The sequence below is a fragment of the Electrophorus electricus genome, chromosome 22, assembly GCF_041902795.1.
Source record: "Electrophorus electricus isolate QZ-2024a chromosome 22, ASM4190279v1, whole genome shotgun sequence".
Taxonomy (NCBI): Eukaryota; Metazoa; Chordata; class Actinopteri; order Gymnotiformes; family Gymnotidae; genus Electrophorus; species Electrophorus electricus.
This window is the reverse complement of record NC_137518.1, coordinates 12,078,978-12,221,911: the sequence shown is the minus strand read 5'-3', so window position 1 is coordinate 12,221,911 and position 142,934 is coordinate 12,078,978. Positions and strand designations below refer to the sequence as shown.

General features: G+C 48.4%; 4 protein-coding genes across 25 annotated transcripts in view; 2 read left to right on the top strand and 2 right to left on the bottom strand.

The window, feature by feature from the left end:
- The window catches only part of slc25a26 (solute carrier family 25 member 26), a 32,185-nt gene extending 21,282 nt beyond the window's left edge, over positions 1-10,903 (bottom strand). For 2 of the 8 annotated variants that reach the window (XM_035520623.2, XM_081704986.1), the window contains exons 1-5: positions 9,674-9,793; positions 9,243-9,399; positions 8,783-8,892; positions 4,905-5,009; positions 4,583-4,630 (exon numbers count right to left, since the gene is read on the bottom strand). In XM_035520623.2, the coding sequence (XP_035376516.1) occupies positions 4,583-4,630; positions 4,905-5,009; positions 8,783-8,892; positions 9,243-9,399; positions 9,674-9,706 (453 nt within the window). In that variant the 5' untranslated portion in view covers positions 9,707-9,793. Of the gene's footprint in view, positions 1-4,582; positions 4,631-4,904; positions 5,010-8,782; positions 8,893-9,242; positions 9,400-9,673; positions 9,795-10,765 lie in introns of those variants that run through there. The other 6 variants (XM_035520625.2, XM_081704987.1, XR_014119282.1 and 3 more) reach the window with 5 other exon arrangements.
- A 10,992-nt stretch (positions 10,904-21,895) lies between these two features.
- magi1b (membrane associated guanylate kinase, WW and PDZ domain containing 1b) lies at positions 21,896-96,614 on the top strand. Of its 12 annotated transcripts, XM_035520374.2 has the most exons (24): positions 21,900-22,702; positions 48,910-49,026; positions 63,744-63,863; positions 65,420-65,626; positions 66,807-67,011; positions 67,607-67,689; positions 69,276-69,311; positions 70,949-71,006; positions 71,650-71,735; positions 72,464-72,577; positions 73,154-73,339; positions 73,464-74,105; positions 77,856-77,887; positions 79,757-80,006; positions 83,315-83,406; positions 84,551-84,743; positions 85,873-86,178; positions 87,923-88,126; positions 88,865-88,958; positions 89,146-89,269; positions 90,128-90,274; positions 92,007-92,145; positions 93,477-93,556; positions 94,752-94,937. In XM_035520374.2, exons 1-24 carry the CDS (start codon positions 22,405-22,407, stop codon positions 94,794-94,796), a joined length of 3,858 nt encoding a protein of 1,285 aa, XP_035376267.1. In that variant the 5' UTR covers positions 21,900-22,404; the 3' UTR covers positions 94,797-94,937. The 12 variants fall into 12 exon arrangements, with proteins under 12 accessions (XP_081561967.1, XP_081561966.1, XP_035376268.1 ...); XM_081705840.1 differs by lacking the exon at positions 93,477-93,556 and having other exon boundaries at positions 21,898-22,702; positions 79,760-80,006; positions 87,959-88,126; positions 94,752-96,614; XM_035520375.2 differs by lacking the exon at positions 93,477-93,556 and having other exon boundaries at positions 21,898-22,702; positions 79,760-80,006; positions 90,131-90,274; positions 94,752-96,614.
- A 4,078-nt stretch (positions 96,615-100,692) lies between these two features.
- rhol (rhodopsin, like) lies at positions 100,693-102,084 on the bottom strand. Its single transcript, XM_027015471.3, has one exon. It carries the CDS (start codon positions 102,044-102,046, stop codon positions 101,048-101,050), a length of 999 nt encoding a protein of 332 aa, XP_026871272.2. The 5' UTR covers positions 102,047-102,084; the 3' UTR covers positions 100,693-101,047.
- Positions 102,085-125,917: 23,833 nt separating this feature from the next.
- Positions 125,918-142,934, top strand: part of adamts9 (ADAM metallopeptidase with thrombospondin type 1 motif, 9) — a 46,577-nt gene continuing 29,560 nt past the window's right edge. For all 4 annotated transcript variants that reach the window (XM_081705550.1, XM_081705549.1, XM_035520134.2 and 1 more), the window contains exons 1-17: positions 125,918-126,150; positions 126,489-126,871; positions 128,623-128,770; positions 131,171-131,478; positions 132,240-132,323; positions 133,224-133,348; positions 133,581-133,621; positions 133,712-133,817; positions 136,237-136,383; positions 136,622-136,763; positions 137,428-137,532; positions 139,098-139,240; positions 139,744-139,925; positions 140,142-140,278; positions 140,543-140,660; positions 140,912-141,007; positions 142,539-142,705. In XM_081705550.1, coding sequence (XP_081561676.1) covers positions 126,054-126,150; positions 126,489-126,871; positions 128,623-128,770; positions 131,171-131,478; positions 132,240-132,323; positions 133,224-133,348; positions 133,581-133,621; positions 133,712-133,817; positions 136,237-136,383; positions 136,622-136,763; positions 137,428-137,532; positions 139,098-139,240; positions 139,744-139,925; positions 140,142-140,278; positions 140,543-140,660; positions 140,912-141,007; positions 142,539-142,705 — 2,529 coding nt within the window. In that variant the 5' untranslated portion in view covers positions 125,918-126,053. The remainder of the gene's footprint in view (positions 126,151-126,488; positions 126,872-128,622; positions 128,771-131,170; positions 131,479-132,239; positions 132,324-133,223; positions 133,349-133,580; positions 133,622-133,711; positions 133,818-136,236; positions 136,384-136,621; positions 136,764-137,427; positions 137,533-139,097; positions 139,241-139,743; positions 139,926-140,141; positions 140,279-140,542; positions 140,661-140,911; positions 141,008-142,538; positions 142,706-142,934) is intronic.

The following is a 142,934-nucleotide window of genomic DNA, read 5'->3' as shown; positions in this document are numbered from 1 at the left end:
TGAACAAGTGTAAGTGTCTGGTGCAAGAGAGCAGCCAATGAAAGAGTGATTAATATCAGATACATTAGACAAATAGATTAGATTCAATACATCAGATAGATTAATCAGCTCGATAAATCAATCTATGAAGAAGGAATAAGATCAGAAAGGCTCAAATGAATACGTCGATGGAATATCTGGTGTGTGTGTGTGTGTGCGTGTGCGCGTGTGTGTGGGTATAGATGTGTGTGTGTGTGCCTGCGCATGAGTACGGGGGGGGGGGGTGCACATGTGAAAAACGTATGTATGAGTGTTTGCAGAATGAGCTCAGAACTCTGCTGGTCTACAGAACACACTCCAGCAGATCTGCCAAAGCTGGTCCCTCTGAGAGATGAGGCAGAACAAGAACAAATGTTCACATACATACACACACAAACACAGGCGCACACACACACACACACATGCACACACACACACATAGACACAAACACACACACACACACACTTCTCATGCAAGCACAGTAAAGCACCATCCTGACCACTTTCAACTTTGGCATAAATCGGATCTGTGATCCACATCAAAGAACCCTTTAAAACGGCTCCAGCGTTCTTCTTTAACCATCATTTACAGAAATATTAACAAAACACCTACCTCAGTTTTCTTCTCTGGACATACTTCACACACACACACACACACACACACTTCACGAATCATAGACACAAACAAGAAAGCATTCTCTTCAACCCATAAAAAAGAAAAAAAATGGGGGTTTTTTTCACAAAAAACATGCTCTCGCACACACACACACACACACACACACACAGCACAGATGGAGGTTGTGTGTGTGGAACTGGACAACCATGCTTGTTATGGGGGTTAGGGTATTTGAGTTATCAGTCCTTGGTCTTTGGTGAGGGGTGGAGTTAGAGGCAGACCTGATAGATGAGGCTGTTAAGATCATCAAGCCCACCCGTCACCACAGTGTGACGGGTGGAGTGACCGTGAACGAGAGTCCAGAACCTAGCTGGGGTCTGCTGTCGCATGCGCACACACATTTATCCTTCACAAACATCAATGATGGAGCCAATGATGACATGAGCTAGCTTTACGTTAACTTCAGCCCAAACTACAGTACGTGTGGTTCAAAAGGACCCTGGGTGTAAGTGTGTTGAAAGGATACAAGTCTCTCTGTAGAGAGTGAGGATTTCTAGGAATGTCTTGTTAATGTTATACAGCTTTTGAAATCTAACAGTCGTCTCCTTTCACACCAAATGACTTACTGCATGACTTTAAAAAGACGTTTACTAAACTCTCACTTTATCTTAAAGCACTTTTCACTGTAGACACTGAGGCGTGTCAGGCTGAGGCGAGTAACAAAGGTCCTCTGGCACCTGCCCTTCAGCAGAACGTATGAGCGTCTGGGTCCAGACCTCTAAAGGAGAACCGTCCGTACCACGATCGATCTCTTTAGAGCGAAATTAATCCTCCAGAAACTCCCTTACTAAAAAACACAGATGCAAATTCTTCACATCAAAATGCATCAAAAAGTCCAGTTCTGGGTATTACAACATGAATTTAGCGATTTGCCAGATAGATCAGTGCTACGGTCAGAGGTCAGACAGGGAGGCCGTGGTGAGGGAGTCGTGGAAACGAAGTCAGAGCAGAATACAGCAGCTTTGAGTCTGAGCTGGTGGAGCAGAACACAGAGTTTACACATTTTGTTCATACACACACACCCCAACCAGAGTCTTGGTGCGCACACACACACACACACACACACACACACACACACACACACACACACACACACACACACACACACACACACACACACACACACACACAGACACACACAGACTCACTCACCAACCAGAGTCCTGGTGCGCGCGCGCGCAGACACACACACACAGGTTTGCTGCAGTGTGGTGTGTCCAGCAACTAGCAGATGAGCAAACCAGGGAGGGGAGAGAGAGAAAGAGAGAGACTATTGATCCAAAGATCCCAAACTTCAACTAAAATCCATTTAAACATCCCAACCAGATGAAAGTTGTGACAGTTCTCATAGACGTACAGACACTGAGTTTCAAACGTTAAAGAACGGTTAAACACTTCTCATGATCGTGTGGACAGAAGTCTTGGTTGTGTGTGTTCGTGCTCATGAGTTTGTTCGAATACATGTGAGGGGGGTGTGTGTGAAAGTGCACCTGTGTGCGCGAGTGTGCATGTGTGTGTGTGTGCGTGTGCGTGTGTGTGTGTGTGAGAGCGTGTGTCAGCACGTGTGTGAGTGCATGAGCGTGTATGTGTGTGCGCGTGCACACGTGTGTGTGTGTGTGTGTGTGTGTGTGTGTGTGTGTGGGTGGGGGTGGTACTCTGCTCTGGGCACCTGGGCAGCAGTTGTGGTTCAGTTTGCCAGAACTACAGCCTGAGGAGGAGGCGTTTCATAACAACATTCTTAAAAGGTTACCACTGTCAGCTCCGCCCCCTCCTCAGATACCACTGCCAGCTCCGCCCCCACGTGGATACCACTGCCAGCTCCGCCCCCACGCGGATACCACTGCCAGCTCCGCCCCCACGCGGATACCACTGCCAGCTCCGCCCCCACGCGGATACCACTGCCAGCTCCGCCCCCCCCCCCCGGGTTAGCCCTGCCAGCCCGCACCCGTTGATCACCTCCGTGAACTCCTGGAGCAGTGTGGGGGTCAGAGGGGAGGGGCTCCATCAGGTGTGAGCAGATGGGGTTATGTTGAGTCCATGTTAATCATCACCCACCCGTGGCAGCTCTGACAGAACCTCTCCACCTTTCCTGTGCCTCCACCTCCCTCAGTTCTGTTCACCGTGTGCTCCGTTTCCATTTCTCTGTTCCTCACGCTTTGAGACGTTTTCACCCTTCTTTGGTTTGTCGTTTTTCTAATTCTTAAGCTCCTCTCTCTCTCTCGCTCTCTCTGGAAGGCAGTTCACAGACCCTCAGGAGTCATTAACAGCAAATCCATCAGGTGGGTGATCGCCACTGGACTGAAACATGGACATAATCAATTCCTCCTCCTCCTCCGTTGTGTGGACGGGTTGGTAATAACTCCTCCGTCATTCATCATGTCCTTTCATTTAGCCCTCAGATTGATTAAAGCTTTATTTCTTAAATACACTATTGATCTGGAAGGCCAAACCATGTCCAACCTCAGTTCTGATCCTCATATGCCCTCTAGTGGCAGTGGACAGAACTGCACCTCCACCACAGTGCATCGATGGTGAGAGCACAAAGAATTGACATTTTTGTTTGTTTATAATTGTTCTGTCCACAAAACGCTGGAATATTGTTCCACAATAATCTTTAGCACCATCTAGAAATCAAACTGAGGTTTGATCCTTGCAAAAAGGTTTGGATGATTAAACAGAGATCTGTTTTCTAAGTGAAAAGACAGACGTCTAACAGCACAGGAAGACAGCGGGTTTTCTGCTGGGGGTTCTACGTCTGCGGTGCCGTCTGGCAGACAGGCCACGTCTCCCCACGGCTTACGTCCGTCTGGTCCACGTACACTTACACGGTGTCCCTGCGTTGCCACGTCTAAGCGGAACACTCTGCTAGCAGGAGTGTGGTCCACGATTCGTGTGTTGAAACGCCGAGGCCGACCCAGAAGAAGATCCCGCATCCTGGAGCCGTCGGAATGCCGGGAGCACGCTCACTGCCCCACGGTCCAAATGTATTCATTTATTCAGAAAACTCAGGAGAAATCATGCACCGTGCCTGTCCATTTTCCCTACAGCGCGTCCAGATGGAATTTGTGAGGATATCGTGTGTTAAGTGAGGCGGAAAATAAGTACAAGATCACCCAGCGGTGTGTGGGAGTGTCTCTGTCTCACACACACACACACACACTAATGTCACCTTCATACAGCCCTGCAGTTCTCTGCTCTCTTCTGTCTTCTTTTGCTCTTTCTAGACACCTGTGACGTGAAGGAGAATCAAATCGGGCCGTGCAGGCGTGCAGGGGGGAGGGGGCGCGATCCACATTGCACGGAGTCCGTGTGGCGGATGGGGCTGCCACGCTTCGCGCCTGCCTGCTGCTAATTCCATGAATTAATCAGATCAATTCCAAGTACCAGGAGGAGGAGAAGGAGGAAGTGATGAAGAAATAAGGCTCGTTAAGGGTGAGGAAAAAGCACTTCAGGAAACGAGCCACTACATAAACACACAGACTGGGAGCCACCCTATGTTCTACAAAAGAAAGGACATTAATAACAGTGAACACTTTACAGCAGGAGACTGCAGTTTTATGCAAAACGAGTCAAAAGCAGAAATTCTGTTTGGCCTCTGGGCTGCAGTAGCAGTAATGTTGATCAGGGATCAGCTAATGGAAAATATCACTTTGCACTCTGACCTCATTTGTTAGATAATGGCTATCGCAGATATTCGTGCTTAGGTGTTTTTCTCTCCCTCTCCCACACACACACACACACACACACACACACAGACACACACACAGACACACACACAGACACACACACAGACACACACACACACACACACACACACACACACACACACACACACACACACACACACAGCAGCGAAACAGAACAGTGTGTATGGGAGGGGAGTCTCACCTCTCTCAGTACAGTGCTGCCAAAGCCCCGGTACAGCCCTCGGAACCCCTGTAGGACAGGGGGAAACGTTCACCGCTACGCCCTTAACACCAACACCCTCCCGGACTACCACTGGCGGAGGCTGACGCCACCTACCTACACATACGACTCATCAACTGGCTACAACTGTACATCACATCTCACACATGTACTAACTCAATCAGGGGGTGTTTGCGTAGTCTCAGGCTCATGAACAATGACAGAAATGCCAATGTATGTCCAGTACACTGGACGTGTGTGTGTGTGTGTGTGTGTGTGTGTGTGTGTGTGTGTGTGTGTGTACCTCCTCTCGCAGAGTGGCCATGAGAACATGGTGTGTGTGCAGGACGGGAGAGGCTTGTGTTCTCTGCTTCACTACCTCAGTGGGAACCCGGATCAGACAGGCCACCTGCACACAAAAGACACAACACACATCAATATCTTTCACACACACACACACACACACACATCATATACAATATGCACCAACATAGACACACACGGCCAAACACACAAACCACGCATGGTGAGGTCAATTTTGAATCTCACACTAGAATCAAGCCCTTGTCTTCAATCTCTCTCTCCGATACACACAGGACAGGTGAGAAGTTTAACTACTGGACAGATACAGCAGTTTACACACATGGTTATTCATCACGCCATGCTGGACACAGCAGGGAACTAAACGGCCACTGACTAAGAGTGACATAACGGCCATTAATCTGATGAGAGTTACAGAAGGCAAAGGTCACCCTCTCTCTCTCTCTCTCCCTCATACAATCAATCTCTCCTTAATGTGAGCTCTCCCATACAACTGTCTGCTCACGTCTGAGCACACACACCCCCCGTCGCCCCCAGCGACCGCAGAAATCCTCCAGCAGCCCGGGCGGTCGGTGAGATGGTGCTCGTCTGCAGCGCGACGCTGCACGCCTCCCTCTGCCTGGCCGTCACGGGGTGGGGGGGGGGGCTCCCTCTCCTCCCATTATCCCTGACCCACGGAGAGCTCCCGGCCGCAGCCGCTTCCGTACGGGCAGGCCACAAATCCCGCCCATGCCGCTACACCTGCGCGGAGCCGTCCCCGAATGCCAGAGCGCTGGAAGTCGAGCGGACTTTAGCGGATAGTGACGTCTGCCTGCCTCTGCCTCCCGTGTGTTTCATTATGGGAGCGTCGTAACGCTCGTTCGTGCTTGCCGGAAAAGACCAAATGCAGAGCAGCCGGTAAAAAACAAAACAAAAAAACAACCCAAACATTTACACTAGCACAACTTCATACTACTACTCTGACTCCAACTGATGATGGAGACTGATGTGTTTATCCAGGGCCCGGATTGTGTTTTAAAGCTGGATTAGAACAGGATAACGATCTTGGATAAACACAAAGTCTAAGGCGCAGTGACCTTCCGAGGACAAGCTGAGAAGCTCCAACTCTGAGCTGCAGACAAACATAAACCCGAGCACGACGGCTCACGATCATCGTTAAGCCCGTAAGAAGCGCGGGGCTGCGAGCGTCACCCGCTCTCCGCCCGCGCAGCAACACTGACCCCCAGCGGCGGAAAGGGGTCACTGCGCTGCGCGTTAACGAGCAGGGCGACAGAGAGCCCTTCTCCCCGAGCTCGTTACTTTACCTTTTTGGCTCCGACATCGTTTGTGAAACACGGTACGTCACGTCTCCTCGTCTAATTCCCCGAAGGAGGAAAATGACGGCGCTAAACACGAACGAAAGTGGATATGACAAGCCATCCTCGCCTTAATTGAATCGTGGGGCGCGAGAGTGCGCGGAGCCAATTTCATCGCAACTCGCGAGGGATCGACGCGGAACCGCAGAGATATTATATCGCGTGCTCGTGCACGTGGAGCAGCGGGGGGCGAGAAGCTGAACGGCGAGCGAGCGCAAACGAAGAGATGTAGCGCGCGCGGCGTGCCCGGGCCCTGGTCAGTCACGAGGCTGACGGCCCCGGAGAGGTGCTGCAAATGAGCGGGGAGAGAAAGAGAGAGAGAGATCTTTTTCTTCTTCTGACTTCAGCGCGTGGTTAATTTGACGCGTGGCTGCAACTCATGGCAGATCAGTCCGGGGCCTTGGTGAGTCGTCGGGGCCGGTCAATCCTCGCCACTTTCGCAGTCATCATTAGAGGGGCCCGATAAGCTGGGAGCGTATACTAACAAAAGCGGCGACAGTGTGTCCACTCCCGATGGCTGCAGTAATGTTTAGACGGTCGAGATTTAACGGGAGGTGATGTAGGTCAGGGGCGGTATATTCATTGAGGTGTTTTTCTTGGTTTCTATTGAGATGGGGTCTCATGGCAGGATACTGAACTGGCGTTCCCGCTGTTTCTTGAAACGCTTCCCTAACAAGAAACGAGACAGGAATTTTGTTTTCAAATAACCGCCGGCGTTTGTACTTTGAAAATCCTCTATAAGAGAGTTTAGTATGGTTTGTTTCGGTGTTTCGGAAGCCCAGGTCCCCGTTTCCCCGATCTTATTCCAGACTTAAAGAGACGCAGCTGGAACATTCCAGGCACCCGGCAAACGCTTCCCTCTGCCCGGAATTCCATCAGACACCTGGAACGATATCTCACAAATCATTCTGCAGGTGGCGAGAATGGGTGAGGGGGGGTGGGGGGGAAAGCAATTTTATACCATCTTCAACTCCCCCAAGGGGGCAGCAGGTAGCACACTGCCTCCAAAAATACATCTGCAAATAAAAAAAAAAAAAAAAGCAGAGTTCTGGCAAGAAGTGCCCTCTGCTGGAAGCGCACTATTACTTATGCAAAGACCACGCGCGTGCTGTCCGTCAGGACGCATTAGGATCAACCTGCAGTCTGAGTCTCGGAGCTCGGATGGCAGGAGGAAGGTGAGCAGGGACTCGCAGCCGAGAGCGCCAGCGACGCTCGCGCCATAAATCACGCGCGGCCTCGTTCTCCAGAGCAGGGCACGGACTGCCAGGAGGTTGGACAGTGGCCAGCGCGGGCGCGGTGGGGATGAGGGCATATTCCCCCCGGTGTTTATGCTGTTAGGGGCGGGGCAGGTGCAGATGCTCCTCTCTGGGTGATGGATGAGATCTCTTGGGAAAACAGTGGGCAAATAGGCACCAAGATGAATCTGGTATAACGGCCTGGTTAGGACCTGACAGACACCATCGACCGGAGCAGCCTTTATAGGCTGCGGGGATAAACACACGCGCGCATATGTGCACACGTGCACACGCACAGGATCACAGAACATTCTGCTTGGCTTATGCAGACTTGTTTGAACTACAGAAGGTGCCGTTAGCCATTACGCATGTGAATGAACGGTGATGCTGTTCACTGTCCAGCCGATTGTTCCGTCATTCACATCATCTCAGAGGAAACGGTCTCTGATGGTCCAGCAGTACGGTGGCGATGTCCGTCAGGTCTGGGAAACGTGCGGCCAGAGGACGAGACCCTCGCCTCACTGAGCTAGATGACATCACAGCAGCAGTGACCTCGCCGGGGGTCACACAGATCACTCAGTGACCTCGCACAGTGACCCCGTCACAGAGATCTGCGTGACCCCCATCACGCAGATCACTCGGTGACCTCGCAGGGGGTCACGCAGATCACTCAGCATCTCAACCAATACTTCATCATCTACCTGCACACACGGGTACACATTTGCTGCATTTAGCAGACGCTCTTATCCAGAGCGACTTTCAAAAGTGCCTTGTTATTTACTCATAGAATACATCTTAGTACAGTACAGTAGGTTAGAGTCCAATATAGCAATGATCTAGAATACTGTAGAATACAGGGATCACTGCTGATGCCTAGAAGTGTGAAACATAAGATCTATAACAATCAGTAAATCATCAGTCAATCAGTGCAATAAACAATACTACAACACACAGGGCAATTTCCAAAAAACACAAACTCTTCCCCAGAACCAGGATTTTTGAAGACCAACAGCTCACGCAGGTTTGCTGCCACAAGCATCTCCATGGTAACCACAGCTCCCTAGGGCTAAAGTCTTAGGCCCAATCCAGGTTTCTTTTCAAACCTGATAAAGTGTGGTTGGTTCCACTGGACAGGGAGTGGATGGGAGGGACCGGCCCACCGGAGCCGCCGAAGCCGACACCGCGGTCTCACCGCCCACATTCCCATGGGGGCAAGTTGCCCATCTGACACGTGGAAGGAACCAGGACAGAGAAAAACAGAAGGGACGTACGATTTCTCCAAGCGAGGCAGCGAGCATGTGCGTGACGGGAGCCATGCGGCCAGACAGACAGCCGGCCAGGAGAGACTTGGTGCCTTCGTAAGTAACAAAGAACGCTGCCGCTAGCGAGAGAGAGAGAGAGAGAGAGAGAGAGAGAGAAGGAGATTTACAATACAAATGGTGAAGCACAGAGGAAGACTTGGTTAAAGGTTTAAACACTAAAGTAAAAGCTGAATTGTTGACTTTTCTGCTTATGACTTGAGATCAGGCACTTTGGAAGTTCAGAGGTCACAGATCAATGCATCAAGCACACACTACTTCTATTCCACCAGAACGTGATGTCCGAGCGACTCGGCTAACGGGTGTCCACCCGCGTGACTCCCCTGACCGGGGAAGCCCTGAGTGTGTTGCGTCTGCAGCGTGGTTGGCGTCTCTCCGCTGCAGTGCTGTTGGAGGGGTGGGGGGGTCTTACCGTTGGGGAAGGAGCCGACGGCGGCTGAGGGGACGCCCGCGTAGACCCCTCCAAAGCCCCCAGCTCTGTAGAAGCCCTGCGGACTCTGGAGACGCGTCTTAATAGTGTCCAGAGGGAAGAGCGTGAGGTCCACACACATACCCGCGCAACCTCCAGCCTGACGGGCACAAAATAAAGAGCTTTGCTGAGGAGTGTGTTTAAATGGTGGCGTGGCAAGACCACACACACACACACACACACACACACACACACACACACACACACACACACACACACACACACACACACACACACACACGATTCAACCTGAACGGACTATAAATGAGTTCATGAGGTTCGGTACTAGAGGAACTAAAGACTACAGCCTGATTGCCGCTTCGTGCGCTCGCTGAGCCACAGCAAGAGTGTCAGACACGCGAAGGCTCCGTTACCACGAGCGACGCTGCGAAGTCTCGAGCCTGCATGCTCTCGGAAGGTCCGGCGCGGCGCGCGGCTCTTGAATCCGCAGAGGACGCCGCCGTATTTGGTGCAACTGCTTCCTGGTGACATCACGTGATACATTTATTTTTCTAGCAACGTTTCTGATCTGCAGATTCGGTACAATGGAAACGCTAAAGTGATTATTATTATTATTATTATTATTATTATTATTAGTATGCGAAGAAGGATAACGCAATTTATCTACATGTAAAGTCTAAACGAATATTAATAAAGGTATAAAAATACGTCTTCATTAAATAGGCCAGCTATGCTCCCACGTAGCTATTTCCACGCTAGCCTTTTTCTCTGTCTGCTGTTCACACTGTAACTATAAAACTGAAAACAAACAAGTAAAAAAAAAAACCATAAACAACAGCAACATTATCTATTTTATTTTAAACAGTCTCTTTTGCTGCTTTAAACGTACTTGTACACTCAGGTACTTTTACTTCTGTTTACTTGTCCTTGAACAATATTTGACCTCAGATGCCTCCAGGCCACTCTGCCAAAAAAAAAACCACGCTGGGAACCTCGGGCTGTGTGATGATCATAAAATAAAACAGACCATGAAAAACTCCTCCACCCAGACTGTGCGTATAAGAAGAGGCAGGGCTACTTCACCTGTGTCTGAGTCACAGATAGACCCCCATCTTACTGAAGTTTATATTTCCAACATTTATCTGACACTTTTATCCAAAGTGACTGGCAATTCTAACTGAAAACAACTCTGAATAATTGAGGATTACGGGTCTTGTTAAGGGGCCCAACAGCAGAAACTTTGCAGTGGTGGGACTTAAACTGGGAACCTTCTGATTACAAAGCCAGTACCTTAACCACAGAGCCACCATTGCCTAGAAGAATGTTTCTACCCAGCATCAAACCACACAGTGGAGTGCGTGGACAGAGACCCAGCTGAGGGGCTAATGGTCTCGCTGTCTCTCTCTGTCACATATATACTCTTTCTCTGTAATGGTCCTCGGGTCTATACAAAAGCCACATTATCTGAGTGTGGAAATAACACAAAGATAATTGGAACTGCTTACTTTTCCAACAGCATCCCAAGCGCAGAGGTAGAAATAATTTTTTTTTTTAAAGTTTTCCTTAAATCAAAAATCTCCACTTTAGTTCATATTGGAAACTGCTCCCGTTCGTGTAAAGATAGACGTATCCTGTCTGAAATTGTTCTGATGATGCGTGTTCGCGTACAGGGGGCGCTGTGGAGTAAGAAGTGAGCCAAAACAATTATTCGTCGATATTTCTTTCCCCCGTGTCAATATTTACTCGCAAGTTCTTAATTGTAAAGTCTTAGTTTTTTTTTGTGAAGGCAAAGGGACACTGGAGACTCACAAAGTGAACCTGGATGCCGCAGTGTGATCTGGATTACTGGGGGAACGTTAAACTTCTCAGTTAATCTCCGTTACTGGGGCATATCGGCTCTTTAAGTAGTATAAAGTGAGTCACGGTACACACTGCCCTCTTGTGGTTAAATCAACAATCTACACATTAAACCGGGCCTCTCTCTCTGCAGTATTATTGAAAAATGTGCAAAACTATATATGAAGCATGAATATAATTTGTTTTGAAGCATTTTTCTTGCGCAGCTAATGAAGGACATCTGTTCAAACCGTTCTGTTTCTATGGAAACCTTGTGTACTTCACTGCAATTTGATTATGTCTGTGTCTTTTTCTACAGTATGCTATAGTTATATTAGATAAGCAGCTGTACATCTGTATATGTAAATATATGCAAATAATTTTAGTAAATCTGGATGGCAGTTCAACTCAAACTACATCTGGCAGCTCGCATAGAAAAACACGCATGTTCCGCTGCAGAGAAGTGATGCATTTTCTCGTGATTCATTTTCCCATGATTAATTTCCATTGTGATTGCTAGAGCACTATGGTTGACGAAGGATGACTTCAGAACCACTGCAGAAGGGGACTAGTTAGTTTGAGACACAACACTCACTACTCACTCACTAGTTAAAGACACCACACTCACTACTCACTCACTAGACACAACACTCACTACTCACTCACTAGTTAAAGACACCACACTCACTACTCACTCACTAGACACACAACACTCACTACACATTCACTAGTTAAAGACACCACACTCAGTACTCACTCACTAGAGACACAACACTCACTACTCATTCACTAGTTAGACACCACACTCACTACTCGATCACTAGTTAAAGACACCACACTCACTAGAGACACGACACTCACTACTCACTCACTAGAGACACAACCCTCACTACTCACTCATTAGTTAGACACCACACTCACTACTCACTCACTAGACACACAACACTCACTACTCATTCACTAGTTAGACACAACACTCACTACTCATTCACTAGTTAAAGACACAACACTCACTATTCACTCACTAGATACACAACACTCACTACTCACTCACTAGTTAAAGACACCACACTCACTACTCACTCACTAGACACACAACACTCACTACACATTCACTAGTTAAAGACACCACACTCAGTACTCACTCACTAGAGACACAACACTCACTACTCATTCACTAGTTAAAGACACCACACTCACTACTCGATCACTAGTTAAAGACACCACACTCACAAGAGACACAACACTCACTACTCACTCACTAGAGACACAACCCTCACTACTCACTCATTAGTTAGACACCACACTCACTACTCACTCACTAGACACACAACACTCACTACTCATTCACTAGTTAAAGACACAACACTCACTATTCACTCACTAGATACACAACACTCACTACACATTCACTAGTTAAAGACACCACACTCACTACTCACTAGAAACAACACAGAATTTCACATAAGATCATAAGATGATTTATATGTAGACTTCTTACATGAACGTGAACCTGCGCATACTGCCATCTGGTGGCACAAGGCGTACATTATTCCTGAAAATAGCTTGCATTTATAAATATTCTCATTATTAGCGATTAGTTGCTGTAATATATAAGACAAGTCCTGCGTGAACATGTGACGTTCGGTGCTTTTCTCTGGAACTTTCTGCACAGGATACACAGTTAACTTGCCCTAACAGTGCAACATAATTCGTTACAGCTTTGCACACAACGTCGTTTAGATAACATACAAAGACAACAACAGTATTGTACTAAATCAGTGTGACAGGAAAATGAAGTAAAGAAACCATCATTAATCAGTTTAATACATTGATTTAAATTAATCATCATGTTATTCCTATTTTTACTGCACAGTAAACTTTAACTTTTTCTTCTTCTCTTTCTTTATCTTAATTTCATCTCATCATCATTAACCCTCTGATCAGGTGGGCCCTCGTTAACCCTCTGATCAGGTACATCGTTAACCCTCTGATCAGGTCGGCCCTCATTAACCCTCTAATCAGGTACATCATTAACGCCCTGATCAGGTCGGCCCTCGTTAACCCTCTGATCAGGTCGGCCCTCATTAACCCTCTGATCAGGTACATCATTAACCCTCTGATCAGGTCGGCCCTCATTAACCCTCTGATCAGGTCGGCCCTCGTTAACCCTCTGATCAGGTACATCGATAACCCTCTGATCAGGTACATCCATAACCCTCTGATCAGGTCGGCCCTCATTAACCCTCTGATCAGGTCGGCCCTCGTTAACCCTCTAATCAGGTACATCGTTAACCCTCTGATCAGGTAGGCCCTCATTAACCCTCTGATCAGGTCGGCCCTCGTTAACCCTCTGATCAGGTACATCGTTAACCCTCTGATCAGGTACATCGTTAAACCTCTGATCAGGTACACCCTCGTTAACTCTCTGATCAGGTACGTTATTAACCCTCTGATCAGGTTGTCCAGGTTCAGCCACTGATAGACACATGATCACATTCCTGTGGCTGAAGGCCTTTTGCTGAATCTCTATCCATTCAGCCTTTCTTCAGGATTTTGGGGATTTTTTCCCAAATTGAGTGTGGCACATGTGAATCCCATCCTGTGGGCACGGAAGGGAGCAGAAGGCCTTTGTTCCAAGTCCTTTGTGTTTCTCCAGTGGACTCTCAGAAACGAAACAATGTTACCCTGCCACTAATCTGATCTCGTAATCTCCGTCTGGTACAGTGACAATAGTCAGTAATCCTACAGGGCTGCGCTGAGCGTTAGCTAATCCAGCCAGAATGAGGAGGGGAATTCTTTGTGTATGTGTTTTGTAGTTCAGCCAGAGTTTGTGGTAAAACATAACTCTGAAAAACAATTTTATTTTTGGATCTGGCCAGTTGGTTCAGCCATTAAGAAAATTAAGAAGACATGATAGTGGTGTGGCTCTTTAATACATATGTGATTATGCACATACACACATACACAGATACACATGTACATTCTCTCTGTTTTTCTCAGCTTTACTGTATGGGAAAATTACTCTCTCTCTCTCCCTCTCCCCCCCCTTTCTCTCGCTCTCTCTCCCTCTTTCCTTCTCGCTCCCTCTTTCTCTCTCCCTGTTGCTTGCTTTCTTTTTCTCTCTCTCCCCCCCCCTCTCTCTCCCTCTCAGTTTATTATTGACTCCACTGTCAGCCTTATTGAGTTCTGAGTGTTCAGAACTTTACATTATAAGTGGACGTACTTTGAGCTTTGTGGGTCCTCATCTGTCTTTCAGGATTCCTGATCAAAGCTACAGTGGGGATCGTTCTTCCCGGTACAGAATGTGCGGTAAATTAATTTCCACTCCGCATGGTCCTACTGGGTGTGCCGTCTGGACACAGGGATCGACTCTAATAGACTCCATCCATAAAATGGAAATTAATTATTCATGCTGTCGAACTCTTCATGGAGGCGAGCGTCATACAATAAACTAAACAGAGCTGTAGACAGGTTATTCTCTGTTGTGCGTTAGACAGGTTTTCTCTGTTGTGCGTTAGACACTATTGTGTTATTTTGGGGTAGAATATGTAATTGATTCTGGAACTGCTTTAATTTTCTGCAGCAGTAAGCATATCATCTACTGGAGAAGTCATTAGTTTGACTTCAGATCAGTACACATTTACACACTGAAACTCAGTGATAAGGGCATGCAAGGGTTTCTAGAGAAACACATCACATTTTGGACAAATATGGACAAATAGTGTACTGAGGATATCCCATTGTGCATGTGTATATAAGTGTGTGTGTGTGTGTGTGTGGAAGGCTTTATTCATTATCCAATTGCAGGATGTTTAAACCACTCCCAGACTGCCTTCCCCGGCTGGACTGTGGTGTGCAGGGTCAGGGAGGGGAGGTGTCCAGGAACAATCGACCAAACCAAATAACTCATGAATCAGAATCAGCCCTACACACACACACACACACACACACACACACAGAGGTCAGCAGGCGAAGGTAGCAGTTTGGCATGTGCAGGATGTCACCAGGTGTGCACATCTGACACTGTGTAACACACATGATATTCATTAAAACTTCAAACTCAGACTCTGATTTGATTCTAAGAGATTTCAAAACAATGATGTGACATGAGGAAACTGTCACTCTTTTTCTCACATCAAAAGTTTCAAGCATCAGAGCTCATGGGAAATCGCGCTTGATTCAAAACTCCTTTTTCCCCCGCCATGTTTTCACTGATGTAATATATTTAACATACTGGTTCAGAATGATTAAAGAGAATCAGTGCAGTCGCACACAGCATGCGTGTTTTTGCGTGTGCATACACTGCACCACGTTGTAGCACCACTGTGAGTGAGTGGTTGCCGTAGGCAGCCGCGGTGGTAATGCAGAACATTTCCAACTCTGTTTTAAATTATTGTGTGTTTCCTGGCAACCTTTCTCCTTTGAAGTCGGCTGCCTGTCTGAAATTCTATATGTGTAGGAAATATTTTCACTGCGTATTGCAACAATTAACCCATTCCTGAAGTCCTGTCCCTTGTCTTGCCTGGGGTTCTTTCTCTCCCCCCCTCCATATCTCTTTCATTCTAGCTTTCTGTCTCTCTCTCCTCCCTCCTTCTCTTCTCTTTGTGTGTTTTCTGTCTCTCTCTCTACGTGTCTCCTCTCCCCTCTGTCTCTCTCTGTCCAACCCTGTCTTTCTGGTTCACTTCGTGGACATGTTTGCGCCCTGCCTTTAACCTCCACTACCATCCTGGAGAGCCCTTCAACACATACAATAGACATTAGCATACATTACCATAAATTAGCTCTCGTAAGGTGGAAAGTCCCGCCCATTATGCTAGCATTCCTTATAAGCTCTGATCTTACTGAACTGAAGCGGACCTGAGGCATGTGGGCCAGCAAATATTGTTTATCAACTGTGTTATAAAATAAGATTATTAAACTTTCACCATTTGAATGGCTTGAAGGAATAATTAAAACAATTAATGTTAATTAATTATCATTTAAAAATTAGATAAAAGTTAGTTATTTACTCACTGAACATTTAGTGTCGCTGTTGACCTAAAAACCCAAATCTTGGGATTTAAATCATCGCGAATGGACGTAACCTAAGATGAACTCATTAACTGTGATGATGTCGCATAGGGCCACACAGATGATGTCATCATAAGGGGACGTAACCTGATCTTGGCTCATTAACTGTGATGAAATCACACAGACGACATGTCGCCATGGCAACATCATTTTCCTTTAATCATGCCCCGGCCTGGAATACAAGGACTCTCCTTGTGCTCGGCTGGAGTCTGCGGATGGTGGGAGTGCCGCAGGTCCCGCTGACCGGAGCCGGGGCAGCGCTCCGCTACCATCTCCGTGCTCCTGTCTGGGATTGAGTCCTGACGACTTCAAGAAACAGAAAGGAGGAAAAAGACTCTATCACAAACTTTCATATTAGGAGGATGTTTTATACTGCCAATGTGCCCAAGTCTGCACAATCATTTATTCCACTTTAAACTGGAAACACTCTGTTTGTGCACTGCTGAAATAATCCATGTTTAATGAAATGATCCAACAATTAACAAACAGCTTCACTTCGGTCTTCTTCTTTTTATCATTGTTATTACCGTAACCACATGACCTCGTTATAATTATCACTGTTAAACCAGCACAGGCTTGCCGGCCCAGAGACTCAACACATGTTGAGGAGCTGTAATGGGCCTTGGTCTCTATTCAAACCAACAGTGCAGATCCCAGTCCTACAGCAGGGCCCTGGGCTGAACACTGAAGCACTTTAGAAACACCAGCCTGGGTTTCAATCTCCACCTAACTCTGCTGCAACAGACAGAACAAGGAATAAAATCCCACTCCGACTGCGTTGACCTGACCATGGTAATCCCACCCCATCACCATAATCCCACCTTCCAGGGAAACTGCTGTCGGGCAAGTGGTTGCTTAGCATCTGAGGAGATGTCTGATTGATCTCTCTTGATGAGCGGTCTGATCTCGCATTAGGAGAGCTCCCTTTCTCTGTGTGCACATCAGTAGCTCTGGAAACTGAGAGGGGGGGATCAAGAAAGCATGTAATTTGTAGGTTGTGTTATTATTGGGCGGACAGCGTCAGCTCTGAGCATGAAAGCAGAGGGTGTTTGGCTGGCGCTCACCCCACACTGTCCCCATGGGATCAGAGCAAGCAGACATAGCACACACAACTCAAATAGAAACACGGGAGAAAGTCATGCGTGATGTTCTGTCTGGAGCACAGCCAAGTCCTTAAAGAACCAGCAGGTTACGAGATTCTGTGTGCAAGTGTAAACACACAAACCACTGCACACCCACATACACACACAGGTATATAAACACACCACACTTACACACATCCACACAAACCAATATACATATATATAAACACACACATTCATCTACATCTTAGGCCAAGGTCTCCAGTTTATAGAAACACACTTCGTCTTAAATAAAGAACAGCTACAGAATCCCAACGACAGCATGTCAGTAATGAGTGTTTTCATGTGACTTGTAAACAATTTTTCTGATTACTTGCGTACTATTTTATTTGATTGTGCTGTATAAAGCTACATAAATAAATATTCTATTCTAGTATAGTAAATGTGGTAAATCAGGTCAAATGTGTGTGGTGACCTGTGATAGTGAAGTGGATTAATACCTGAAAGGTCTGATTCCTGCATGTGTTGGAAACTCCTGTCTACACGCAAAACCCTGAATTTCCAAAAACAGGGAGTGTGTGTGTGTGTGTGTGTGCCTGTGTGTTTGTGTTTGTGTGTGTGTGTGTGTGCGTGTGTGTGTGTGTGTGTGTGTGTGCATGTGTGTGTATGTGTATATGTGTATGTGTGTGTGTGTGTGTGTGTGTGTGTATGTGTGAGAATACCTGGAGCTGAGAGCCTGTTTCAGGTAAGGAGATATAGTCATAGCGTAATTCCCACTGGTAAGACCCTGGATCCCCATAATAAAGGCTCGTCTAGTGTATATAGATGCAGAACTCTGAGAAACAGAGCAGATAATAAACACACAGACACAACCCATTGAGAGGATGAAAAAAAGTAGCTGTGATTGTGAGCGTTTGATCATGTCTGTCTTTGTGAAGCCACAGGCAGCTCCAAAGGGACATTAAGTGGCAGTAGGGGCAGCTGACATGTGTCTGTTCACCTTTAATCTCACATGCCAAGTACAGCTCGGGTCTGGGATGCTGGGACAAGGACGCGATTTATGGAGTTATGGGAAAAGACATTACACTGAACCCACCCAAGCAAATGGCTATAGGCAGAAAGACTTACATTGTGATGTGCTCAGGGGTTTAAGTGTCGGGATTAGTGTGGGGTTTAGTGTGGAGTTTAGTGAGGGGTTCAGGGTAGTGTTTAGTATGGAGTTTAGTGTAGGGTTTAATATGGGTTGAGTGTAGGGTTTAATATGGAGATTAGTATGGGTTTAGTGTAAGGTTTAGTATAGGGTTTAGTATGGGGTTTAGTGTAGAGTATAGTATGGGGTTTAATATGGGGTTTAGTGTAAGGTTTAGTATGGGTTGAGTGTAGGGTTTAATCTAGGGATTAGTATGGGTTTAGTGTAGGGTTTAGTATGGGGTTTAGTATGGGGTTTAATGTAGGGTTTAGTATGTGGTTTAGTATGGGTTTAGTATGGGGTTTAGTGTAGGGTTTAGTGTAGGGTTTAGTGTAGGGTTTAGTGTGGGGTTTAGTGTAGGGTTTAGTGTGGGGTTTAGTATGGGGTTTAGTATGGGGTTTAGTGTAGGGTTTAGTATGGGGTTTGGTGTAGGGTTTAGTGTGGGGTTTAGTGTGGGGTTTAGTATGGGGTTTAGTATGTGGTTTAGTGTGGGGTTTAGTATGGGTTTAGTATGGGGTTTAGTGTAGGGTTTAGTGTAGGGTTTAGTATGGGTTTAGTGTAGGGTTTAGTATGGGGTTTAGTGTAGGGTTTAGTGTGGGGTTTAGTGTGGGGTTTAGTATGGGGTTTAGTGTAGGGTTTCGTATGGGGTTTAGTATGGGTTTAGTATGGGGTTTAGTGTAGGGTTTAGTATGGGGTTTAGTATGGGGTTTAGTATGGGGTTTAGTGTAGGGTTTAGTGTGGGGTTTAGTGTAGGGTTTAGTATGGGGTTTAGTGTAGGGTTTAGTATGGGGTTTAGTATGGGGTTTAGTGTAGGGTTTAGTGTGGTGTTTAGTGTGGTGTTTAGTGTAGGGTTTAGTATGGGGTTTAGTGTAGGGTTTAGTATGGGGTTTAGTATGGGGTTTGGTGTAGGGTTTAGTGTGGGGTTTGGTGTAGGGTTTAGTGTGGGGTTTAGTATGGGGTTTATGGTGGCTTATAGCAGAAATAAGCAGCACGTTCATTATTAAGTACAGCAAAACAGTTCATGAGCACATGGTGTTTGCAGAGCTTAAAATAAAAACACACTAAGGTGGCTAAAATATAAAGTAAAAGATCACGAAAAGGTTCAACTTTAAGCATTTTAAATGTGTATTTAAAATGTGTATCATATCTCAAAATATGACAGCAATCCTATAAAATCTGCAATGATTATTTGGGTGTGAAATAATCCATATTGCAATATTGACTCCATGGCCTCTGCATTACATGTCCTCTAGAAGTCAAAGAAGATACGAACTTACTGGATGATGGACACGTCGCTATCATTAGTGTAACTAATGTCATTGAGGTTATATCACATCAGTGCAGTTGTAGGGCCAAATGTTTTTAAATCCTTACATAAATTATTATTGACATGAAAACTGACTAACCATTTCCAACAGAAGAATTGTTGACAATGAATGTTGAAATGTTGAAAAAAAGAAATATTGATATATTATAAATAAATAAATGCCGTCATATGTAATTATAAGCAGAAACCTCATGTTTCATTTCTGTACGAACAGGGTTCATTGTTCGCAATAATAATGAGCTTGTCATGCATGGCTGATACGTGAGGAAAGATTCTCTCTCTTCAGGTTTCTTCTACTTTCCAGGAAATCCTAAAAAGTAAGAGAAACCATCTATGCAATTGTGACTTAAATTAGATCTACTGACACTAATTCACAAAGCAAAATAATTAAATTACAGACGGAAAAGCGACACGCCTCACGATGTCTCAGTCAGATTGGCATGACCTGCCAATAGCAGAGGCTGGTACTGAACTTCACGCATTTGAAATTCTTCTTCTCTCTCTCCTTCTCACTGCCTCGTACTGTCTTTGTCATGCACAGCGTTTGCATACTATGCAAATTCAAGCCCTGGTCTGCGCGTGTGGGCCGGCCCCACCAGCAGAGGGATCAGCAGGCCCCGCCCAAACTTCTCAGGCCTGTGCGAAAAGCAGTCTAGCGCCTCTCGGGAGGGCCAATGAAGTTGGGCATCATGTGTGCCTCATGGTTCTTGTGGCCCAGATGCAGAGGTCCAGCAGACCAAGCGTGCCCCTGGAGGACCGGAGTCAGAGGACAGCTGCTTTAGACTTAAAAACACTCGAGCTACTGCTCCTTTCAGACTAATGGCTGGCGTCTCCGGGGAGAGCGAGCACTTCTGATGGTATTTTTAGGAGCGGAGAGCTCGGACACTCCTGCCAAGGTCAGTGGCACAGTACGTCTGATCTCAGTGATGTGGGTAAAATCAAACTACCTGGGATGGAGTGCACACACATACACACACACACACAGTCATCAATGTTAGCGGCATAGTACGTCTGATCTCAGTGACGTGGGTAAAATCAAACTACCTGGGATGGAGTGCACACACACACACACACACACACACACAGTCATCAATGTTAGCGGCATAGTACGTCTGATCTCAGTGACGTGGGTAAAATCAAACTACCTGGGATGGAGTGCACACACACACACACACACACACACACACACAGACACAGACACCAACACAACAACACACACAAACAAACACACACAAATGCTACAAATAACCATAGTGATGGAAACTGCTCAACTCTTATGCTGTTGACATCATATCACATACAAGTAATTCATTATTATCCTGACTTCTGGAATTTAAGAAAAGCTTTCTCAACACATTTAAGTTTTTATTGCTAAAAAGACCAGGACAAAACCTTCTCTGTCTCTTAACCAGAAATAACAAATATTACTGTGTGCAGTGCAACTTTCTTATTGTGAAATGTGAACAAGGTTATTTTTCTTTGCTAAAAGACCTCAAAATAAATGTCACAGTAAACAAATGAATGAACAAAGCAACAAACAAAAGATGGAAAGCATAGAGTATCTTTGCTGTGCTTATATGAGACTGCTACGGTTACATTTGGCGAGACGCTTCGAGGAACAGAGGATGGTCTGGTTGAAGCAGAACACACACTTCCCACTCTCCGTTCCGCTGATGACAGTTCAAACTGGACTTACATGGTACCCATCAGTGTCAGACTGACAAAACTCACAACGCAGCATAAAAACCCCCACGAAGCATTCACAAGTGCAATAAGTGATTAGAATAAATCCAATTAAAGTTTAAAGGATTTTACTGAGGGACTTGTTTTCTTGTCATTACATTTTTAGTCATCGATGTTTATCGAGCTAATTCAAATGACAAAAACACTAAGAACTGGATCATTTTACTGTTACAACGTAACTGTATTATATTAACAACATTTGATCGCTATTCATACGAACATTCATAAACCGGTTTGGGATCGTAAACATTCTCTGGGCTGCTTAATATAGGCGGGCGCTAGGACCCGGCGTGCAGCGCGCTTGGCTTTTCCTTAGAAGACGCCGGAGGGCAGAAGGGCGCATGCGCGCGTTTTACTATCGCTCCAACCTATGGCTGGGCGCAGAATCGGACGAAGTGGAGGGAACGGGAGACTGCGCCGTACCTGTTTAAAGGAGCCGTGATCCGCGAAGCACCAAGCACAACGGCCGGCCAGTCTTGGGGGAAAAAGCCGCGTCTTTGAATCAGAGATGAATCCAGTGACTTAGAAAAGACTTAGTGACTCAGAAAGAATTTAAAAAATTTAAAAGTGTTGACGCAAGGTGTTTCCGAAACTAAGGCAGACAGATGAGACTGATCGAGAGGATTCAAATATGTTAAGCAAATTAGAAATATAACGCATGCTAATTAGAAGCAGCTGGTGTGGCCGGAGTTCCACTTAAGTGAACGTATCGAATAAGGATGGCTTGATGTTTTGTGCGTGTGTGGCGGAAAAGGTGCATTCATGTTTCGAGGGAGCGAATAGAAACTTTCTGCGTATCGTTCGGCCATTTGAGCCTATGAACCAAACCGTCCGGGTTTTCCCTTTTCCTTTTTATCAGTGGGACCACCTGTTTGTGGACGGATCTTGCTCACAATGTCCAAAGTGGCGCAGAAGAAAAGCCACTGGACCGCCAAAGTTAACGAATGCGCGATCTGCAAGGACAGTCGCGGGGAGTTCAACGTGCAACTCCGCGGCGGCGCGGAGAACGGCGAGTTCGCGTACGTCGGACCCGTAAACGAGAGCGTCCTGCTCTATAAGAGTGGGAAACTGACAGAAGGGGACCTGCTACTGGAGGTGGAGACCCTCTCCGTGTCCGGACTGCCGCTGTACGACGTGTTAAACATCCTGAGGAACTTCAACGGACCCGTTAGGCTAAAGACCGTCCGGCAAGGTAAGCGACCCCTGCTTTATTTCACGTCGTACTGTCCCGATCAGGATCTGGGGCACAGGATGGACTAACCTCGCAAAATACGATTAATTGAAGATCATCACGTGTGTATTTACTAAACCAGAGTGTACTCCCCCCCCCGCCCCCCGTTTGTTTGTGTGTTACAAACGGTCCGTTTTGCGTTCAGTTATATTGGCCTGTAGGCGGACGAGTAGGCACTGACCCCCAATCTGCAAGTCTCGGATGGAGACGTGAGAGCCCGCAGCGTGCAGGTCTCGCGCTGACGCACGCTACTCACGCGTCCATATGGAGCTCGCGATCAGCGCGTCGCCTTTGGCCCACGCGCTCCCGCCCGTTCGACCCTGTTCTCTGAACGACTTCAGACAGCTTCAGGAAACCAGCCAGTCAGCCTCGGCTGCATTCCTGGAGCTCTCTCTCTCTCTCTCTCTCTCTCCCTCTCTCTCTCTCTCTCTCTCTCTCTCTCTCTCTCTCTCATATAGGCGTGTTTAGTTTCAGTTAATCTGTCATGCCTGGAATTTGTGACGAAAATCAGTTTACAAAATGAGTTTGGCAACAATCTCTTAAACAAAAGTGATGCACTGTCTTCCAGTGTGTGTATGTATGTATGCATGTATATAGTGTGTGTGTGTAGGATGTCAATGACTCTAGAGCTCAGCTGACCTTATTTGAAGTGTTTTTTTCAGATGGCTTTTAAGTTTCACAACTATAAAATGGAGTTCCCTCCAAAACTTACATTCACACACTCCCAATACTTACTTCACCACTTACTGTGCTGACATTAAGTGATGAAGTGGTCACGTCTCTGTGCTGGGAGCTGCTTCTGGTGTTCAGCCTGTGGTCTCTACAGAGACCCGCGGTGCTGTTTGCTAGTGCAGCTCATATCTTCTTATTAATCTTTGTTCATTTTTACACTGTGACTCCTATGTAATTTTTGACTTTTCTGATTTTGTGTGGGAACCTGGGTCTTTATAAGGAATAATCAGTTGTACGAGTACCTGTTCACTGATGGAATAATAATTGCAGGAGTCTGTAACGAAAACGTGTCTTAAAAATGTATCATAAGGAAGTCCAACTGGGTCTTATATTAGAGTGGCTGGAGTAAGTTAGCCTGCCGCCATGGAAACGATGCCAGCACAAAACATTTAACCTTGGTGTTTTACGGCTCTCCGGTGAACTCGGATCGCGCAGCACGACTGATTGTATCTGTTTTTTCCACAAAGGAAATCCTGGTATTTTACTCATCTCCCACAGAGCCTAAAATGAGCAGACAGACACCTTTCACAATCCCTGACTTCCTTGGGCCAAACTGGAAAAGCTGGCCTCTGTTTACACTGGAATCATGGCGAGGCTTGCTGATCTGCTGGGGGAGGGTTAAAGGTCACTTGGGCTCTGGCCCACATCAGCCTGCTAAGTAAACTGGGTGTGGCTGTCTGTCCTAGAACATGACTGGTACATGAGACCAACGGATACCACAGGGGAGGGTGGATTGGCCTTCTCAGACAACACTGCCCAGACCTGCTTTGGACATGTGCTTAAATGTCTCTCACCTTCCCATATTTGACATGCCACAGAACAATTAAAAACACTTTTTTTGTGCTTCTGTTGTTTTCTTGCATATATTTTAAATAATCCCTTGCTTTTCACTCCTTTTGAGAGAAGTGCCGTCATCTTGTTGGAGACTGGCAGGCCCCGGATACCGATGCAGCAGGACGTAGGTCTGAGTGGGCAGCGCTGAACTAGAAGCGCGTCAGATGGTTTTAGTGATCTGAGGGTGCGCTCCCCTTTTTAGGAGGAGTGGTTTCTGGCCTCTCACTTTTTTTGTTTAACAAACTGGACAGGTATGATGCTAAACTCTGTTTCATGAAACTGATCCTGAATCAGCATAAATGGGATCCTATCACCATCCAGCCTCCGTGTAAAGGCGGTTAGGAGGCTGCGCTGCTGTTTGTGCCATCATCTTTCTGGGAGTGTTTGGAGTTTTTCTTTCTCTGTAATGAGGTTGGCTGTACAGCGCATCCTCGATGAAGGCAGCAGTCAGTGAGTGTGAAGCCGTAACTTCACCAAGGTGTTTGGAGGTTAACCAGAGCAACCTGAACCTTTTGGTTTTGTGACCTTTTAATCCTAATTTAGGCGAATGGAGCAGGAGAGAGGTTTTCTATAAATTTGTGTGTGTAGAACTTGATCTACTTGTTGGGAATTAATAGGTATGTGCAGTTCAACAAAATTTACATTTTTTAAATCTCTTCTGAACAATAGCCAATTTCCTGACTGCTCCGTTCTCGCTCAAGTTAATTTTGGTCTCTCAGCAAAGATGAGCTAGTCAAAACGTATCAAGGTCATCTAGATGGGGTCTGCTTCTCCTCGCGAGAGTCCATTAAAAAAAAAAAACACAGGCTGAAGACACCGAGACCTTCTGCTAGATTGACTGGTTCCGTTACCATGAACTTGAATTGCCAGCATGTGTTCTGCAGACTCTGAGGACTCTGCGATTCAGTTTTGTTTTCACTTTTTCTGATTCAACTTGGTCAGCAGAACATATTGGGTGTAGGATTTGGGTGTTTTTCATGTTCTAACATCTTCCAGATGTTTGTGTCGGTGTGTTGTACGTTCACCGATCGCGTTCGTAAAAGGCAAAAACGTGTCACGTTTGCGATTTTTGCACAGGCCGTAAAGTCAAAGTTCGTTTGTCAGCTTGAATTCCAGGTTTGCCGTGACATTAAAAATTACATCTGGTGTTGAAGGGACTGAGCGATCGGTTGGGACGTGTGTGTCGATTTGAAACCCTGGAAGCTCTGGGTGTTTACGACTCACGCGAGCTGCGTATGAACAGGGTGTGGGTGTCTGGGTGGAGGACCGTGCATAGCTGGAGATGGTGTATGGGGCATGATGGCTGTACAGTAGAACATTGAGGATCCATCCTGTCTCTCTGCGTGGACTGTATAATCTCTACAGTATAATCCGGTCTCTCTCTGTCTGGACTGTATAATCCTGTGCGGCGTTGGGATTATTCTCCAAAGCTTTGTCGTTTCCCTCCCCAGTTTTAACTTGCGAGCACGCGCGTGTGTATGTGCGCTCGTTTGTACTGCCTCTTCTCTCATTAACACCTTTTTAATTGCTTGGATCGCTCTGTCCAGTCTTGTTAATTGCCACTGAAGGTCTGATGCCCTGATCAGGCTTGTTGTCGGTCATCTCCATCGCTATGGTAACTGACGTGATGGCGATGTGATGTGGCTGGTGAACCATGCTGGCCGACTGGGCTGATGTCCTGAGAACTGGGTCTCCTACACACACACACACACACACACGTATGTGTACATACAAATGATTCATTAACTGGTCTTATTTAGAATTATAATGCTTTGGTGTTATTGTGCAGCAGTGCAACGACATTAGAGATCCAGCATTTGAATGTTTTGTTTTTCTCTCTTTCTCTCTGCTAGAGTGTGAGAGGGTGGCACTCCTTCTGTTCCCTGTGATGCTATTCTGAAACCTCTTGTGTGGTCCCACAGCAATGCCTCACTTTAAATCAGGCGGTGCAGTAAAGCTCTGCTGGCCTGCTCTGTAATTCCAGCGCGGCATTAAGGAAGCGCCCCTCCTACAGCTCCAGGGCCCGAGCACTGCTCCGCTCTCCATGGAGACAAGGGCCGGGGTTTCTCTTTTAACGGGAAGGAGGTGAAATTGCCCTGTCCAGGCTGCTGTCTCTCCCGTTTCTGGGAGAGGTGTTTTCCTTCCTTCTCTCCTTGCGGAGGAAGAGGAAATGGGCATCTCTGATATGTCCGGGTCACGAGTGGGACAAACCCCGATCTGTTCGCTCAGGCAGTGCAGATTTTGAAGGGGAGGTTCCCTTCTGTTCATTTACATGTTCCACTCCTATAAATACTCCAGTGGACAGAAAGGTTTATTCTGTTTGTATAATGTTTTCATCACCTCAGTGTTTCCTGTTCTATACTGTTTGCGTATGCTACGGCAGGGACATTTGTGTTTGTAAAGGATCTTGCAGTAGATCGTTTGGTTCTGATGGGTGGGAGGACACACCACACACACACACACGCACACATGTCTCTTTAAGAGGAACTTTTAAAACAATATTGTCTGTGTTGCTGTTTACCTTTTCAGCACATCTGCACATGTGTAGAAGGGAGGTATAAAGGGAGGCGAAATTTGTGGGAAAACTCCCCTTGTTAACAAAAATCCCAAGGGAATTAAAAAAAAAAAAAAAAAAAAAAAAACCCAGCCCAGAGTGATTCACTGCTGTCTGGCTGATTTCTCATTTGCTGGTTATTTGCTTATTGGCTGATTCTCTTTTCTCTGTTGGGAGAGAGTTTAGTTTTTATGCGGCCTTCAGATAGACCACACAGTTAGCTCTTCGTGCTTAGCGACCGGTCTGCATCACTTCCTCTGTCACCTCCCCTCATGACACTGTGTGCTGAAGTGGGAAAGAGACACTCTTCATTCCCAGAGAATTTCAGAGCAAATCAAAAGCAGGCAGATGGGATCGCTCATCCGGCACTACCTGCTCGTGTTGGAGTGAGCAAAGCTGGAGAATGTTCCGGAAATTTGATTACACATTGCCAAGGCCCGAGCTCTGGAATGCTTGGAATCCTGCTGGACTGGACTGAGTTTATCACCAAAACTGTCACTGGCATTCCTATTTCACCTAGCTTGCTGTCTGCTCGCTCTCTCTCTCTCTCTCTCTCTCATTCTCATTAGTTTACCCCCCTCTTCTCTGCTGCATGGTCTCGGCACAGCCGTGCCCCGGTCCGGGCCGGACAGTGCAGACTTGGCCGCTTCCGTGAGACCAGGGTCAACCAGCACACCACTGGAGCTGGTCAGAAATAACTTTGTCTTCCCGGGTTCAACCTGTCAAACAGGTTAGGGTGAAACTGACACACGTGCATGTGCGCACACACAGGAATGGGAGGGCTGTTTGTGCAGCTGTCAGTCCACCCTCCTGACGCGCCCTCCCGCATGGCTCCATTCAGACGCAGCTTCGCTTTGGTCCTTTCCCTCCCCTTGCTGGTCTGCGATGGATTCCTGTGATCTGGACCCCGTAGCAGGTATAACCAACAGCACATGACCAGTGAGCGGCTGGGAGCTGTGCCCCCTGCTTGGACCAATGGAGTGTGTGACAGTCTCTTTGAGGTCAGGAGAACCGGTAACCACGGTAACGGGTGATGGGGCCCCAGGTTGGTGCTGCTTTCTCTACGCTGATTGATTAAATAAATCTTGTGGGTGCCAACATCAACCCCCCCCCCCCCCCCCCCCGGCTCCCAGATATCCCTGAACCACGTTTTTACTGATGCAGAGTTAAGATTGAAAGCATTCTAAGTGGTGCTTCATCAACCATGTTGGACATAATTTATTATTTTGCCCCCAAAATAGACTACACTTTACCAATAACGTTGTTACAGTGAGTCACTCCGGCTGCTTGGGTCCCTATATTTCACTGCTTTTGAGGTTCTGCCTCAAGCTCACATGTTGTAAAGATGATCCGTTATCGTGTGTTTGAAGCCGTTTGAGAGTGTAGTGTGTACGTTCGTGTGTCTCTGATGGCTGATGTATAGAGGTGAAATATTTTAAAACTACTGAAATGTTGATGCTCCTTCTCATTAATCTGACCAAGCAGAGACGGGGTAAGCAAACTGACATGCTACTGATGGAATCCTTCATGTGTGGTAGCAGTGACTTGGTGTGTGTGGTTACTCGCTGACTTGGTACTCTAGTGTGTCATTTTCTTGCTTTACGTTTTCCTAATTTCTAGAACATTCTTTGTGGAGAAGGTCGACAACTTTTTCAGACAGAAATATCCTCTTGCTCACACGTCTGACCTGTGACTGAGGGCTTTGTGTGCGTCCAGGCTTCTGGGAGACTTCTTCATTCGGATAGTCAGCGGTTTTGTGAGGAGTTTGGCCTGCAGGCAGTACATTTACATTTACCACACTTGTGTGTCTTCACAGAGGCCTGAGAACATGACACCCAGTGTTTCCTGAGTCTGGGGGTGGGGTGGTTCATGCTGCTTTTGCACAGTTTCAGCAAATATTCCACTGGTTGTGCCATGTTTTCAACATGCTGGAGTTTGGAAGTCTAATGTCAAATAAGATGTGAAGTCGTGTGTTATGAAAGGGGCCTTGGGTGTGGAGATCTGAACTTTTGGGTTGAGCTTGGATTGGAGTTTGAATCTGGATTTGAAACGGATTCTGAGTGCGACCTCCTGTGTCTGGACCGAGAGAGCGTTGTGCAGCATTTAGCACAGAGGAAGTTCAGTAGCTGTACTGACAGACGGGGCTCACAGCCTCTCGTCAGGCTGACTGAGAGTTTCAGCGCTCTCACCAGCTGGGTCACAGTGTTTGAGATGGGCATCTGCCCATCTTGATCCAAATAAATTGTGTATGGTAGTGCTGCACCCCCTTCCAGACAGGATTTCTGTAGAACCTTCTGCCATACTGGGATGCTAAACGGGATTGTCATACTTTCAAAATGCAACGCTTTTGTAAAAAACGTAGACCCTTCTGCTGTGACGGCAGGTGTCTCGCATGAGGTCCACGCCACATCACAACTTTTATTTGTCTGTTATTCTGCGTGTGGACATGTGGGAGGGGCTATAATGGATGCTCCACCCCTTCAGACCAATTACACTCAAATTCTCAACACGAGAGAGAGTTCAGAGACGTCACGACTGAATAATCTGAAGGAATAAACTTGAATGTGAAACAGTCATGGATGAAATCTAGTAACTAAATCCTCTCTCTCTCTCATTTTAAGCCCTTGTCTGGTCTAGGAGGACTCGGGCCTGTTTCTTACACATTTGAGATGCCATAAAGCTCATTAGATATGGGGAGTTTGAGAGGGGTGTGTGTTTTGAAAGGGTGTGACTTGGTGAGATTGCTATGTTACAGCAGAAGGTAGCAAATACTTCAGTTATAGTTCAGTGTTTCCGGAATGGTCCGTGCTTCATATTCTCGGTGGGAAAGCCCCTCACTGCGTGCGCGCGCGCACACTCTCCATTCTTCTCGCCATCATACTAAATCAGTTCCAGTGGGTTTTGTGTCCAGCACTAATCACTTGCTCCTTGTGCCTTTTGATGGGCTGTCATATGGAGTGGGGGGGGGGTGTGTGTGTGTGCGCACACGCTCACGCGCTTATACAGTCAGTTGTAAGGTCTGCACAGTGTGAACCAAAACATTGTCTGCATCTGTTGGGTTTTAGTAAACGGATGTGGTAGCCCTGGGTGGGGTCGTTTTGCCACTCTTGCGTCAGGCTGGGCGCGAGCCCCGTGATGTCATGCCGTTCCAGATCTCGAGCTGCGCTGAGGTTACGTGTGTGCACTCTTTCACATCACTGGCACCAGTTCATGTGGGCTTGGAAGACGACAAAACTGCATGAACACCCAGGTTCTGCAATGTTGTGGGTTTTTACGGAGGTGTAGCTCTGGGGTTTGAGCGCCGGCGTGGTTGGAGGTTTACGTGAAGCTGCTATAGGCCTTAGTGTGCAGGCATGACTACTGTGGGCGTGCTCGCTGGATGCAGTACCTGGATCAATAAGTCGGACCAGATATGTGTAAATAAGGAGCTCTGGGGTGAGTGTGTGTGAGAGTTGTGTGGCGGTTGGACAGAAGCCTGTCGCACAGTCTTTAACGCCGGTATTTAAAGGTGAATGTGGAAACATTTCATCCCCACTCTGAGTTTCTGCTCTCTGCTTCATTTTTCCACTTTTATCTTAGCATTTTTAATACCTTCTGCTCTTCTTTCTCTAACGTCTTCTGTTGTTTTCCTCCGTGAAGAGATAAAGGAATAAGAACACCGAGGCTGTTAATGGCTCATGAATGGTCCGGGCTGGATCTGGAGAACACACACAGGTGCTGGATGGACTCGGACCCCTCGGCTTGTGGAGGGGACCCTGTGGGTGGGCCGTGCTGCCGGGTGACCCTGCGACACCCCCTGCGGCTTTGCAAAACAGTAGCAGTAGGGGGCTCTAAGTGCTGTTCCACTACAGAGTTGATTTTAACGTGTTGAGAATCGACTACCATGCAGAGAAAATCCGTCAACGTGCTAGAAAAATCTTCCGTCTGTGTACCAAGCCCACGGAAGTCCAGTGATGGGAGTTCAGGTGCTTAACAGAGCAGCTGGACGTTATTACAGGAAATGGCTCTAGTTGGCAGACAGGTGGAGCGTCCAAGACGGCGGTGTGCTGGCTCGTTCCTGAGCTGGACCCAGTATCCAGTCTTTTCCATTTTGTTCTCTGCTTTGAGTTGCTTCAGTTCAGGACGGGTGCCTGACTGGAACAGAGGCACAGGGACCCGAGGCGCAGGCTCTCATAAATGACGGTACCGCACGTGTGTCGGGGCAGTAATATAGTATCGCTATAGTATAGTATTGTAATATAGTATTGCCCTATTTTGCACAGCCGATCCAAGCTCCTGAGGACTTAGTGCCGTGTGTGTGTGTGTGTGTGTGTGTGTGTGTGTGTGTGTGCATAAGGCGGGGGGGCAGGTTAATGATTTACCCATACACCTGCCATTCCTGTTTCTTTCTCTGTCATATACTCTAACCCTATCAGACTTTCCCTAGAGTTTTAGGAGTATAGTTTTCTGTCCTACAGGCATGTCTTTTTGTCGTGGGCATGTCACACACTAGACATAACAAAAGCTTTGTCGTTTGTTTACAGAGGTGGATGCATTGGCTGAAATGGCACGTGTGTGTGTGTGTGTGTGTGGTCAGCTGTAATGGATAGCCTCTAATTAGGAAACCTCCACTGTAAACTAGAGTGTAAACATCAAGCCTCAAAACAAACAAAGCACTCGTCGTCATTGCTAACAGTTTTCCTTAATAATAACCAAAGCTGAAACTGGTCTGAGATCAGCGTTTAAGAACAGAATGCTTTGTAAAGAAGTCTTATCTGGTAGTTTTGGTTACTTGAGTGGATTTTGGAAACTGGACAGCTCTAAAGGTAATGTGCTCTTTCATTTTCCTGTGGGTGCATGCATGCAAGTTCTGCTCATTCTTTGTAGGTATGCATGAGGTGTTTGCACAAGTTTCTCAGTTTGTGTCAGAAACTGGACAGAAGGGAGGCCTATCCCACATGTTGGCCCTGCTCCGCTGGAATGTGCGGACTTTTGCGCCCTCGTGCTCCGCTGCATCGCCTCGGTTTCCGTCTGTCGTCCTCACCCTTGGTTTGTGACTCTTCAGCCCTCGTCTGACCGCACCCAGCATCCCCTGCTGTCCAAGGGAGCTTTCAGGCCAAACCAAACAAAACGTTTCGCCCGCGCCCTCCGTGGTGGAAATTCAGCCTTAGACGTTTGTTTCATATACGCTTACATATGCTTGTTTCATATATACATACACATCATTGGAAAAGGAGCCAAGACATTTGCTCTGCACTGTGTGTGTGTGTGTGTGTGTGTGTGTGTGTGTGTGTGTGCAGATCATCCCAGTGTCGGGTTCTGGCTTCATCGCTCTCTTTAACGCAGTGGGGGGCCGCCTGGGTCGGTCCACACCTCGGGCAGGCCCGCTGTGCACTGCGTGGGTCGACACGCCCGACGACTGGAGTTCAGCTGGTGCCTGATGTACGCGAGAACAATATGCATTGTGTTAGGAAGCGTTAAAGTGTGCAGAGAGAGAGAGCGAGAAGAAAAGAATGAGATGAGCGTGCCGGAGAAAAGGACGAGACAAGCATGCCGGTTTCATCACAAGGCGATTTTGCACACAGTGAACAGCTGTCAGGGAAAATCATAAACTGCTTTTTTAAAATGTGGCTCTTAGGATGCGCTTTTTATTTTGTAAGCGTGTTGGCACGTTGCAAATAGAGCTAGGCTGTCACTCACAGCAGAAATGTTCTGTCTGTCAGCATCTGGACTGAGCTCACAGAATAAGCACTGTGTGTGTGTGTGTGTGAGGTTAAGTCTTCTACCTTCATTCTGTCTGGGGTCAGTGTTTAGCTTCAGGTCCTTTTGTAACTGTATCTGCTCCATGTCATACTTTTTCATGCTCGGCTGTCCGGGTGAAGATCCTGGAGGAAGCCACACACCTGTTTGGCTTTTTGCTGAGTGGCATGTGCATACCTGATGATGATGATGAAGAAGCTGTCCTAGGTCGGACGCTTGTTGCGTTTGTGACCGATTTGCAGACCTACTGAACTCTCCCCTGAGACTGGAGCATAGCAGTTAGGTGGGGGCTGGACTTGGCGTTATCCGTGATTGAGTGATTGGGGGGGTTGCTAGAGTTGTTGCTGTAGTGTGTGTGTGCATGTGATTGATTGATTTGTTTAATAGGGTTTGAGTCTTCATGCAGGCTGGTTACCAGTTACATAAGTATGCATGTGTCCGCACCCAAAAATATTTGTGCATACATGCGAGTTGGTGCGTTAGACTGAGAGGACGAGGTGACTGTTTATCTTAAGCCTGCAGTAGGATTCATAACCCCGCCCCCTGCCACGCCCCCCACAGCTCTTTGGTTGCTATGATACCTTCATAGCGGTCAGAATTGACGGTAAAGCTCGTAACCGTGTGCCCATACTTGCATTAATCGCCGCACACTCGTGCTCTCCCTGTGCTGACGCACTGACCCTGACGCATTAGAACCGTGTTTTTCGTGCCGTGTGTCTCATATGTTAACACTGCTATCGTTATCGTGGGTTTTTAGTCGTTAGCTAAGTGCTAATCGATACGGTATTTTTACGACGTTGCATCCATTGGCACGTTCTCGGAGCTTACTGCTGATGCGCGCCTTGTTGTGGTCGTGGTCGTGCAGTGGTAGCTCAGTGGTTAGTGTGCCGAGTCGAGGCTAAGCGATCTGCGCCTGCAGAGAAGCGCTGACCCTCCGACACGATGACCCACGGGTCCGAGCACGCTTTAGTCAGATCTGTAGGCCTACGCGCCGTGCTCGGTCCCTCCCGCGCAGCCGTGCCGGTTAGCTAACGGCTCATCCCTCATCGGCGTTCAACGAGGTGTCGTCGTCGTCGCTGCTGAGAAAGTGTGTGTGTGTGTGTGTGTGTGTGTGTGTGTGTGTGTGTGTGTGTGTGTGTGTGTGTGTGTGTGTGTGTGTGTGTGTGTGTGTGTGTGTGTGTGTGTGTGTGTGTGAGAATTTCCGTTTTTGCCCTTACCGGCGGTACGGCTCTCCGCTCGGCACAAGAATCTGTAAACGGATTAAACGGAGCGGTTAAAGATGCCAGACAGAATTTGCGAGGAATATTAGCAGAATTTAATTGGCTGGTCATCATATGACGGAAGGTCTGTGTGTGTGTGTGTGTGTGTAAAGTCTCTGTCTGTCCGTCTGTGTGTGTGTGTGTGTCTGTGTCTGTAAAGGAGTCTGCCCTCTGCGACGCTGAAATTGAGCCATGGCGGAGGTCTTTTGCTCATCGGGGGAGCAGACTAGGTGTTGGGACGGAAGAGGTTCGGTAATGGCTTTACGGCCTTGTAGGTCACGTAACAGCGCTACGGTTTAAAAGGCGTCACACGGACGTTTTCTGTGAATTCTGATGATGCGATTCAAGAAACGTCAGTTGTGCCTCGTTTATTATGGCGTCGTGACAAAATACGCACAGAGCTTTACCGATTTTGTCATAAGGAACAGAGTATGTTTGAGGCTTACTGATTTAAAGCATATTGGTACTCAAATTTTGAATAAATGTAGCAAAGGCTTGTAGAGGAAACGCTATTTTTTAATTTTTTTATTTTTCAGAGAACACTTTAGGTAAGCAGCGGGGACGTCTCGCCCAGCAGAAGTGAGCACTTGCAGCTCACGCTGTCTGGAGTGGAGCCTAGCGAACCCACACTCGTCCCAGCCGTCATTACCGGCACCTCTGAGGAATACGCACAGCAGGGTTGGGGGCACTCCTGCCCACCATCACATCTGGGGGAGTAAAGTAACTTGATAGCATGCACACAGACCAGGAGATTCATCAGACTGCCTCGAGCCGAACGTCCGTCCCTCCGCCCCAGGTCATTCCCTGCGGATGTTCTAAGGTGCCGTTACCCAGGAGTGCTCCCGACTTGTTCAGCTTCTTGCCTTCTCTTAACACTTTAACTGGAACAGTTGAGCGAGGCCGAGCTGTTCCTGGGTCCGTGATTGCGAGATGCCGGGAAGCCCCTTTCCTTCTCAGGATTTGAGTAACAGTTCGACAGTTGGATTTGGTTACAGACGTCCAGACACATCCTGGGTGTGGTTGCCAAACATAGCAGACTTACTCGAACCAAACGGTTAACAACTTGTATTCGGCGTTTTATTAAATTAACCCTTTGCAGTCCTTCCTCCATCCGCGGCATGTGCTCCACCCTGGCCCACACCCTCGCTGGGCTCCTGCCTCCTCCATCCCTCCGCGGATGTGCCGCGTGGAGGCGTTCGTAGGCAGTGCTGGCGATCGCACCTCCGTTGCTCTGCTCCTGGGGTGCGTAAGGAGGTCCAGGGTTTGCTGAGACGCACCAATGAATGCCACGCGATGTCCTGTGCAGACGACCAGACAAGAACGCGTTGTTTCCACCCACAGTAACCGGAAGCGTCTGAGCTAGCGTGCTCATCCTGCGACGTGTGCTGCGTTTGTGTGCCGGCGTCGCTCTTCGGTGGTTTTGCGGGACTAAAGTTGCGTGTCGTCTGAGGAGGGCACCTCTGCGGCCTCGCACGTGCTACCGCAGGGGACCGTGTTAACCGCGCGGCTGGGTTTGTGCCGAGCAGGACGGACGGTCAAAGAGGGAGGGTTCAACCAGACGGGCGAGTAAAGTGGGGGGGCTTGTTAACTTGAAGCAGACGTGAAGGAGTGGAGAAAGCATCTCCAGCCGTACCTCATACTGTGTGTGTGTCCTTCTGAGATGCTGCTCTCGCCGGCTGCAGCGGGTTAGTCCTCGCTGGGTTTGCACTCTTGTTACTGGAGGCTCCGCCCCCGCCAAGCCCCACCCCTCCCCAGCTTCCTTCACACTCCCACGTTCCGGGACGTTCCTGCAGGGATCGGCTCATGGAAAGTTCCCCTCCTTTTTTTTTTTTTTTTTTTGAACTCGTGCTAATGGAGCTTTTGGCTGCAGTGCCTTAACTCCCTGAACTGCAGCATGTTTACTTATTCGATTGCCAGTTTTCTCTCGCTCTTTCTCTTTTTACTCTCCTCCTCCTACTCTTTCTTCTACTCTCTGTCCATCTCCCTCTCTCCGTCTACAGGGTGAGTTTATTTAAATGCTGACGGCCGCGTCTGAAAATAATTTGCCACCCCAGCTCTTATAAATACTCTCTTCCGCTCAGCGCGAAACCCCAGCGGACGTTATTGCGGCGGCCGAGGGTGGGGTGTGGGTTTGGGGGCGAGGTGTTGGTGTCGACGTGAAACGTCTCGCTGCTCTGTCAAACACGGGAGCGTTTGGTTTTATCCGGACTGATCCGAGCACACGCTCGAGCCCTGCGGTGAGCGGATCAAAGCATGGGCTCGTCACGAGGATGTTTACGGAGCTGGCTCCGAGTCGAGCAATCCTCTCGCCGGGCCGGGTCAGCAGCAGGGCCCTGACGTAATCGAGGGCCATGCAAATTTGATTAGCTGTCTAATGGACTTCCTCCCTTACTGTCCTGGATACATAGAGCAGAGGAAGTGCAACACACACAAGGAACCCGCGTGCCGCCGATCTCACGGTCACATGCTTTCCGGAACGGTGTTTATACTTGGGTGCGTTCGAACCGCTTTTGGGAGCACCTAGGTCCCTGGCCAGGAAACGCAGCCTGACCTGCAGGACGTGCCGACCCGAGCCCACTACCGCCGGGTCGCGGGGGGAGGGCGTCAGAGTTGACCATGATTTTGAAACGCGAGTAAAATGCCTCAACGTTTGAACGCGCGTCTGAACAGCCGTGACCCAAAAAGTTGTTTAATGCACAGCGAAACACGTGGAATGTAACTGTTCAGACAGAGAACCAGGCGAATGAGTGTGCGTGTTAAAATAGACCTCCAGTAAGTTCTAGCTTTAAGCATTTCCACGCAGAGTTTTTGATGGACAGTCCAGATGGGGGTGGGGGGGTGTGTGCGTTTAGTATGTTTGTGCAAGTGTGTGCAGTGCCCTTTGGAGGTTTGGTTTACTGTAAGCAGGACGTTGAGTTTCTGTCCGGTTCACTTCTCTGAAGGCTGAAATGATCAGGGTATCAACCTTGCAATCTCTCAGTGGAAGGTCCGTCACACACAGGTCGTGGTGGTGTCTCTTCTTGAAAATTGTCTTTCTGAAAATCGACACCACAGTTCGGCGGGGTGAGCGGACGGCTTTTCCTGGCTGGATGACTGGTGATTTTCTGGCTCTGTCCTCTCGTTACTAACGCTCGTGTTTTTAGCTCCGGTTCTGCCAACGTGGAGTTTCTGTGGACTCCCTTCAGAAGTCATGCCACGAGTCGGTACATCTGCGCAGTCTGCTGGAGCCCAGAGGGGATCAAGGGATGGCAGTGTTTTCTCCGTAGCGTTCGTAGAGCAGAGAGCGATGATGGCTCGATCGTGCAGGCCTTTAGCAACGCCTGGCTAACGACGGCTCGCTCTGGCTGCCCCCAAAAGCCTTTGTGTACGATCCTTTCCAGCTCAGCGTGTAATACGGTCGTGATGAATCAAAGTCCAGCTGGCCCACAGTTGCCCTTCTGATGCTCACGATACGATTGGTCAGTCTGAAGTGATCTGTATGTTACCGGTGATCACTCTGACAACAGCTCAGTATTTGAACACCAAAACCGTTTTGAGTTGACACATTTTTTTCCTTCTGATTTCCCCCCTGTGGGATCACCTGTGATTGATTACCTCTTCACTAACTCTCAATTAAAGTGGTTGAGCGTGAGCCGTGTGTAGCGAGGTCTCGGTTCGCTCATGGCTCCCTTTTAACTTGTGACCTTTTAACGTGATCAGACGTGGAGCACCTTTTCCCAAACTTCAGCAGGATTGTGGCACACGGTCTGGACACGCCCCGTTTGTGGGCTTGGACTGGTGACCGTTGCTGTCCGGCCCGTCCCTGATCGGTGGGTGATGAGAGACGCGCCACCTTCAGGACGAGCCTGCTGTCAAAGCTCTATGAGGACCTTCTGCCTCTCCGCCTGTCTGGTATCTGATAACGATGGGTGTTCACGCTGCAAGAACACTTCTTTGTGTGCTCTCTCTCTCTCTCTCTCGCTCTCTTGCTCTCTCCCCCTTATTTCTGTGTGTCATAATGCTGTAGTTTTCTTTCTTCTTCACTTCTTAAGGATGTGGGGCATTTCTTTGTTATGGAAGTTGGAGAGAACTCACTGTTTCCTCCCGAAGCTCGTTTGCCAGGATGGAGTGGGCTGTGGCGTGCGGGGGGTGGAGGCACGGGGTGTGGGGTAGAGGGTGGGGGTGGAGGCACAGGGTGTGGGGTAGAGGGTGGGGGTGGAGGAAGAACTCCAGCTCTGATATTAGCATGGCCTCTTAGCCGTGTGTGTGTGTTGGCGTTGGCACTGGTCCTTACGGCTCTGATTTGGGGATCTTGGGAGTGCTCATGTCTCAGATCTCCCTGAGGGGTGCAGTAGTCAGACAGATGAACTCAGACCTGCGCTCTCTGCAGGGATGAGCATGGACGTGTCTGTTCCGTAACGGCAGGGGCCCTGGTCTGGGATCAGCCAGCCTCACCACGGTTACGTGTCCACTCTGCTCTGGTTATGAACTTTTTCTGTCATGCATCCATTACAGTTATTTGCTACACTTCTTTTTGGAAGTGTAATATTCCTGCTTGGGAATCTTTGGGTTTCTCCTCTTGTTATTCCCGATTTTCAGGGATTGACGTTCGGCTGTGGTCAAAATGGCAGCGGTGTGGCTGTGGACTGACGTGTCAGTTTAAAGGCTCCACTCCCATCAGCCCACACACACGTACACACCTACACACACACACACACACACACGTACACACCTACACACGCGCGCATACATACATACATACACACCTACACACACACACACACACACGTTTTCTTCTGCATGTGTGGTCCATCCTATTCTCACCAAAACATGTGCCCCAACACACACACACAGTCACTCACTCGCTCACATACACATACTTGTACAATCTCAATATCATATTCCCTGATGGATTTTCCTGTTTTCAGAAATTCTCGTTAATTAAAAATAAGCCCTGAGGAGGGAGGCAGGACGTGTGTGTGTGTGTGTGTGTGTGTGTGTGTGTGTGTGTGTGTGTGTGTGTGTGTGTGTGTGTGTGTGTGTGTGTGTGTGTGTGTGTGTGTGTGTGTGTGTGTGTGTGTGTGTGTGTGTGTGCCTGCGCGCGTTTTCACTTCCTGTGGAGGACGTATTTCTTGGAAGATTAAATAAAGGAGTCTTGGTTAAAGGGTAGTTCAAGTGTGTGTGTGTGAGAGACAGATTGGCTTACTGTAGCTCCAATGTAAAGGGTACAGTATGAATTCTGTCCAGCATTGCCTAATAAACACTAGTTTTGTGTGTGTGTGTGCACACGCGTGCGTGCACCCTCTGTCCATCACACGCCCTCATGCACACATGGTTTGCATCAGGGTTGTCACCCCTCTGCAGGGATTCCAAGCAGAGGAGATGAGGCGTGAAATGGTTTTCAGCAGTGTGTGTGTTTCCACAGGATCAGAGAACACTGCATGGTCAAGCCCCGTGCCCTACACACGCCCGATACCCCAGTCTCCTCTACTGTAATGAGCCCCTTAAAGGATCTTCTGTTCGTCAGCTGTTCGTGTTGTGTTCTGTTCCTGAGCACTGTTTGTTTAGCTGATGGTCAGATTACTGTACAGTGGGGGTGTGTCCTTACACAAAAAAAAAAAAAGACCTTCTGATTGGAGATTCTTGGACAAAAACACTAGATAACGATGCGGAAGACATGATTAAATATCAATATAGAACAATCTCAGAGATTGAGATTATGATGTTCTTTGGACTAATAAGAATTAAAAATGTGTTGTCTTTTCTGTATCTGCTCCCATATCGGTCTGGATTTTCCGGTCCTGCCCTGCTCCCGGCGTGTTTACCTGTTTACTTAACGTCCCATTTCTTTCCCCACGTTTCCTTGTGTCTTCTGAAAACAACCAGAAAAATGGTTTATCCTTATGACGGTTCCTGTTTTTTAAGGAACAAGACCAAAAATAAAAACGAAATAAATCAGTACAGGAAGCTCCGACCGGCTGACTGATGGTTACAGAACACGTTTGAGAGAGCTTGTCCTCGTTACAGACTCCAAGGTAGGACGGACTCTTGCAGGGTATTGAGGTGGAGAAGGTAGATGGAGGTGTGGAGGTGTACGGCGCGTCAGAGCCACAGGAACGTGCTCCGTCTGGGCGGAGGTGATGTGTGTAGAGAGAAATATCAGAGTGCTGACACAGCACTGAGAGAGACCTGACCAGACCTACAGCTCTCTCTCTCTCTTGCGTGCTCTCTCTCTTGCGTGCTCTTTCACGTGCGCGCTCTCTCGCGCGCGCTCTCTCGCGCGCGCTCTCTCGCGCGCGCTCTCTCGCGTGCTCTTTCCCCTCTCGTGCGTTCTCTCTCTCTCTCTCTCTCTCTCTCTCTCTCTCTCTCTCTCTCTCTCTCTTTCTGCTAAGCCTATAAAACTACAGCGTCCCACTTTAAGCCTGCAGTGTTTTACAGCCGCATCTCTGAGGGCCTAAGCAGCCACTCGGAGCACAACACACCCGGCACACGTCTGTTTGTGCTTCTCGGGCAGGTTGCTACAGACGACCTTGACACGGGTCTGAATGCTGTGCTATGTTGTAATATTAAAAACCGTTTAAACAGAATGTGATTTAAATTTTTTTCCAACGGCAAGTTTTAGTGCGTGCATAATTCTTTGTTTTTTGAGATCTTTCTTGTGACGTGAAGGGAGCGTTTTTGGTTTTTTTTCTTGAACATGAGCAGTAACCATGTCACCGATTCTATCGTATAGAAACAAGTTATAGCTGGACCATGAACTCACACCTGGGCACTGCAGAACATAATTAATTGCATCTTAAATCACGATATTGGTCCAGAAAAATCACAATTCGATTTTTAATTTTTTCCCCCTAAATCGCTTCTGCCTGTGCAGCCCTGTGGTGAACTGAAGTAAAATCACGGAGTTCTGAGTCTGTAGGGTTTGATGTTTGGTTCACACGTCTGCTCCGTGTTCATGTTTTAGACGCGGATGGTTTCTATTCCCAGAGTTTTTGTGCTTTGTCTCCATTCAAAATAAACTTCACCTCACTGTGCTGTTTGTCATGGTTGAGTGAGGCTGACCGGCCTGGGTCAGCAGTGCGGGACAGCGCGGTACGCGTGGTGGAGCTCGGCGCTGGAGCTGCGTGGTGGAGCTGGGTTGGGTGGAGGTGATGTTGACTCATCTTTAGACCTGCACTGGATGAGGATACCACTGTGAGACTTTTTCCAGACGTTCTTGGCTACTCAGCATATTCCGCAGTAGGGCACATCTGGAGCGCAGAGAGGGAAAGTGTGTGTGTGTGTGTGTAAGATTGGAGGTGGAGGGGTGAGGTTTAATAGTGTACTGTTGGAGTCTCCTCAGGCATCTGGGAAACTGAGTCACTGAGGAAGTAATCAGCACAGGTAACGGGCGCGCGCACGCAGGCACACTTCAGATCCTCATCTTTGCTGAATTGGTGTCCTTTTATGGGTGAATCGCGTGTGTATGTGTGTGGTATGCAGGCAGGCTCAGAAGTAGAGAACTGCAGAGGTCATTAGTGATAATGGAAGTGGAGAACCGAAGCCGTCTTATCCAACGCTAATAAAACACTTGGAGACGAGGGCTGTGAAACAGAGCTGTAATGGAGGGAAGGGTGAACTCCACTCTGCTCCACTGCAGTGTGCTTCGTGGTTAGAGCATCTGCTACCAAATCTCCTGGGCCTCATGGGCCAGTAGTATCAAACGTCAAATTGCACAGCAAAGGATGGAATATAATGGTGTGTGTGTGTGTGTGTGTGTGTGTGTGTGTGTCGCTCTTCTCCTGTACATTATTAGTGTCTTTAAAATCTGGAGCTACTGTCAGAAAGCCCTCCCCCCACCCCCAGCAGAGAGCTGCACCAGGATTTCACTCTACCTTAGTTTGGGTGACGAGAGAGAGAGAGATTAGAAAGACGAGTAGAAGCAGAGTGTGCCTAGTGTTGTAGTCACTTTGGGATTGTGTACTCGGGCCATTGGGAGAATGAGGGGCGGGGGGACTAGGGTTCAATTTCCCACGTCTGGGCAAGACGACCGACGCTGCACCCGTCTGCCTCCGTAACATGACTGAAAGTTGGATAAGAGTGTCTGCCAGACATGTAAAGCATGAATGTGTAATGTAAGATCAAAAGTTGAGTTTGCCCTGCTCAACATGGCTCAGTCTGAACCAAATCTTTGTTTTAGAAGTTTCTAATTTGAAGAATAATGCATTGTAGTATCCATACTTTAAAGACTGTATATAAACCGCAGAACTGTGCAGGGCAGAGCTAGAGCTGTCACAGCTCCTCCCTGGCAGCGAAGTGTGTGTGTGACGAAATGATGGCTCCTTTGCCTTCTGTTTGTTTTGAGGTCTCACACTTGTCTCCACTCGGAGGTGGGTGGGGCCATCCCGCTGTGTTACGGTACCGATCGCACACGCTCCCTCTTCATAGCGAACACCAGAGAGACACAGAGAGAGAGAGAGAGAGAGAGAAAGACATGAACAATGCAGTTGTTTTTGTTTAATGACGTTTTGGGAGGGGAGGAGCATCCTGTGCTGTAAGGAGGAGCAGGAGGAGCAGGTCCTGGAGGCAGAGCTGCAGACTGACTCGGTCGGACCGTGACCCAGTAACCCCCCACCCGGCCCTGCATGTCCATTTGTGTCTTGCTCCGTCTCCCAGGTGTGTGGTCTGTCCGGCAGGTCCTGCTGTAGTTCCGCTCGGACACTCCGACTTGACAATTGGCCATGTTTACAAAAAAAGTTGATTTGATGCAGATATTTTGGCTTGTTTACTGCATGCGTCAAGGACTGCGGGGTACGTGGCGTGAAAGCATTAGTGGTATGAGCTGGACGTCTGCTGGGTGTCACCCAAAACCAGTGGACGGTGGGTTTGGGTTAATGACTCATGAGGAGTCTAAACATTTCAGCTTTGGACCAAGATCACAGGGAGGCCCCCCTCAGCACACACACACACACACACACACACACACACACACACACACACACACACACACACAGGCTTGGCACCTGTAGTGGCTGTAGGTTTGGTGGGCATGGCTACATGGGTGTGGGTGGATGCGTTTCCTTGTGCGTTTCCGTCTGCAGGTCTGTGCCTTACTGCTGCGCTCTCTGTGCTCATATATGTGCAGTATGGCCTGTGTGGTTGCCAGATTAAAGATTAAAGACCCATGCTGACCCAGTTACTGGTTTCTTTTCACGCTGTGTGTTTGTGCGCGCACTCATTTGATTCCTGGTGACCTCAGGAAATTGCTTCAGTTAGTTATGGTGAACACACACTGTACTAAACGGAGTGGCTCTGTGCTCCTCCACCTTCATTAGAGGGAAGCAGGCTAGGGTGATGAAGATGACGCCCCTCCCCCGTGTCATGTAGGCGACGCCCTGCCCACCCTCATGCACTCCATGAATCCTGCCCTCTGGTGGCAATGCTGGACACTGCACTGCGGTTGCTGTGGCTGTAGTTGTGTGTTGGCATGAGCAGCAGACTGCTGCTGGGTTGGTGGAGCGTCAGGTTAGCAAGGCCAAGGATCCCACAGGTGTGTGTGTGTGTGTGTGTGTGGGTGTGTGGGTGGACTGCAGGGCGCTGGTGATGATGGGTTCCTTATTAGAGAACCTTTAAATACCCACAGTGCAAGACATTATTGGTGGTGGTGGGGGTAGCCCAGAGTCTACCTCTCCCATCACTTAATCCACCAATCACGTAACTCTGTGGACGTGACCCCACATAGACTTATAGACTCACCTGCGTCTGTTCACCTGACTTCCTTTACGCACAGAAATATGCATATTTCACTCTTGTAAAGTCATGTCAGGAGTCAGGTGACCCCCCCCCACACACACACACACACTCCACATGCTTTACACACTAAAGATCAATAGGTGTGCTACTGATCTCCTTTTTTCTCCTGCATGGCTCGGAGAGACGTTTGCAACAGCCCAGCGGTAGTTCTGCTCCGCCTGCAGTCCTAATTAGTCCTGGGGCCATGATGCAGGAATTGTGGGGGAAGTTATGGGGAGGGGCTTAGATGCAGGAGGCGTGGCTTGCGCATAAGAAGTGGTGCCTTGGGCTCATGGCCTTCAGTCAACCTTGAAAACCCTCTGTTTCTGTTTACTGTGAGAGGTTTCATGGCATTCTTAAACTCGGCAGAGTGGTTGATGAGGTCATGCAGCAATTAGAGTGCGAGTGTGTGTGTGTGTGTGTGGGCGCGCGCGTGAGCATGCATTTTATGTGAAATAGGAAAGGAAAACCTTTCTTTCAGACCCAGATCTTAAAAATGATTTTACCCATGCCACTGCAGTGAGACTGGTCTTAATCCGCGTTCGCTGATCCGGCCTTTGTCCTTCAGATGAATCCCGCATTTCATGACACTGATGCATATTTGTGTCGATCAATAAAGACGATAGGTAGAGTGGTGAAGTTTCACTGATGCTAGAGAGATGCTGCTTCGCTTGGGTTTTCTTTCTGCTCTGTGATTGGCCAGGCTAATGGTGATGAATGGGCCCGCGTGGTACTGCAGTGATGTCGTAAATTTCGGCGCGTGGCTGGACTTCTCGGCAATGCTTCAGGCTCTGGGGTTTGTGTGCAGAGCTTCACTGCACTGGTTAACCAGCAATCATGCTCTGTGATGATGATGATTCCTGCAGTCACACAGGGGGTGGTGTGTCCTGTGTCCAGAGCACAGGGGGCGGGGTGTCCCGGTGTCCTGTGGGGAGAGAGGGAAGTCCAAGCTGTATTCCAGGGCTCCTGCAGTACTGCTCTGTCTGCAGTGTTTCAGTGAGTGCTGTAACTCACACAGCTAATAAAGATGCATTACAGCTCTCCAGCACAAACCTTTCCAGCTTTTCAATCCCCAGCCTCCACTGTATGGCCCCTCCCACTGAATTAATTTATTGTATGTGTCCAGAGTATCAAGAGTGAAACAGAGCTGTGTGTGTGTGTGTGTGTGTGTGTGTGTGTCTCAGCCTGTTTTTATGTAGTGTCAATATTTGTGAAGGACACTGTGAAGACAGCTTCATTAGTGTGTGGTCATCTCACAGTTCTGTAAAGTTTACACAATTCTGTAAAGTTTACGCTCAACATTCATCAATATTTGGCTTGCTTTTTCTTTTTTTTTTTTTTTTTTTTTTTTTTTTGCCCAGACTAAAGTGAAATTGAAATAATGTCCAAAATGTGTGCCTGTGCTTCCCAATTCCACCAGCAGGGTGCAGCAGACACAAGCTGTCTGGGGCTAAGATCAATTCTGGGTGAAGCAAGGTTGCCATGGTGCCATGTGGTGGAATGTGATTGCCCCCACCCCCACACACACACTGTGTGATTAGATATAACTAGTGTCATAATATAATAAAGGCTCTTAACGACAGATATATGTTGGGCATTTTCTTCTGGTCCTTTTTGCATCCCTAAGCTGTGAGGCGGGGCCAAGGAGGCGGAGCCTGGTGTAAACTACGTGCGGAGGGAGCAGAAACCTTCATTAACTCTCCCGGTCTGTCTGTGGAGGGGACATGTTTGTGCATCTAAACGTGCCCCAGACGTGGGGTGGGTGTGTGTGTGTGTGCACGTGAATGTCCACATTCACTCAGTCCTCAGTAGCCTATCGGCCACCTCCAGCTGTGTTTGGCTCTCCTGTGACCGAGGAGGGAGGAGGAGTGAAGATGTTGATGAGCTTCTGTTTCTCCTCCCCACACACACACCACACACACACACACACACACGAGTACTGTAGAAGAGGCTGGGTGGTCTGTTTCTGTAATCTGTGCTGGCCAGGCTGTGCTGATGTCTTGAGGTTGGGGTGTGTGGTGTCACTCTGTGTGTGTGTGTGTGTGTGTGTGTGTGTGTGTGTGTGTGTGTGTGTGTGTGTGAGAGAATTAGAGTGCACTGGGACTTCAAGGTTGACATCTTCAGAGGTGGTTGAGGCGCATGCAGGCGCACACTGACCTAGGCCAGCTTATCGTATAGCAGCTGTGTGTCCATCTGTACACTGTAATTAAAGTAAGCTGCCCAGTATGAGTGAGTGCGCAGGGACATGGTTGCTGGCTATAACCATCACACAGCTGTTTACTTCTGTTTTGGCTGGTGTGAGTATTATTTTAGTCTTTAAATAAACACCTCAACACCAGCTTGAGACACTGTTAATCATAACTGAAATATTAGATTTTTACTAGGAGGTATTTTGTACAAGACTGCAGTATGCAACTCGGATCTAATAATGTACTGATAACAACCCTCACTTTCCGTTCTTAAACGACTGCGTAAAAACGATGGTTTGCCTTTAAAATCTGAAAGTGATATTTGCAAAGTGTTTCAAAGTCGGGGTAGGAGCAGTTTAGTACAGGGGATGTTGGGAAATGTTCAGAAAATGTCTGAAGAAAGTGATGAGAACTGAAGTGTGATGCAGTAAAGGACTCAAGTGGACGGAGTCAAGCGTGGGGCACGGGCTTCGTGTTGTCTGGACCAATAGAACCGTGTGTGTGTGTGTGTGTGTGTGTGTGTGTGTGTGTGTGGCTCGTGTAAATTACACATCTGTGACAACTTTAATCATGCAGAGACACAATCACTTTATGGGGCTTTGTGTGCTGCCGATGTTCTTTTATAGGGACATCTGTGCTAAATTCCCTGTGACATCACGAGGCAGTATTGTGTGTGTGACCTCGGCAGGACTGTGCAGTCACAGAGCGGGCCTGCGTGCCGCCCACACTTGTCTCCCACGGCAACGGCGCGTCGCAAAGTGCCAGATATGACACGGGAGCTGAAAAGCATCTGCGCTGTGGTTGTATTTAGCACTCAACATCTTTTTAGTGGAGCTGAGGTTTATTTTGCTGACACCGTCCAACACACCTGGTTTAGTCAGAGTCTGGTATTACAGCCCAGTGAACCAAGTCTGTCTCTCTCTCACACACACACACACACACACACACACACACACACACACACACACACGTTCATCACAGCGTAATGTAATGGAGTGATCCTCCCCCCATATGTGCAAGTCTGCCCGCACCAGCAGGGGTAAAACCAGAATGGGGTCACCCCATGCTCCTGTAATGCCGCTGGCTCCAAAGCAGAGAGGAAACACGACGTCAGTGACCATCGCAAGCGGCGTGTCTCCACACTTTCTGTGTGCGTGTGTTTGAAGAGATGTGTTTCAAGGATGTGTAAGGCTGCCGAAGAGGTCTTTACTGTCATAGAGTCTTGATGTGACCTCCGACCCGCTTCACCAGTAGCTAGATCATGCCCCTTTCCCGGCACCTAATTTCTCGGATTCTTTTCTCGGTTTGCATGCGTCTGTGTGTGCCCTCGCACACTGTCTACGAGAGTGGTGATGTAATTTCTTTTCCACACTGCTGTGGTCGTCTGCATTATGTTCCAATGCTGAGAAACCTCACGCCGCACAGCTGAGTTTCACTGCTCTGAGGAACACGGCTCGACTGTGTGGTGTTTAAAGGGAGTGTGGGATGAGAGGGTCAGATGTTCCGTTCTCCCAGGATTCTCAGAGCTGGTGAGCTGTTGGTGGGGCTGAGGAATTTAACATCTGAAAGACTGAATCATTTTTCACACTCACACTGCCCAGTCTGTCAGCGGCCTGCACTAGGAAAGGTTCGGAGTGACCGGTTGCTTGGTCAGATCGCCGGTCGGTCGGTCGGTTGCGCCGAGTGGTCCGTTATGCTGCGTTATGAAAGCACCTCACTGCTACTGTGAGCTTTTAGACTGAACACTGCCTCTTTGAGTGAGAGTTGTTCCCCTTTACACTTCCTGAATCCAGTGGGGGTCACAGCCTGTAGGGAGACCCTTTTTCTTGTAACCGTGTACATTAGCAGTGCCGACTCTGTGTTAACTGTAGCGCGTGACTAGCAGAACCCACAGGACAGAGGGAACCTCGCTGCGAAACGCCTGTCGTGTCAGGCTAATTCACACACGCGTACCCTGCAACGGTGGAGGGCTTGCTTGTTTTGTTTGTTTGTTTGTTTGTTTGTTTTTGTTTATTGCCTCCATCATTTTCTTTAAGGCCTGTAGGTTTGTTTACTAGCATTCCTGCTCTGTGTTTCCATGGCAACCAAATCCTCCGCTTTCAATTCAGCAGACTGTTTGTTCACCCAGGATGTCTGAAAAGATGTCTCGCTTAGTACATATCTCACTGTAAGGTGTAGGTGGGTGGGTGGGTGTGTGTGGGTGGGTGGGTGTGAGAGATTATAACCTAAGCACATGAGTTCTCCCTGCCAATATGTTAAGGGTTATTTAAAACCATTGTACAGGTAATTCCTTGACACAGATTGTATCTAAACCTTAAAGGCTGAGTTCTCTTCAAACTAAAGATGTGGGATTTGTACCCAGACTAAATTTAAATATTTACAAGAAAACAAATCCCTTAATGTTTCCCATGTAACTCCTCCGACAAATGAACGTGCAGGCAGCAGTCTGAGCTCTGAGGTGCTGTCTGCTCATGTCCGCTGGACCGGTGGTCTGGTCTGGTCTGGTCCAAACGGAGCTGTTCTGTCTGCTCATGTCTGCTGGCCCAGCGCCAGTGTGGGTGTGCGGGGGTGCCGTGTTAGCAAGGCAACACCACTTGGCTCTCGGCACCTCTGTGTGAAAGTGCTCGTTAAACCCTCCGTGTTTTACAAACAGATGGTCTGACTGAGGGTGGGAGATTCTTCAAATGGCCTGCTATGGTACAGCTTACACAAACACTCTGGAGGAGCCAGCCAGGTATTGTCATAAGTGTGAATGGCAGTGTATTACTATGTGTTAAAGACTTGCCCAGGGCATATTCAATTCCTAATGAAGTCTGTTGAAGTCTCAAAGCTCAGGGTAAAAGCAGACGTGCGAATATGTTGCGCGTTGCTTTGTTTACCGCGGCCACGACCGGAGTGTTTGGCAGGTGAAGGATCTCTTCAGGAGACTTTCAACTTGCTGTGGATGCACTACACTGTAGCACAACTAGTGAGTGACTAGTGATGTGATCCATCAGAGCCAGCATTCTACCAGGTGTCTGGGCATTGGGAGAACGCGCGCGCACACCACTGACTGTCTGTTGTGGGGATGTTTGTTTACAGTGACTGATGAAGTCTTCTCCTCTTCCTCAGGAAGTAAACTCAATAAGGACCTGAAGCTCTACCTCAGCCAGCGGTTCCAGAAGTCTTCAGATGACCACAGACTGCAGCAGGTCATTCGAGACAACCTCTACCGCCATGCTGTGCCTTGTAAGTCTCCTCTTCCTCTCCTCTGTCTTCCAGGGCAGTGGTGGCCCAGTGGTTGGGAGGTTGCTGGTTTGAGCCCCGCCGTGTGTGTGTGTGTGTGTGTGTGTGTGTGCGTGCGCGCGCTTTTGTCACCTCTCCACTCATCCTCCCCTCTCCTCTCTTTTAAATTAACTGATTTTTGTGGGATTCTTCTTGAGGGCAGATGCATCGTGGTAATTGTTTTCCAATTACCTTGGCTGGCTGAACATGTTTAAACTTCCCCACGCCAGTCGCTCAGATTGGAGGAGCGCCGTGGGTCATTGCAGGACTGTCGTTTCTGTGTCTGTGTGTTAAACTGGTCGCAGCTGTTGTGTACCCAGTCCACTGAGGGGTTGTGGGTGGGTGTAGCTGCTCCTTTGTCTTTTGATGGCCTGAGCAGTGGGTTGGTTTTGTCAGCTGGCCTGTGAGTGAGTGAGTGGACCAACAGGTCAAGGGTGACAGTAATGCATGACCCGGGAAGAAGAGTTCTGAAGCATGTGAGAATGTTTAGTAACAAAGTTGGTCTTTATTTTCTGCATTCTTCATCCACTATAATAACACGTTTCATATGAGCCACGACGCTTCTCTCATTCTTTTCTTTAGTTTTCACTTTGGCTGTACACTGGGCAGAGAAATCCAGTACTGTCCCTTTAAGGCGGAGCAGCTGTGTTTCTTGAGCGAGCAGGGAGCAAGATGGTTGCCATGAATATTGTTTGCCTTTCTCATGTTCTGCCTCTGTGTCCATGTTCCTGTTGCCGCAGGGTTCTGTGTGGCAGAGCGGGTCTGAGTTGCCCTGGTCCGCACTCGGCTCCCTTCTCGGGGGATATATAATCTGTGGGATTTAAATATCAATCATCTGTTTCTTTCTTCTGCAACATCCATCTATTTCTGCTACATTGGCGTAGTGTAAACAGGTACCTGTCTGCTCTGTGGTGTCTCTGTGCATGTAGGAGAAAGAGACTACCAGAGAAAACGCATGCGCGCACACATACATTCTCTCTCACACACACACACACACACACACACACACACACACACACACACACACTTTCTCTTTCTCTCTCTCTCTCTCTCTCTCTCTCTCTCACACACACACACTTTCTCTCTCTCTCTCACACACACACACACACTTTCTCTCTCACACACACTCTCTCTCTCTCTCTCACACACACACTTTCTCTCTCTCTCACACACACACACACACACACACTTTCTCTCTCTCTCACACACACACACACACACACACACACACACACACACACACACACACTTTCTCTCTCTCTCTCTCTCTCTCTCTCTCTCTCTCTCTCTCTCTCTCTCTCACACACACACACTTTCTCTCTCACACACACACACTTTCTCTCACACACACACTCTCTCTCGCTCTCTTTCTCTCTCTCTCTCTCTCTCTCTCTCTCTCTCTTCCTCCCTCCCATGCGCTCGGTTCATTCCCAGTAGTCCCTGGGTCTGTTCGGGTCCCCTTCCTCTCCCACAGACAGCCTGATTAGCGCTCCGGATTAGCCGTCTGATCTGTAAGGAGGCTCTCTGCGTCTCTCCCTTCCCAGGCAAGTCGCCACTTCCCACAGTTTCGCGCTCCTTTCTGCTATTCCGCTCTCTGTCTGTCGTGGGTCCTGAGAGGGTGACCATGGAGACGGAGCTAACGGACAGGATGTTGACCCCCCCCCCCCCCCCCCCCCACACACACACACACTGATGGGTTGGTCGGTTGTGTGGGGGATGGGGTTGGAGTGGAGTCAGGGCAGAGGGGAGCCGAAGATAAAAGGAAAAGAGAGGGAGGGAGGGAGAGGGCTCATACATTTGTTCACATCCAGCACTGAAAGACAGATGGCAAAGTGTCTTGGAAATTTTCCCCAAATCTAATTTATCCTGATGCTATTGTCTGTCCACCGATTAGAGCCCTGACCCCATTCTGCGTGTGTGTGTGCGCGTGTGTGTGTGCGCGTGTGTGTGTGCGCGTGTGTGTGTGCGCGTGTGTGTGCGCGTGTGTGTGCGCGTGTGTGTGCGCGTGTGTGTGCGCGTGTGTGTGTGCGCGTGTGTGTGTGCGCGCGTGTGCGTGCGCGCGTGTGCGTGTGTGTGCGCGCGTGTGTGTATTTGCCTGCCTGCCCGTTTGTGTGTGCACGTCGGAACGGTGATGGTGTGTGCGTGGGTCCATTGCCCTGGCGCTGGAGTCCTGATTGGCTCCAGATGTCAGAGGAACAACAGCGCCCTGAGCTGTAGGGGCAGACTCGTGGCTCTGCTCCTCACGAGCAATCGTATCCAAACTCAGCCCTGTCCTTCCTATCGTCTGGGATCGCTGGGATCTCTGTAAGCCCAAGTTACGGATGTGTTTCTAGATTGTTGCATTATGTGTCTAAAATATTAAAATATCTCCTCGACAAGGCAAGAAGTGTTTGGGTCTTGGAGTCCCCACGCGTCTGACAGGAAGAGGTAGTGTGTTAGCATTAGCGCACATGCTAATCTCCAGCTGTCTGTCTGCTAGCATACACAGTGTGTTCACTCTGGAGGTTGAGACAGGGTCTCGGACAGGACGGAGTCATACAGGACTCGCCTGCAGTCGTTGGCCGTTTCCAGCACTACGGGAGTGTCAAAGTCTATCAGCACGTCTGTCAGACGCAGCACAATAATCTGTGTAATGAAACCATGGAAACGCAAATAATCCAGGATTAAAGAACAGAACTACAGATAGAATAAGACTGAAACTCGTCACCTGCCTGGTCTGGGTTTTCATGTGACTTCCACATAGACCTGTCTGACCTACACATACAATTTGGGGTGGGTGTGTGTGTTCAAAAAGCACTCACTCTTTTTTTAATTTTTGCAATTTCACATCAGAAGATTCAAACGTGTGCTCTGACCCTTACACCAGAGAGCTCACGTTTACCTCCTGCCGGTCCTGGGTTTGAGTCCCAGCTAGGATGTCTGCCTTCAGGTCATGTTATGTGATCCTGTGTCTCCGTGAGATTCTCCTTGTTTCTCCGCTACTCGGTTGGAGTCCACGGGTTGGAATTTTAACTGACTGGACATGGTTTGATGACATGAGGACCAAGGCATTGTGGGTGGATGTCATGAATTGGATTATGGCAAAGCAGAGATTAGCATGAGCATTTAAAACACTGTCTAAGGCTTTGATGTTCCCAGGACCATAGAGGCCTCCTTCCTTTTGAAAGAAATTGGTCATCCAGTCAAGAAAGAGAGAGAATTTCAGGAAGGACATAAAGAACCCAACGGTCATTACATTTACGGCGTTTACCGGATGCTTTTTTCCAAAGTGACTTACAATTCTGACTGAACACGACTTGAGTAATTGAGGGTTACGGGTCTTGTTCAGGGGCCCAACAGTGGAATCCTGGCAGTGGTGGGACTTGAACTGGCAACCTTCTGATTACCGGTCAAGTACATTAACCAATGAGATCAGACACTCCGTGAATCAGACCTTTATGGCAGAGTGGGAGGACGGAAGACGGTGTTGAGTGAAAGGCACGTAAAGGACAAGCAACGTGTGGAAAAAGAGTCTCTGGTCCAGTGAGACAGAAATTGAGGTCTTGGGTCAGAGCTACGTGGGGTGGATGACCGTGGCAGGAGCCAAGAGACTGAGGAATGGAGGGAAGGATGAATACATCCACATACAGGAACATCGTTGAGGAAAACCTCCTCCAGAACACATGCACACAGACCGGGATGACCCTTCACCTTTCAGCATGACCACGACCCAGAACGTGCAGCCCAACACTGGAGTGTCTTCAGAAGTGCCTGACAACGACAATACACAACTTGCGCTAGTACCGTTATGCTAGTCCCTGTCAAAAAGAATACACTCCAAGTACATACAGATGTTAGGATAATTACTGTTGGTTTAAAGGGCTAGATTTAGTACCTGCAGCACTTTGCTTACACAGCTGATCAAGGACCTCTGTCTAGAAGCTGAAAATTTTGCACTACCAATTTTTTACTGCCTCTACATTAAATATAATACAGATTTTTAGAGTGTTCTGCGATCACATCTGTAGCTGATCCATAAACGTTTGAAATGTTTCTTCTGAGCAGGAGGACTCGATCCTGAGCTGTATGTGGCTTTATTGGTGGGTGCGATTTCATTTCCTGTTCATGAAAACAGAAACTGGAAAAACGAAAAAATTCTTAGATCTTCTTTTGAATCTGATGTTTCCATATCACACAATTTCTAGGACTACACCACGGAGAAAAATTCTTTTTCTGTGTAATAGTTTGGGCCTGTATTGCGCGCGCACACACACACTCGTCTCTCTCTCTCTCTCCATTCTAGCTCTCAGTTCCTTAGCAGATTCATTCGGAAGTCAAAGGCACTGACAGTAGCGGCAGTTCATCCCAGGAAATGCAGAGCTTGGGAGCGTCGGAGAACAAAGGAGCAGCAATGGCTCTGAACTCCCCCTTTTCACCGTCGGCCGGGGGGCTCTGGGGCTGCTAGGGCAGTGCTGGCATGTGATGGACTCTGATCAGTTGTGTCGTCCTTTCCATCATGTTTAATTCCCAAGCTACTGGTCTCGGGTCAGTGGCGGGGGCAAAACTGCGATCGGGGCAAAGTTGAATTCTTGAGGGAAGCGCCGGAACGGAGCTGATGCGCTTGTGCGAACAAAGTTCACGGCACTGACCTCATCGTAGTAGTTGTCGTCGTCGTCTTTTCAAAGTGCTTAAGAAGTTTCTCCAGAAACCTGAATCGGATCTCAACACGAGCTCTGGAGCAGCAGGAGGCAAATCGAACAGGGTGACACTACTGTTGAGACGTGCGGGGCTGGGAGGCTCTGCTGGTAGTCCTTATGATGGACTGTTCAACCAACACAGTGTTATGGTCACATCACATGCAGGGTCCAGGGAGAACATACTGGCCAGTATGGAAACCACTCTAGATTTGGCATCTGCAAAATACCATAAATATCAAATGGGAAGATGTTATCTTTAAAATAACAAACGTGTGTGTGTGTGTGTGTGTGTGTGTGTGTGTGTGTGTGTGTGTGTAAGTCAACCTGTATAGAGGGAAGGGTTTTATTGGCTGGGTTGTGTTGATGGAGATATAACGCATTGGTTGGACACACACACACACACACACACACACACGGTCCCACCCCACCCCTGTACCATGCCCCACTGCACTGGCTCTGTCTGGTTGAATCAAAACAATGGCTGTGTGTGTGTGTGTGTGTGTGTGTGTGTGTGTGTGTGTGTGTGTGTGTGTGCTGAGTCTGAGCAGCTGGTCTTTATCTCCTCCACAAGCTGGAGACTGCAGCCAGCATCACAGTCCATCGGGTGTCTCCTGAAGCCTCGAACGTCCGTGTGAGCGCGTGTGTGTGAGAGAGAGAGAGAGATTTTATGCGAATCCTATGTTGGAAGAGAGAGCATGTGTGTAGCCGTCTGTGAGCGTGTGTATGTGAGGGAGAGGTGGGGGATGTGAGCGAGAGAGAGAGAGAGAGAGAGAGAGAGAGCGAGAGAGAGAGAGAGAGAGCGAAGTGGGCGAGCGTGTGTGGGTGAGCGAGGCTGTTTCTGTCAGACGCTGTTTGGTGTGCGAGTCTTTCATACTGGCTCAGCTTCAGCTCTGGACTGGGAGACTGGCTCAGAGGACGCGAAGGCAGGAGCGCGCTGTGATCCCAGCGTCTCATGCTCTCCGGAGAAGGCGATAAGTGTGGGATCGGCTCTCTGCTGGTATCCCCTGCTCAGTCTCTCTGCCTTCCCGGGAGTGAAGAGCAGCGGTGGAAGGTATTTGCTCTGCCTTTTCCATTTGAGGAGGAGGAGGGCGATTTGGCTTCCGGGGTCTGAGGGTGTGGGCGAGGGAGCGAGGGATGGCAGAGAGCGTGCGGGGAAAGACGGAAGGAGCGACTGCACGAGGAGATGAGGAGGAGCGGGAGCTGAACTGCAGCTGCCATGGGGAGCGATGCGTGCTGGCGCCGTGGACGTCCCGCGGTGTGCCTGGCTGCTGCTAGCCTCTGTGTGTGTGTGTGTGTGTGTGTGTGTGTGTGTGTGTGTGTGTGTGTGTGTGTGTGTGTGTGTGTGTGTGTGTGTGTGTTCTAAGATGAGCAGTGAGGGCTAACGCGTAGGAGGCCATTAGGTGCCTGTTGTAGTCTGGTGGCAGGCGCTCGTGAGGACGGTTCATGGCATCGTACCCCGGCCCTCTCGGTCCGTCTCTCGGCCAGCGCGTTCAGTGGTGTCCACAGCGGTGTGTCTGTGTCCTAGCTGTGTTTTTAGCCAGATTTCTGGGTAATTGAGTCTTCTTTCCTTAGCCTAGAGCTCTGTGAAACTGTCTGCCCCTCCCTTTCCACACTCATACTGTTGCCTTCCTGTGTGTGTGTGTGTGTGTGTGTGTGTGTGTCGGTCTGCAAAGACCATGGCATGGGTAAGACCTGGAGCCAGATGTTTTTCAAAGCTTCCACACAGGGTTTATCTGCCAGCTAGCGGCCCTCGCTCTCTCTGATGACACTGGATCCAGCAGTGCTGAATTAAAGCTTGATTGTGCTCCTCCATTCTGAATCTTTCTGAATCTCGCGTTCAGTATTATGTTGAACTGTACTGTACGTTCAGGTGGTAGCTGCTGTTTCAGTGGCAGGGGGCTGAGGTGTTTTGGTAGGGGGTGCTCTCGTTTGGCTGGAGTATCTGGTCTGTTTTATTGATATTTGCATTCGTACGTTATTTAAACAGTCGTGTTTCACTACTAATGTGCAGCTAATTTACATGGGATTGAAACACATGGTGTAGTTTGTGCAAACGGTCCAGAAAGCACGTAGGGTTGTACAGTACAGTGTATGGACCGAGTAATACATTATGGAATAGAGTGGGAATGGTCAGACTGGATCTGTATATGTGAACCGGAATGGGAATGTGTGGGGTGGAACGTGCTGGAATCTGGGCTGGGTATTTTTGGATTAACCCTTTGCTGGAACAGATGGTTGTCTCCCCAGCGAGACAGAAGGCGTGTCTGCCAACAACAACATGGGCACTCGTTCTGGACCAGTTTGACCCCAGAGGAGCCAAACCAGCGATCTGTCCCTCCAACACGCACTCAGGAACCTTCCACTGCTGCTTGATTTCAAACATGATTTAAGATATTTGCACTTGGATTGTATTAAAGTCCTTTGTGAATCTGTTGACTGGAACACATCCCCATAGCTCCTGTTTTTACGTGCTGTTGCATCGTGTGTCCAGTGACCGTGTCGCCTGTGAGCGAACTCACGTGTCTGTCTGCTGTAAATCCAGTGGACACCTGTACCGACGAGTGAGCTAAAGGTGTTATGATGCCCTGTTGAGCAGTGCACTTTTTTTTATGTAGCGTGTAATTGCAGTGGCGTATTTTGACCATACTGTGCATACGTGCACTCTTAGTGGGAGGACCCCGCTGGTGTCGCGGTGTACATCAAGCTCACGTCTGAAACAGCTCTGGGGAGAAACAGGTGAGTAACAGCCCTGCATGAGTCAGCTGTACTGTTTGGATTCTGCCACTCCAGTGAAGATGCACCTACTCAGGTATAGCGAGTGTTCACTCATACTTTATACGCCCTGGTGCTACATGGACCAAGATGAAAGCAGGTGCTGAAGTTCCTTCATCTGATTGTTTCTTAATCTGGATAGACTCCTATTGTGCAGTCAGATCCTAGTGAAATAGAAAACACCACCAAGTGTGAAATCTAGAACTTCAAAATAACATTGTTGAAGGTAAGGGCTTAAGGCTTACACCCCTAGTCCAAACAGGGGGTGTGTGTGTGTGTGTGTGTGTGTGTGTGTGTGTGTGTGTGTGTGTGTCACTGATTTGACATCACTGCTGTGTACGTGTCTTTTGCTGTTTCCTCTATGTGAACAGTAGGCAGAGTTCATATATAAGGCAAGACTTAAAAAAAGTGAAGATGGAGAGAAATACAAACGTGCTCCATGAGCACTAGTCCCGTGCTCTGATTAAGCAAGTTTATTTGTGTAGCACTTTTCATACAAAGGGGCAATTCAAAGAGCTTCACACAGACGCAGAATTTAAATAATAACTCATTCCACTTCGAGATTCATCGACTCAAAGGTTTTTGCTAAAACGAGGGGGGGGGGGGGAACATTCATTTAAATTAAGCTTCGAAATAAAGTGGAAAATACATTATAAGAAAGATGAATGATTGATTAGAGTAAAGTTAAAATGGAGATTTGAGCTGAGGATAAAATAAAACTCACATAAAGAAACAGAAGTTGAAGTAGAAGTTCGCTGTGATATACCGCTGCAGAACTGTCCCTGAGAGACGACGCAGAGAGGAGACATAGCGTTGTGCGCCTGTGTGAGACCTGCTTGAGACAGAGGGGGTATTTAATCTCACTGTGGAGACCTGAAGACTTCTGAGGTTCTGGGACCCCTGAATCGAAATTATAAAACGATGGTTTAATAATTGCCTGGAAATGTTTGCTAAAGCTGAGATCAAACTGAGACAGAACTCCAATCGATGGAACACCTAGGCTGCACACTCGATTTTATTTTTTTGAGGGCTCGAGAGTCAAGATAGGCAGCAAGTCTAAATCTCGCATCTTTATTTCCAAATAAAATGTCCTGTTTTTTCTTTATTTAGCTGCAGGAAGTTTTTACACATCCAGTTGTTATATGTTCAAGGCACTGATCGATAGAATCATGGAGAACATGGTCAAATACATGTTGGTATCGTCTGCGTAGCTGTGGAAGCTTTTCCATGGGCTTGCTCCAGAACAGAACCCTGGGGCACGCCACGGATAATGGGCATCTGCTCTGATATATATTAGTCTGTTTCAGCAACGTAGTTCCCATCTTACAGATATGACCCACACCAGTTTAAGGCTGAGACTACCCTCAATCTCAAATCTGTGTTTTATGATCGATAGTGTTGGTCGAACTGCAGCTTGCCACAGAGAAGTGTTGGCTCTTTGACCCCGTCCAGGTCTTGCCTCCAAAAGGGAACAGCAGAGGTATTATCATCATCTGTGGTAGGAAAGACGGTGCCATGTTATCCTGGGCATGTAGCACCCTCCAGTGGCGCCATACGAGTTTAGTTTGGTCGTGATCACCACGGCCTTCTCACGGGGGCCGTTGACGCTGGGATGTTCCAGTGTGGACTGCCAGTACTGTTCATATGGGCCGTGCTCAGTTATAGAGCCAACGTTTACCAACCCAGGCTGATGATTTAAAGATACAAGAAACCACGTAAGTGGCCTGACCCAAAGCTGCTCCTCGGGGTCCGATCTGGAGTGGGACCGAAGGTGATGGGACCTGAAGCTGCTCTGCCCTGTCACACAGCAGCTGCACTCGCTACAGAAGTTTCGGTCTGGAGGGCATTTGCTCGCAAGTGACGGATAACCACAAATATGAGCAGCTTGGGGTTTTTTTTTAGTTCCCTTGAACAAAATGAGCTTTCAAAATTGGAACTATAGAACAGAAATTAGAAAGTGTTTGATGGGCTTGCTGTCCTCTGATGTCAGTTGCTGGGAGATTTTGTGTGTGTGTGTGTGTGTGTGTGTGTGTCAGGAGAGAGAGTGCACGAAAGATGAGAACATGTGCGAGAGGGAAATGGAGAGACTGAGAGGAGTGAAAATGGAGAAAAGAAGAGGGGGAGACGGAGAAAGGAGGAGAGAGCCGAACGGAGGGCGGGCGCTCGCTCGCCAGATCTCGCTCCCGAGAGGCGGAATCGGACCTCGCCGATATCTGCCTCTGCACACAGCTGCACGTCACGGTGGACGGTTCGGTTTGCTGGTGACGTGTTTAAGGGTCGGGGGGGCTCGAGGTGTGTGAGGGGCCACTCGTGATTTAATGTCGTGGTCCGGCCCGGTTTGTTGTCTGTCCTCCCCTCCTACTGTAGTAGTCCTGGAAAAATATTCACAATAATAAATAGCTAGGAAGAACAATAAATAATAATAATAATAATAATAACTTTCTAGTTTAGAGTTTTTAGGCTGTTACCCTGTGTGTGTTTTATGAAGGCCTTGACCTGTGTGTGTGTGTGTGTGTGTGTGTGTGTGTGTGTGTGTGTGTGTGTGTGTGTGTGTGTGTGTGTGTATATTCTCTTAAGCTGTTACTCTGTGTGTATAGCCGTTACTGTGTGTGTGTGTGTGTGTGTGTGTATTCTCTTAAGCTGTTATTCTATGTGTATAGCCGTTACTGTGTGTGTGTGTATATTCTCTTAAGCTGTTACTGTGTGTGTGTGTGTGTGTATATTCTCTTAAGCTGTTACTCTGTGTGTGTGTGTGTGTGTGTGTGTGTGTGTGTGTGTGTGTGTGTGTATATATTCTCTTAAGCTGTTACTCTGTGTGTGTGTGTACCTCCATCAGACTTGCTACCCGCCCCCTGGAGTTCTGACTCTCTCACAGACTGTGTTGGGGTCTGTGTTGACCTGTGAAGGGTGCATTGGGGTCTGTGAGCTGGATGTTGGGGTCTTTCAAACCTAACATGCATTTACCATCTGAACCGTTACTAGGGCGTGTCCAAGGTCGTCAACGTCACAATCATCATCATCATCATTGTTGTTGTTTTTGTTGCTGGTTATCCCTCTTGTTCCTTCGGTATTGCGCCTCAGGTGTGCAATAGTTTTGTGGTTACCCCCCCCCCCCCAAACACACGCGCACACACTCCGCTATCCCAAAGCTTCATAAGATAGTTGGTAGTCCATTGTGTTTCTAGAACAGACCATGAAGCTTCTGTTTGAGGACTGACTAATTAAAAGCACAAAGCGCAGGGTGGGAGGGGTCCACCGTTCACCCATCGTCTCTAAGACTTCCTGTGCCTCGACAGTTTCAAGTCCCACATTCATCTAAACGGTAAGAATAACTCGGCGTATGACGGTCCTGAATTACAGATCTGAACTGCTTAGGAATCGTCCCTGTTTCTCTCTCTCTCTCTCTGTCCTTACTGGTTCTTGATAATGGATCTCTCTTTCTCTCCCCAGTTTCAGTTCTCATTTCATACACATTTCCCCACCTCATGCAGCAGTATGAGTAAGCGTGCGTCTCTTTCCAGGTGAATTGTGTCCTGGCTTCATTCCCACAACACTTTCCATTCCTGAAGGTCTGCGGCGTTTCCTCTGTGCTGAACATTAGTGTCCTTTTAGTCTTCATAGCCAATCAAAAAGTCTTAATGGAATTCCATCACCTAAGGAGGCACTTCAGTCTTCACAGAGACAAAAAAACACTTGGTCAGTAAAAGTGTCACTGATTGGCTGAGTTAGTCAGTAATAGTCACGTGATGCTACATTTACGTTTCTGCCCAGTTACAAACAGGTGCTTTGTGATTCCTTCCTGATCAAACAGTCGCCGCTTCACTTCTGTTCCAGTTCTGTTACACTTCTAGGGTGTGCTCCCATGCACAGGCTGGAACACACACACACACACACACACACACACACACACACACACACACACACACACACACACAATAGTGTAATACATGAGTAGAAATAATGTGACTGAAATGTAAAAGGATCGATACTGCAATTCCCCCTCCCACCAAGACGTCTCCATGTCCTGCACTGCTGTGACCACTGGTGGAGGAGGTGGAGGTGGAGGTGGTGGAGGTGGAGGTGATGGTGGAGGTGGTGGTGGAGGTGGAGGTGATGGTGGAGGTGGAGGGGGGGGTATTATTTTAGTGGTAAATTTATTGTGGTTATTTGCCACATGCTGTTAAGTTCTGTGTGAGGGGAAAGGAAGTTTGAAGAAGGTCTGAACTTGTCTAGGTGGTCTCTAGAGAGACATGGTCCAAGATATTGATGTGTGTGTTCTACTGTCGAATAATCAAAAAAAAGAATGAATTGGGTGTGTTATTGTGAAATACCAGCAGTAACTATGACTTCAGGTGGATGGCGGTGGTATTGGGCTATTGAGGCCCCTCCTCGCGAATGTTCATTTCTTGGTGTATTTTCCCGTGCTCTGTCGTCACTGCTCCGGTCAGGTCGTGTCCACATTGTTTTTAGGGTCTGATGGACATAGTGAGTCTGCTGTCTGAAGAGCTCAGATCACATGCTCTGTTCCCTCCCGAGACGGCCATGTTTGCGTGTGACGTGTAGAGTTTGGGTCACGCGTGGGCGGGGCGGGGCGGGGGGGGGGGGGGGGGGGGGTTTAATCCACACCACCCTCTGAAACCCTTTAACAGGGTGAATGAGCAGGATTTTTCGCACGCGGTTATTTTTAGAGGCTTGAGTCAAGCCGGATTCGCGTGGAAGACTTTTGCGTGACCTGAAGCTTTTAGGACGATGCTGACCGTATGATGGTTCTTCTGGCCTTTTTTTTTTTTTTTTGACAGCTTCCTTCGGTCTTTGCGTACCCAACCCGTAAGAGACACCATCATGGCTAAGTCAGCTCTGCATTTCTAAAACACAAATCCTCCCTTTCCCTCCCGTGCCGTGCTACTGCGGAGGTGTGGGCTGTTTTTACACGCATTTGATTTTCCAGTTTTGGTTTTGATGTCTTTTTGGGGACACAGACTGCATCAAAATGTGTGTCAGTTAAGATGCATGAAGTCAGATGACTCAAAATAGAGATTAGTATGGTATTAAGAATGCATGTGTTTCTGGCATGGGCCTGCCAGCAGACTGTAGCAACAGCCCCAGACATCGTGGTTCAGACCTGTCACAACTCTGCTACGACACCGCAGAGACTACACAACTCTTACAGACGTACACAAACCAGACGACGTCCAACGTGAATGAAGGTTTTATCATTCTGCTGTTTCTACAGGGTTGGGGAGTGTGTGCGTGTGTGTGGGTGGGTGGGTTCACATGCGCGTGTGTGTGTGTCTGTGTGTGTGTGTGAGAGCAGTTGGCCCATTTGTTGATTTTGGGGTATTGTGGGAGTGGCGTAGTTGTAGGAGGTGGTGGGCCATTTGGTTGGTGGGCTCTTCCCCAATCGCTGACCCATGTGCAAGGTGCGTGGTGCAGAGGTGGGTGTTCCGGGCGCATGTTGTCACCTGTGACTGAATACAGCCGTGCGCGTTGTTAATCTCAGGGAAGCCTTTGGTCACCCTGTCTAGTCCGCTGACCCCAGCAAGGCAAGTCAGTGATTGGAAGGTCTGTAATCAGGAATGTTTTTACACTGCAGTGTTAGTTTATTACGTGCAGCAACTTAAAAGCATAAAAGTAATAATTCATTAGCTCCCCAGATCTAAGGGTTTGGTTTGGGGGGCTTGGGCACACACACACAAGGTTTGGTTCTCAGACCGTGTTGGGTCACTTCCTCTCGTAAGGCGACGCCTACCCGCTGCCCCATGATGTCAGAGGTCTAGCACACTTGGTTCACCGTGTCCTCTCACACAGACGTCCTCTCCCACCACCACTGTGTTGAATGCCGTGTTGGTTCTCACAGGTCTCTGCTCGGACTTGACGAGCAGACTTTAGTTCAAAGACATCTCTGCACCGTCTGCAGGGACAGGCCTACGGTTGATTCTGGCCTTCCAAGGTTGTCCCTAGCAACAGAAACCAACTGTGTGACTGACTGCAGCGCGCACACACACACTGGATCTCTTGTAAATGCTCAAGTCACAAAAACATTTTTGCTTTACTCCCTATGCTGTGTATTAGAAACGTGTGAGTTAGGAAGCCTGCGTGGGGGGCAGAGGTTCGAGTGGCATACGGGCCTCGGCGAGGTCGTCCGCTGACCTGGACGTCGTCGCTGTTTGCTGAGTCATGCGCCGAGTGCGGAAATCTGAGCAGGGCTTCGGAGGCAGGTGCATTACTCTTCCTGGATGAAACTGTAACCAGGATGCGGCCGAGAGGTCCACCAGTCCTCTTGTAGTCGAGCGACGGAAGGCAGAGGCGCAGTAGCTCCTTAGCGCCTGGCTGTCAGATGCGCGCTCCGGGAACATGGACAGCGCGGTCTCTGCGCTCAAGTTAACACCCCAGCGTCCGGTTACGGCCAAGGCCGGAGCCCGTCTCTCAGCCGAGACGTCGGAGCGCTGGGTGAGGTGGCGTGAACAGGCGGAGCGCTGACCCAGATGGAGCAGGCAGATGGGGGGATCTGGGCAGGTATGCCGATCGGAGACCCACAACCGGACTCGCGCGGTACCGTGCTTTGGTCTTTCTTATGATGCGTTCACAGTATGCGTTCACCGCCGTGGTGGTGAAGTTTTTACGTTTGCACTGAAAGTGTTTGGATTTTTTGGTATGGGGATGAGGGGGGGCTTGGCACTGCCACACATCAGCTTGCTCTGCGCTGCCCCCTGTTGGTGCATACCTTCCTACTATGTTGCATGATCACCTCTGTTCCAGCAGTGGACCGTTAGCAGGTTGGGGATTGGAGCACACCGAGCTTAAGGTGTTTTGTCATGTGACTCGGTTTGTGAGATGTAGCCTGAACCTTGGAGCGTCGAAACTCTGAAGGCAGAAATTCCTCTGGCTTTAGATGAAGCTGTTTTCTTTGAGGAGATTCAGGGGATAAGTGTCGTTTTGGTCCACATTACTGAATGTTTTAATTGGGTTTGTCTCATTTTTAAGAGTTGTTAGTATACTGTGTTTTTCTGCACTCTGGTCTTCTATAGTGCAGGATTTTTAACCCTTTGTTTCCTCTACCGTTTGCATGTTCCTGTGATAACTTGTAAGTCTTCCAAAATGACTTAATATTAATGTGAGAATGTTAACATCTACCCTGATGGAGACACCAATCAGGAATGAATGACTGGATGACTGATGGCATGATTAGCCTATTGGATGTCTGAAGCAGCTCCCTGTTCCCAATCTCTGCAGGTACAACCCGCCCCCCTCGTGACGGAGAGGTGCCTGGTGTAGATTACAACTTCTTGTCTGTAGAGGACTTCTTGAAACTGGAGCAGAGTGGAACACTTCTGGAAATTGGCTCTTATGAAGGTAATCTCCAATAAACATTTGTTTGGAATTTCAATCCAGACAGACATTTCAAAACACGCGCACCAATCAGAAATTGCTACACAATGCCTCATTCATTCCAGGACAGGATAATCAGATCCTGGTATTCCTTCTCACTATACTCAGGTCCTGGTATTTCTTCCCACTATACTTGGGTCCTTTGTACCTGTTTCAGTAGCACATGTTTCACAGGACTACGAGGAGGTCTAACAGCACAGCACGGATCATCTCTCTCTCTCTCTCTCTCTCTCTCTCTTTCATTCTTGCTCTCTTCCCCCTCCCCCCTCTCTCTCTCTCTCTCTCTCTCTCTCTCTCTCTCTCTCTCTCTCTCTCTCTCTCTCCCTCTCTCCCTCCCTCTCTCTCTCTCCATTCCAATCCTAGTCACACTGTGTCTATTATTCACTGTCTGTAATATAATGCACATTTCATTTTTATCATTGCACAGACTGGGTGTGGATTACACACAGGAAAGCAAGCAAGCGTGCACGTGTGTGTGTGTGTGTGTGTGTGTGTGTGTGTGTGTTTGCTACTCTGTTTGCTTATGGTGTCTCTTTGTAATGGTCACAGACTCTACTACACGGTACCTGGTTAGACCACCACAACACAGATATTTCATACAGTTTCATCATACTCTGTGTATCTGTGTGAGACACACACACACACACAGCTGACACATTCGATACCACTTGGAGTGTTCTAATTCGTCCTTCCCAATCCTGGGAGTGTGGTGTTGGGAAGACGTCTGATCGATGGATTAGCTTGAGACTGAATCGGACAGAACCACACCGCAGCACAGAACCACACCGCAGCACAGAACTACAGCGCAGCACTGCACCACAGCACAGCACTGCAGCACAGCACTGCACCACACCACAGCACTGCACCACACCACACCACACCACAGCACTGCACTGCACCACAGCACACCACAGCACTGCACCACACCACAGCACTGCACCACACCACACCACAGCACCACAGCACAGAACTACAGCACCGCACCACACTACAGCACTGCACCACTGCAGCACAGCACAGAACTACAGCACTACACCACACCACAGAACTACACCACAGCACTACACCTTCTCCATGTTTATTGAGCTCCCCACACTGTCCTCCACAGTGGCAGAATTCTCACTCTCTCCTGTCTGCTTAATGCCTTTGAGCAATAGATCTCTTTCTCTCTCTCTGACTCTCTCTCCCCCCTCTCGCTGACTCCCCCCCTTCTCTCTTCCTCCCCCGCTCTCTCTCTCTCTCTCTCTCTCCCCTCTCTCTGACTCTCTCTCCCCCCTCTCGCTGACTCCCCCCCTTCTCTCTTCCTCCCCCGCTCGCTCTCTCTCTCTCTCCCCTCTCTCTGACTCTTCCCCCCCTTCTCTCTTCCTCCCCTGCTCTCTCTCTCTCTCTCTCGTGAATGAGGTTAAGTATGTATTCTCCCTTTCTGTGTCTCATAAACACCATGTGTCATCAGATGTTCTCCCTTGGTCCTCACCCCCTTCGTCTTCTCGTCTTCACGCCGATATGCCCCTGTTGCCTAGGTAACTACTATGGAACACCCAAGCCGTCAAGCCAGCCCCCTGGTGGGAAAGTGATTAGTGGCGATGCTCTTCCCCATGGCCAGCCCGCCCTCCTGGAGACCACGCCCCGCCGCACCAAGTCCTACAATGAGATGCAGAATGCTGGCATAGCGTCTACGGAGACAGAGGATGAGGACAGGCTTCCTGAAATGAACAGTAGCTTCACAGGTAGTGTGCGTGTGCGTGCGTGCGTGCGTGCGTGCGTGTGTGCGCGCGCGCGTGTGTGCGCACGTGTGTGTGTGTGCGCGTGCGTGCATGCGGCTGGCTAGCAGACTGGGAGTCAAAACAGTGCCATCTGGCTGTGCTGTGTGGGATGTTTATTTGAAATCACCAGTGTAGTTATTGTCCTTCACCTTTAGGTGTGTGAATCTGGTCTGCACAGAGTAATGTTGAGTAATGTTTTCGTTTTAGTACAGTAAACCTGCCGAATAGTAGCAGTTTCCTCTATAATCAGCCACTGGGATCCTACACCCGTTAAACCTGTCCTGTATCAAAAATCTTGTCGGTTTCATAAATGTCTTCCTGCTTGGTTTTCTATAGCAAATTGAGACGTAACGCGATTAATTACAACCTTGACAACTTGATTAATTTTCTAGCAGATGTAAATTCCAGATTAATCTTCTTGGATTATAATTACATTGTGCCTGGACAGGCAAACCTTGATGTTTTTAAGGTTGGATTAAGAACTCCTGAAATAGATCTTGCGGTGTAGCTCTAATTTATCATTCCTTTCCAGCCATAACTTACACCTGGTGTCTCTCAGTTCAGGAAACTTTCCTGACGGGGCCACATTTAGCTGCCAGAGCATCACGGAAATGACATGAAACTAACATCATTAACAGACTTGCTATGTCTGTGAGTGACCACATGATTGTAATGAACTTCAGCAGGAGGGTGAATTGCAATGTAGGTGAAAGGGCATGGAGAGAACAAAGCAAGCCACGAAGGAAACGTTGCATTTGTCCTTTAGGAAGTTGATTCATTTTAAAGCACCAAGAGGCATCACGTTTGCGCTCTGTGAGACTTTTGGCAACACTTTCAAGTAAGGCTGTGCATTTCTCCTTGTATGCAGGAGGGAGTGGGTGTGTGTGGGAGTAGGTGTAAATGGATTTTTGGCACTGCTGCTAAGTCAGGAAGTGAATGGGGGCATTAAAAGACCCGCCCCCAGGTGTGGTTTAGCCAATAACAGAGAAGTGGTGCAGACTCCGTAGTACTAGAAGTGTGTGTGTGTGTGTGTGTGTGTGTGTGTGTGTGTGTGTGTGTGTGGTCTGTCTGTTCTCCACCAGAGAACCCAGCAACTCTCTGGACAGTGATGTGATGTGCTCATTGTGTGTGTGTCCACCTGCAGGAGACTCGAGTGAACCTGACGAGCACCCTTCCGTGCGACCTTTAACCCTATCCCAGCGGCTCAACAACTCCTTGGCATCAACCACGGACAGCACCCAGAACACGCACACACACCCCAGCCTCCCCTCGGACGAGGACCCACTGGGCCCTCTGCCTCAGAACTGGGAGATGGCGTACACAGAGAATGGGGAGGTCTACTTTATAGAGTACGGGAGCACATCACAGGCCGCTATACCGGGCTTGTTTTCAGCCGTTTTGGAGTTAAATGCCTTAGCATCTGGTGTCTTAAGTGAGCTACTGAGAGTATACTGTTTCCCTTAACTCTTCTACCCATCACTATCAGCCTGGTATGTGGCATCATGTCAGGCACACACGCGGTTGCCAGCTAGACACAGTTACGCCGGCTGATACACGAGCTACTCACTGTGAAGCGTGTTTTGGGTAACTGTGTCTTTCCGTTACTGTAACCCGAATGTGCAATTTAAGTCATCCGTTCCGGTTATTCCATAGTTCTACTAGAACGTAATTAATAAAGCGCTCGTCAGTAGTATAGAGGTCACGCCCTCATACCTCGTGATGACGCTTCTTCGTGGAAAAGTGCAGATCTCTTTCTGTTGCTGCATGGTTCTCAGCTGATCTGCAGGGCGTGCAAGAGTTGTGCCGATCACTGGCGGCTCAGACCGCGGCGTTTTGACCTGCGCTACGGTCGAGACGGGAGGGACCGGACAGGATGCTGTTGTGCAGGACGTTGTGCTGAAAAAGCCAGTAACGTGTCAATGTCTCTCTGGTGTATATTCGCAGCCACAACACAAAGACCACTTCCTGGATAGATCCACGATGCCTGGAAAAGCCCCAGAAGCCGCTGGAAGAATGTGAGGACGACGGTAAGAACAGCTGCAAGCATATTTTTAAAAAAGCACTGATATTTGATGTAAACCTATAAAGCAGTTTAGTGTGTATACATAGAAATAGAAACAGAATTAGGGTCTGACATTAGACTCACGTATTTCAGTACCATCCTTAGTTTCTGTATGTTTCTACACTTCACCTATGTACATATGGCTGGTACTGGCTCTCAGTGGCCTGTAGGTGGCACTCTTGAGCTGTGGTAGAGTTTCCTCCATCACCTTGGCCCTGTTCAGAGGCCCGTCACAGACGATTAAAGTCACAAGCAGGAAATGGATTATTCACATTATCTAGCAAAAATGGCGCACACACTTCAGTTTTCCCAATCAGCTTTCGTTTTCAGGACGTGTTGAATTAGATTCCTCTGAGAGCCTGGTGTTTTGTTTTGTTTTTCCTTGAGAGGTGTGGTTTGCATGTCGGAGTGAGCCGTTTCAACCGGATGGGGTTTGATATGCACCCTTTGAGTAGCTGAGGCAGGAAAGAAACTCTGTGGGGAGGTAGATGAAGAACACTGACTTAAGAACAGCTCTTTCTCTGTCCTCACAGACTCATTTATGTACATATAAAGGGGAAAGCTGACTCCAGATCAGCTCCAGATCATAAAGGACTTCACTAACCACTGATCGCACGGAGGTTCCTCACACACCTCTACTCCTTTGATTTGACTGTGAGCGACTAAAATGCCTTCACACAACGTGATTTGTGCTCTGCAATCAAAATAGCAGCTAATGTTTTACCAGTATTAACGTTAAGCAGACAACGTTTACGTTCTCTGTAATGACGTGCAGAACACTGTGGTGATATGAAATAGTTGCTAATGTATTCAGCTGTAAAACCTCACGAAGCTGATTGCTTCCGCAGTGTGTGGTTGCAGTGTTTAGCGATATTTAATTCAGGTGCATTTGAAACTAAAGCCTCGATCTGGAATTAGTGGCGTTTTCCGCGTTCATTTTCGTCACTTTAAAACCCCAACCCAAACAAATCTGCCTTCTCGAGCACACTTAACGCTAAGCCTCGGGTGTGCGTGATCCTGTGTTGGCAGTGCCACTTTGGGGTTTTAGACACTTTCTTTCCTCTGTACCTCCTCGCCTGCCTCTGGTCATGTTGTAAAGCTGCCCAACTGCGTTATTTAATTATTAACAAGTTAATTAAATCCACTACAGTGGTGTATGTGTTTGAAAGAGCGTTCACCATTTTTTTGTGTGTGTGTGTGAGACTTGATTGTAAAAAGCTGAGTTCTGCCTGTAAAGCGTCCTTGGCTTTGAGAGGCGCCATGTAAAAGTAATTAATAATAATAATAATTTCACTGGCTGACCCAGTCTGACCTCACCTTCACCTCGTTTCGTGGACTCTTTGACGCTTGCAGCAGAGACCAAACTGGAGCTGCTCAACAAGTGCTACTGCTCACCCTGCTGTAGAACTCTTCAGTTGGGCATCTTTCTTTATTTATTTACTTTAATCTCTCTTCCATGATTGATGACTAACCGTTTCTTACTGTGCTTTTCTGTGCCGTTTTTCTCTCACTTTCACTGTGCCCTCCCTCCCTCCCTCCCTCCTCGAGAAGAAGGCGTACACACCGAGGAGCTGGACAATGACGTAGGTAGGCCACCGGGGAAACCACGTCCGTCTCGAACCTGCTAGCGCAATCCCAGCTGTGGCCAGTAGGTGGCGCCCGAACTGGCCGCAGATCAGATTCGTAGGACGCGTGTATGCAGTCGGCCTGTTGTCAGGACGCGTTAGATTTTACACCCGTGTGGCTAATCCTCTCTAATCCACCACTAATTACTTCCCGCGTTCCTTTGCTCAATTTGTTTGTAATGTAATTCTTCATGAAAAAGAAACGGTCTGAGTGTTAAAAAAAAAAAAAAACAACAACTCGTTATTTTCTAACTATTTGCTCGCATTTGTGCCGCGTAAGTGTTTCGTCGCTCCGCGTGTAGCCCGAGCGGTCCGGGTTTCACGCGCGTGCGTATGACAGCCGTTCCAAACGCGTCTCATCAGCGCGCGTTGGGCGACAGCCTCGCATATTCATGAGTGCAGAGCGGCGCTGTGTACTAGACGTCCGTCTGTCTGTCTGTTTGTTTGTTTGTTTGTTTGTTTGTTTGTTTGTTTGTTTGTTCGAGGCGGACTGGCAGTGCACGGGCAGTATATTTCCGCCTGATTAATTGGGTGACCAGATGCCATCGCTCGTGGTTTCGGAAGATGATGGTCAGGGCCCTTCGTGGCACACAGGAGATCCGATTGTGATATAAGACTAGAAGTTCCCCAGTCGATCTCTTCTTAAAGCTTAAATCTCTGTTTGTGTTGAACTTTTTAAAAGCCCATCCAAAGTCGCTGAACGCACGTTCTAGGAGAGCTCCTCCTATGAGCGTGTAGGGGCGTTGCGCAACACCGCCCCCTGCTGGATCCGCGGCCCGCCAAACGGAGCCGCTGGAAGAACCGAGCCGGTCTGGGATTTGGATTCGGACAAGTCGGCTTTGCTTCTATAAGTGGCGTACATAGTCGGCTGTGAATGATTGATTGTTAATGTTGGAGACCAGACACATTCTGGGAGCTACATTACGTTACCTGGAGATTACCTGTAAACAAATGCCGACGCCTGACATTTATAGATTCGTTAGGACAAAGCATCTGTCCGAATCATTCATCATTCTGCGAATAAGAGAGAAAGACACAAAAAAAATATAATAATGTAGTCCTGCCACAGTCGGAGAGTGTGTGTGCATTTACACACAGGTTACTGTGTCTTACGCCTTTAACGCCTGTCTCTCTCTGTCTGTCTCTCTCTCTGTGCGTGCGTGCACAGTTGCCATAGCACTTAGTGTTGGTTATATAAGTATTAAGCCACTGTAGGCAAGTGCTTGTGTGTTCAGTTCAAGTAGAATGAAGGAATGGCCAATGGAAGCATTTGTGTGTGTGTGTGTCTCTGGTGGGTATATATATTTGGTTGTATAGTGGGTATATAGCCCTGTCCTGTCGGGTGCTACGGAAGTTAGATTTTCTGGTTAGCACACAGCACCTCTGATGCGGTGAGGGTTTTAAAATTTTTGTTACTGTTTGCTTGTTTTGCATCAGGCCTCATGGCTGGCCAGCACTAACGGTGGAAACCCCAACGGCTGCCGTTACAGTGTAGTTACTGTGTAGTGGGAGGTTTATCCTCTCACTGTTAGCTGGGACAGTAAAGGTGTTGTTTACCAGCGAGCGCTCATCTGCTCTGTCTGTACTCTTCCTTTCTAGAGTTGCCTACAGGCTGGGAGAAGATTGAAGATCCAGTGTACGGAGTTTATTACGTTGAGTAAGTGATGAATCAGCCACACCTTCATCTCCATCAACCCCCACCACGTCAGTCTGGCACACAACCCGAGCATGAAGTCGTTGGATTCAGGGTTTTGCTGATTGTCTCTGTTCAATTGTGCCTACAAACCCTCGATTAATGTCTGTATTAGTATTTATTCTTCAGAATTACCGATATCTGTCTGTCTCCTTCTCTCTCTGTTCTGTGTGTGGTTTGATGTTCAGTATCTCAGGGGCAGAGAGGACTCTGCCGCCTTCTTTGTGTGTATCTTTTCAAAGGTACATATATTTTCCCAGAAATGATCTGTCACACAATAGATGGAGCCCTCCTAGAGAGAGAACCCCCCTGAGATGGCCGTGTGACTTACAGGACTCTGTTTCCTAATTTTCTATCACCTGGGCCCCGTCTAACAAAGCATTATTCACTTTCCATGTTTTCTGGATCAGCAGAGCTGAAACAGGAAAACCTGATTTTTCTTTTGAAGCCAATTATAAATGTGGCACGGTCTGTCTGTCTGCACGGGTCATAACACTGCTGATAACACAAGTACAGGGCTGCACTTCTATTGATCACACATTGCGTTAAAGTCTCTCTCTCTCTCTCTCTCTCTCTCTCTCTCTCTCTCTCTCTCTCTCACACACAGTCACATCAACAGAAAGACACAGTATGAGAATCCTATACTGGAGGCTAAGAGGAAGAAACTGCTGGATCAGTCCCAGACAGCTCAAGGTGAGCACTGTGTCCCGGCTCTAAAAGTAAAGTTCTGATGTTTTGATTGGCTGGACGTGGTGAGGTTTTGATTGGCTGGACGTGCCAACACCCCTCTTCCCACTTTAACCTTCTCATAGTTCAGTATAAACAAGCCCTAGAGACACGGTACTGTGCTTTATTCTAATTAATATTACTGTAGTGTGATAATACAATATAATACAATACTACAAATGATGGCTAATCATGTATTGGTTTATTCTGAGACACTGGAGTACATGAGGGACTTCCAGTATGGAGTCACATTCCACATTGGCCCATGGCATGCACGCTGACCTTTCGTGACCTTTGCTAGCAGCCTCTGGACCCCAGTCACATTATCGCAGTTTGCTGGTGCTAGCTGACGTGTTGCTGCCCTGTTCCATATCCACCACGTTCTGCAGAGCCTCGCGGGACTCGGCTCGGGCGCCGTCTCGATTACCCCGCACTTCTCCTTTTCCTCTCCTCTCTTTAGCTTCGTCACATGTTCAGATATTTGTTTCATTCTATCGACCTCTGCAGTGGTGGCGTTGTACAACAGGAGACGCGTTAGCGGGGCTCTCGAGCAGGGAAGCAGGATTGTTGCACCTTCGTGGCCATCTTGGGTCCAACGCTGGTAGTTGCGTTTTCATGGTACCGCTTGCCACAGGAAGCGAGTGCGCCCGTGACGGGATTCGCGCAGCTGAGCAGTGTTGATCTCGCTCTTTCAGAGTGGATAGAGGAGCATTCACCAGGAGTTTTGCCAGCCAACTATGCAGCCAATCACCAGGAGACATACCGGGAGCCAGGCTCCGCTCCACCACTGCCTCCTCTGGGACCTAAACGTATGTAACCTCTCCGGAAAACATGCACCTCTGTATTCATCTTCACACACACACACACACACACAGGTTTTGGTAGTTACATGTTAGATTATCGTGAGGCGGAAACACGCAGAGGTGGGGACCAATAGCTGAGGGCCGTCTGTCTCTAATCTTCATTGTTAATTCTCTCGCTCTCACACGCGCGCTCTCTCTCTCTCTTGCTGACTTATCTATCTTGTTCTCCCTGGAGTGGTTTGAAAGTCCTTTATCTTTACTAGAAACTTCATGAATGTTGCACGTTTACCCCTCACGGACGCGTGTAATGGGTGCTGTCCCACAGCACAGAGCATCATTGTCCTCTATAGGGTTAACAGTGCCATGGGTAGATGAGAGACATTGAGAGGATCAGTCTTTGTTTTTCAAAAAGTGTGTGTGAGATGTTTCACTCGTTAGATCAGGAACGCACCGACCGTGATGATTTTGCCTCACGTATAAAATGTAACTCATCTTTGATGCATGATGACAGAGCAGCAGATGCGTCCTGTCCGGTCATCTCCACACACGGCCGTTTCACGTCCTCTCCGTCACCCCCTGCAGGCGGGAAGCCGTTCTTCACGCGTAACCCGGCCGAGCTGAAGGGCTCCTTCATCAACACCACTCTAAAGAAGAGCCACCGCGGCTTCGGCTTCACTGTGGTGGGCGGAGACGAGCCCGACGAGTTCCTCCAGATCAAGAGTCTGGTCCTGGACGGTCCCGCGGCCCTGGACGGCAAGATGGAGACGGGTAAGGGGGGAGGAGGGGGTCCTGAAGGGGTTTCTGGGTGGTCCTGGGGGCGCCTAAACTGGGGCCTAAACATAAGTGTGCGTATGCTTGCTCGTGTTTGTGACTGTTCATTCTCCATCCTCAGGTGACGTTATCGTCAGTGTAAATGAAACCTGTGTGTTGGGCTACACACACGCCCAGGTGGTGAAGATCTTCCAGTCCATTCCCATTGGCTCCATGGTGGACCTGGAGCTCTGCAGGGGTTACCCTCTGCCCTTCGACCCTGACGACCCCAACACCAGCCTGGTGACCTCCGTGGCCATCCTGGACAAGGAGCCCATCATCGTTAACGGGCAGGAGAGCTACAACTCGCCATCCAGCCACGGGAGCCAGACGACAGGCGTCGTTAGCGGCAGCCTGAACGGCACCTCCGACCTGCCGCGACCCCACAGCCCCACCGACGAGGCCTCCTCCGACGGCTCGCACGAGCGTTACCCCAGCGACGTGGTGACCCTGGCGTCCTCCATCGCCACGCAGCCTGAGTTGATCACGGTGCACATGGAGAAGGGCGACAAGGGTTTTGGCTTCACCATCGCCGACAGCCCATCAGGCGGGGGTCAGCGGGTCAAGCAGATCGTAGACTACCCACGATGCCGCGGGCTGCGAGAGGGTGACATCATCGTGGAGGTGAACAAGAGGAATGTGCAGAATCTGACGCACAACCAGGTGGTGGACCTGCTCAGCAAGTGCCACAAAGGCAGCGAGGTCACCATGCTGGTCCAAAGAGGTGGGTCTTAGGGCCTCGCAGACTTCCGTGGCGACTCGCCGTGGGGGGGCGTGGCCTCGGCCTCCTGCCTCCTCCCGGCCACTAGGAGGCAGCGTTTCCCCGCCGCCGAGCATAAGCGTGCGCCGCGTGAGAGAGCCGCGTAAGATGCGTTATGTAGCGTGCGAGTGCTGGCGTGCTTTCGGCCTCCTTCCCCGCCCGCGTATGAAAGAACGCGAGAGAGGGCGACTGAATCGACGGCTTATTCACTCGTGAAACCCAACGCTGTGTTCGCTGGTCTCCGAGGCACCGCAAATCTGCGTTTTCAGCACTGTGATTGGCCGATGCAGGCGAGCAGAGCTGTAGGGGCGATTTCCGGGATGAAAGGCCTCTTATTCATTGTTTTAGCCGAGGAAACCGCCTCGCTGGCTTGGGAGTGTGTCATGTGAGATTCAGATTATCAGAGATTGGTTTAGGTGAAGCCTCATCTTAGATGAGCTGCATTCTGCTACTTCGTTGCTTCGAGGTGTGTGCTGCAAGCCTGGTGCTGATCTCCGATCAATGACCATGTGTTACAGTTGGGAGTTGGGCAGTTGTGAAGGCTGATCTCAGGTCAGGGTCTAATTACTCACCTTGACCTTAATTACTGTTCAGCAAAGCACATCGCGCACGCAAACACGCGTTAGCTGCAGCCAATTAGCAGGCTTCTTCTGACAGTCATATGATGGCCTTAATTGGAGTGGTTTTAAATGGTTTTAATAATAAAAAGCTATGATAGTGCCTGTTTCGCATCCCCTACACACACGCACACACACAAACCATGTGTGAGCTCATCTAGATAAAACATTCAGGTGTTTTAAACACACACTGGCTCACAGTTTATGTAGCTCATTGGATCCCTGTTCTAAGTCTTCCCCTGTGTGTGTGTGTGTGTGTGTGTGTGTGTGTGTGTGTGTGTGTGTGTGTGTGTGTGCCAGCTTCACTTATGAGCTCTGAGCTTTAATTGGTCTCCAGTGGTCAGTGTGTCATTGGTACACTGTCTGTCCAAACCACTTCCTGCCCAGAGTGCTGCTGGCATTCCCCAGAGAGAGGCAGGGAGTGGTAAGGATGTGGGAGCAGCATTCCTTCGACTCACCCATCAGCAGCAGATCCACCCATCTCCCCGGTGGAGTCACTGAGAGTGGCCTCACGTGAAAAACTCTTTCCTTATGTGCGCTCTTTCCTTCGGCCGGTCTCGTCAGGGTCTCCAAAACTGAATGCCGTGTTGATTTATAAGGTTAGTAACAGCCACTGACCCTTGACTGTGGGCTGGTCCATCATTATGTGAGCAGGTGCTGACCGTGATTCTGAAAGACTAATAAACCTTTACGTTATGAATGATCCTTTAAAGGTTCTGAATATTCAGTTCCTCTTTGGTCAAACAGCCTTAGCTGATGTTTGTTTGATTCAGTGATGTTGTAGTGGTCAACCCCCACACTCATACCCCTCCGTCACTCATAACTCCCCCGGTATAGATGACGAAACCCCCCATGTTGGCTCTGACAGATGGAACAGATTCAGTGTTTTAACAGAACGCTGTGAGCTACTGGTCTTGCACGTCTGTGTGCGCGCCTGTGTGTTGCACGTTGGTTGCTGGCGGTTCTGCTGACAGTACGGAAGTGAACCACGTCGTTTCCCAGTAAAGGGAACAAAGGTGAAGGTGTGCAGGACGTTGCGCTCCCGACGATCTTTAATAACCCGGAATGTTGGCCGGAATGGGTGTTATGATGATGGTGGGTGGGTGTGCGTGTGCGCCAGCTGGCATTAGCCCCTTCTGATCCAAGGGGTGGAGTTGTCACACCTTGTTTCCATGACGATGGTATTCTGCATTTGGCTGTGGGGATTTTCTCTGATCATGATGAAAGAGATAGAGGTCCTCACACACACACACACACACACACACACACTCTCACATTCACATACACACTCTCACACACACTCTCACACACACACACACACACACACACACACACGCTTACAGGGCTGTGGTCCTCCATGTAGGTGCGTGTGTGTGTGTGTGTGTGTGCGCACTGTGCATGTGGTCATTCTTTGCCTGTTGCCCAGGAAACAATCTGGGTGCTTCTGCACATCATGGCCAAATGGCTCTGGCAGTCATGACCGGTCATCACCCCTCATTTAACACTGCTTAGTTTCTGCTGAGCCTGATGAGTCGTGCTGCTCACGGACCTGAGCAGAGAGACGCTCCCCTCGTCCTGCCAGTGTGGGTGGGTTTTTAGATTGTTTTATACACATTTCTTTTAGATGATTTCTTTTTTTCAAACAAGGATATGCTACTTTGCAGTTGATTTTTGATAATTAAATTCATATTTTTTTCTGAGCCAAAGCATGCAGGGCTACTTTTTAAGTATTTAAAAAAAAAAAACTATTTAAAAAAAAATATAAAATAAAAAAAAATTGAAACAATCATATCAGACCTACAACCTTAGGATGGGGTTGTTTGGGCTGTTGTGGGGGTGGTTGGGACGGTTTTGGGGGTTGTTAGGATGTTTTTGGAGTTGTTAGGACTGCGGTCACTGTACTCTCCTGTTGGGGTGTGTGGAAGGACTGTCCGCACCTTCAGCCGGAGATGAAAGATGGGTTAAGTGGGTTAAGATGATCCATTTCCTGATGGACACCTTCTCATTAAGATGTGTGGAAAAAATGCGGAGCTGATGAGACGAACGAAACCAGCTGGAACTCCAACCAGGCACGCGGTTAAACAGTGGAGACGATATGTGTGTGTGTGTGTGTGTGTGTGTGTGTGTGTGTGTGTGTGTGCCCACATGTGTCCAGCTTGCTCAGGCGCATTCACTCACACAGCAAGCCAGTTTTTTGCTTTCCAGGTCAGGCTGGGATCAGAATCCGTGCAGCACGGAGTCCTACGCGCGCGCGCTTTGATCTGCAAGTGGTGCTCTGCAAGTCAGATTCTGCTCATATCAAAGCGTCCACGCTCGTTATCATTGCCTTGGTGACCACAGCTCACTGTGTATAAACGCGTCGTCCACGCACGGTTCACCTCCGTCATCCCCCTGTCCGTCCGGCAGACGGTGGACGATGGGGAGAGCGAGCGAAGGACAGGCAGGATGGGCTGGAAATGCGAGCCGGGGATGACGTCGGAGAGTGAGAGAAAGTGGGCTTGTTTGGGCTGTGGAAGCACGCGGGGGGGGGGGAGGGTGGATGTTGAGAGTGCCGAGGGGGGGTTGAGCGAGCGTGCGGAGCTGGAGGGAGCCTGTAGATTCACGAGACCTCGACAGACTGGACACTGCAGACAGGCGCTCTGGAAGATGGTGTCAGTCCGGGGGGAGCTGTCCCTCGCCTACAATCTGATGTTTAGCGTCTTGGACTCCTTCTCCATGGGTAACAGCCACTCACTTGTCTGGAGCTGCTCGCGCTCGCTCTCTCTCTCTCTCTCTATCTCTCTCTCTCTCTCTCTCTCCCTCCCTCTCTCCCAACCCCCCGCCCCCCCCCGCGCACATGCGTTTGGCGGCGTGTGCCAGGCTCTTGGGGTTGGGCCGTTCACCGGAGTTCAGATCGCTGCACGCGGACGCGGCACGCTGCGCTTCATTCGTTTGTCTCGCGCCGGAGACAGAGGGGTGGGGGGGGGCTCCCGAGCGCTCCGATCGGAATCTGTCTCACTGTTTTTGGATCGCTGCCGTGTTTTTTGCCTGTGGGGAAGGTGAGATTGCCAAGTGCACACGGTTAACGCTTCCCTCTTGTGCTTTTTTGTTTCACCAGGGGTGGCGCCTGCCAAAAAGAGCCCTAAACAGGTGAGAATGCCTTTGTCTTATCCTCTGTTTACTGCTCCGCACTTTTCTTGGTTCTCTCCTTCTCTCATTTTTGCTGTTTTTCCTGCCTGATGCTGCTTGGTTTTGCATGCGTGTGCTGTGTGTCTCTCGCTCCGTGTGAAGCTCCGTGGGAGCCGGGGCGGGGTAATCTGAGGCTCCGTGGGAGCCGGGGCGGGGTAATCTGAGGCTCCGTGGGAGCCGGGGTGGGGTAATCTGAGGGTTGCTGTTTGCTCTGGTTCCTGAGAAGCACGTTTGTTTTTATCGCTCGGCCAGTGTTTGATGTCCATAAAGACCTTGGACGGGCTCCAGGGTGCCCCCTGAAGGAACATTCTGTTATTGCAATTATGTCAGGTATTTAATAACCTTGGGTTTTTACCCCACAGCCATTGTGGAATATTGAAAGCTATACAACTTTGAGTAACAGATGTAAAAATAAATTGGATTGTGTAAAAAGGTAGTGGAGACCTATCTGTGATACCTGGAATTGGTGTATTATTATTATTATTATTATTATTATTATTATTATTATATTTATTGACTTTGTACATTATCCCTAAATAAATTAAGTACTTCTGTATCACTGACATCCTCAACAGATACACTGATGCATTTTATCCTGTTTTCACTAGTTCACCTAGTGAACACACATGAACATTAAATCACACATACAGTCTCTCAACTGCATAATTGACTACGCATACGTGTGTGTGGGTGGGTGGGTGTGTGTGTGTGTGTGGGTGGTCAGTTGTGCAGTCGAGAGAATGTTGGTCTCGACCTCTATCTGAGAGTCACCTCGGTCCCTTAGGGTCTGACGGTCGTTGCTGACTGCAGGCCGACGTCGCTCCAGTAAAACCTGGGTCATGTACCTGCAAGGTTACGCTTGGGTGACTATTCTACGCTCCAGGTGACATCTAGTTGAGGTTTGGCTAGCAGGTGTGTGTGCGTGTGTGCGTGTGTGTGTGTGCGTGTGTGTGTGTGTGTGTGTGTGTGTGTGCGTGTGTGTGTGCGTGCGTGCTGGTTGTGTGTGTGTGTGTGTGCGTGCTGGGTGTGGTTGATTAGGGGAAGATTAGGCTTTAGGCTAGGGGAAGGTTCGTGTACTCAAAATCATCTCCTACCATGAACACTGCTGGTATCTCCTACTACTAACTCTGCTTGTATCTCCTACTACTAACTCTGCTGGTGTCTCTCTGTTTCTGGGCAGAATTTACATTTTCCCCGCCATCCATTAAGTTCTTTAAGAAGTCATGTGACTAGTGAATAGGGAAGGAGCCGGCATGGCTCCGTATCCTGATGCTCTGCAGGGTTCCTCGTGCTATGTTATCAGTGTCTCATTAAAAATGGTTCTCTGTGGAATTGTGCCTGTTACAGAGACTGCCTGTGTCGTAAGGACATGCATGATCTGGGGGATTAGAGCTCCCCAGTCTACTGCTGAATTCTTCCGTCTGTTGATCAAGAGGAGATGAATACTGTGTGTTTCTCAGTCCCACCTCCCATCTGCTCTGAAGACTTGATCACAAACCCCAGAGAAAGAAAATCCAGTTTAGCCGAGTTTTCTCTGCTCACAGAGAATTCCTGTCTGTGGTTGCTTTTGATTAAAAAATAAACTCTTGAAATTCCCCCCCCCCCCCCGCCTCAAACATAAGGCTGTAAACAGTGATCTGACGAGGGCGGTGTACGTATGAGAGTTTTAAAAGCTTGTGTGGGAATGGTGGATGAGGTGGGAAGGGATTGTGGGAAAAAGATCAGTGTTGAATGATGGATAATTTAGTTTTTCTCTTCCCCCCCTTTACACGACATATCCCCCACAACACACACACACACACACACACACACACACACACACACCCCCAGCAGCAACACCTGGAAAGGAAGGACAGCCAGGACAGCTCCCAGAAGAGTGTCTCCAGCCACCGTAGTGGCCCCTCGGACTCGCCCCTTCACGCCTCGCAGGTCCCGCCCACCGAGACGGCCACCCCGCCCCCTCCGGCCCAGCCGTTGCCCGGCCTGCCTCAGCAGGACCCGCCGGCGGACGGCAGCCTCGCCAAGAAACCGGACCCCTTCAGAATCTGGGCCCAGTCCAGGAGCATGTATGAAAGTAGGCGTAAGTAATATGGGATTCTGGTGGCGGGCGCTTGGGTAGCGGGTTCTGCTGGTTCTGCTGGTCTGCTGTCAGGTGGGAAAGGGAAACCTACGGGTGACGAGAAGAGAGGGTGACGTGGGCATACAGGACGTTCGGGATGTTCAGGACAATGCACACCTCTCTCTCCAACACTAGTTTTTGCTTTCTGACCGGTAATTACTGCCGCTGGTGGAGGACTTTGGGTTTGTGTGTTGGTTTCGTTTTCAGAGATTAGATTTGCACAGTTTTAGTGTCAGATTCTTTTTTTTATCCCTGTTGCACAGTCTAGACTGTGCTCCGTGCATTCTAACACAGTTCAACTCACTGCGTCTCTTATATTGAAAGCGTGGTAGGGGTGGAGATGGTTTGAGTCGTTTCGTTTGAGCGGTCAGAGGCCCGAGACCAAAGTGTCATTAAATGGTCTGGAAGTCGTGTGAGGTTTTGGTGCCGTTCCCGAGTCTCAATTTGCAGAGATGGTAGTGGCAGTCTCAGCTAAGACCAAACTCCAGCATAACGCGAGAACACAAGACCCAAACGTGGATGAAAGCCATTAGTTCTCTGAGGGAGTGTGTGTGTGTGTGTGTGTGTGTGTGTGAGTGAGTTGCTGTCGGGGTCCATTATATTGTAGTGCTTTGCTGTCCAGACTTTGTCTGGATCTAATTAGGCCAGTTCCTCTGTCTTCCCCGGGCTCAGACGCGCGAATTCGACCGGCGCCGCGTAGCTCTCCTGACCAATCACCACCTTTCCCTCAATCAGCACCGTTTCACGTGGCGTGGACGCAGGCGGACGTGTTGGTTCGCTTGTAGGAATCTCTCAGCAGGAACTCGGCGTGGGATCCCGACCCCTGTTCACATGTGACTCACTCATTATTGAACCCCTCAAACCAAAGGCAAAGCTGCCCACAGATCCCGGTGGGTGGGGTGAGAGATGAAGGTGAAAGGAGAGGAAGAGGATGTTTCTTCTGAAATGGCCTTCGTCTGCTTCATGTGGGTGTCACTGAATTGCAGCAGTCTCTGTCTGCCACGCTCCACACCCAAGTCCACACCCCATGCCCCACACCGGCGAGGTCCTGTTACTGATAGAATCAGCATGGAGTTGGCAGGCAGCAGATCGATGGGATTCTGATCGACCTGCGTTTCCGAAGCCTGGCGCCGGTCGGCTCCCTCCGCTTACGCGCCCTTGATTGGGTATTTCTGAGTTCAGTTTAAGCACACAAAAGTGTCATTAAGTGACTGCAGCTGAACTGAACATAGGCTGAAGGCTGAGAGCCTTAATGGGCAATTTGGAGACTCGTTCTCTTGGCCTAATGGAGATGGAATGATGTGAGGGAACCGGTCAGCTCGCTCCGGCCCAGGGCTCGGCCCGTTCGTATGCCTCAGGAGCCTCTGGTGCCGCCGGCTCTGATTGGCTTCATAATGGGCATTTCTGTCCAGACTGCTAAAGTGGGCTCACTCGGTGCACGTCAAATACAGCCTCGATTTCCAGACGACTAATCATTGGGAAAGCAAGCCAAGCGGAACACCAGTGGAGACGGATTCGCTTTTCTTCCAGCGAATCAAACGATCACGGCACGGCAGATTTAGCGGCCTGTGTCCCAGCATGTGGTCGGTGCAGCCGGCTCGACTTCCTGTGCCCCGTTTCGGAGTTTCCGTAGCCGAAGCTGCCGGAGCCACCGTGTAGTAGGGACCGTTTCTCTTGAATTGCACGGAAGCAACAGAAGCGATACTTTTGGCAGGATGCCACGGGCATGGCTGCTCGTGCTTCCTGCTCTGGGGGCAGGATGATGTAAAAAATTTATCATGGTGTTCGATATCATCATGCGCCATCCTTTCCGAACACTCATCTGCCCTCGTTTCTACAAATGAACAAGTTAGCAGTTACTATGTCCTGCAACAGGACATTTCTATCCACCATAAACCTATTGAAAATGATAACTAACAATACACAGTTATCAGAACTCTGAAATATCGCGCACCGGGGTATAACCAACAACTGCCCCATCCATACTGCACCCAGATCAGTCAGCTTGCACATACCAGTTACCAGCCATCATATTCCAGACCAGGACAGGAGTCTCAGGACAGTGCAAACATTTAAACTAACTCCAACCCATCAGCAAGTAAACCACAGAGATTAGGTGTGCAGGACATGTGCTCCATATATAGTCTAGAGATGTTTAACACTGAGACCTCAGGTTTGGTCCTTGGCTCTTCTCTCATCCAAGTTTAAAGCTTGTTGCTCATCTTTTCAGCTCTAACCTTCGGCCTGTCCAGAGGTTCTGTGTGCTGCGTACCTGCGGAAATAGCAGGGAGCTGTTTGAGATTCGGTTCGAGTATATTCGACAAGTTTGATTTCAGCATGTCTGCAGATGGTAAGCAGGACGCTAATGTAGCGAAGTGAGCCAGGCGTCTCATGACCAGGGCCTGCTAACTACCTTCAGACATTTGATTTTTGAAATTGTAGGTCTGACGGTGCGGCATGGCAGGGTGCGTGTGTCAGATACTCATGCTCTTGAGCATGACGGAGAGAGAGAGGGAGAGAGAGAGGGAGAGAGAGAGGCAGAGAGAGAAAGGAGGGAGAGAGAGAGGGAGAGAGAGAGGGAGAGGCAGAGAGAGAGAGGAGGGAGAGAGAGAGAAACCTAGAGTTGTGCTGCTCGTGTGTCAGCGCCCCCATCAGAGGCAGGCGCGGGAGGCCGACCCTCTGCTTGGGTGGTTCGGTGCGGAACGCCGATGGCGAATGGCCTCTTTCCGCTGGAGTGTGTGGTCTCGATAAGGACGCAGAGACATCCCAACACGTGTGGCATGTGAAGCGAGCCTGAAAATGTTTGGATTAGCAGAGCTCCCTGGATGCGCGTTGGATCCGCGTTACTGTGCAGTTGTACGCTCTGTAACTCGCGGTATGTGTCTGTGTGTGAAGCGTATGTTAATTGAGTGAATGACAAACCGTCACACTGTACTGTGTGCGTCTGTACTGTGTGCCACTGTACTATGCGTCTGTAATGTTGCGTCTGTACAGTCCTGTAGTATATGATGGTCCATAATAGCTGTGGTTTACCGGGTCACCCTGTCTGTTGACGAAGTGTGTAATGACAGGTTCAGAATGCCCCGATCACGTCCGTCATTCCGATCGGCTGCAGCTGCAGGGGCGTCATTCCTGCTGCCGCAGCCCTTTCCGACGCCAGCCCCGGCTGCTGAGGCTCTCGGGTGGAGGGAAGCAGGTGGAGGGGATCTGCGCCACCATGTCGTGATTCCGAGCTGATCCCACCTTGTCTTATCTGTCCTCCTTTTCAGTCCCAGATTACCAAGAGCAGGATATCTTCCTGTGGAGGAAAGATACCGGCTTTGGTTTCCGGATCCTCGGAGGGAATGAACCAGGAGAGCCGGTGAGTACGGACATGTTTGGGCTTTCGCTGACAGAAAGTGCAGCAGGCCAAATTAAAGCGGTGAAGTTCTCAAATGCTGCAAGCACCTTAACGGCACCAGCTGCTTCAGGCGTGCCACAAACGAGCCACGTTAACGGGTTTCACGTGCGACGTTTCACTCGTCCGTCTAGAGGTCACGGGTCACTGCGAAGGAACTGAGAGCGTGACGTCAAAACACGAGAAACTGGCTCAGGTATTGTGGGCTCCTGGGCCCCCTGGCCACTAGCAGCACGTGCTAGGATTTGAAACCAAACCTGTGTTGCGGTAATGGCGGGTAAATCTAGATAAAGATGGTCTTATTTTAGGCGTGATGAAAGCCAGTCTGTTTTAACCTCTCAGAGAGCTTGAGGCTTCCACAGCGTCACCGTTAAAAGTCTAATTATAGGACTGTGAGCCATCAGTCTTTTGAAGAAGCCTGTTCCTACTGTAAAGGAGAATCGCTAACGTTCCGAAGGTTTTCCAAACGTCATGGAGTAGCTTTACCAGGCAGGTTTGTTTGACATTCGTTCCCATTTCCAAGTGAGCGTGGCATGTTATCAAACTGTTTGGCAGGATTCATGTTTACTAGGAAAAGTGTGTGCGCGCATGCGCGTGTGTGTGTGTGTGCGTGCATGCGTGTCTGCACCTTGCTTTCAAGTATTATTCTTCATCTTATTCTGAGAGGTTCACATCTCCAAGGTCGGTCGAGTTCTGCATTTTAACCCCTCCAGCTCCATTCCGGCTCCGTTTCGGACTTGTTTGGCAGTCGTCCTGTTCAGCTTGGACTGCGTTTGTAGAAAGAAAGAAACAAAATGGCTCCCGTGAGGTTTCACTCAGCTTGGCTGGCAGAAGGGGCTGGTCTGAGCAGTTGTGTAAGACCTTTGTCTGGATCTCACCCAGCAGTTCAGTGCCAGAGATCTAATTGTGTAAAAACCACCAGCACTAGTCTCAGCTGCCAGCGGCGAAGCCACTAGTACTCCATTTCCTGCTCTCTGTTTCGTCAAAAGCTCACCGAGCCTTGAATTAGTTTCAGGGGGCGTTTTTGGTTCTTTACTTTTGGGCTGCAGAACCCGAACTGGTGAACTAGTGCGCGTTGGTGTTAAGCCCCGCCCCCTCCTCTCTGCAGATCTACATCGGCCACATCGTGAAGTACGGCGCGGCGGACGAGGACAGCCGTCTCCGCTCCGGGGACGAGCTGATCTGCGTGGACGGCACGGCCGTGGTGGGCAAGTCGCACCAGCTGGTGGTGCAGCTGATGCAGCAGGCGGCCAAGCAGGGCCACGTCAACCTGACGGTGCGGCGCAAGAGCGGCTACGCAGGTGAGCGTCGCACCGGACGACGGGCAAGGCTCACACTCGCGCACGCCGCTGTGCCATGTGACGTTTTAGTTGACGTTATCCGGTATTGGCTTCACTGCTCAGCTGACTGAACGCAGTGGACTGGGTTCAGACTAGGGTTCAGATTTGAGTGCTCTCTCTCTCTCTCTCTCTCTCTCTCTCTCTCTCTCTCTCTCTCTCTCTCTCTCTTTCTTTCTTTCTGAGTTAGGGCCTCATCTTATTTTCCTAGTCCAGTACTTTTTGCCCATGATGAACTTATGAATAATACAATATATTCTGTCGTTACTCATATGTACTGGCAGGTTTAATTTAAATGGGGGTTGATGGTGTGTGTTAATAAAGGATCACCATCTAACTGTGTAACGCTGAGGTCTCTCTAGTGACACACACTGGCTGTCTTGGGGACTCCTCCCCTTGCACAATTTTTCCTGTTTTTCCCTCCCTTAACACACCTGATTCGACGCCTGAGCTAATTACTAGTCCCTTCACCAGCGGACATGTGCCCCGCCCCTCGGTCAAGCTCACCGGCGCCCCCTTCAGGCGGCAGGGTGCAGGGGCCGACAGCTCCAGCGGCCGGTGTGGGGTGTAAAGTGGGTCAAGGTGCGGAGGATGGGTCACCTCGTTCCCCACAGACCCCGGATGCTGTTATCGGACTGCCGCAAAGCGCAGAGCCGTGTGTTTGTCTCTGGGAGGGTTCAGCTCCTCTCCTCTCTCACACACCCTGCGCTTGGCAGGTGGTCAGATGGTCTGCCTTCTTAGGCTGAGACGCAAGTACCCCCAAATGCCCCCAAATATGGATGTGAGGGGCAGTAGAAGCTCATGGGAGCTCCGTCATGTCACATGTAGACATTCGTAGAGACCAATGCCACTCCAAATGGCACTATAGGAGCAAAAAAGAAATGTGTGTGTGTGCGCGTGCACAGATATAAAAATAACATTTTATAGCATGATGTGAATGTCATATTTATGTTCTGTTACGTTTCATTAAGCCTGGTTGACTTGCATGAAATGTCACTAAAGGTCGAGTGTGATGTTTTTGTGTAGACGAGTTTTAGGTCATTAGATCGAACGGTTTGATACAAGATCAATTCCCTCCCCTCCTCCTGCTCAGTGACGAAGGTGGATGGCGACGTTCCGTCATCTCCGGCCTCGTCCCACCACAGCAGCACGCTGGTGGCGTCCCTGACTGAGGACAAGCGAACCCCACAGGGCAGCCAGAACTCCCTCAACACCGTCAGCTCCGGCTCCGGATCCACCAGCGGAGGAGGCGGAGCCGGGACAGGGGGCGGGGCAGGGGGCGGAGCAGGAGCCAGCACCATCCAACCGTATGACGTGGAGATTCGCCGCGGAGAGAGCGAAGGCTTTGGTTTCGTCATCGTCTCGTCCGTGTCCAGACCTGACACTGGGACCACTTTTGGTGAGACGCGTGTTCCGTTGTTGTTGCCGGTTTGGGATGCTGAATTAACCCGTTCAGAACTTTTATTTGATCCGTCCAGAAGGGGGGGGGGGGTTTGGCTGCACCTCCGGCTCTGACATGCTTTGCTGAGAAACATGAACGTCTGGACCTGGTAGATGGAAATCTGTGGTTGGCCCGTCACTCTGGTGTGCGTCCTCAGCCGCTCTGGGAAGGAGGGATGAAGGATTAGTTGTTGTTTCAGGGCTCTTTTGTTCCCAGTGTGGTGTTTGGTTGCAGCCTTACATGTGTGGTCGAGTCCTTCAGGCTCGGTTCTGTCTCCAGACTCAACCCTGTCTCCGGATTCTGTTCTGTCTGCAGACACAGGCTTTGCTTCCTCTCAGAACAGGGTCGCTCCTCAACACTGCGGTCACCTCCACAGGTTGTCGTAACCCTGCTCGCGCGGTCTCGTGTGTGTGTGTGTGTGTGTGTGTAGTGAAAATGCTCGTTCATGGTGCACAGATCGACGCGATGATGCGAGAGACTTGGGGACTCCTCCGCATCCTGTTTCCAGTACCCAGTGTTTACAGATGCAGGCTGGCCCATCTGGGTCTGTTTGCTCGGTCTGGGAGCGTCACGGCTGAGGAAGGAGAGAGATGTTAGATAAAACGGAGAAGCAGGCAATCTTACACACGCATAGCCTTATGGGTACACACAGGCACATCACAGCTATGCACCCCGCATATAGTGGTCTGTATGTGTAATAAATGCTATTTTTATGAACATATTTATTTATTATAGTTTTTATTCCTGTAGAGACACAAGGTGATCAGTACCTGCATACAGATTTTGTGTATACAATATTTACGTTATAGTACGTATTATATAATATGAAATATATTCCATATATTGAACATTTAGTCCATATAGCCGTCATATACCTGTAGTTATGGCGATACCGTAAAGTAGCAAATATTGTGGACTATAAAGTGGCAATGGATTTATTCCCGATCCATGAGTAATATTTTTTCCCCCAATTGTGTGCGGATATAAGATGAACTTTGGGAAGCTTCCGTGCAGATCTGATATCACTTCTCTTCCGCCTGTGCAGATTTTTCAAAGCACACCTAAACAAAAACAACCTTTTTTTCGTTCAAGCATGAGGCATCCTATCCATAATTTATGAGTCGGGCAGAGAGGGGCCGCAACACGCCGCTCCGGTGAGAGGAGTGAGACGCTGGGAGATACTTTAGGAGTTTAGAAAAGTGGGATGAATAATTTAGAGTGCGGACCTTGAAGCTTTACCATCTGAATGTGACGATGGAGGCGTTTTTGGACCGAGCGCGGGTGTAGTCTCCTCACTCAGGTCTTTATCAATGCTCTCCAACCGCTCCCAGTGTTGAACGTTTCTGGAATAGAGCTCGTCTTCTCTCGCTCACTGTCTTCATCTCTGTCACACCCATCCTCCCTCTCTCTCTCTCTTTCTCTCCCTCCTTCCCTCTGTATGGGTTTGGCTACAATCGGCCACTATCGGGAATCATTCTACATTTTGCTGTAATTTGTTACTTTGGCTTGGTGGCTCTGTGTTTTAACTTCTTCTCTCCTTCTCTCTTTCTTCTCTCTTGCTCTTCCGTGGCCTCTCCCTTCCTTCTGCCCCTAACCCCGCCCACCCTTTCACACACCAAAAAAAACAACAACAAAAACCCTCTTTACCAAAACACAATTTTGTAAAATGTCCACACGTGCCTACACGCACTGATAAAACCAGCTGGAAACACGTGTGTGGCCATGCCTCACAAAATAGGCCGGATCATCGAGGGGAGTCCGGCGGACCGCTGCGGCAAACTGAGGGTGGGCGACCGCATCCTGGCCGTCAACAACTGCTCCATCACCAACAAGTCCCACTCGGACATCGTCAACCTGATCAAAGAAGCGGGAAACACGGTCAGCCTGCGCATCATCCCGGGAGACGGTGAGGCGTGTGCGCGCGCGTGTGTGTGTGTGTGTGTGTGTCTGCGATGCCACGTGCACTGCCTCTGCTTGTTGGCAGTATTGGACTTTAATCAGAGTTGATCTGTGGTTTCCGTGTGTGGTGGGGTGAGACCCCCTGGACAGTTCTAGCCTATGTCTGTCCCTGTGTGTCCTGTATTATTTATTCCATGACACACTGCAAGACACTCATGTGCACGAAATGTTTCAGTGATGAGGGAGAGAGAGAGAGAGAGAGAGAGAGAGAGAGAGAGAGAGAGTGTCAGCTATGGATGGTGGTGCTATTTTAAGCGTGAGATCCTCAGGCACTTAACAGAGATGCCTCAGCTGTCCACATTATCCTCCTGGATGGAAATAAAAACACCTGATATGAGATCGTCGGCAGGCACCGAGCCAATGGGGTGAAGGAGGGCTGGTCGTCATGGTGACTGGCTGTAGAAGGGCCTGGCCGATGATGCGGCGAACGGACGTGCAGCTGGGATAGGAGCTGGCTTCCCACCGCGACGTTCTGAGGTTCCAGCGTTCCCGTGCAGCCGCTCCCATGCTTCCGTAATGCCTTTCTAATGCGAGAGTCTAGAAAAACAGCAGTGCAGTCCAGGAGGTGTGGACCAGCAGACCGCGCCGGAGGAGAGGATGTTTAAAAACAAGACACGTTTTTGTGCCCGTCTTTATCTGTCAGAAGTGCGTGCGGGTTTATAACCGTATTCCTCTCTACTCTCAGAGACCTCCAACGCATCGCTGCTGACCAATGCCGAGAAAATCGCCACAATCACTACCACACACGCCCCTCAACAGCAATCTGCAACTGAGCCAAGGTACACGCGCACATCTGACACTTTTACCCAAAGCAACTTACAATTATGACTGAATACAACTTGAGGGTTAAGAGCCCAACAGTGGGACTTGAATCAGCAACCTTACGACTTCAAGTTCAAATACCTTAACCACTAAGCCACGACTGGCTCTCACATGCATAAACACAGTCTGTCTGTTTTGTCTCAGGAACAACACTAAACCAAAACAGGAGTCTTTCGAGTTCAAAGCGCCTCAAGCTTCCCAAGCCCCGCCTCCTCCAGCCTCAGCCCAGGCTCCTCCTCCTTCGGCTCCAGCACAAGCCCCGCCCCAGGTCAGACACCACAGCAGTACTTTACTGGAGTGTGCCCGCTGGCCTGGTTTCCTACGCGAGTGTGCCCGCTGGCCTGGTCTCCCACGCGAGTGTGCCCGCTGGCCTGGTCTCCCACGCGAGTGTGCCCGCTGGCCTGGTCTCCCACGCGAGTGTGCCCGCTGGCCTGGTCTCCCACGCGAGTGTGCCCGCTGGCCTGGTCTCCCACGCGAGTGTGCCCGCTGGCCTGGTCTCCCACGCGAGTGTGCCCGCTGGCCTGGTCTCACACGCGAGTGTGCCCGCTGGCCTCCCTCCTGCTAACTGTCCATCTGCATGCTGACGTCTTAAACGGTCATCGTGTGAACACGCGGTTTACTGCCGCAGTCGTTAATCACGGTGGCAGGTAAACCCATTTCGAGACCTCAGCCTGTCCATCACAGCGGGGACGTGAGCGTGAGGAACTAATTCAGTGTCATTCCTGGCCGTCTTTTGGGCGGAGCTCTCTCTGGACGTGCCGTGTCTGTGAGCGGTGTTTTCCGTGGTGCTTCCTACACGCCCCCAATCCTGCAGCCGGTGCCCACTGTCATGTATTATTTACAGCGTGCCATGGCTCCCCTCCCCTGCCCTCTCCTGACCTCTACATGGGTGACTGCAGGTGAATGTGCGTCTGCCTCTCCGGAAACCAGAGCCCGGGCAGAAAAACGCAGGACAAAATGAAAGTGGAAACCACCCAAGTGCCTGCTGACATGACCTTGGGCATGCAGCCTTGTGCGTGTGTGCATACATATGTATGTGTGTGTGTGTGTGTGTGTGTGTGTGTGTGTGTGTGTGTGTGTGTGTGTGTGTGTGTGTGTGTGTGTGTGTGCGTGTGCGCGTCTACAGCAGGACCCGGAGCTGTACTCGGTGGACCTGGAGAAAGACAATAAAGGTTTTGGCTTCAGCCTGCGAGGGGGCCGCGAGTACAACATGGACCTGTATGTGCTGCGTCTGGCCGAGGGAGGAGCCGCTGTGCACAACGGCATGATGAGGGTAGGCCCCGCCCCCTCCACCTCAAAACTCACACACACGGCCAATCACACCTATCCGTTACTGCACCCAAGTCAATAAAAGCTGAACCACATCCCAGTCAGACGTATTGATCACCGATTCTGACCTCTGTCACACCCCATAATCAGACCTGATTACTGCTGCTGACCTCTGAACTCAACAGGGAAAATCCCTCATAATTTGGATCACCGGTTTAAAAAAACTTGATAATGTGTCATTGCATTCTGTAGTTAGTGGTGGACTTTCAGAGCATAAATCAATATCATTTGATAGGAAAATACATTTTGCATAGTACGTATAATTTAATAAGGGAATACATTTTGCATAGGATCACTAAAAACATTTTCCAACTAGAACATAATTAAATTTTAAGTTGAAAATGAAAGTTTTAACAGTTAAACACTTCTAAAACCAGACGAAGGAGTTTATCCAGGCCATCGTGCGTGTGTCCAGGCTGTTTCCAGCTGATCCCACGTCAGAATCGATCCGTAGAGTTCCAAACACCTTCCGCCAGGTCGTGTATGGATCCACTCCTGCAGTTTTCCAACCCACGCGGTTTCCTGTACCTATGTGAGCGTGCTCCTGTTCCTGGGTCCTGCATGCTTATGCACTGCAGATATGACAACCTCAGCCCGCAGTTACCCAGACGGGCCGGGGAACGCCGAGGACGCAGAGCGGGAAGGCAGCAGGAACACCGGAGCCGCCGTCGCAGTTGCGTTTCCCAAGATCCGTCCCATAACTGACGGATAACCAGAGGCACGGAGGGAATCTGTCACTTATGTAATATATTTCCTGTCTACAAATAGTTTATGTAAAGTACAGCTTTCTCAATTTTGATTTTACTACAAGGATTTATGTTCAACTTGCACCAAGAAAGATTCCTTGTCCGCGTCGTACTTGGCAAATAAAAGATTCTGGTTCAGATATAGTTGCCCTGGATTTCCAGATTAAGTATTTAATCTTCTTTGTTTCGGAGTCCTGACACCTAACATCCTCTTGTCTGTAATTCTCTACATCACTGTCTGTACATCCCAAGTCATCAGAATCTGAACTACGGCCAGCGTGAGGCGTTTCGGATTTCGTTGACCTTGGTGCCACGTTTTTTTTTTACCTTGGTGATTATTTTTGTTTGTGCGTCTGGGTTCTCTGAGAAAATGTTCGTACTCACCTCCAGGAGACTATCCTACTTCTGACACCAACTTGTTAGGAAAAAATTCCCAGTTTTCCTGAACCTGTCCTCCCCATGGTCCCGTCAACAGCCAGGGCCCTGGGGCTCACGTCTCAGATGAGTGACGGAGTCAGAGATGCTGGGAAACGCAAGCGGTTTATTTCCGCTTTTCCATCAGGGTATATATGTGTAAAAAAAAAGAAGCAGAACCGTCGGAAGATTAGCATATTCATAAGTACATATGCAAATCAAAGAACATATGCAAATCAAACCAACTTCTGTGGACACAAGCAGTATAAAAAACATAGTTGGTCAAAGAAATGACGAAAACGAGCAGAACATAAGAGGCCCTTGTGTGACCGTAGAGTGTTCCGTCAGCTGAGGGCCGAACTCTCAAACTGGTTTCAGCTGGTAACTTGCAGTGCGCCTCACGCCGTTTTGATTTGCGTTGAATTTCCTAAAATTCCATTTTTATCCACCCGTCTTGACCCTTTTCCTGTCTTCCTGTTTCTCCCTCCTTTCTGTTTCTCCTCCGCGTCTCCCCAGGTAGGGGACGAGATCCTGGAGATTAACGGCGAGAGCACCAAGGGCATGAAGCACGCCCGCGCCATCGAGCTGATCAAAAACGGCGGCCGGACGGTCCACCTCGTGCTGAAGAGGGGTGACGGCTCCGTGCCCGACTATGGTGGGTCCGTCTATGAAAACATCCCTTTCTCCCCTGTCTTCAGCCCCTGACGGCGCCGCCCCCTGACGGAGCCGCTCCACCCTTCTGCGCGCCGGCCTCCTGCTACTGGGTGATGGGTCGTCTTCTGTTGCCTTTGCCCACCTCTCTGCTTCTGCGCACCAGGCTAGTTTAGCAAGGGACGCTGGGAAATGTAGTTCCTGGAGCCTTTTTCCGCCCCTCTTTTTTTGGGTAGTGGTTGTGTTTCTTGGGAAAATGCTTCTTAACTGCTGAGCTGAACACACAAAGAAAACCAAACCTGCAACTGGACTGTAGGGTTAATCCTTCTCATAGGTCTCACGGAGTGATATATTTTAAGATAAAATGATTTAAACATTGAAGCAAGCTTGACAGACTCCTGTGTGCCGTCTTGGGTGACATCACAGAGTCAGCGGGGTGTAAGTAAACATATTTATTCTATTTATTGAACATACGCTGCTGAGAAGATGCCAAGAGACTTGAAGGCGTTCTAGGACCCGGAACATTCCAGTCATTCTGTGTTGTAGCAGGCTCGTACCCGCCTCTCACGTTGTAAACGCACACGGGACACTCGACAGACCCGCTGATCCGTCCCGCGCTGTGGGGTCGTAAACACAGACGCTGTCCCGCTCACTCAACACTGAAATGTCTGGTGCTGCATGATGTCTTCAGTGAAATTGTTTGTTTAAAAAAAAAAAACTTTGTTTTCCATAATATTTATGGATGAGTCATTGTACCTGTTTGGATATCTTTAATTGGTGTTGGGTTTTTTTGTTATATTTCTTTCTTGATCACTTGACAGATTTTTCTTTCATGTTTTGTCAAGTTTGGAATGTGACATGAATTGGGTTTTTTTTCTACTCCAAATACAATAACTCTGTGAGGTTATTATATTTTTGTACTATAATTTCATTCTTCTTCTTCCACATTCTGCTGGTTTCTGTTTGCAGTGTAAATTGCTTTATTCACTGTGATGTGTCTGTGTGTGTGTCTGTGTGTGTGTGTGTGTGTGTGTGTGTACGGCACTGGGGTCTGTGTGCTGCTGGGTACTCGTGTAGTGGTGCAGATCTGTCCCTTTAATGTTGATTTTCCACTCAAGGGTTGAGGGCATTTTATGGACAATTGCTGTCTTTGACTAATAGAACAAATAAACACCTTTTCCATTACAAAACCTCTCTCATGCCATCACTCTCTCAAGCCTGTTGGTTCAGGGATCTAAACGCTGTGCTTCTCTCTCTCTCCCGTGTTTTGTTTGGGTTTGCACTCCTCTGTGGTTCCGGTCTCTCCTCCCCTCCCCTCCCCCTCCCCTATCTCAGCGATGGTGTCTTCCCAAGCCTCAGCTGGCGGAAGAAGCGATAAGGCGGTGGAGCCTGGTTTCTACCAGAACCAGAACACGGTTTGTATCTGCCACGTGCCGTGCTGCGCCGTGCCGTCATGTCCCAGCCGGTCTCCATCGCCAGCGCCGCCTCCCGTTCTGTACGGGTGGGACCATTTACCCACAATGCATTGCTGCAGCCACTCCCGTCATTCCGTGGATTCATGGTACACATTCATGGAAAATACAGCAAAAGTCATCGTCCTTCACCACAGCGTTGCAGTCGTGTGCGTGTGTGTTGATAGTAGTTTGTGTTTATATGAAATGACTTGCACTTCCATTAACACATACATAGAGAAACAAATCTTTTCTGATCTTTGTGTGTTCTAAACACAATCTGGCATTTCTGGCCAGCAAAACATTAAAGGATCAATAAGTCATTTCTACCACCAAAAAGTAGCAAACAATATTCATGAAAGTGACTTTTTTTTTTTTTTTTTTTTCCCCCTGTAACGTGTGCCGCACGATACGAAGAATGAAATTGCTTTATAGGTCTCGAATGAACCAGTTTATGGTCCATAGAGCAGGTCCTGATCCTGAGGACAGAATCTCCCCAGTAACTTCCTGTAAATACGTTTAACAAAGCAAAGTTTATAAAAACCTGTTTGCTGAGCTTTACACGCGTACAAATATCTGCCAGTTTCCCCCAGACAGAAGTGTGTTCCTTCATTATATATCCTTCATTATATATGCTCCGTCAGCGAGAGCTGCTTAAAGGCTTATTTATTTTTAGCCTGCGGGTTTTCAGTCGAATTCATTTCCCAAATTCATTCAACTGTTTACCAGTCCTTCCATATTTTCTCCGACAGAATCCCCCACCACTCTCAAGAGATACTGCAGTTATTACTACTACTTCATATTTTCCCCTAAATTAGATTTTGGGCGAGACGGGCTTTAGCCGTTAGCATGCGCTAAAATGATTCATTAGGTTTTAGAGGCATGAACAATATCTCAGTATTGATGAACTAGAACCGGAAGACGTGCTACAACTGAAGAAAGAGCTGCTGCTCTGTGGATCCTTTTCATGTCAGGATCGAGCTTAGAATTAGTCCGTCCTCCAATACAGTAGCACACCGACCGAGCAGGGCTTAGAAAAGCTTAGTGTAACGTGGTTCTCACTCTAGACCTTGCTGTGCGTTTCCAGAGACACAAGCCGCAGTAAAACAAACTAGGGTTAGTGGTTTTTATTACCCATAATTCCTTGTGTATTTTCCAGACGGCAGCGACGACGTCAACGGGGCTCAAGCCGTTTCGAAAGTGAGCTCAGCGCCTCCCCGCGGCCGGTCCCGCCCGCCACTGGTCTCCAGCTCTCCACCTGACGTCCATAAATCATCTCGCCACGAGGACAACAGAAGGGCACGGGAGTCAGACCCTCACAATCCCGGCCGCCGCTCCGACCCCCATTCCAACCCCAGACACCGCTCCCCGGAGAGGAAGGGCAGGAACAAGCATCACAGCAGGGAAGGCGACGCGGACGCCAGGCCGGCCAGGAAGACGGGCGACGGACGGTCCGGCAGGGACGACTCGCACCATCCTCACCGCAGCCGACACCGTTCGCCGGAGAGGAGGCACCGGGCCCGGAGCGCCGAGAACACCCTGAACAGCCACTACGGGCATCGGAAGGGCCGATCTCCGGACCGTCGCCGCCATCGTCAGCGCCATTCCTCTCCGCACAGGCACCGGTCGCCGTACCGCTCGGGGCACCGGCACAGATCACCTCACCGCTCCCCACACCACCACGGATACCGGTCACCCCGGAGACGCCCCAACCCTTCCCCCTCCAGACCGCCCAATGGCAAGCTGCAGCCGGAGAAGGATGTGGTCCTGAAGGAGCCACCTCCACCCGAACCTCCGTCTCGGCTGGACAGGGAGCTGTCAGAGTTGGACCAGCTGAACCGGGAGAACTCCCCCCTGTTGGATGACACAGTAGACAGTGACAACTTCCTCCCGGGACAGTCCTACAACTGGTTAGACCATGACGACTTCCTGCCACGACAGCCCTATGAACGTTTAGACCGTGACATCCTCCCGCGACAGTCCTACGACCGGGTAAACCGTTTTGGCCGTGACGACGACCCACTCCGAGGGTCATACGATCGTCTGAACCGTGATGACACCTTGCCCAGAGAGTCATCCAACCGCTTCCGCGACCTCTCCTCTATGGAGCGGACGTATCGTGAAGAGAGCCTGCTCAGAAGGTCACTCCAGGACCAGAGTGTCCCACAGGTCAGGACCCCAGACTCGGTCGCGGCCTTCCGCAAGTACGGCTGTCCGTGGCCCGCAGACTACAGGACCAGGAGCCTGAGCCAAGACGTGCCCTTCGCCAGGGGCTCAGCAGATAAGGAGGTCTGGCAGGAGAATGACGCCAGAGACCAAGTAAGAGATTATTACTTGAGTCCATTCATGTGGTCCGAAAGCTGGCTTCCCGAGCCCTGGACGATGGCCTACCAAGAAAATTCCACAGATCTCAGTATCTGATCAAACTGGCCCAAAACATCCCAATCCGAGGAGCGTGCGGACATCCCCAGGATACTAAGCTACGGAGCTGACATCCCTGTGTTTTCCTAAACTGAGATTCCTTGACTTGTAACAGTGAAAGAATGGTTTTTATTGTATGTTCCAGGAGAAGTTTTTTTTTCCCTCTCATTTCTTTTTCTACAAATGAACAAACAGTTCTACTCCCATCAGATGTTGACAACTGTGTATAAAGAAAGCAATTATGTGCCTAATGGCACCATTCATGTCAGGTTTTTTCGTTTCTAAAAGGCAGCCTTTGAATCTGCTATCCATCCCCTTCTCCACGGTAGTATCTTCTGTTTCAGAGAGCACCTGTGCAGTGAGCTCTGTCTTCAGTACGCGCACGTTTGCATGTCTTCATACTTTAGTGTCTGTTTTTGGTTTTTTCCTCTCTCCCTTGGTGCCAGTGTTTTTGAAACGTTTGACCAGTGTATAGCACAAGTCTGCATTCATTTGTATATTTTTGACAGTTTGCAGTACATGTTTCAGAGGTAACGATTTTACAAGAATGGAGGGCAAATGAAGGTAAAATTATGATGTGAAAATAAAAGTAAAAAAAAATATAAATATATATATATATATATATATATATATATATATATATATATATATATACACACACACACGTTCTTTTGATTGTCTTAATTGGAAGGGTGCCCAGAGTGTCCGTCATGCATTGGTGTCTTGCGTGGATGGATAATGGGAAGAGAGGGAGATATAGACAGACAGACGACAGGTGCCGGGAGGGAGATGCATCCTTGAGCTTCAACAGGAAAGAGAAAGAGAAGCGACATATATTCAGACATGTGTGTGCGCGTGTGTGTGTGGGTGTGGGCGCGGGCGGGCCGTGGATGGTGTATTAGTGTACTGAAAGACGGAATTCTTCTGCAAGACTGCAAAACAGTTTCCGAGGAGGACAACTTTATCTTCTCTGTTCAGGTTCAGTGGTGGTAGAAGAGAGACCTTCAGTAGTCAAACCACGGAGCAGAAGCTCTTGCCAGTCTGGCCAGGTGCTCCCTCTGTCTGGGTTTATCTGGTGAATAGTAAGGAGAGATCTGTTCTCCAATACGGAGCGAGTGATGAGACGAGGAAAGGACAAAGAAAATGGATCTGCTGGGGTTTGCTGAATGTAAAGAATGTTGATTTCGGAGCAGTTTAGGCCTGATGAATAAGAAACAGGAGACTATTCCTGCATTATAACAGATGGGTAAAGGTATTTGGTCTCAGAGGAACTGCCCTCTCTGTGGAGTTGGTCATGAATGTGTGCAAGATGGACCAGATTACGACTCTGCAAAGCTTCAGAAATATGGTCTCTTAGTTGAGAGTGTTTTCTGTTTTCTCTGGAGGCGTCATTACGAACTTCGTTCTTGTTCTGCTTTAAGGATCGAGTTTCCTGCAGTTCTGACCATGGAACCTTGAGCAGGGGGCCACGGGGCCAGGGCCATTATGGATGAGCTTAGATCGGGTCTCGATTGATTCCTCGTTTCAGACTCATTTCAGTCCCCAGAAGGAGTGCCATTTTAAGGAGTGGTGATGATAGCAGTAGGAAATGCAGACCTGGTGTCCGCAGTATTCTCAGAAATGATCTAAGCGTGACTGTTTTACTCAGGATCGTAGCACCAAATTTTGGGTCCTTCACTTTGCTTGAGAAAAGGTCACTAATAGCTACTCAAACAGAAGCGTGGAAGTTGGAACACCTGCTGGCAACCTCCTTTGAGCTCACCGTGTCTCGTCTTCAGTTGAATCACAAACACAATAGTTGCTTTCTCTTTTTCCCGCTTGCTGACAGCGGAACCAACATCTTGGCAGTAGTTGCTACGTAGCAGCTGGCCTGAGGTGAACTTTGCTCGAATGTGATTGCAAAACCAGAAATGGCTGTTTTTAAAAACGCTTACCTGCAGCAGTGAGTCAAATCCAGAGCTGTTTTATCATCTTGTGCTTGTTACAAATGACTGCACATTTGGCTAATTAGCTAGATAGCTTGTGTTGCAGCATAAATCTCCCCTATGCGAGTAACTTTTTACGGGTTTAGGCCTAGCGTGTTTTAGCTGCTAACAGAGATCGTTGTGGCTCACCGTGTGATGCTGTTGTCATTCCACTGCGGTTCCAGTGGGTCTGTTTGCATAATGCTAATCAGGTCCTTACAGCATTAATTAAGTGTTTAGCAGAACTAGCTCTTTATTCAGGTGCGGGAATGATTGCCTTTCTGTCTCTCTTGGTTGTTTGGGAGGCATGTGTTTATTCTTCGAAGGAGAGCCGTCTCTGCAGGTAACAAACCACTCTGTGCACGAGTCCAACTGCAGAAAGTGCATTTCAGCGGACTTTAATAAACGAAAGAGCTCCGGGTTTTATTGTCTGATGGCCTACTGTAAATTAGCTGTCACGCACTTCTGCACGCGTCTTACTTAGACAAGTTAATAAAATCTGCGCTACAAAATGTTAAGTGTGAGCAGGATTGGAGTGTCAGGGGAAGGCTGACCTTGGTGCAGGTTCCTTCTGTTGTCGTTGGTGATGCGAAAGTGAATGAAAGAGGAGCGTATCCGTGCGTCTGTGTCGGGGTGGGAGCGGGGACAAGCCTCTCCTTAGTGTCGGAGCGTTCCCAAGCTGTCCTGCAAGATTCCTACTGTGCCTTAAGACTCTTTGACTGGTCTGTGCATCTATAGATTCAACTTGGATTGGTTCTTTTTTTAATTTCTGAACCCCGGTTCTCACAGCAGCGTATAGCGTCATTTATTTCAGTGAGAGCACAGCCGTGATCCCACAAAATGCCTTTGCCAGTTGGACAAGACCGATACCTAGTATAGACAACACAGCTGTGACTGACACCATATCATAAGCTAATGCACTAATACAGTTATAGGGACACAGATGTGCTAAAGCAGAATATTCCCACGAAATCTCATAAAAATCTCATAATCCCATAAAAAGCATGAGGACTGTAAAGACTATATGGTAGTGAAATTAGAGTATTTCATAGTTTAATGTGGCAGGGAGTACAGTAGTGTGCCTTCATGAGACAGGAATCCGAGGTTTGTCTCTCCTGGTGGTTATGTGCCATTAATTCAGTTAACAAATGATAACAGATGGTTCTGCCCACAGCCCTAAATACGCGCCCCTTAGTGTAATGCAATATACACTAAAAACATTGTCACATGCATACACTTATCAGACATTATGGAATTGGAGGAAGGACATCAAGTGGTATTTCTTACTGAGATTGGTTGGACCACGGCAGAAAGGATCTTGTGAAGTTTTCACCCTTCAGATTCTTTTTGAAGCGTGACCTGTGTGACTGAGCACCTCTTCATCTGCACTCTGTTGGGCACCCTGGTGCATCACACTGCCGTTAGACCGGTAGCCACAACAGACCGGTTTTCAGTCACCCACCTCCGTGACGGAGTCTAAACAACCCTCTGCTCATACAGAACACGTTTTAGTCCAGATCAGGACTGCGTTTGTTATGTGTAAAGGAGGATGACTACAGAGAGCAGCTCAGGATGAGCCTTCAGGGCGTACAGTATGTCTGGTAGGACGTACAGGACATCTGGTTTTTGTGATCTAGGCCAAGGGCTGCAAGCTTCCCTTGCACACTTGGAGATAATAGCACGAGCATAATGCACAGTTCACCTGTTCCAGTCCCCTAGTTCTCCAAAACTCCTTTTATACCTCATCCAGTGCTTTCAAGCAATCCAAGTGTCCCTCATCTGGTCCTCTCTCTAGAGTAAACGAACATTTGAAACCTGCAGACCTGCAGCGTTGCTATAGCAACTCGAACATCGTTTCACCTTACCACCAATATGCTTATTTGTTTCCATGACAAAATTATAACAAGCAGGAAATATCCAATATAGTACAATTATACTCAGTGATGGTATACTATAATTATACTCAGTAATATAGTATAATCACACTGAGTAATTCAGCTGATAATATAATAATAAAAAACCTACATTGCTGTACCAGAATTGTGCACGAGGACTATGGATTCGATTTAACGTATAACTGTAAATTCAGTAAGCTGCACCCAGAGGACTAATTCAGCGGGTTGTCACTCTTCCTGAACACCCAAAGCTCTCTGGATAGACTATAAATGTAACCCTATGTTTTCTCCTCTCACCTTATCATTTTGCTATAGGGGGAAAAATAGAATAATTTTTCTCCTGATGTGTACAAAAATGCATTTTTCTTAATGCTGTTTTCTCAAATCTGCCAAAGCACATCACCTGTTGAGTGTAAAATGGATGCACCTGCCTTATTTCAGAAGTGAAATGGGTTTTGTGCCTGAGACGGTTCAGCTTGCTTTCTCACTGACAAGTACCACCTCTCAAAAACACGTTTGTGCTGTAGAGAGCAGCGCAATTAAGCTGTAGCAGGCAGTCAATGAACTCGAATAAGAACACAGCGGATCGCGTGAAAAACAACTATGATGGTGATAGCTAAGCAGCGAGGCTTTTTCGTGACTCCTGCTGAAACACGGTGAAACGCGTACAGCGTTTTGAGTTCGTTATGGATGGTCGGCGTTCTCCTATTCAGATCCACGGATGGTATCTGATGGTACTCATTATCGTTATCTTCTAACACAGGATGACCCCGAGCACGCCGAGGGCAGCCACGGAAGACGGAAAACGGTGTAGACAGCATCACGGATGCTCAGCATCACTACTTACAATTTATTGCACATTTATAAGGATGGTTTTATTTTTTTAGTATCACATTAGCAATAATCAGGAATTAGACAATGAGTGAAAATGGTTGTGGTTCCAAAATCTTTCTTCTCACAATGAACGCGACATGTATAGCAAAACAAACATGACGAGGTAGAGGTACACAGCCTGGATGGTACCTCTATCCGAATATGAAACGAATGCAATCTCTCTCCTTGTTCGAGTGTAGGTAGCTTTGGATGAGTGTAACTCTCTCCTTGTTCGGGCGTAGGTAGCCATGCTCACGCCCCCGTGGTCTTTCGGCCCACCGTTCCCCTCGGACGCGGACAGCTCAGGGCCCCGCGGAGGCGGAGCCAACCTCGTCCTCCAGCTCCTTCCCCGTGCGAAGCTTGTGCACCGTGCGCCTCGCACACTTGCGGAAGCGCTTGCACATGCAGATGCAGATCAGGGGGCCCCAGAGCACGGAGCTCTTGGCCAGGAAGGCCGTGATCGTCAAGGCGACTGGGCTGAAGGCGTCGCCGTGGTGCGTGAAGACGTGCCAGGTCGTGGCAGCGTAGGGCGTCCAGCAGGCGAGGAAGACGGCAGTGAGGGTCAGGGCCGTGCGGGTGGTCTCTCCTTCCTCCTCCTCCTGCTGCGTTAACAGCACCAGCACTGACGGGACCGAGCAGACCGCGATGGCGCTCAGCGGAACGGCCAGGTGCAGGGTGAACAGGTACAGGACGTACGCCTCGTTCTCTAGCCCAGGCTTGTTGGTGTAGACGTCCACGCCGCATGAGCACTGGAGACCCTCCGGGATGTAGCGCGAGATCTCGAGCAGGGGCGGAAGCGCAGCTGAAAAGGCCATGAGCCAGGCCACGCCCACGCCGCCCACCGCCAGCCGCCGCCGGACCCTCCGCTTCACCGCCGGCCGGCGGGCAACCAGCGCCCGCTCACCGAGCAGGGCGGCCAGCGACCAGAGCGACACCTGCCCGCCCAGCGTGCAGTAGAAGCCCTCAAAGTTGCAGCCCGCCTGCCCCAGGTAGAGGTACCCACCAAAGGCAGAGAGGGCAGCGGCCGGGTAGCCGCACGTCGCCGCGGCGATGTTGGCCACGGCCAGGTTCAGCAGGATGTAGTTGACGGGCGTGCGGAGCTCCTCGTGCTCCACGGTGACGCGGAGCATCAGCAGGTTGCCGCACACGGCGGTGGCCGTTAGGAAGCAGGTGTAGGTGGCCAGGAGTCCGAACACCCAGGATTCCGCCAGGTAGTACTGCGTGTGCTCGTACGGGCTGCGCACCACACCCGACGCGTTGGACACAGGCACATAGAAGTCGGCACCCTCCGTACCGTTCATGGCTCGGGCTGTGTTCCGGTTCTTCTGTGGAATGGCTCACCAGGGAAATGGCATTGGCAGGACATGCGTACAGATTAGCGCTTATGAGATTGTGACCGGTCAGCAGAATATAATTTGGGTCACTTAAATGTTAATCTCCCAGCCCATGCACTCGTAGCAGTCCAGTCGCTGAGTCACATAGGAAAAACAAATCAGCTTTCAAGTCAGAGTGAATCTCAGAAAGCTTTACAGTCTTCAGACAGATCCCATCCAGGCGCACACACACTCCAGAGTGCATCTACAGCATCTATCTGATGATTTTTATCTATCTTGCTCAGGTGACAGTGTTGGAACTTGAACTGGCAACCTTCTGATTACTAGTCAAGTACCTTAACCACTGAAGTACTGGAATAGGTCCTTGTAGTTATTGCCCCTCTGGTGTAGGTAGTTCTAACTGATCAAATACACCCCTCTCTCACGTTCAGCTGCTCCTGAAGACCAGGTGTTGGGCTGGAGCTAACTGCTGTGGGACCGTTGCGTGCAGACACCTGTTTAACATTTACCTTCCATATGCCTCAGATTTCAAATGTAAGTATTATTTCACACCTGTAAGCAAACAGCATGGATGATTATGGGATCGGTTGTTATGGTTTCGGAGTTCCCACCTGAGAACGTACCCCTGCTTGACTCTGGCGTTTTGAAATTCCAAACTGGGGCTGGTTAAAGCTTCTGAAAACCCTGCCTGTCACACACATCTTAGACATTTAATGAGATCCTGTGACGTTCACGGTTCACTGTGGTTAAAACATTGCGTCACAGGTGCCATCTTGTGGTGAGTTTTTGCGGCTCCGTTTTACCAACCCAAAAAGATGGAATTCACACATCTTTGGTATTTTAAATGTCTGTATTTGTCACTGGCATCTAAAACCACCTCCAGACTACACAGTGGGGAAATAAGATGAATTTTGACGTTTCCACAAAGGCAGTTTCTGCACAATATATGACTTTTGCGTGAAGACTTTATACATTTTTAAAAATTGCTTTAACTGCTGATCAGCGGCCACAGAGTGCAGAGATAATCCTGACTGTAATCCTGCTGTCTTCTCTGGGTGCAGTCTGACAGAAGTTCAGTGTTTCAGACTGGTAGTTCGGTGCAAAGTCTTGAAGGCGCCCTCTGCTGTTTTCACACAGCATTACAAGTGGCTTCTGCAAACATCCCAGTCTCTTTCACGCGCCGCACGTGTGATGTCTTAATACGATTTTAACCTCCCTACTGACAACTGGGGTTTCATAAACATGCGCAGCTTGTCCGTTACTACTGAGGAGGTGTCCGCTGATCTTGTCTGCTTCTAGATCTTTCTGTAGCAGTGCAAACAGTCAGTAAGAGCAGCGAGGAGGGTTTGAAAGGTGGCGTCACCTGAACCTAAAGTCCTCTGAAGTGATGATGTACTTCCCTCATAGTTTTCTCACAGAAGACGCAGAGTTTTATGGTACTGTAATAGAGGAACTGGCACCAGGAACCGAACGGGCTTATTACAGCGATTGCGTTTATCTCCGTGCTCTCAGTCCAGACGAACAGAACTGGCTCGCACACCAGCACGGACTCCCATGTCTCTGCGTCCTTATCTGGGCAAGCATTGTTCACACACCACCAACTCCACCGTGAGTCAGAGGACGCCAAACCTCCCTTTTAATCGTTCAGAAAAAGACTGCGTTTAATCCGTTTGGGTGGGGGCCCGTTGCTGCTGAATCAAGGCCAAGGCTCCAACTGAAGTGGGACCTGGTGGGGGATAGAACTCTCACGCAGGTGCTACAGCTGAGAGCAGAGGTCAGCTTATGGTCTTGCTGCTTTTAGCTTTGTTGAGTTCTAACCTGTGTGTTAAAGTCGAATAAAAGGCTTTGTGGTGTGTGTGTGTGTGTGTGTGTGTGTGTTGGCTGTTTCACTCTCAGGCTTCTGTTTCTCAGACCTAAATAACCGCAGTGCTGAGCTGCAAAGTGGGATGAACTTCAGCAGTAACAGCAGTAAAGGTTTCAAACACACACACAGTTCAAAGGAATCGCCCCGTTAAATCCTTTTATAAGAACCCCTGCTGGACATTTCACAGCTGCACAATACAACATCACTAGTACTCGCTGAACTAGCTTGCCAAGCCCCTTTAACACTCCCAGCACCTCCCCAACACTTCCAGCACCTCCCCAACACTCTCAGCCAGCACCTCCCCAACACTCCCAACCCTCGGATGTTGTTTTCACCCGAGCGTTTGGCTCACCTACAGCACTCTGAACTTTTCCCCCGGTCTGGCTTGAGCCCGTGGGAATGCGCGAGCAGGAGTCTCCCTGTGTGCCCGCGGACAGATGGCACACCACTGCGCTCCTGGCAGGAATGGTGTGCACTGTTGAACTTCGGGCTTTTTTTTGAGTCTCTGACTTCTCTGAAATGCTTTCGACAAGGATTTCAGCACCCAGAAGGCCTTGCAGCAAGCCCAGTCTTCCCAATCACCTTCCAATCAGCTCTCTCCTCGAGCCCCTCCCCCGACAACTGCCCTGGTAACAAAGACTTCAGCGAAAAGCAGGAGCAATTGCTACACTGAGGTCTGTGTGCGTGTGCATGTTTAGGCGATGTGTGTTTTTGTTTTTTTACCTCAACCTGACCCTAGAATCATCTTAAATAGATTCTTGTCAGTGTCCTGTCAGTATCCTCACTCTGTCCTGAACCATGAAAGTCGCTGAAAAGCATCTCTCGGCGGAGTACCACACACAGGAAGTCCCACCGCAGCCGTAGACAACGGTGGTGTTGACCAGAGAACTGGCAGAAAGTCTGCTTGCCTCTCTCTCTCTGTGGTAGCACAATAGACACACTGCCAGGCTGTGAGCATAGCGTCTGTTTGCAGTCTGCACTGGTATGGTCTCTTAGTGCGGGTCTGGATCTGCCAACTACCTTCTGCTCAGCTCCTGTTGGAAAGAATCCCTTCATTCCTGTCATATCTGTGAGATTTACCCAGAATCCTCCACACTACACACTAACGTCAGTTTAAGGTAAGCTGCCTGGGCCCAGTGGTAAATTTCAACCATTAAGAACAAAGGAGATATTTTCTGCATGTTATGAAGCCAAACTAAGAATCGGAAAGTTCTGGCACGCTCAGATTGCAGCCTTCCTTGGCTAGTTTAGTCTGCGCTAGCCACGGCAGGCCTTAACTAACTGGACTGCTCTCTCTGGACTGTGCGGCTATCGGAAGCGGTTCCCGTCTCTCCCAGGAAATCGCCTGGATGATGACGGGCGCCTTCACGTGGGGGAGAATCGTTCCGCCAAAACCAAGACTGCTCCGTCAGCTCCTCGACATGTCACAGTACGGACGAGTAGAATCCTGAACGCTGCCCGTTATCCTAAAGCTCCTCGTTCTGTGTGATTAACGGCTGAAAGCGCAAACACGCATCCCACAGGTAGTGACGCTTATTTCCCAGGGATATCGAAGGGAACAAAGGTCAAACGTGAACAGTGTCTCAAATGTCAGGGCATCGCACGGGCTTACACTCCTCTGACCAGGGTCTGACCATCAATAAATCAATAGGAATTAAAAAGGTAGCGTACGTAGTAGCTCTGAGTTTGACCTTTTGGCCTCCCCCTGTTCTGTGACACGTCTCGGACACTGGGAGTTCACATCCCAGTTTCACTTCGCCTTCTCGCCTCTCTTCCTTCCACTAATTCATCTCTCTGCATCCTTGTAGTGCTCTCTGCAGCGTGAGAATGTGTGCCGGGGCCACGTCCTTACTGTAAGGAGGTGAGTAGCGCCGCCCTGGGTGTGTCCCCTGGCCAGGGGGTGGTGACTAACACAGCCTCCATCCCCCTGACAGGACTCACGCCGCCGTGGGTCTGTTCGCTGGCCAGGCTGTGACCGAGCAGAGCTGGGAATGGACCTATGAATGGGAGGCGTGAAGGGGAGGCGCTCACAGGACATCCGGACGGGAACGGACCTCATCTGGGCCAGGCTGGACAGGAAAACACGTACAGTAGCGAGACTCTGAGTGAGGGAGAGCAGGAAACAGAGAGTAATAATTAGTATGAGCAGGACATGAGCCAGCATGGTCCAGTTCTGTAGGAAAGGCGCTCTGAGCATGTTCAGTAGAGTTCTGGGACAAAGGCCGATACCGTCACCCCCTGGGACTGAACTGGTTCTGAGTACCTGCTGTGAGGGTAAAATGACACGGTTCACACAGTCAGACATAAATGCATAAATACAAGCTTCATCTTCTATACTGGCTATACGGTCCCCAGCGTTTAGTCTCCATGCAGTCCACTGATGTTTACACTGGATTGGGTGTGTTTGACTGTGCATTTGTTACTTTGTTATTTATACGTTTTTATTTTCTATGTTGCTTTTTACCCAAGATGTGAATGCTGACCGTGGGTCTGATCCTGAGTGTGACCCTGGGTCTGATCCTGGCTCCGGCCCCGAGTGTGACCCTGGGTCTGATCCTGGCTCCGGCCCTGAGTGTGACCCTGGGTCTGATCCTGGCTCCGGCCCTGAGTGTGACCCTGGGTCTGATCCTGGCTCCGGCCCTGAGTGTGACCCTGGGTCTGATCCTGGCTCCGGCCCTGAGTGTGACCCTCGGTCTGATCCTGGCTCCGGCCCTGAGTGTGACCCTGGGTCTGATCCTGGCTATGAAGTGCGCTGTGTCGCTTACGACTCAGTTCTGAGAACTAGAAGGTCCAAACGCATCGCACTGATGTCACACTGATGTTGCGTCTCTGCTGGCATGGGTGTGATCCACTGTTCTGGCTTCTCTGTTGGTTTGTCCCTTAAAATCTCAGTGGGATTCAACTGCAACACGTTTGCAGAAGGAGGAGACTTCTGTCATAAGGGAGAATCCAGCCTGACTCCAACTGATCACTTTCCCACGATGCTCACTTTTCCGTCTTCATCCCCAGGACAAATATCCAGGTCTTAAAAACTGCCTTCAGTAACTCGTCTGTCCGAACTGCCGTTTGTGTTGGGCAGGAGAATCCACACATCTCACAGGGTGTGAAAAGGACCGTACTAAACGCATCAGCTGTAGGTCCCCAAAACCCGGACAGAAAGTCTGCATCTGTCCACACTGCACTTACAGTCCTACGGATGCTCCAGTCTCTGGATATGTCAGTCATCACTTACAGGAGTAAACATGTATCGCACTGCTCCAATTTAAGGTGCTCATCTAGGATCAGCTCAGTGAGGGCCAGCTAATTACTGTCATTCAGAAGACACGTGTGCATTGCAGGGTGGGTCGTAAGGTTTGTCTGGGGGTGTTTGAGGTGATGAAGATGGCCCTGGTCACACACACAGGAGCCCTTAAGCACCCCTGTGACCCTAGATAACAGCCCTGACCTCCTTCACCTTTGACCTCTGGCACTCAGATTTTTGGCTTTATAAGTTCATTCCCGAACAGTCAAGAGGTTCCCTTTCCCTCCAGGGTAAAAACCCAGTTAAATATGTCTAGAGGCACTGGGGCATTAGAAGAAGTGTCTTATATCAGAGATTGTGTTGTGCATGTCCATACTCCAATATGTTTGCACGCTATAAAATCCTTCTTGGTGTATAAATCACCATAATTCATGCAGATGAACAGATTAACAGTGTCAGAAAGTGTGAGGTCATATTATCTTGGCCCACAGCTACAGTATGTGAGGGAGCTCCAAACACGTGTGGACTTTCGAAGTCTGACTTGCATGTCCTGTATGACGGAGTGGCAAAGATCAAGTAGTGTTTCCCCTGGGGTTTTTTTCTTCAGGGAGAGGTCAAAGGTCAGGTCTGTTGGATTGTAGGTCATGACCCGGACTGCTGCACATGTGTGCTTGGATGGCCTTATGGGTAATAAAGGCATTCACGTCCACGGTGGCTGGTTTAGCAGAGGGCAGGTTGGAATGTCAAAGACTCAATACCTCAAATTCAAGCAGGTAGCACTTGAGTTGAGGAGTGATGACCACTCACACTGAGGAGAGTGAGACATCTGATTTATTCTGTCAGATTGCCCAGGTCCCTCATATATGGTAATAAAGGTCAATGCTGCCTGAACCATTCCAAGGTTTCCTGTAGAAATCTTGCAGACAAGAGCCTGCCTTCCTCCAAAGTAACAGCTGCAAACGAAGGAGAAACAGCTGAATGTTTATAGTGTGAGAAGTGAGAGAGAGAGAGAGAGAGAGTGAGAGTGAGTGTGCATATTCCTCTTTTCGTTCCTTCATCTCCCAGTGTCGCTGGCTGAGATAAGAGGGCGTAGTGTGTTCTGGCAAGTTCCACCGCCACTGTGGGAGCCGTCATCCTCCCTCAGAGAGAGAGAGAGAGAGAGAGAGAGAACGAAAACAGAGATCAAGAGAAAGAAAAGCAGTGAGGAAAAAGACAGGAGAGTAAATATAAGTGCTGGAAAGACATGGATAAAAGATGGAGAGAGAGAGGGAGAGAGAGAAGTTTGGCTTCAGTTATCTCCCTGGTTGCTCTTATCACCGTTTTAGCTGGACAGGAGAGTCTTTTTATTAAAAAAATTCCCAGGATGCTAGCACCATCACTCCATACACTGGGACAAACAAAACGTGGGTGTGTGTGGGTGTGACAATGGGACAGCTGAACAGAGACAGACATACCCACTAAGGCAAGAAAGCACACCAGGTCTCAGCAGAAACACAGTGGTGTATCCTATCCTGGTGTATCCTAATAAACACACTCCTTGCACGGCATTGTGGGTACTGGTGAACAACCACATTAGAAAGTATGTTTCTACTTCCTGTTGGTATGTGATTCTCCCTTCCTCTCTCTCTCTCACCAGGTCATCTGTATATACTGACATGTGTGTTCATGTGTGTGTAAGGGTGTTACTGTAGATTTTCTTAAAGCATGTGTGTTGTGTACTGATTTGACGTACTGATGGGCTCTGTGACCTTTTGACCTTCAGTTGATGTATCACATCACAGTGTCAGAGCGGCATCCATTTCCGAACATCAAACAGTCCCTCACGTGTCCGTCGATGAAACGGTTGAGCCGGTCTCACATTCCAGCATCGGCACTAAGACAAGGAAATCCACATCCCACCCACAGCAGAAAGTTACAGTGTGTGTAACACCTTTGTGGGTTTGCAGGATGGGGGAACTTTCTGCTGTGGGTGGGATGTGGATTTCCTTGTCTTAGTGCCGATGCCGGAATGTGCGAGTGACAACCCGTGCGTGTGTGTGATGACCCCTCAGCCTGACTACTGAGGAGGACGAGGAAATGATCTGAGAAATAGCACACGGCGTCTCTGATGGGGAGAAGTCCGTGTTCCGAGAGACGGACAGCTGGATCTCTGTGTGGTGGTAATGCGGTTTGTCCTTCTACGGGGAGGCTGAGCTGAGACCAGCTGAGCTTATCTAGAGTCTCCCGCTGTAGCCGGTGTGGTTCTGCTCCTCGTCTGAGGCGAGTGTCTAGTCGAGGGTTTCCATTTTATCCCCTTCTGCCCGTCACAGGATGCCTGATCCCATTCGTGGTTTACAGTAGAAACGAGTGTGTTTATGTATTTATACCAGAATCAACAGCTCATAGGCCGCAGTACACAGGACACGCTACACCACGCAATACACATTGACTGCACACTTTAAACGGTTGGTTGTGTTGCAGTGTGTGAAACACACCGCCCCCTAGATGCGGTGGCTGGACACTGTCCTGCACACTAATTGTAACTCTCTGCTCTCCCATAATTCCAAAGGTGCTGACTGCAGCGGCATTTAACAGGAGCGGGGAGGGACATAGTCCCGCTCGTTAGAATCTCTCTGTCTGCTTCACCACCGATCCTGAGGTGAGAAACACCACGCTCACCTCAGCCAGGGTTCTCCAGAGCGCGGTGCAGTTTTTGGATCCGTAGACTGCTCTTATGCACAGTAGATCAGACCACTTTGACGTGTGTGTGTGTGTGTGTGTGTGTGTGTGTGTGTGTGTGTGTGTGTGCGTGTGCGCGCGTGTCCTAAAATCTGCACAGAAATATTTCGTTCCCAGCCACTGTTCCGCTGAACTCACAAAACTGTTCCTTTGTTGTGTTGGCATGCTTTTCCCATGGTAAACTGGGAGAGAGACCCAGTAACCCCAGTAAGACCAGTAAGCCCTCTGCCTGTGTCTTTCATTGTTTCTCCCTCTCCCTCTTTCCAAAAATTTGATGACATTTCAAAGACTCAGCAAACCTGTCATCATAGGTAGTGTATATATGATCTCCAGGCCTTTTGCTGCAGTTGTTGATGTTGGTTGTGTGTGTGTGTGTGTGTGAGAGACTGTCTGACCAATGTTTTGCTTTGTGGCTTATCTCCCTGCTGAGTTTACTGCACTTTGATGCATGTGGTGTGTGTGTGTGTGTGTACACCATGAGATGCAGCTGCATTGTGAGATGACCTTTTGTAGATGAAAGTTCTTGTCTGGTTCTCTTGTTTCATATCTATCATCATCTCTGGCACGATTCTCTCATCTGACTCATATGTCATATCCTTACAACATAATGACTCTCTCTGATCCGATTCCTTTTTTATGACTCTCATATGTCATATCCTTATAACACAATGACTCGATTTGATCCGATTCCTTTTTTATGACTCTCGTATATCATGTCCTTATAACACCATGACTCGATCTGATTCCTTTTTTATGACTCTCAGGCTCAAATCACACCAGTCACCTCCTCCTGGTCTGATCTACACAGTGGTCTGATCACGAGAGACCTGTATGGCTGCAGCTCTAAAGGTCTGATTCTCATTTGATCTGGTTTCATCTTTTTCATTACCAGTCAGTGGAACACACCTGGATCTGATTGTGTGTGTGAATGTCCCTTTGGCCTGTGGAACACACCTGGGTCTGATTATGGTCTGAATGTCCCTCTGGCCTGTATACAAAAGACACTCAGGGTCTGATTCACATTTCATCAGTTCTGTGCCTGTTTCTACAAAACCCCATCTTATCCAATACTTCTCTAATCTGATACAAGTTATTATATGGTTATTAAACCTATTTTGTACATTTTACATTTTAAAGACAATTTTAAGTAATTTTAACAGGTGGAATTATCGTACTACCCTGAAATCTTATTTGTATTGTCTTTTTAAAGATAAATACTTATGTGCCAGTTATTAATCCAAACCACTTAATATTACCATGAATATTGATTTTACAATAATTTTATAATTACCCCATAATAAGAAGGATTATATGTGTATTTTTCAGATGTTTTGTGTGCTAGTTATAGATTTAACCCAGACCCTACATGTCTTACAAAGTCAGCCTGACCGAGCTCCCCCAAGACACGTTCAGCTGCTGGATGGGTCATTTTGTCATGGGCCTTCCCACGTCCACGTCTGGAGAGACGAATGAAGCTTGAGAGGAAAAGAGGGTAGGAATGGGGAGGGCGCAGTGAAAGATCAAGGAAGCATGAGGTCATATCTCCCTTTTCAGCGGCTATTTGGCTAACCAACCTGGTTGACCTGCGTTCCACAATAGACAGACTCCAGATAAAAGAAGGAACACAAGACCTGCAGCTTTTGTTTGGCCAGCTTAACCTTCTCCGTGGCAACAGCAGATCCTCACCTCAGCCTTCCCACATCCTATCCGCCCTCGATCGCAGGTCTCTCTCTCCGGCCGCTTTTGAGTGCCAAGTCGTGCCCGTCAGGAGCGTGCGCTCACAATGAGGGGGAAGCAGGACAAGCACAGGACGGAAGAATTACCGACGAGGCCGTCTTCCGACCCTCCGACGCAAGGCACCGCCACGGCGTGAAGACATCTGTTTACTCATTTAGTCCAGGGTAGCTCTGCCAGTATCCCTCCTCTCTCCCTCTCTCTCTCTCTCTCTCTCTCTCTCTCTCTCTCTGCTGTCTTTCTGAGCTCCCCTATCTTTCTTTCACTCCCTTGTTCTCTCGGTCCCGCTCACAATTGCGTTCTCTCCTGTTCTAACACAACCCACACATTTCTTCGTCCCACCCCTATACGTTGATGAGATGCGATACAGTCGTGCGCCCGCTGTTGTGTTTGATACGTTATTTAGCTGTTAATGTTCAAATAACAAATAAGCTCCATTTTTAATGTGATCAGTTGGTGGTGTTGAAAAGCTGTCAACTGGAATTCCGACTCTTGGTCTGCAGCTGAACTTGCAAATGTTTTCAATCTTGGTCTTGGGTCAGACTCTCCTGCTTAGAACCTTTTATTGTCTCAGTCGCATCTTGATCTATGACTCTTGACTTGGACTCGATTACTGAAGGTTGCATCTATTAAGGTTGTTAATGTATATCCCATTTTCAGCTCGTATATTTGTGTGTCTCTGTTGGCTGGTCTTCACACACGTCGCATTTGGATTGTCACGGATGCTGAATAAATCTCCAATGAAGAATTTTGGAAATTCCTTGTATGTTCAGGGCCATTTAGGTTCCGCTTGGATCTCCCAAAAAAATGTCATGGGTTTCTGGTCACCATGCGTGAAATGGGAGGATTGGACTGATTAAAAGGTATAATTAAGGAGGAATTACAAAGGCACTGTGTGGAGACTTCCAGGCGGATGCTGAAGGCCACTGCTGAAGGCCACTGCAGATGAGAAACAAGTCATCAAATTTTAAGGCTCCTGCCTCCGACATCCGCTCCTAGTTTCAGAGATTTATTATTTCCTTCTAAAAACCAAAGTGCTTTGCTTCCCAGTTTTGGGAAGAGATGGTCGAGATGAGGTCCGAGATCCAGAGAGTGAAATCTGTGAAACTGAAGCACCTGGAACCAGGAAGTGCAGAAGGTGTGTGCGTGTGTCTGTGTGTGTGTGTGCTGAAGATATGTCCCACTCTAGACATCTGGGATTTCCCAGGACCGCAGAGGAGATGTCTTGCTGTGTGAGAGGAAGATGCTGTGTTTGATCAATTTTAGGCCCTGCCCACTCTCACAGGCGACACTTTTTTGACATGCCTGCGTGTGCTGCCTGTTTGCTTCTGATCTTAAAGCGAAAAGGAATGAAAGAGGAACTGAGCGTTGCTAGGTTAGACGTACAGGGAGGTGCCCCCCACAGTGGAGGTGACTGTAAACCCCGGACTCTGATCTGCGAGCTAACGACTACAACACTCTGTCATCTCCTCATGTCTCACGATTGGTCTGATACTCTCATTCTCTCTCTCTCTCTCTCTCTCTCTCTCTACCCATCATAACAGTCTGGAATGCGTCAAGAGAAAGGTCAGAGATCACAGACGCACGTTTGGCTCAGCGTCTGGGTAGGTCTCATCCAGATCTCGTCCAGGCCTCTCTGAGCCAGGATGGCGCACGCTGAGACGTTCCAACTGTCTTCAGCGCGGGCCGTATATGATGTGATGGTTCGCGGGATAAAAACAAGAAGCACAACTATCAAATATCAAATTTTGGGTTCCGTCCATCACACCAACCAGAACCCAGAATCCGAATACACTCGATGGAGTTCACCTTCACTGGACTTCATGCACTAAAAGCTGCAAGACCTTAACAGCTCCTGTTATGAAACTCGTGACGTTCTCAGGTGGGTTTCCATGTACCCTGTCTCCTGAACCCACAGTCGGTGGGGCATGTGCCAAGTCTCAGGGTCACTCAGGAGGAGCTCGCCTGGGGGGTAGTGATGGTGCTTCTGAAAGCTTCACAGATGCCCCCCAGCTGTAAACATCCGCGCATCCCAGGAGTCTGTGTGACTTCCTCTCGTCCCTCGACTGCCGATGTGAATTCAGATCATAATCTCGAGTCATTCTCTCTTGTGATTCAAAATTTGTGAACCATGGGGGGAAAAAAAAAATCTAAATCTGACGGGATGAAGGACACAAGAGAGACGAAGCAAGTCAAATGGCTAGATTTGTTTTCTGGGTTAATACTCAACAGTAAACTTATTAAATCTAGATTGTGTTTGTTTTCGCTCTTAGTGGTCAAATTATCCAAGATGGACTAAATAGATAGTTAGCATGATTGTTATATCTATGTATATATTTTGTTATGCTTTCGTGTGTGTGTGTGTGTGTGTGTGTGTGTGTGTGTGTGTGTGTGTGTGTGTGTGTGTGTGTAAGTACCTTTGCATAAAGAGAAAGTTTAAAACATTCTCCATCTGATAATCTAATTATTTCTCATGAAGTATAATCACATCCTGTTGAGGCAGGAAGGTCCAAGAAGTCTGTCATACAAGTTAGAAACACCTAGAAGAATCCTTACTAACAGAAATCTGCACCCCAGTGTCTTTGTCTCCAAACACAGTGTACCTCACACCAGTGTCTTTGTCTCCAAACAGTGTACCTCACACCAGTGTCCTCCTGTCTCCAAACAGTGTACCTCACACCAGTCTCCAAACACACAGTGTACCTCACACCAGTTTCCAAACACAGTGTACCTCACACCAGTCTCCAAACAGTGTACCTCACACCAGTGTCTTTGTCTCCAAACACAGTGTACCTCACACCAGTGTCCTCCTGTCTCCAGTGTACCTCACACCAGTCTCCAAACACAGTGTACCTCACACCAGTCTCCAAACACAGTGTACCTCACACCAGTGTCTTTGTCTCCAAACACAGTGTACCTCACACCAGTGTCCTCCTGTCTCCAGTGTACCTCACACCAGTCTCCAAACACAGTGTACCTCACACCAGTCTCCAAACACAGTGTACCTCACACCAGTGTCCTCCTGTCTCCAAACACACAGTGTACCTCACACCAATGTCCTCCTGTCTCCAAACACAGTGTACCTCACACCAGTGTCCTCCTGTCTCCAAACACACAGTGTACCTCACACCAGTGTCCTCCTGTCTCCAAACACACAGTGTACCTCACACCAGTGTCCTCCTGTCTCCGAACACAGTGTACCTCACACCAGTGTCCTCCTGTCTCCGAACAGTGTACCTCACACCACTGTCCTCCTGTCTCCAAACACAGTGTACCTCACACCACTGTCCTCCTGTCTCCAAACACACAGTGTACCTCACACCACTGTCCTCCTGTCTCCGAACACAGTGTACCTCACACCACTGTCCTCCTGTCTCCGAACACAGTGTACCTCACACCACTGTCCTCCTGTCTCCAAACACACAGTGTACCTCACACCACTGTCCTCCTGTCTCCAAACACAGAGGGGCAGACAGGCTTTGTCTGTGGTAAGACATTCTTAGAAATATTCCAATTGCTTTGAGTGTGTGTGTGAGTTTTGTTGCTTGTTAGTAGGTGAAAAGCTGGGTTGTGTGTGCGTATAAGAGAGAGTTAGAGAGACTCTTTTATTAATTCACACCAGTGTTTATAGTGTTACTCAGTGACCAGTGATCAGAGCGTCATCTGAGTCATACTGTCTGAGCAGGGAGATCTCTGTTCAATTGCTGGAGGTACTGAGTTCTGTTTAGGATGTCCTCTACTTTAAACCTCATTTCCTGGCCAATTAATCTTTTCATTAATTGCTGCAGAACAGTAGATAAGGCTGTATTTGGGCACACTGAGGCTGCAATAACTCCAGGACAGGGGGGTGAGCATCATTTCCTGTGTTCTCAGCTGACTCAGTTTTTAATGCTGGACATACAGACCTACTGAGTTATTACATCACATACAGATTTTCTCACTTCCTCCCATCGGTACTTTGCATCATGTCTGTCAACACACGACACCCTGCATCATGTGCAGACACACTCCCAAAGAGCAGCTGTTCAGTTGTCCACATGAACCCAGGCTGTCGTCCGTGCGAACTCCATCACGGTGCCTGAGACTCCTCTGTTCAGGAATGGCACTCGGCCTGCACGTGACGCACTACTCACCACCTGCTGGTCTTTGACTCACCCGTAGTCAAGAAACGATCAGATACCGTTATTATACCACATTGTTTATACACAAGGTGCTGTACCAATAAAAGCATAAAAGGGTTTGGTACAGCAGGGTTTGATATGTTTGGTGTGCTTTTCTATAAATGCTAAAACAACCCTCACATCCTCATGTAAATATGACAGACTGTGCGTCTTGTGCGTCTTGGCCTAGTTAAGTTGTCCAAACGTCTGCCCTCTGTATCGGACACTCAGCATAAAGATCTTACGCTGTTGCATCTTCATTCCTGAATCACGACCAAAAACCTCACACACCCACATTGGTTGGCTGTTCCTGAACTCTCTCCATCCATTTCTCCCTCTCTCTATCTACTGCTGAGGTTCTTCCCCAAATTTTGTCACTTCGCTCTTTCCAGCTTGAACAAATCACATCCATGTCTTCAGCATAAGAAGTGTGTGTGTGTGTGTGTGTGTGTGTGTGTGTGTATATAATCATAAACATAGAGCAGGACTTTGCTCAAACACTCCACGACACATCTGGAACGGTATTTGACTCCCATTCATTCTTCCACCATGTGATCTACTCAGAACTGGCCACACTTAGAACTGAGCAGGCTCAGAACTCGGCACGTTCCGTTCTACATCCCCCTGAATGTACGAGCATAAAGGAATTCCGTGGAAGTTAGCGTGACCTGTCAGACATGACCCTGCCAGGGGTTGGGACACAGCACTGGGCAGCGTGTTTGGGGCTGTAATCTGATCTTCATTCATCTGGCAGGATGGGAGGGTTCCATAGTTGTCCTCCCCCCGGGGAACTGACCGCTGTGCCCGCATACGAGCCCATATCAGGGCTCTCCCGTAATCACTGCGGCTGGACAGAACACCCAGTCGGGTACGCGCAGCGAAGCTCGCGCAACACCCGCGAGGACGAGGAGAAAGTCCAGCAGAGAGACAGGAAGGGAAAAGTTGGAGGATAACCCACAGCAGGGCCGTGATAGCAACACCGTAAGGACGGTACTGTAAAGCGCAGATGTCATGTTTCAGAAGGACCCTGGTTTAAAATGACTCCATTTAGCCATGACAGGGTTGTCCAAGCTGGGTTTGGGAAAATGCTTTGAGAAAGAAGAAGAACTGAGCGGAAATGTGAAGGTGTGTACACAGCTGCATCTGGTCTTTTGACGGGCATGGATGTTTAACAGCCGGTTGAGCAGTTCCCTCAGCGGACGCCTCTGACCGCTGTGACGTACCCTAATCAACGATCGCGCTCCCTGACAGTAATCACACGCCTCTTCACCTTTGGACAGTCTCAAAACTCTCGAGTTTAGCTTTATCCTAAAAATGCTTTATGCTTTTTAAAAAAAATCTATAATTACCCAACCCATTACATAACATTACATTTATAAAAACTGAAACCCCAGACTAGAAGTGTATAATACATTTTTTATCTACTAATTACCCTGGTACACAGACCTGCTGTCTGTTTCTACCTATGCAGATGTATTCACGCTAAAAACCAATCATCTCTTTATTATCTGTGATCTCCAAGCCACACCCACTATGCTTATGACACTGTCCCTTATGACGTTTTTCCAGAACCAACCAGCAAATCCAGCAGAATTCCAGGGTTGGGAGTTTTCACTTTTAAATAGGAAGCGTAAAAACATGGATGTCAGAGTCACACGTCTGAGTCCAGAGTGTGAGTGAGCATAAGAACCAGGGCAGTGCGCAGTCGTATCCTTGACAACGGTGAGATGGTTGTTGCACAGATCCTGTTCAGAAAAGAGCCGTCTTGCTCAGTTTTGTGCTTAACCGCTCTGTTTACGTTATTGTTGTAAACAGAAGAAAAACCTCATGCATATAGTTTACAGAAAGTTACTCATAAAACATCTGCTCATTAAAATTAGCTCTGATTTCACCTTAAATATATACATTAATTTATAGCACATAATATATGTTCATGTAGCCCTTTTTATCAAATATACTCTCAGCCTAACCCTGACCATCTTTTCCATTTCAGAAAGATTCTTGACGAGATAAACAGTCCCAGGTCTTGCACTCGAGTGTTTCTCAAAGCTTCGGGCAAACTGAATGAGAAAACAGCCTCACTGGAATGAAGCTGAAGCTCGTTTTCGCTTTTGAGTCACTGCTGTTTAAAAATTGCAGATTTTTTTATCCAGTGGAGAAGAGCTGTCTCTCCCCAAGTGTGTTTACCATGAATAAGGCAGAGAAACGCATGGGGAAAAATAGCACTTTGTATGTTCCGGTTTGGATCTCAAAAAGAAGGTCGCTGGACCAAAAATTCAGATGGGAATTTTGGGAAACGGTGCCATTAAAGACGGGTGTTCGTGTTCATGTTCCGCCTCAGCCAATACAATTCCGCTCAGATTGATTCTAAGACGAAACTTTCAGATGTCACTGTGGAAATGGCGACATTTGGCCTGGAGGGGAAACATGGATACTGGAGTCAGGATGCTGCACTGTGAGACTGTTATCTGGAACATTTGCAGGGAATTATCGGAAGAGGTCCATTACCAGTGGAGCAATTGCATTAAAGAAATGTCCGACTTCTAAATTAGATTACATTCAGGCTTGCCTGAGTTTGATGACGAAATAAGGTTAGATTTCCCTTAATGACTTAAGTGCTATTTTAATGAAAATAAAATAAATACATTTGGTTGTTTAAGCCTTTGTCCACTTGACTTCTGAGAGATCCAGAAATGCACAAAGCACAAAGAAAGCCACTTTTATAAGGGATTCGAACAGCTGGCCCTCTGGAGCACCCAGATCAGTGCTGTGTGGTTGTCAGGTAATATCCAATTTGAACCAAAGAATAACAAAATGACGGTGTGTGTAATTTAAGACAGAAAGCAGGTCACCGTGCCATTAAATAGCGTGTCCGAAGGGAAACTGAAGCCTCTGCAGGCCTGTGTGGGCGAGCCTGCCTCCTTGAATGAATTACCTCTACATCAGCAAATGTGCTGACCTGCACAAAACTGGAATGGGTTAAACATGTGTTACAATGACGTCCCTTTTAAATTAGTTTTATGTAGTACAAGTATTTTTGAATGTTTATGTTGTAGATTTTCTAGTAAGCAGTTTCCTCTGGGTATAATGCACAGGATTCGTCACACTGTATAAAGGTATTGTGCTTCACACTCTCATACATGCGTCATACATCACCCACAGAGTCATATCCACAGGGATTCAGCGCTGGACCTTCTGTTCAAAATCCACTCTTGGATTTTATCATGACTGGTAGGTCATTTATAATCCCAGCTATTGAGGTGTGGATACTATAGATTTATAATCCCAGCCGAAGAGTTGTGGGTACTGTAGGTTTATAATCCCAGTTTCTGAGGTGTGGATACTATAGATTTATAATCCCATCTTTTGAGGTGAGGATACTATAGATTTTCCACTGTCCTTTTACCAAGGTGTGATGATCAAGTGTCCAGTTACACACCTCAGTGCAGTGGTCTTTGGTCATAGTCTACTCTGTTCCTTTCTCTTGGTGATGTAGATCTGCACACAAGACAACTCGAAGCAAAACATCTCCAGGAATCTCACACAAACTTTGAAAGAAGCAAGACGTTGAGGTATTTGAATTGTTTAAGACTACGCTGAAGGTTCCTCACTTTCTCTCCCTCTCTCTGTGTGGTTGGTATGGGGGGGGGGCTCAGAAATAACCTCGCTGACCGTCGTCCCTCCACGCGGTCCCGGGAGGACGCCTCGGCCCCTTTGATGGTGGCACGTAATAAGACAGAACGCTTCCTTTGCTTCAGGCTTTTATCAGCTTCAGGAGCTCCATCCCCCTTTCTCCAGCTCTGAGAGATAATTAGGTCATTAGAGTAGGAGAAGGAGGGGAGTAGGGGAGTTTTTGCTGGCTGAGCTGTAACGTTTGTAAAAGGTCTTTACGGTCTTTGAAACGAGCCTTTTCTGCTTTGGTACAATTTACTGTACATACGTGGCCACAAGATTTTTCTGTTTTGTCTTGCAGCTTTGAAAAATAAGCAAAAAACAATGTTAATTTGCCTTTGTGTACAGTGCGACGTTATTGGTTCAGGTTTAATTAACTGTATTTTGAATCTGACTTCAGCAGATGCCGATGTTTACTGGCAAAATCTAAAATTATCCTTCATGTGAGGTTTTGGCTTTGAGAGGCCACTGTAAAGCGCACGCAAAAGGATGGAGGCAGGAAACTGCACAAGCAGAGGACTCGTGGGACATCGTTTGTTTCACAGACCAAAGGGACTACACAGAGAGCCGGTAGCCCTCAGGAGCCATCCAGGCTGTCTCGATGGAGACTGTTCCTGTGCAGAGAACCTGGTCCACTGCAGACATGTGAGAGACAGCAAGAGAAAAGGAATGTGTTGGAATTACAGAAAGACGACAGTGGGAGCGGTTCCTTTTCCAACACAGGCTGCATCTATAGATGGACGTAGGAATACGTCCTCGGCTGTACAGCAGTTCGGTCCGCTGCCACTTCAGCAGTGAACGGGTGTGTGATTTGGGAGTTGTGGCCTTGCTTGGTCACTGATGGTCATTCCCTTTCAAGTGACGTTTTTATACACAGAAGACTTTCTAAGTACATCATTTGCGCGACCATACGCTGACCTCTGCTCAGAAATGTTGCATCCAAAAAGATGTTTCTTTTTTTTTCATTTTAATATGAAAAAAGTTTCTTTTTCTCATATTCCATCTCGTTTGATTTCCTGAGTGAATATAACGGCAGTTTTGTGTGCAGTAGATACCGGGGTGCCATAGACACTATTCCTGCTCTCCATCAGCGATGACGTTCCTTTCAGGATTGGACATTCCCGTTATTCCTGCCTCACTCTACCGTCCCGTAGTTGTGTTTCCCAGACCAGATGGATGATTGGGACGTACACTCTTTGCGAGGAGACTACTGACGTTTCTGAAGCTCTTCAAGAGTTGTTACGTGACCTCTGCCCAAACCCTCGCCCACAGGCTCTCATATCAGGCTAACCTTTGACCTCCAGATTGCAGTGACTCCATTTCCGAGATCTTGTGTTCACACAGACATCCTGAAAATAACACGCGTTCTCCTAGAGTCACTGTGTGTTTCTCCTTGAAACATTGTGTATCTCCTATAGACACTGTCTCTCATATAGACACTGTGTGTTTCTCCTTGAGATATTACATGCATCTCCTAGAGACACTGGGTGTATCTCCTAGAGACACTGGGTGTATCATATTAAAACTGAAGTAATTGGATGCGTGCTGTCTTTATAGTGACTCCTTTATAGGTTATTAAGGGATTATGGGTCATTAACTTTTATTTTTTATCATTGTCATCCTTACTCACCAAAACAAAGAAAACAAAGCAAGTTTAAAATAGCATTTTGTTTAATTCCCAGGTCGGACTGAACAATGAGGATTTGTGGATATATATGGCTGCAGGAATTTCAGCCCACTGGTATATGATATTTCCTGTACTTTCTTATTATAATAGCAATATATACACCAGGCAGTCTGTGGTCAGAGGGATGGGGGCAACACACAAAAGGACACACTCAGAGAGAGAGAGCAAACTTCACTGTCTGTCTGGACCTTCAGTATAAGTCCAGTATGAATTCTCCGTGCAAACGTACCTTATCACTGCAAACACATTTGCATTTGTATCCAAAATGCAAGAAATGTGGAGTGTTTGTTCAGTCTGTGTTGTGATGTAGAAACGTTTCCCACTGGTCATGTGTCCAACTTCTGCAGTGGCGTCTGTCTGTCCATCTGTCTGTATATCTGCACTTACACCCCTCTATTGCAGCTTGTATTGTGATTGATTGTCAAAAAGAGAGAAATCTTACTGGTTGACATCCCTTTGAAGTTTTGAGTGTTGAAGACTTGAGTATCATTAAAATAATTGGCAGAACAGAATCGCTGTCTGTCTGTTGGAGCTTAAGACCTGAATCTTACATCTGAATGTTAGATCTCATCCCAGAAGTTATTTATAGCTCAGGCATTCTTCTCAAGTCAAGCCGGATTCAGAGTTGTTCTGCTGTTGTTTTGCTGTTTGTACGAGAAAACGCTGCACGAGAGAAACAAAACACTCTTAGAAGCACACATTGTTGTCAAAACACTCAGCTAATTAGGCTGATGTCCAAAATACACTAATCTTCACAAGTGTTTACATATCCATCACTAATATTCACATGTATTTACATATTCATCATAATATTCACATGCATTTACATATTCATCACTAATATTCACATATATTTACATATCCATAGAGGAACACAGCCATCACCTGTCCATTTCCACATCTCTTGCTAAAGGTGGTAATTCTCAGTTATTCTCTGTGGACTTCATGCAGTGGACAGTTGAATTGCTGTGCTATGATTCTGTAATTTGGCCCAGACACTTAATTCCCAGAATCCTTTAATGTGTGGAGGCAGGGAGGCAGATGTCTTGGTGCAGTATGACACACGTACTTTGAGTCTGCATTATGTCCTTCTTCACTCTCCCTCTCTCTCTCTCTCTCTCTCTCCCCTCCTTTTCTCTTTCCAGTCCCAGTACCTGCATTACCTGGCATGGCAGAGTAGATTTTTCTGTTTTTGTCCTCCACTCCTGCAGGGGGTGCTGTATACACTATGTGCACCCCCCCCCCCCCCCCCCCAACAGCCAAAGCCTGGGCTTCTGGACCCAGAGCACCAAACTAGGTCTGCCCCCGTCGTTCATAAGGGAGGTGAGTTGGTCCTCACAACAGGAACGTGCCCAGCCACTGCGCCCCCCTACCTGAGTGTCGACCAGCCGCCATGCGATGCTTGCCAGTCAGACACGGTCCACATCACCACTGCAGTTTAGATGAGTTTGCGTTACGTTTGCATTACATCTCTTGGAAAAGAGCCACACTACAGGACGTCTCTGCAACATCTGGACGGTTAACACACCACCCCCTTATCACCCCCCCCCCCCCCCAAACCCGACTGACTGCTAATAATAACAGATGGATCAGTCTGTGGGGAGCAGGAACCGACACTAAATAAACACTGCGGCACTGATATACAGGGACCAGTGTGCACAGGGTGTTGGAAAGGGGAGGAACCATCACAGTCGACATCATCATGTCATACCTCATCATAGGTGCATGCACAGCATTCCTTAGTTCAGTGATCAGTGTTCTTATAGTGTTATAATTTACTTGGGTGTGGTGTTAAGCGATGATAACGATGTTAAGGAGAACAAATTACTGGTGACTGATGCTGGCGAAATTGTTTGGTTTTTTTGGTACATGAACAGTGGTGGCCCCCACAGGACCCCTTAGTAAAGTGGTGGCCCCCACAGGACCCCTTAATAAAGTGGTGGCCCCTAGAGACCTCCTTAGTAAAGTGGTGGCCCCCACAGACCTCCTTAGTAAAGTGGTGGCCCCTACAGACCTCCTTAGTAAAGTGGTGGCCCCTACAGACCTCCTTAGTAAAGTGGTGGCCCCTACAGACCTTCTCTCTCTCTTTTCTCCTCCACTCTCACTCTTTCTTGTTCCGTCTCTAACCAGCTGCTGTGGATCACCGTGCTGTAGTGACAGGTTATCTTTGTCGGTTGCTCTCCCAGCTGAGACCCATTAGGCTGCTGTCCTTACGCTCCTAAAGAGACAAGGCGCCAGGCCGGGCCGGGCCGGGTCGAACCGGGCTGGTTCCCGTCATCCCCTCACCTCCAAACCACCGGTTGCTCTCTCATCTCAGTCAAAAGGTCTGATGGGTATGCGTTATCCAGGCCGTCCAAACCTCGACTGTCTCTCCCTCGTCCCAGTATGGGGTGAGTCACTCGAGCAGGGCTCAGCCTAAAGCACATGTAAACATTTTTTTTTTTCCTGTTTGTGGGATTTGTAGAAATGCTGCATGCTTCTAGGGAGACAGATGTGCAGCTAAAACATTCTGCAGGGGAAGAGGACTCCAGAACGCTGGAGTCTGAGGGTTATCGGATTACTGGGACCTCCTCGGTGTCTGACTGGGCATCTCCTCACTCCTAATCTCTGGGCATAAATCTGGAGGGATCCCAGTGTGTCAAAATCCATTACACTGCCATTATAAAAAGGAGCAGACTGGAGAAGTGTGTGGCTCTTGACAAAAACCCTCAACAGCTGTGTTTTTTATCCTGAGAGCCCAAACACCTGGTCTGGGAACAGAATAGAAAAACAGTCTGCTCCCAAAACAGTCCAGTTTCTCTATGATTCTGTAAGACTTGTACGTTCTTCTGTCTTGTATTACATTTCCTAAATAAACACTAATGTTTCTAATAAGCTCATAGAGCTTTTCTCTGAACCTGGACACTGCTGGATATCACCAGTCATCTGACTCTCAGTAATCAGAGCTTCTAAACTAATTCATTTAACAACTTTATTTTTTCCGTACATTTCTGAAATACTTCCATCGGTTTTCAGTGCATTAAAGGTGTCAGATCCTGTCTGTCATGTAATGACTCCACTTCATCTGTCATGGTTCATCCATCAGTTGCTCTGTAGCTGCACGGACGATGGTACCGAAGTAGCAGAAGCAAACAACTTAAACAACTTTTATATATGTTAAATGTTTTAATATGGAGTTATTGTGTGTGTGTGTGTGTGTGTGTGTGTGTGTGTGTGTGTGTGTGTGTGTGCCCAAGCAATACAATGTTCTCAGGCAAACTTTCCTCTAACAGGAATAAAATTATCCTCTATTGTCCCAATCATGCACGCATGCACACACATGCTTGCACGCACACACACGTGCGCACACACTCACACACACACACACACACCCATATTGCTTGTACCCTCAGGCCATGAAAACATTATCTGCCTAAAAATAAACCACCAGACATAATGTGCTCACCTAGAAATGTCCTGCTACACATTTTCTACCCCAATAGCTTGGTTGATTGTTTCAGTCTTGTTCATGACAATGCGGCCATTTCATGTGCAATATTTTGGGAATTTGTCCTTCTGAAGAAAACTATGATCTGGACTAGAACCCAAGACCAAATGGCAAAGTGTCATTCAGTACCAACAGGTTCTAAAGAAATTGTTTCAACACTATATAAAAAACCTTTTCATCTCCTGAGAGGTTCCTCCAACTCCTGCCTGTTGAGGGCTTCTCTCCCACCATTACTCCACAACCCAAGACACATCATGTCCACTATAACAGTAGTATTGTTCTGTTAATAAACTCCACAGCAAAGTGGACTATACTGGGATGCAGAAGAATGCAGAAAGTCAGCATTACTCCAGTTCTTAGGCGATATGCACCCAGGAGGATTGATGCGTTCTGTTTAGCACAGAGTTGACTTAATCGTCCGACGTGCAGCGCGTTTCGAGCGGCGACAGGCCTCTCCTCGGAGACCTCCGGAATGGTTCCTGATGCTGCGTGCAGCGCTCTCGCGCCTGTGAGGCACTGCAGATATCAAAGCGTGCTCGCGGGGCGTTGTTAGTCGCGCACCTGCAGAGCGGCTCGAGCGCTGTGAGCGTGTTTATATGCGAGAAAATTAACCGTGGCCTTCACATGTGTAAACATTTTAGTACTTTACGGCGCTGCGGTACGAACATCAAACATGTTACGGAGGAAGAACGTAAATCGCAAATGTTCGCTGGCGCGTGTTCGTTTTCAGCTCATTTTCTGTAAGGTCCACGTGGACAACCCCGTACCCCCTCCCCTTATAATCACTTGCCAAGTCCAGACTTTGCAGGATTGCCCATGTCTGCACATCGTAACCATTTGCCCTTTACTTTGTCCACCTCTTGGCACCTAAGCGCGTGCGTGTGTAACGGAATGGAAAACCGTCAGACGCGACACGTGCCAAAAAAAAAAAAAAAAAAAAAAAAAGCAACTGAAGTTTAAAGCCATCAGCTGATATAAACCGTACGAGTCGCGTACGTTCCTCGTTATCAGCAGTGTCAGTCGGACGCTCGACCGGTTGCAGCCTAGTACGCTGCGTCTAGTGCAACACGGGAGTGGCTTGCGCGAGAGGCGTGTTCCTCACAGTGTGCCTCCATCCTGCCTCCATCCTTAATCCCGCCTTGGGGCAGAGTTAACCGTGGACCGAAGCCCATAGCAGCTGCATGCGCCTCGACCCCCCCCCCCCCCCCCTTTAATACATTATGCACGTTCGCCAAGAACTCTGACAGAACTCCCCGAGCCAGCGCACGCCCGCGATATGTGACCCACCTCTCCGGAGCAGGCAGCCCTGCTTATACTTGATAGTTGGAAGACGTCGGAAAGCCTCACTGAGCGCGGCACGGTGCACTGGAACACTATTCGCGCGTGCTGCACTCGACCTAACGGGATAACCATGCACGTTCTTCTCTGGGGTCCTGGCTTTCTAGTGTTGCTTGACTTCATCAGCGTTCTAGTTTCAACGGGGAGGGTTCCGGCAGTTTCAAGAAAAGGTAAGAGGAACTTTTCCCGTAGCGGCTCTGTCATTCACTCTGCCTCTCCGTTATACCGGAGTGGCGCGCGGGGAATGAATGACTTCTCGGCTGAATCGGAGATCATGACAACTCAGCATTCCTTCAAGAAAGATTAAAAGCACTTTGTCATGCTAATGTCATGTTTTATATCTGATAAGACTTATACATTACAAAGTCGGCTTCTAATAGACCTATATAAAAAGGGAGGGCAAATACTACAATTCTAAAGAGTACATTAAGTTTGCAGTGTGTATTATGATCGCAATCACCGTTATAGGTCGTTTATCTGAACGTGCACTATTGGCCCTCCTCCACAGCCAAATCAACCGAGAATTTTCAAGCGCACGAGATCGTAACTCCCATCAGAGTGAACGACGCCGGCGACAAACTTCCAGCGAGCGCGCACTTCAAACGGAAAAAGCGGAGCGCCGGAGCAACCGGTAACGACTCAGACGACTGGGCCTCTCCGCACGTGCATTACAAGATAACGGCCTTCGGGCAGGACTTCCACCTCAACCTCACGCTCGAGGCTGGATTTATTGCGCCACTTTACACTGTCACGATACTCGGCGCGGGAGGCGAGGGAAACCTCACGGATTTGTCGGCGGAGGAGGAGACGGTGTATCGGCACTGCTTTTACAAAGGACACGTGAACGCCGACAAGGGCTATATTGCAATTATTAGCCTGTGCTCTGGGCTGGTGAGTTCAAACTTTAAAACAACAACAAAAAAACAGCAACTTTGTATTCAGAGAAACTGGAAAACAGCCATGTTTCTTGTCTATGTGAACAACTATATGCAGCTCTGTGCAAACGGATTACCGTGATATGCGTGGATTTATAATCAATTTATAGGCGCTGTCCGCGAGGTGATGGCCCACAAGTTCACAAATTTAATGTTTCACTTCGAGGGTTGTTCTTCGCCTTTGATTTGCACCGCAACGATTAGGCTCTTGTTTGTCTCTTGTTTGTTTCATTTTATTTTTGTTATGTAAAGGACACGGTTTTTCGTTAACACCAATAGCTACCGTAAATCTCCGCAGTGAAGAAAGTGACGTGCCGCGCGGAGGCAGCGCGGAGGCTGCTGACGTCATCGCCAGCCCATATTTGGCAAGCGAACGTCATTTGTTTTGGACGGACGGTAAGAGTCCGTCACTGCCTGTTTTGGACGGACGATAAAAGCCCGTCACTGCCTGTTTTGGACGGACGATAAAAGTCCATTACTACCTGTTCTGGACAGACGGTAAAAGTCCGTCATTACCTGTTCTGGACGGACTGAAAAACTGCGTCATTACCTGTTCTGGATGGACGGTAATGGTCCGGCATTAATTGTTTTGGATGGACGGTAAAAGTCCATCATTACCTGTTTTGGACGGATGGTGAAAATCCGTTATTACCTGTTTTGGACAGACTGTAAAAGTGCATCATTACCTGTTCCGGACGGACGATAACGGTCCAGCATTAATTGTTTTGGCAGAACGGTAAAAGTGCGTAATTACCTGTTCTGGACGGATGGTGAAAGTCCGTTATTGCCTGTGCTGGACAGATGGTACCGGTCCATCATTACCTGTTTTGGACGGAGAGTAAAAGTCCGTAATTACCTGTTTTGGACAGACTGTAAAAGTCTGTTATTGCCTGTTTTGGATGGACGGTAAGAGTCCGTTATTACCTGCCCTCGCGGCAAGGACTGCGTTTTCTCGAGCTCTTTAAAGTTTGAAGCGGACTCGAGCTCTTGTGTGCAGATAGAAGACCTCACACATTATTCACCGAGGTGTTTTTATTTTTCCAGATACTTGTACAAGTGGTGTTTGACGTACTCTCCAAGTGCGTTTTGGAAACCGTAACCTATAAACCAGAAAAAGATAAACACGGCGATGCCTTTTACGTAGCACCACAGCAGCTCCTCTTGGTGGCGTGCGAAATTCCTTTCCATAACACTGACTCCTTGCATGCAGATGTGGGATCTTCTGTAGAAACAGGAGATGTTACCATTTGTCTGTAGTAAATGTCGTTTAGATATGACGATATGGGTTTTGTCAACAAACTCGCAAAGTTTGCTATATGCCTAATGGGTGTTGTGGAGGTTTTGTGAGGTTTCACGGACGTGCTCACCTAAAACATCAAAGCGACTTGCTTGGCTGCTTCAGACTTCTCAGGATGGAATGGGCTTGAGTCGCCGAGTTCAGCACATTTTCCAAGAGAAATGCATCCCATTATACCCCAATTTACCAATAATCATCACTGATATTTGTTTTTGTTTTGTTTTATGTTTTTTTGCTAAAGTGCGTGCAACATATGTAGTGCAGTTTGTAATCGCTACATTACATGGGGTTGTGTGTGTGTGTTTGGGGGGGGGCTAGTGGAACGATCAGGGCAATTAGCATCAGCGTGCGGAATGCGCGCGCACACCTTCATCGGTGTGCTCCATTTGAAGCTCTTGTTTTGCTTTTAGCTTGGCACTTTCAGGTCATCAGAAGGGGAGTATTTTGTGGAACCTCTTCACAGCTACAACGGAGAACGGTACGAGGAAGAGCACATCAAACCTCATGTGGTCTACAGGAAAGACACTAGAGAAGACACGTCTTCACCCGATGCTTCAGGTAGGAAGCGAGGCCAGCGGTCACCGGCCACCCCCGGAAAGATCTACCTTGCACCTACACCCGCCATTTTATTGATCTTATCTTACAGATGTTTTTAGTGTGAGCACAGTTGATAGTAGTCTGCAATCCAGAAATATTCAGAAACTGACCACTGATGAGGGACTGAAGGATGACGGACGCAAATATAAGAACAAATGAGCTGTAGATTCTACCCGTGCGCCTGGAAGCTGTGTCCAACGAAACGACTGTCGAGTTAAACACACACGTTTGCTGGGATGTCTGGGGAACATACATGTTTTTCATGACTTCTGACACACATTGGTTTCGACATAAATGCCAGACATTGTGCTCACATCTTTTTAAGCGATTCCACCAGCCAGCCTTTTACAGAGTCGATGTGTCCAGCTTTCCTTAACCTGTCCCCGATGGCAGTACACTTAAGTACACAGAAATGGCAGGCTCTTTTTAAACAGTTTTCAGTACTGTACAGGGAATAAGAATAAGGCCGTCTAAACAGTATGAAGTAGCATTTTCTTGTCAGTTTTGGTCAATTTTGATAACAAGCAGAGCTTGTTTAAATCTGACAGAATATTTAATGACTCATGAGCTAAGATTATTTCTAGAAATTACGGACAGTTTTTAGAGCCTTTCGGGTTTTTCAGACTGGTCTTAAAATGGGTTCGTCTCCTTGTTTTCTCATCAGTCTGCACACATAATTTACTCCCCAGTTAGGAAGCAAAAACTGGTTTTTGGAATGCTTTGTAAATGTAATACAAATTAAAAGCTGAAATAATGCTTAAAGCCCTTTGGCAGGATCGGGTATTCTTGCAGGACACGCCGTTTAGTTGGAAGGTTCTCCCATTCTTGTGAGCAGGATTCTTAAAGCTCTGACAGATTGGATGGGAGTGTTAGTGCCCAGACATTTTCGGAGTCTTTTGGGTTCAGGTTTGGACTCTGACTGGGCCATTCCAGGACTTCCACAGAATTTTCCTAGAGCAGTTCCTGTGTTTTCTTGGCAGTGTGATCCAGATCATTGTCTTGAAACCTGAAATTGTGGCCCAGTCGCTGACGCTTCATTTCAGAAGACCAGAGAGTTTTTCCTTCTGACAGTTGTTCAGGAAACTTAAAGAATGGCTTCCACACTAAAAGCCACTGATTGGTGGAGAGCCCTGATGGTTGTCCTTCTGGAAGGTTCTACCATCTCCACAGAGGAACTCTGGATCTCATTCATGCTTCATCTCACCTCACTCACCTCTGTTTGGCTGGGTGACCAGATCTAGGAAGACTGTTAGTTGTTTAAAACTTCCTTGTTTTGAGAACGAGAGAGGCCACCGAACTCTTGGGCACTTCCAACACTGCATCCATCCCCAGATCTGGATGCAGATCTGGACCTCTAAACTGCATGACTTGAGTGCCACTCTGACACACACCACCACCTGTGGGACCTCAGACAGACTGAGACTGGCCAGTCAATTAGTTCAGTCACAGGTGACTTCAGCTAAGTTGTGGAAGCATTTCAAAGTCTACTGATGAAAGGTATTGATAGAATTGACTATTGATATAATTGTCTATTGATATAATATTGATATAATTGTTTGCTGATGGATTATTATCTATTGAAAGAACCAGAGCTCAATGACAGACCTGTTGTGATTTTCAGCAGGAGGGATCGTTTCATTCTTCCTTGTTTATGTCAGTGCAATAACGGTGTGTATTTTGGCCCCTTTTTTTGCCAAAAACAAAAGATAGCCCTGTTGCATTGCCATAATTCACGTACCAATAAAACATTTTTTATTGTTCCCTGCTCTCTGTGCTGTGGAATCCAGACCTTTTGGCTTTGCTGTTTTGGGTTCAGAGACAGGAAGGCTTAGCTCCATCACTGGGTTAATGGTGGGTTGCCAGGTTTATCTTGTATAACCCCTCTCAGGCACTCTCCTTTTCTGGACACAGAGGCTGCTTGATGGGGTGGACACTCGAGGCACAAACCACTTCTCATCTCATCCCTGTGTCCACTGTATGCACTAGCTGACACTCTGTGCCGTGTGAAGGGGAGATGATCTGGCACCAACAGGCTGCTTGGCGCTGTTTGTTGCCATACTGTTTGTATAACAGAGTGCAGACGTTAGTTTAGCGTCATGTACATTCTTTAGGCCGAACACTCAGTTGTGAGTCCTCTGTAGGCCCAGATGTATCGAATGTTTCAGTTCACGCTGGAAGATTAAGCGCACAAAACACAAACACTGTTTATTGGCTGCTCACACTGCTAGCTGCAGTCATTGTGCTGCTAGTTCAGCTCAGTTCATATCTAATCATATCTATCTAATTTGTGTCTTGCCTTTGTGCACAGTGATATCAAGCAGGATTATGTAGTACTGAGGCCTTTTGGTTTTTCCATGCCAGATCAGCAGAATGGCCAGGGGAGGGCGGAGCTTAATGGCCGGGGGGAGGCGGAGCAGAGCGAGGCCTCTACAGGCATGCTCCTGTCTGACCTGGAGTCTCTCAGCGCCAGGCTTCCTTCAAGGCCCCTCCCCTCGTTGGAAAGCACACCACACCTGACCAACGGCAGCGGCGAGCCGGCATCTCATCGCAGATCCAAGCGGTTTCTCTCCTACCCACGTTTCCTGGAGGTCATGGTCGTCGCCGACTCCAAGATGGTGGTGCACCACGGCCAGAATCTGCAGCACTACATCCTCACCCTGATGTCCATCGTAAGTCCCCTCTGCCCTGAGTCGGCACGGGAGAACAGCGTGAGCTAAACTCTGACAAACGTGAGAAATGTGGAGGAAAAAAGGAATAGACATGTGACCCGAAAGGCTCGTGTGCTCAGCAAGGCGGTCCGCGAGGCCAGACTCACCAGTGCTCTGAGCTTGGCGGGAGTATAAATGACTTCTCAACAGCTAAGAAATATTTCACCATCCGCCAGCCAACTGCTGCGCAAGGGCGTCTTAACAAGCTGAGCTTGACATGGCAGCGTTTATTACTGATGTATGCGGGCTGCTGTCAACCTTTCCACTAGAAGGTGGTGTGTGTGATCTGTGTTTATATTAACGCTCTTGGTAGTGTACGTGAAGGGACTCATTCAACACTAAATCTCTAGTTCTTGTATTGAATGGGTTTTTTTTTTCCTGGAGCAGAAGTAACAAGAGTATTTAACTGGTTTAAGCCTTCAGTATTTAACTGGCTTCAACCTACAGTATTTAAGTGGTTTAAGCCTACAGTATTTAACTGGTTTAAGCCTTCAGTATTTAACTGGCTTCAGCCTACAGTATTAAAGTGGTTTAAGCCTACAGTATTTAAGTGGTTTAAGCGTACAGTATTTAACTGGTTTAAGCCTTCAGTATTTAACTGGCTTAAACCTACAGTATTTAAGTGGTTTAAGCCTACAGTATTTAAGTGGTTTAAGTCTTCAGTATTTAACTGGTCACCTCAGGTCAGCCCCAGGTCAGCGTTCTGCTCTGTCTTCTCTCAGGTGGCTTCCATCTATAAGGACCCCAGCATTGGTAACCTGATTAGCATCGTCATCGTGAAGCTCGTGCTCCTAACCAGTGAGCTGGTAAGAACCTTTCAGCCGATCGGACTCACCTGTCAAACAATCAACACGCTTCCTGTGCCATGAGGTCCTCGAGATGTTCACGTACCTAAATCCTCATACGTTACTCACAAGGTCTAAAAACCAGTGTATTATACATGTCATATTCCACACTTATCAAATAGAATGGACATACATTTCATACTAAAACTATAAAGGCTCTTTTAGCATAATATTGCAAATGTATTTACATAGAAGAATACCGTATGTGTGTTATATAGTTATAACTATGTGAAGGGAGCATGTATGAAAAATATGTCATTGGATATGGAAAAGGCAATAATATAAAAATGTAAAAAGAATATATTTTATAAATGACCAACAAATTTTACCTCATGATTATATATGACTTTTACATACCTTTTGCATGTGCTAAAGCACATCAGAGTGAGAGTGCTGATCTGGGATCAGGCGAGCATATGAATATATTATCAGAATCTGACTAAAACTGTTTCCAGATCAGCACTTCTATAGCCAGGGAACTACTTGTATATGTTGTGTGTTGTTTTATGTAAAATATAAGCATGTCTCTCTCTCTCTCTCTCTCTCTCTCTCTCTCTCTCTCTGTCTGTCTGTCTGTCTGTCTCTCTCTCTCTCTGTTGCGCTTTCTCTCTCTGTCTCTCTCTGTCTCTCTCTGTCTGTCTCTCTCTCTCTGTCTGTCTTTCTGTCTGTCTCTCTCTCTCTGTCTGTCTTTCTGTCTGTCTGTCTCTCTCTCTCTGTTGCGCTCTCTCTCTCTCTCTGTCTGTGTCTGTCTTTCTGTCTGTCTCTCTCTCTCTCTCTCTGTCTTTCTGCCTGTCTGTCTGTCTCTCTCTCTCTGTCTCTCTCTCTGTCTCTCTCTCTCTCTCTCTCTCTCTCTATGTGCAGGATGGTCCTACCATCTCTTTCAATGCACAGGCCACTTTAAAGAATTTCTGTGTCTGGCAGCAGGGTCAGAACAACCTCGACGACAGCCACCACAACCACCATGACACGGCCATCCTTATCACCAGGTCGCCTTACAGGGGGCGTTAGCATGGCCAACGGCGAGTGGCTAACAGTTAGCACGCCGATGCTCAGTTAGGGCTGCGTTCATGTCTTGCTCATGGGTACCATGGTAACATTGCTCATGGGTACCATGGTAACCATGGTGATCTGGCAGTAAATAGTGCTCTTTTGCTTGCTTAGTTGTACTTTTCTAGAGAAGAGTCACAGTGTGTGAGGGAGATGTGTGTGTCTTCACAGGGAGGACATCTGTAGAGCACGAGACAAATGTGACACGTTAGGTAAGGCTTTCGTGACCTGTGACACTAACAGTTGATGATGAAGATGATGAAGAAGAGGATAATGATGCTGATGCTGATGATGATTGACAGGTCTGGCTGAGCTGGGCACCGTGTGTGATCCTTATCGCAGCTGCAGCATCAGTGAGGACAGCGGCCTCAGCACCGCCTTCACCATCGCGCACGAGCTCGGCCACGTGTGAGTGACGCCCTTTACCCTCCTTACACACTAGTGCCCACCTAGTGATGCTATTTACCCTCCTTACACACTAGTGCCCACCTAGTGATGCTATTTACCCTCCTTACACACTAGTGCCCACCTAGTGATGCCATTTACCCTCCTTACACACTAGTGCCCACCTAGTGATGCTATTTACCCTCCTTACACACTAGTGCCCAACTAGTGATGCCCTTTACCCTCCTTACACACTAGTGCCCACCTAGTGATGCCATTTACCCTCCTTACACAATAGTGCCCACCTAGTGATGCTCTTTACCCTCCTTACACACTAGTGCCCACCTAGTGATGCTATTTACCCTCCTTACACACTAGTGCCCACCTAGTGATGCTATTTACCCTCCTTACACACTAGTGCCCACCTAGTGATGCTATTTACCCTCCTTACACACTAGTGCCCACCTAGTGATGCCATTTACCCTCCTTACACACTAGTGCCCACCTAGTGATGCTATTTACCCTCCTTACACACTAGTGCCCAACTAGTGATGCCCTTTACCCTCCTTACACACTAGTGCCCACCTAGTGATGCCATTTACCCTCCTTACACAATAGTGCCCACCTAGTGATGCTCTTTACCCTCCTTACACACTAGTGCCCACCTAGTGATGCTATTTACCCTCCTTACACACTAGTGCCCACCTAGTGATGCTATTTACCCTCCTTACACACTAGTGCCCACCTAGTGATGCTATTTACCCTCCTTACACACTAGTGCCCAACTAGTGATGCTATTTACCCTCCTTACAAACTAGTGCCCAACTAGCGATGCCCTTTACCCTCCGTGTTGCACACTATTGCCCAGTAGGAATCCCAGTTCACCAGGCCACAAAGTGATTCAAAAAGATTCACAAAGTGCTGGATTTCTGAACAAACCTTTGCTCCTGTTATGGAGAAACTCTGCTGACAGCCACTGAATCTTGGACCGCGTTGGGCTTTGGAGGCTTAAGTAACGCTGATTAAAAACGGTGAAGTTCTGGTATTCCAAGCATGAGCTAATACTGTTGTAGTATGACCCTGGTCTACTTGCGGGGGGGGGGGGACGTTCTGGCCCCAGTCACCTACTGGAGCGGGAAAGAGAAGTTAGTGTTGCCCTTAACCACACACAGGTGCAACCAGTTATAATGACCCACTAGTTCACTCAGCCACACCACAGCTGTATCAAATTCAGTTTATTTACTCTGCCTGCTAAGTGCTGTAGATCTGTAGATCTACAGACACACACATTCTCACTCACACACACAAATTCACACTCACTCACTCTCCCTCACCCACTCGCACATATGCGCACATGCACGCACAGTACCATACTTGTCAGACTGCCTTTATCAGTCTGTCTTGTGTCCAGCTCTGACGTGTAGTCTTATTTAGACATGAGATCACTTAGAGTTTGTGGTCCACCTTTAGCACATAAACACTGTCTGCGCTTGATAAGCAGTTCTCATGGCCTTCTGTGGTAGCTTTGTTGGGTCTGACAGACCTGATGCTGTTAAAATACGTTGAAGCTTTGCTCACTTCTCTTAGAGTGGTGCTCCAGTTATGTGAGTGACCAGACAGAAAGTCAGGACTCCAGTGATTAAAACAGAACATGTTGCAGAAATATAGATTTTCTAAATTCAAGGACTTTAGACTAACTGGCAATAACTATAATTTAGATTTTTTTTTCTTTTCCTGCATAAAACAAATTTCTTTACACATGAAATCTTTGTTTGTTAAGTACCAACACCAGTCTAAACCACTTTTGGATTGTTACTTATTTATTTTCACTGCATGTGCAAGATTAGGATTTCAGAATTCCTTTCTCATCCGGTGGAAGAACAGGGGACTGCTGTCCCAATGTAGGGCAGTGGTACCTCAGTGGTTAAGATACTAGACTTGGAATCGGAAGGTTGGCGAAAGGTAGCTCCTTGTGGTGCTGTGTGGTGCTCTACACGTCTCCCCTGGCTCCAGCGCTGGGTGGTGCGGTGCTCTACACGTCTCCCCTGGCTCCAGCGCTGGGTGGTGCGGTGCTCTACACGTCTCCCCTGGCTCCAGCGCTGGGTGGTGCGGTGCTCTACACGTCTCCCCTGGCTCCAGCGCTGGGTGGTGCGGTGTCTTCTCTCAGCCCCTCAGTTCTCCCATGGCTGTGTCATGCTGGGTCTAACCCGAACATGATTGGGCGTCCTGTAAAAGTCCACAGTCTGGAGCGTCAGATGGCATGTTGACTGTAGTTCGCTTTTTGCTCTGTGTGTGTGTGGTCTGGTTGTGTAACATCTGTTAACTGCAGCTCATATAGTGTATTTGTCACTGATAAGTGTGCATGTGTGTGTGTGTGTGTGTGTGTGTGGTGGGGGCGTTTGTGGGGGTGTGTGTGTGTGTGTGTGTGTGTTTGGTTCTGCAGGTTTAATATGCTCCATGATGACAGTAACAGGTGCAAAGAGGAGGGCATTAAGACCCAGCAGCACGTGATGGCCCCCACCCTCAACTACTACACCAACCCCTGGATGTGGTCCAAATGCAGCAGGAAATACATCACCGAGTTCCTTGAGTGCGTACCGCTCACAATGACAGCTTCCTGTGAGCGCATGCCTCTCTGTGCTGCAATGAGCTCACGCTCCGCCAGACACAGACACGGATCCGTGAGGAAGTCTTCCAACTACATGACCCTAAACAGAGAGGTCACTCCCCATAGAGAGGGGATGAGTTCCCCTCACCCTGGAGGTCTTGCTTGCCTCTTGTTTGTCGTTTGTTGTCCTGAGGTGTTTTTTTTTTTGGTCATTTATCAGCACAGGGTACGGGGAGTGTCTGTTTGACGAGCCGCTGTCTTCGCAATACAGCCTTCCACAGCAGCTGCCTGGACAGATATACGATGTCAATAAACAATGTGAACTCATATTTGGGCCTGGGTCACAGGTGTGTCCCTATATGGTAAGAAGACCTTACTGCGGAGGAATTGTACAGATTAAATGAAATGAATTAAATGTAATATCTGTCTTGTAGTCTAGTGATGCATACTGCAGTGCTTGTGCTAATTAAATGTCCCACAACAGTGGCCCCATACGTGACGTGAGAAGGTCAGAGGTTATTAATTACTCGAACACACTGGCAAACCTCTCTGAGTAGTTTTTTCCTGTGGGGAAAAAAATTGATGTGCCATCACGTGACGACTGTAATCCAATCAGTGCCAAAAGTGGTGGTTAATATTATTAGATTTTTAAATGACTGACAGTTCCGTTTATGATAGAATGACATGAGATTGGACATTAGTTGTCTGTTATAATACATAGCCACTGAAAAACCTACAACCACACATCCATAGTCACTCCTCAAAGCCATAGAGAGTTTGCTGTGTAGGTTTGTGGGTCTCAGGCAGGGTTACGTAACTACTGCAGACTCGGGCATCGTTTGGCCCTGCTGATCAGAGTCTAAAGGGTTAATGGTCACACCCTGTGAGAGACACGCTGGGGACAGATTGTGCAGTTACACAGCACGTGTGTGAGGAAGGGCTAATGTGCGTGTGTGTGTGCGCGTGTGTTCGTGTGTGTGTGTGTGTGTGTGTGTGTGTGTGTGTGTGTGTGTGTGTGTTCTCCAGACACAGTGTCGACGGTTGTGGTGCAGCAGTCCTGAAGGGGTCCAGAGTGGCTGTCGCACGCAACACATGCCCTGGGCTGATGGGACAGACTGCTCACCTGGAAAGGCAAGCACACACTCACACACACACTCAAACCGATAAAGCTAAGAGGTTCTGTAGCTTTGACGTCACGTCTGGCCTCTGGGTTTCAGGGGCCTCTCCCACAGGGACCCTGGAGACCTGCATGTGCTAGTCGACAGGTTACTTTTATGCCAAACCCTCATTGCACTTCCTGACCCTGACATATCTTCTGTAGTGACCTCACCATGGGAGTTATTTAGTCTCTACTCCAAACACACCTTCCTCTTCTTCCGTGTGTTTGGAGGCTTTAGAGAGGATGGGCTTTACTACTGCGTTGCAGTGGTAACTCATTCTAGCCTGTTTGGGATCTCTCCTTGATTTTACATGTTCAGTATTTGCACGGACCAGACCATAACTCGGAGCATGTGGTTGACTGTGGTCTCCATCGTAAAAACGAGAAAGGCCCCCACTGTAAGAACTTGCACACATTGTGTCCTCCCTAGAATGCCCAACCAAAAGCCTAACACATCAAAAATATTTAAGCCCCACATATTTTACAGTGCATACAAATGATATGTTTGAATTTAATGTAATTGCATGCAGATTCTTTAGAGACCTAAATAATATTCATTAGGAAATTGCACTTCTCTTGCAGATATAAATCTTGTGTTGAACTTTGAGCTTAGCTAGTAAAGTTCTGTGGATTAATCATGTGTCTGATTCATAACATGTGTCCTCATTCATTCATTATGTGTGTCTGAATTCTACTGAATCACAACATATGAGTCGTTTTGGCCTGGTGCTCACTGGTCCTGGCCGGTCCTGGCAACCCCAAGGTCCTGGGACTGATTCCCAGGAAGTGACATGTACTGTGATTATGATAAATGTGTAAGTTACTCTGGATAAGAGGGCCTGACCTATGCTGTAAACTAGTCAGTAGTTCTTATCTAGTCAGTAGTTCTCGTCTAAACTAGTCAGTACTCATAACTAGTCTGTAGTTCTCATATAAGCTATTCAGTACTAATAACTAATCTGTAGTTCTCATCTAAACTAGTCAGTAGTTCTCATCTTAACTAGTCCGTGGTTCTCATCTAAACTAGCCAGTACTCATAACTAGTCAGTAGTTCTCATCTAAACTAGTCAGTAGTTCTTGTCTAAACTAGTCAGTGGTTCTCATCTAAACTAGCCAGTACTCATAACTAGTCAGTAGTTCTCATCTAAACTAGTCAGTAGTTCTCGTCTAAACTAGCCAGTACTCATAACTAGTCAGTGGTTCTCATCTAAACTAGCCAGTACTCATAACTAGTCAGTAGTTCTCATCTAAACTAGTCAGTAGTTCTCATCTAAACTAGCCAGTACTCATAACTAGTCAGTAGTTCTCATCTAAACTAGTCAGTAGTTCTCATCTAAACTAGCCAGTACTCATAACTAGTCAGTAGTTCTCATCTAAACTAGTCAGTAGTTCTCGTCTCAACTAGTCAGTGCTCATCATAACTAGTCAGTAGTTGTCATCTCAAGTCCTGGGGCTGCCACCTGGTTGTTGTATCTGCTGCCCCCCACTTCATCTGCTGAACCTGGTGTATATAAGTGTCTCTCCTCTGTGTGAGCAGCACTGCCAACGAGGCCTGTGCATCCCCAAGGAGGACGTGGTGGCAGTGGACGGGGCGTGGGGAGTCTGGAGTTCCTTTGGCTCCTGCTCACGCACCTGCGGAGGGGGCATCAAGATAGCGGCGCGGGACTGCGACAAGCCCCGGTAAGCACCGCCTCTTCACTCGCCATATCAAACCTCCCTACAGCACACGACCGCAGGGAGAAATGTCCGGCACGTGTCCGGTGAGGGTGTGTCCGGCGAGGGTTTGTAGATCGTAGGCCCTGGGAGGACATACTCCTTATGCTGTAAAAACACCAACAAAGAATGATAATAATAACAAAAAAAGTTACCATGGCAAGAACACCTGCTGCTGGATGATGGTTGGACACCAGGCTTAGACACTGAGCCGCTGGACAGGCACTGGACTTCCAGACCGGGCCAGTACTGGGCTGAGAGTATGAGCCTCACAGCTGGGATCATTCCTGTGTCTGCGTTCCAATCAGAGGGGTCGAACACGCTAGGCTAAACAGGCGTGGTGCTAGTGGTTGTTTAGTGGAGGACAGAAAAGGTGTTGGAAATGCACACAGACAGACAGAATGGCAGAGACAACGAGACTTCTAATTCATTTAAAAATGTCTGTGTACGCGCGCACGTGTGTGTGTCAGGCCCAGGAACGGGGGTCAGTACTGCGTGGGACGCAGGCTAAAGTTCCGTTCCTGCAACTCTGAGCCGTGTTCCAAGCAGAAGAGGGACTTCCGCGAGGAGCAGTGCGCTTCCTTCGACGGCCGTCACTTCAACATCAACGGTCTGCCGCCCAACGTGCGCTGGCTGCCCAAGTACAGCGGCAGTAAGGCTCAGCTCTCTCCTTGGCTTCTAATGACATTACAGCAAAATGGCATCGCTTGGGCCACGAGTCTCTGCTTTTGGAGTAAACTAGTTATTACGCTAAGCCTCACAGATATAAGAAACCTCAACACAAACTCAGATGTTTAACTTGCAAAAACAGTAAAATTACACAGATTATGTTGCATGTCTAGTGACTGTGTGTGTGTGTCTTTGCCAGTTCTCATGAAGGACCGTTGCAAGCTCTTCTGTAGGGTTTCAGGAAGCACAGCCTACTACCAGCTCAGGGAACGCGTCACCGACGGCACACCCTGTGGGCCCAACACTAATGACATCTGTGTGCAAGGCCTGTGCAGGGTGAGTGTGTGTGTGTGTGTGTGTGTGTGTGCATTTGGAAGTTCAGATTCTGGTTGAATTTTCAATTTATCCACCATTAATTAATTAGTTAAGTAATTAATCAATTGATGAAGGTCCTCCAGCATTGGTGCAGCATCCCAGACTTGTTGCGTTTACTCCGGTCCTGTCCTGCTGCGTCCTGCCCCACGCTCCCATCCTGGAGCTCAGTTTATGGGCTTTGGAATTCCCAGTGACAATTCCCTTCCATATTTGTACTCTTCGCAGCAAGCGGGATGTGACCATGTGTTGAACTCCAAGGCCAGGAGAGATAAATGTGGTGTGTGTGGGGGAGACAACTCCTCCTGCAAGACTGTGGCTGGAACACTCAGCACGGTGCACTATGGTGGGTTGCCAGATCCACTCCATGTGCTTCGGTTAGGTCCAGTTCAGTTCACTCCCATTCTCTCTCATATCATATATTAATTCTCTTCAGTGGAGTCTGTTTCATTTCAAGTACTTTCTATTTAATTGAATTATACATATTGATAATATAATATTAACAGCAGAATAGGACAGTACGTACTGTATTAAATATGTTCTGTTCACGCTGTATTATATACAATGCTTGTGTTAACACGGCTGTTTGGTCTCCAGGTTACAATGTTGTAGTGCATATTCCCAAAGGTGCCACCAACATTGATGTGCGACAGCACAGCTACTCAGGAAGACCAGATGATGACAACTACCTGGGTGAGTTACGCCGCGCCGCACGACCCACAAACCACGACCCACGAACCCGTCCCGTGAACCCGCCCCGTGAACCCGCCCCGTGAACCCGCCCCATGAACCCGCCCCATGAACCAGCCCCATGAACCAGCCCCATGAACCAGCCCCATGAACCAGCCCCGTGAACCCGCCCCGTGAACCCGCCCCATGAACCCGCCCCATGAACCAGCCCCATGAACCAGCCCCATGAACCAGCCCCGTGAACCCGCCCCGTGAACCCGCCCCGTGAACCCGCCCCATGAACCCGCCCCATGAACCAGCCCCATGAACCAGCCCCATGAACCAGCCCCGTGAACCAGCCCCGTGAACCCGCCCCGTGAACCCGCCCCGTGAACCAGCCTCGTGAACCCGCCCCATGAACCTGCCCCATAAACCCCGCCCCATGAACCCGCCCCATGAACCCGCCCCATGAACCAGCCCCACGAACTAGCCCCAGGCCCCAGGCCCCACGGACCCACCCCATTAACCATCCCCATGCGCCATGCCCCATGCTCCAGGCCCCAGGCCCCATGACCCATGCCTCAGTGCCCATGCCCCAGGCACCACGACCCACAAACCTGCCCCGTTAACCAGCCCCATACACCAGCATGTCATTACCCTCCTCAGGGTTTGAATTATCTGCATGTATGTTTTGCTGTTATATTATTTAAGAATGCCTGCCTGACTGCGGCAGTCCTGTAACTGGGCGCACGACAGTGTGTGAGGGGCTTGATCAGACATAGCTTGCATATGGGGGAAAGGGACGATTGTGTAGGAACCAGAGTGTGAACACACACTTGTATGTTAGTGCTCCAGAGCAGAGGAAGCCTTCAGGGAAGAATCTTTCTTTCTTTCTGTGCCCCGAAGATGACACGCCATGGGTCAGTGTGTGTGCATGCGTGCATTTTAGGGTCGACGCACACAATGGGTTAAAGCGAGGATTATGGGAACGGTCTGAGTTGCGGTGATGTGTGAAATCTTGAAGGTAACACAGGAAATCAGGTCCATAATCTCATTAGTGTCCATGTGGGTATTGGACCAACTACAGCGCAGGAACGCTGCCCTTCCTCAGGGCAGTCACCCTCATCATCCTCTGTTGCTCCGTCTCACCATGCAGAAACATACCGTCCCCCCCGCATCCTCGCTCTGTTAGAACCGAACCGTGTGCTGACGCGTGCGTGGTTTGTGCCGAGCAGAGAAGATCTTGCAGCTCTTATTATTCTAAAGATTTTAGATCGGTGCATTATGAATACAAATTTAACCATTATTACTTAACACAAAATGTGTTTCCAGTTAAATCCGTGCACTCCATAGACCAAACGGATGGACAGGTGACCCATGCGTAGACTGTGCTGGGATGTTCTAGTCTTAGTCTCAGCATGAGACTGATTTGAGCAGAGACGGAGGCTGGTCTCGGCTCAGGGTGTGTCTCCGCTCCTCTGTTAAGTCTCTTTAAAGCAGGGAGAGGGTTGATCTCTGAACAGGCTCTCACATCCTTATCTCCTTCGCTTCCCAGCTGTGGCCAACGGTCGTGGAGAGTATTTGCTCAACGGAGAGTTTGTGGTCAGCATGTTTAAAAGGGAACTGAAGGTGGGAGAAGGTGTCGTAGAGTACAGCGGCTCTGATCATGTGATTGAGAGACTTAACTGCACTGACCGCATTGATGAGGACATCGTCATCCAGGTAACATGTTCAGTTCATAGGTATTTCTTTTCTTCTGGAGTCCAAGTAGACTTTCAGCAACGTTCAACATCAAAGAGCAGCTTCTGAAGTGTTTCTTGAAAGAAAGTGCAATATAATTCTCTATTCCCAGGAAACACAAGGTAATAGATGAGTATTTAAATGTTCATGTTCTCAAATATGCCTTTTCTAATTTTTTTTATCAACCATGTTTTTTGGGGGGAATTTTGGC

Excerpts from the sequence above, each read along its gene's own strand:
- magi1b (XM_035520368.2), top strand. The coding sequence starts at position 22,405 with ATGTCCAAAGTGGCGCAGAAGAAAAGCCACTGGACCGCCAAAGTTAAC. Across the intron at positions 49,027-63,743 it reads CTACCGCCATGCTGTGCCTT|GTACAACCCGCCCCCCTCGT; the intron begins GTAAGTCTCCTC and ends CAATCTCTGCAG. Across the intron at positions 74,106-77,855 it reads CACCATGCTGGTCCAAAGAG|GGGTGGCGCCTGCCAAAAAG; the intron begins GTGGGTCTTAGG and ends TTGTTTCACCAG.
- rhol (XM_027015471.3), bottom strand. The coding sequence starts at position 102,046 with ATGAACGGTACGGAGGGTGCCGACTTCTATGTGCCTGTGTCCAACGCG.